The sequence below is a fragment of the Copadichromis virginalis genome, linkage group LG19 (assembly GCF_057382275.1).
Source record: "Copadichromis virginalis isolate Kocher_CV1m ecotype Utaka linkage group LG19, C_Virginalis_male_GT1.1, whole genome shotgun sequence".
NCBI lineage: Eukaryota > Metazoa > Chordata > Actinopteri > Cichliformes > Cichlidae > Copadichromis > Copadichromis virginalis.
The window spans coordinates 11,021,942-11,166,120 of record NC_140636.1 but is presented as its reverse complement, the minus strand read 5'-3'; the positions used below and the strand labels follow the sequence as shown (position 1 = coordinate 11,166,120).

Genomic DNA, 144,179 nt, shown 5'->3' with positions numbered 1-144,179 from the left:
GTTGACCATGGGTGCCCAAACATTTACATTAAAGCACCACAACTGCGACAGGTGTAATCTTTTGACATCCTTAAATGCAGCACAATACTCACCTTTACAGCTTACTGAATAAATTTGAGAACTCACGCTACTAATCTGCAGGGGAAGAAAAAAAACCTTATGAATCATGAAACCTGCCAAAATCCAAATACATGTATGCAATGTACGTTTAAATGTAGTCAAATAATTCGCCTCAGCTGCTTTAGCCCTACTTCCTTTCCACAAAATAGAAGGAAATACCTGGCTTACATGTTCATTTTATTTTACAGGGCAAAGCTAGCACAGTGGGCTACTTCTATTTCCTATTTCTCTCACTTCCTCTCACTTCATCACGCAGCACATCTTGGCACGCACGAGCTCTCTACAAGAGTGCAGGTGCGTTGCTAGAGTGGAACAGGTCGCCTCTTAGCTCTTAAGTTGCATACTTACTTTCACATTAAGACAAATGCATCAGTGGCAGCTGTCATCATGGGCCCCCTAACGGGTATTAGCGGTGTAGGAACTATCCACATAGCAACTGCTGTGTTTACACGGTCACAGAAAGCTGGCAGCTAACAAATTAGCGAACAACAACTCTGCTAGCTAGCAAGATAGCGGCTGGTCTAGCTGTATACTAACTGCACCTACACCTTTGCCTTCAAAGCTAGGGATTCCATGCTCAGTAAACTACGAGCCATAGTGGTCAAGCAATGCCAAGTTAATTCTACTAAGCTGAGTTTGATATACTTGCCTTGCAGCACTGCATGGATGATCTTTCAATCTCTCTCTTCCACCGCGCTTTCCACAGCCATACCCGCGACCTTGTGGTTGTCAGTTCTAATTCATTGGCCCATGTTTATGGTCATGTCGTTATGTGTCCGAACATCCAATGGCATGTCACATTGTTTTCATGACCGCGCCCTCACCCCAGGTGCAATGTATTTTCACAATCTAACTATGCATATGTACAGAGAAATATATTTGGGTAACAAGGAGATTATGTTTTATTACATTTACAGTGATTTTATGTTATTTTACATTTTACATGTGAAATCACAGTCGATTTATGTAAATTTGATGATATTGTGGAAAAACAGTACACAACTGTAAAATACACAGTAAAATAATTTGACATTACTATTTTTTGGAACAGTGTGGCTCATTGAATTGAGAATTAGGATTCATCAGTTACAACCATTTTAAAACCAGACATCTGCCCACTCATAAAGCATGGTAATAACTCGCAAATGTGATGGCAAACTCTAATCTGTTACTGAATAATGACTAACCAGCCCTGAAGTCTTAGTGGCTTTTATTCATACAAATATATTACATGATGTATGCACTTTTAGTAGATGTGTATTTTATCAGCTTTAAAATAATATTATCTGTAATCTGAGCAATTCTTAAAATTATTCAGCTGCTTTCAGATCTTTTCATGCCAAATGCACTGATGGCAGTGAAACTGTTACTTGGCGGCTCAGTAGCCAAAACTTTATACGACTGCAAACACATTTTTATGATTAATGATGCTTCTTGACTTAAAAATAAGTGAAAGTGCAAACAGTTACGCAAAGGAGTTTTACATTCAATCTTTTTTTCCCTATGTGATTCATGTACAGCAGAATGGACAATGCTGATACTGAACACTGTAAAAGTTTGATAATGAGATCCGCTTATGTGCAAATAATCTGAGTGTGTTAAAAACTCAGACTGACCAGCTTCAGACAGTTTTTTCTTACTCTTGGATGTGTTTGATGCCATAAAAAGGAAGCATCCTTAATATAGTCATCCAGGTCAAAGCCATAGCTATGAATGTAGAGGCCCCGCCCACCTGCTTTTTAAACCCACTGTTTATAAGGGGCAACCAATAGGAAGAAGCTGCTTATAAAAGTGGTTCTCAGACTTTTTTAGCGCACACCACTTCAGAAGCTTAAAAAAAGAGTTCAACCTCTATCAAGATTAACTTTTAGTCCAATTTCTAAAATTAAAATTTCAGTTCATTTTCTCACCAAAAATAATGCTAACAGCTAACGTTTTCCTTGGGTTTATGATAGTTGTCTTGATGTATGCTCCAAGTAAGAAAATCCCAGAATTTTGATACGGTTCATCTGGACGTTGCAATCTAAGCAATTATGCATTTTAAATTTTCTGGGATTAATGTAGGTAATCCCCTGGTCACCAACACCCTGACTACAGTGGCTCTATGCCCCACCCGGTGGGACCCACCCTATCGTTTGAGGAGCACTGGCTTAACATGGCTTATTTCAGGCACTTCCTGAAGATGCTACTTCAAATATAAGAAAATAAAGGATTATTTTGAACTGACTCATCCAACACCACTCTAGTAGAGTCCATAAATACAAATTTGGAACATAATAGCCACCTATTATGTTTTAAAAACCCAGCCAGTCACATGATCTACCTTATTGATGGGAATTTGCTCACTTGATGTGGAGATAACTTGAATTTTATTAGATGATATACTATCAGATAACAGGCATGTAAAACGACATATAATTGGTACCAACAGTGAAGACATTAATGTGTTCTTCGTTTCCAAACTATACACCAAACTAAAGCTGTTTAAATTAAACCAAGCAGCCAATGGACAAAGAGTCTTGAAAATTCAGCTTGTACTGTGCACAAACCCATCAGAGGTCACCATGCATCACTGCTCTGTTAATTGTTTCTCACCTCTGGTATTTCACACCTGCCGGGAAATGTCGGCACAGACCCAGCAGCCAGCAGCTGAGCCAGGGCATGATTGATATCTGTGGTTATTTCACTCGGTCCCTTCACCCGAAGGCGTGGCTGCACTGCGAGCCTCTTCGGCTGCTGTTGTCTCCCACGCGTGTTGCTATAATTCTTCACCGTTGATTGTTCTGGCACACCTTGAATGCTTTGAGGAAAGACAGATTGATTGCACATTTAAGTGCGAGAGTTCCCGAGCAGATATTCGGAGACACGCTGCATGCACAAACATACATGTGCTGCACGTGACCTAGCTGACACACTCACAGAAGGACTTCTTTGCCCTCTTAAATCTGCTTCAGTCATAAAAGGGCGGTGCAGGAGAGAAGGGTGTTTAAATGATTATTAATCTAGGACACAGTTCAGCCAACAACCTGATACATGGCTGCAGAGAATATTTTTCTAGTTTCCTGAGCTTCCAATACTCCCGACAGCTGTTTCAGTGGTAATCAGGTGTACACGTTGTACAGACAGGCTGTACTGAACACACCTTAATGAGTGGCGAAACCAGACTATGAATACACAATCTGCCATTAAAATACATATTTGTGTAACAAAATGAAACAACAACAGATGAAAGAGATTTTTTGAAGTGCATTTAACATAACATTTAACCTTAAACGGTCATGTGGCCACTTGTGCTGAATGAATCATGTTACGATTTTGTTTTGTCATGCAGTTCTTTCATTAAAAGAACATTGTGGTGGGCCTGAGAGGTCAAATACAGCAACTTAAGAAAACCCCAGCAAATAGAAACTGGAACAGAAGCACATAAAACACAGCGGTTTTTGTGTGTTTTGTAATTGAACAGCTAAAACATTCACAAACTACTTTCTTGTGTTTAGTGAGGGTCTTTTTGTGAGATTTACGGCACTGTTTGTTTTGATATTTCCGTTGTGTTTGATCCAGCGTCCATTGTGCTTTGTGTGCTTTTACAGCTATTCACTATTGGGTGTTTTCTTAAACCTGTAATGCCAAGTGTATCATATTTGATATATGAGATTCTGTGAATCTGTGAGACCTATACATCTAAATTCTAGAATTTTTTTATATTTGGGAGAAGGTTCAATAAACACTCCATTTTCAAAAAATTTTAATTTCCTGGAAATTATTTCACGGTTCAAGCTTTACACACTTGTTTTAAGGTGGATTATATACAGGGGCGTAATTTCCAGGGGGGTTATGACCCCCCCCCCCCCCCCAATAATCAGACCAAACCAATATAACACCCCCAATAAAATTATGAACTATCTTGCATAAATAGGCTGTTGATTTTCTTAACTCATTTCAGGTATTACCAGCAAAATAGTTGCATGTTTAATCATCTGGGAATTTACCCAGATGTATTTATTTAGAGATCTTGACGCCCCCCCACCCCCCCAATGTTCAGCACAAAGTTACACTGATGATTATATAACATGAAAAACTGGTGTCAATGTATTTTGCTTTTCTACATCCAGAGAAATACTTACTCCGCTAACCTGCACCCTTTGTCTGCACGATAACCCACTTCACTGTGATGCATTTTTCTTGGGGAACTGGTATATTCAGCAGGTTAGACAAAGATTATGCGACCACAGGGAGAACATCTGTCAGAGAAATGAGACTAATGTACCACTTATTGCCAAGACACTTTTGATTAAGGCTCATTTGCATTGAAACAGTGAAGGCGCGTAGCTGAATTCAGGAGCTACCACAGCTGTTTACTGAAGTGTACTGACATGCATAGCTGCAAATTCATATTTATGAAAGACTGCACATTAGGAACACTTAACTTAAAGAAGACAAGGAGTTTGAAGGTACAGGGATGGAGACAAACATCCCTTTCTAAAAATAAAAAATACATAAACCTGTAAATTGCTACATTCCCCTTTGTGTTTTCTTCACGTTAAAGAGAGAGTCGAGTGTCTTGTTGCCCTTAACTCTTAATGCTAGTTTAATTGCTCTCTGACTCTGGCAGTGGTGTTGTTGTTAACAAAGCAGGAGAAATCTTCTCCTCCTGAAACAAAGATGGAGAAAATTCAAACAAGAAATTTTGCTCAAATGAATTTTTTTTTTTATCCAGATATTACAAAGGCTCATTATAATCCTTCACTGATGCTCTTCTTGTGTTTTTCTTTCAATAGTTTGAATACAGTTCAGTCATAAGTGGCTAATTTATTTACTTAGAAGTAACATGAGTGAATCTGTCCAGTATGTACCTTAAATTTTAACCAGTTATTATTTAATTAATTAGGTGTTTGTAGTAAATAGTTTCATTAAACTTTTGAGCATTTTATCACACAAACAACATCAACTTGCACTGATTTCTGCTTTCTTTGTATCATTTTTAACAAAACCTCCCCTTGCGGTTTGAGAAATTGGAATTTACTACAAATTTACTCACTAATACAACCTTAAGTCACGACAAAAATACATGCATGCTCATTAGTTGCAGGTGTCTCAAAATCCCTGTCACTGTCTGTAGTATTGGATGTTAAGTTGCATATTGGATGAATGACAGAGAGTGTATTCTCAGCCTGCATGAATTCTTTCTAATAAAGGTACAGACGAGGAGAGACAGGTTAAAGATTCAGTGCAGATTCAGAGTCAGACCGGGCTTTATCTTTGAACAACAGTAGTCAACCGTTTCAGTAAATCCACCAGGAATGAAACATAATACTTTTGGGGTTTATTGTGGGAGGACTGACCAGCACTAACACCCTTTCCTCAAAGATCCTTTTTGTCTTAAGTGTTCAGTGGTGGACAGAGCAGAGCTAACCGGCGCTCCTAGCGCTTAGGCAAGCAGTTGTGAAAACACATGAACCCCGGCGCCAGGGATCTAACTGTGCTTTTTTGACCAAAAGTGAGAAGCTCTGATTGAGATCACGGGGCTTGGAGGGGGCAGTGGGAAGGCCAGAGTGAAGATGAGGGCCTTGAAATTGTGGAAGATTATTGTCCGAGGCCTTAATCGGGTTTTTGAGGCAAGGCTCAGCGCCTTTAAAGGGGGCGGTTTGGAGTCAAATAATACTCACTCCGTCTGGAGTGTGGAACTCCTGTCAAAACAAGCTATCGTGAGAATGCAAGGCCTGGCTATTAGAGGGCACAGGGGAGGGGAAAAATCCTACCCACAAGACCAACAAAGGTGATTTATATGAAATAAAAGAGTGGAAGAGTGAATTCAAAATGGTTATTCAACGAAAAAGAAAAAATTATGGAGTGATACTTTATACTGGCAGTATTCAAACACTATCTATCATGGTAATATATGAAAAGGTATAAAATCTGCAAAAGAAATAATTGCAAAAAATGTGTTAGTACTTTACTGCTTCACAGTCTTCTCCATTAAACTGCTCAACAGAGAAATATAGTTTCATTAGAAAACAGTAGAAAACAAATACAACAAATTTACTTTGCAGACTAATCATGATCTCATTGCCCCATCCTTTTAGTTTAATTCATTTCAATTTTATTCATATAGTGCCAAATCACAACAACCCTCACCTCAAGGTGCTTTATACTGTAAGGCAAAGACCCTACAATGATAGAGAGAAGGACCCCTACAATCACAACCCCCTATTAGCAACCACTCGGCGACAGTGGGAAGAAAAAACTACCTTTTAACAGGAATAAACTTGAGCTATCAGCTACCTGCCACAACTGGTTTGTGGTGAGCGGAAATAAAAGACGGGACAAGAAGATGTGCTGTAGAAGAGAGGCACAGAGGTGGAATCGAGGCACAGAGGTGGTTGTAGCTTAGGAAGTAAAGCAGGTCATGTACTAATCAGAAGGGATGTGGTTCAAACCTTGGTTGCTCCAGTCTGCTTCCCAAATATCCAAATTCTTCTACTCTGCACCTACTGGAGTCTGAATTAAGATTAAAAAGCATTTTTTTTAAAGTGCTTGTGTGAGTATAGGTGAATGCTCAGGTAGAGTAGAAAAGCATGTCATTGGCTGGGTCTTTTGATCCGGCATTTTGAGTTTCATACCTTTTTGTATAATGATGTCCTTGCTTGTATAGTTGAGGCTGTAGTTAGTTCTGTTTCCCTATTTAGTTCTTGTCTGCCGAGGTTCCTCTCATTCTGTCTTCCCCACTATGTTAGTTATAGTGTTGTGTCTTCAGTGTGCAAGTCTGTCATGTCCCCTGTGTCAGTTAGACGCCCTTTGTGTGTCTCAGTGTGCCTTGGTCCTCTGTGTCCCTTTCTGTGTGTCTGTGTTTATGTGCACATGTCCCTTCTCAGTTTATGTCTCCATGTTTCTTGTTTTATTTTGAAAGCCTTGCGTTTCATGTTCAGTGTGTTTAGTTTTGCTTCCCCTGTGGCGTCATGTTCGTTTGTATCGGCTGTGTTTCCCGTGCGTTTCCACTTCCCTCATTACCCTGGTGTGTGTTTCTGTGGTTGGTTCACCCAGTTTATGTTGTTGTTTAGTTTCGCCTTGCCTCTTGTTGTGTATGTTTCTTATTCAGGCATCAATGAATGGCTCGCCCTTTGTTAAATCATAGTTTTGTTACAAGTGTCTGCATTTGGGTCCACCTCCTCTCTCCGCTGTATAAGAACCAGTCCATCTACCATTAATGTGCCGGACAAAGTGCATATCATGAGGTCTGTTTTATTTATTAGTCCTGAATATGTTTAAATTAATCTTCCTTTTTTCTATTGAAGTTCAATAAAATACCTTTAACTTCAGTATGGAGAGAAAATATTTCTTTGGAATCACGGCATGTATTTATATCCAGACTCAAGATTATTCAAATGGCAAGCTTGGATGGTATGCACTCCTACTGCATTCCAGTGCTTAGCTCGAGTTGCTGTTTTACAGGTGTAGCATGTGTGAGCGAGCATTTCAGCTATACACAGACCTTAATGACTTTACTTATGATTGTATGAAATATTACTTTGCAGCATTAAACCGGCCAAACTAACAATAGAGTGAAACGTGAGGCTTTTAGATCTGAAGCACTCTGCTGCTAGTGTTGTTCACGCTGAAGTGCTCTCAGAGCTCTTTCTATTACCATGTGTCATTTGCGGTCTTCTATTTTGGATGCGACCTATTTAAGAGTGATGTGTGTGTGTTTATGCAGTCCTTTCGCCCCCACAGAAACACTAAGGTTACTATGCTGCAGTAATTGCGCTCCCTGCTTTTAGCTGTCATAACACAAAATGTTTAGGCTCAGGGAGAACAGGCGAGGTTGTCAAACTGAACAAAACCGCTAACCAGACATAGTAACCCACGTTTAACTGCAGGGGATGGCTGGGCTGCTATATAGCATCACTTAAAGAGGGAGGGAGCATAAAAGTGGGCAACTGTCCACTCATACCAGACAATAAAAGAAGAAAAAGGGGAGGGAGACATATATATATATATATATATATACACTGTATGAGAAGAGGCAGAAAGGAGGGAGGGCTGACTGACCGACTTTGAACTTACTCCCAAAGAATGCTTTTGAATGTTGTTTAGCACATTTTAGATTTTGAGAGGCAGACAAAGGAAGTCAGATAGACACAAAAGCAGATGAAGTCTGGTAGACACGCAAGCTGAAATAGATACAGACAGTTAAAAAACGATAGAGCTAGCAAGGTCAAACAGAGTGATAGAATTCCCGATCAGCATGAGCTACAGTTCAGCTGTAACCTTTTTTTATTCAGGCTATCAAGCCTGGTCCACTCTGGTGTTATTACTTTGCCAGACTGGGGCTTTTCAGATGATGAGTGATACTGAGGACTCCTGGCTTTGAGTTAGCTTTGACCAATTTTTTGTGCTCAAACAAAATTTTTAAATGAACCACAAAAGAGAAAATGGTATGAGCTTGGTAGCTGAGAAATTACCATTTCAGTTGAATATGATGGTACAAAATTCCATTTTGCTCATTAAAAAAGTAACAACATCCACTAATGTGTTACTTTTTTGCCTCTGACTCTCTGGCTTTCTGGCTGTATAAATAAATAAAGTTTTAGGGACATGATGTAGTCATCAGTGGATGTGTTCACATCCTTGGCCACAATCTTTCCATAACCTTGTTAAAAAAGTTTATTTATTTGCTTCATCCCAGCTTTATTCATTGACTTCGAGCAGCTCAGAGAACTGCCATGTGCCCCCCCCCACCACACACACACACACACACACACTATCTATTAGAAAAATTTCTGGGGGGTTTTGTTTTGTTTCTTTTTTCGTTTTTTTTTTACAATGGTTTGTTTGTTTGTTTGTTTGTTTGTTTGTTTGTTTGTTTAAAAAAACTATAAATTAACATAAAATTTCTGTTTTATGGTTACAGGACAAACTGTATTTTTTCACATTACAGGTGAGTCACGCTGACAAATTTCTTTAATTCATTACATCAGCATTTCTTGAAATTAAATGTCTTTTTATTATTTTAAATATTTTATTATAAATGGTCCTGGGTTCAGTTCTTGTTGTGAACTGGTGCTATAGAAATAAAACTGAACTGAACGTTATGATATCTCAGGAAATAAGTGTGTAATGAAACTTCTTTACACTGACAAAAACAGGCAGTTTCATTGGTCCTGCCCATTTAAGATTAAAGTAGGCCTATGTGGCCCACAATGTAAAATTAGCTTAAGAGGTTTTGATAATATTAGTGTACTATTAAACCCCTTGTTTCAGCTATTAAGGCCTCAGTCACACAGGTCTAGAGACCTGTCAGCGACCATCAGACATGAGGGAAAAGATGTATTCTCTATCTGGTGGGAAAGTAATTGGCAGGGCTAGAGAACAGTCAAAGGCCCCCTGGTAAGCACAGGTCTACAAGGAAAATTGTGTAATCTGCAACCAGTTGGCAAGTGGTTGTTGGTAGTGATGTGCGATACCACTGATTTCCTTTCCGATCCGATACCAAGTAATATTCAGGGTGGTATCGACGATACTGATCCGATACCGATACTTTGTACAAAACGGATTTTATTTATTGTATCTCAAATTATAGCGTCATAATGATTACAGGACATCAGAATACCTTCTTCTTATCACTTAATAATGCAGAGTTCATCATATAGAAATAAAAAAACTAAAGTTGTGTGCTATTTGAACACCTTGCCTGCCTGGAGGACTAAAGGACTCCGTGAGAGACTCTCACCCTAGCAGCACCTGTCCCTCTCCTCCTCTTCAGTTCGCCTCAACATACGCTCGTCATATTTTGTGATATGATTTACTCTGAGGTGTTTGACAAGGTTAGTGATGTTGCCACAACCATACATGCCAACCCTCCCGATTTTTCCGGGAGAATCCCACCTTTCTCCAGATTTTCCACCCGGACAACAAAGTTGAAAAACCATATCGCAGAATTCATAGCGCGGCCCAGCCAATTCCAGTTTCCAACAATGACGGCAGCGACTTAGTTTTAATATTACTCTTATTTCTCTTTCTGGGTCGCAAAAAAACTTTTAACATATTTTCAGGTGAGAATGTAGCTGTGTAAACTTCAAATATCTGAGCCGACCGACACATCGTCTTCAAACCCCCGCGGTCTTTCACCACTCGGGTTAAACATGATGTACAAGTCACTTTGATAACTTAAAAATGTTCTTGTTTGGCTTTTTCAGTGTTTTATTTGTTCGTGAGTAAATCGGTTTGGCTGAGATTAAAGTTATTAGATTAGATTAAATTAAATTAAACTTTATTATTCCCTCGGGAGGGTTCCTCCGGGGTTTTCACACAGCTGAATAAACGTCAAACAGAAAACTGATTAAACAGAAGAGTTTACGTCAGTGTCCGGTTATATTTTAGACAGCAAGGAGCAGACGGCAGAGTTTCACTCCACCGAGGGAGCTCGTGACGTACTACCCGGCTTTCTTTAGACCGCGAAGGCCGGTCCTCAGGTGGAAGCAGCCTCTGAATTTGGACACCCCCGCTGTTTCCGGGCCGGCCAATAATAACGGTGACATTTAACGTATTTTATCCGATAAATAAACCCTGTAAAATATATTTATCCGCCCAAACAGCCCTTTTGAATGTCTCCCTAATTCTGAGGTCTCAAGGTTGGCAAGTATGGCCACAACACCTCACTTTTTTTGCCACATTTATTGCAAACCACGGCTCAGCTGTTTGTGGAGGTAAAATACATCCGCACAATTACGCTCAGCCATTGTTGTGAGTGCGCACGCCAAGGGGCTGCGAGACATTTATACAGCCGTATTTCGCACATGACTATGAAAGGCGGAAGAGGAAGTAGTTCCTTTGAATGTAGGCAATCCGAATGTTATAGTTTCTTTCCACTGTGTTCCTGTTAATGATAAACTACAAATTTACTCTAAATTACTAAAATATCGATATTTTAATGTGAGAATCGATTCTAGAACATAAATGATTGGTATCGGAGGAATCGATATTTCAGGATCGATCCGCACATCACTAGTTGTTGGAGGTTTCTTGCAGTTTGTAATAGCATACTGTAAACACTTGCAAGTATTTACAGTATCAGTATTGTTATGAAACCTAATATGGTCAGTTTTTTGGATTAAATATATAAGTGTAACTCTCTTGTAACATTGTGCAATGTTTTAAATGTAATTTAAAGTGGCTCTAAACATAAAACATTTCACGAGCACTAACATAGGTGACTGAAACCAAACAATTTATAATGCAGCCCTTTTATTTAATTAACAAGTTAATTAAATGCATTCATTATATTTAATTAATTGCTTTTAAAAGGAGCATGGATGGCTTATTTTGTTAAATGCCACGACTCCTCTCTCCTCGTACCCCTGTCTTACCTCCTTTGCTCACATCTCTGGTAGGAAGGAATAAGATGCCAAGAAAGGAGTCAAGGAGTCGAGGAGAGCTGTGCACCTTGAGAAATGAGAAAGTGGGTTACGGTGCAATCGATCTGAAGCGAGAAGTCAGAGATTTCAGGTTAAACGTCCCACTCAGAAGTTGGAGAAGCCACACCAAAACAGACTTCAGAGATGACAGCAGTGCATCTAAACTTATCAGTTTTAAGTGTTTGAATCATTTCAATCAAAATCATTCGTGGATTGCATCCCACGTTATTCCATTATTGCACAGAAGCAGACAAAAACATCAGCGAGAGCCAAACATTCCTAGAAAAAGTGAATACTGCACTGAGGTATCTTAATCTATTTTCTTTGTTTCTAACTGCATTAGAGCCCAGTATCTACTCTCTTAAAGGACCATCCTCTTTTGTTTCCAAGGTAACCACCAACTGGCATCCTACTGAACCTCACCTACTATGCAACGTTAAAGTCCTTGCATGCTTTTGTATGGATTTCCAATTAAGGCTACTCGCCATTGTTAATCACACAATTACCCCCGGGACTGCAGAGAGCCTGTGAAATTGATTTTAAATCTTATAATCATGATTTTTTAATTTAGCCTCTTTGTACAATCAACAAATGAAGAATCTTTGTTGAAATAAAATTAACACTTGAGTTATTTGTGTTTGGTTTTGCGGACTGGTTAAGCACTACTAATTAGTCACTCTGCTGCGAGTTTGTTTTAAACATTTGAACAGTCTAATCATTCTTTACAATTACAGAAAGTTTTTAATCACCTGCCGTTTGCTGAAGAATTTAATTTGATCCACAAATTAAGAAAATGTTTCTGACGTGATTACTTTCTTTGTTTCCAAGTTCTTGTCACTGGAACGCAGGCTGAGTGGGTGTGTTGAAGGCAGTAGCTTATCCCCAAGGGAGGAAAGACAGGTACACAAAGAATGTAAAGACTGTGCCATATCAGATCTAAGCGTTGAGCTGTTACCTACCTCCTCTATGCTATACATATCGAGGATTCGGTTGCTTCGGAGTTTTGAAGAAAATGTACACATTGACAGGCTTCAAGAAGACTTAGATTCTCCCACAAACGTCAGCTGTCTGGAGTGACACTTTGACACCGCATTATTTTTAGCATGAGGTTTTGCATAATGTAAACATGTAGCCATACTTGTCAATGTGAATGCATATAAAATAGTACGTGTAAGCATGCTAGAAGTAGTTTAAGAACCATTTCTCCTGACTAGGTTTTTAGCGAGTTTTGGGGATCACATTTTTGTATATAATTTGTTTTTAACATTACAGATACAAATGCAAGTCCTGTTTGGCAAATATTTGTTTGATTGATAAGTCTGGATGGCACTGACATAGCAACATAGTTGAGGAAAAAGGGAAGATAGTGATGTTTGCTATCTTGCTGTTAACTTCACTGTGAGATATTAGTTTCACAAAAAGGATCACCTAAAAGTTACAGTGCATAAATTCTCACTATAGATGTTGGTAGATTCCAGATTGTTTTTTACTTATGGCTCCCATTTCAAGTCCATTATCCTCGCTACAGTGACCACCGTAGAGCAAACAACTATAGCCTTTGCTGTAAATATGTCTACAGTGTCAATATGCCAGGTGTCTATATCTATTCTGTGAAATTTAGTGATATTTAGAAAACTCTGATGCAAGTCGATGAGCCAGTGAACATCCCTTCTGACCAAAGACAGTGATACTGAGGTCAGTTGTTGAGGATTCTGTCAGTAAGGACTGCTGTTTTTGCAGTTAGCTACTGTTAGCTGCTGTTAGCGGCTAACAGCAGCTAACAACATCCATTTTCTTTGAAGTAAATGTAACTTTATTTGACTGTGATGCTTAGTGAATAAACTCACATTTAAAATGAGAAAGTAATGAAACTGCTTATCAGATGAAAAGTGGGATTTTTAGGACCTTTAAGCCTAAAAATTATGCCTGTGGGCTGGCATAATGTTAGCTTATAACCAGTTGTTATTGTTGTTTAGCCAGCTTGTTGTCTGCAGTTTGGAGATGGAAGGATGCCATGTCCAGTCTTCTGACAATAAGTAACTGTGACAATATCTATAACAAATAATCCTTTTTATGCATGTTTTTGTATGTTAGGGACCTGACTCTAAATTCAGAAGCTCGGGCTTGAGGTGAGCAGGAAGAAGATAAAGTTTTAGTCAGATGTTAGTTGTGCTTTGTCTTTCCTTGACCTTTTCACTTCTTTGGTGAAGGGAACGCCATCTCAGATAATAAAATATAGGTACAATCCTTCAGTGTATCTTTTTGAGCACATTAAACATTGTTTTTTGTTTCCAGTAACATTAAAAAAATGACTGATGAAATTATGTTGCTTTAGTCCGAGATAATTTGAAGATCCAGCTGATTAACTTCACTGACCAGAAGATTTTTGACATCTTGGTGAAGGCACTTGTTAGCATACACACATTCAAGACAAAACTGATCGCACAGTAATTGTGTATGCAGTAAATCTGAGACAGTAATTTCACATGTTTTCCAGGGAGTTCAAGTGTGAAGCCCACCAAAAATTGACCACACATATCACACGTCAACCCAGGCTGCATTTCATCTTCATCTGAAACATGCATAATGTATAACATTGATTTCCATCAAGCTTTGAAGGTTGCACATAAAAGGTTATATGTTACATAAATGCAGATCTAAAAGTGTTTTATAGAGAAATCTGTCTTTTTGTTGCTCCCTGCTGCAATAATCATTGCACTGCACAATCATTATTCAGCTTCTCATGTGGTCCCTGGTGGTCTAATTTACTTGTCTCAATTGCACATGCTTGTTTTAATGCAGGCTTAAAAAAAACATGTCAGGCGTTGTGACCATAGCACAAGCTTCACAGGGTTAACAAAGAACTTAATACAGTTCTAATAAAGCCAGTGTTAAGTGTTAGAGTTACACTTACACCTGCCTTCTGTGTTACATGAAACCTGGTGTGAAAATAGACTTACTAAAGAAGCCATACATGTGTACATTTGTGTTGCACATCTACTGTTAACAAATCATGTTTGTCTTCTGGTCACTCACACTGAACGGCACATACGTGTGCATAGAGCATGTAAACGCTATCTATGAAAGACGAAGGAAAAACTTCGGTTGATGATGCATGCATTCACTTTGAACTCAACAAAAATAAACAATGTTACCGCAGCATGTTTTTCCTTCACAACCTCTTAACAACGTCTTTAAACTGTTTAAAGTTTTGTATTTGTTGTGTCACCAGACTAAGTAGGTCTGCATATAAAACACAGCAGGAAGCTTAAGTTGAGCCATTAAGTTATTCTTAGTTTAAGCAACACAATATAGTCTTTATGTCATTCAAGTTATTGTCTTTCTGATACCTTCCATGCGAGGCTCAATCCAGCTCATGGCGAATTACATTTGATTATGTAAACTCTTTGCATATTTACTTAAGAAAAACTTAGGGTTACAAAGAAAGTGGTGTAACTGGCTAAGAAACAAAACAGACTCTCAAACCTGATTTATATAGAAACTGAAGGACAGAACTTTACTGTACAGCTCACTTTGTGTGATTGACAAGTTAACAAAGCAAAGAAAGGGCACGCGGATTAGCTCTTAGCAACAGCACGGTGACAAAACAAAGTCAGAAGAATACACAGTAACGCTTGGAAATGAATAGATGGCATTACGTGGAGAAATGTCTATTATTGCACATAAAATACGGTAAGGGCCCTACAGGTATTTTTATTCATATTTACACTATTTGGACAAAAGTATTGGATCGCACCTCTTAATCTCTGAATTCTGGTGTTTATTTTCATTGCCAAATGTGTATGAAATCAAGCATTCAGCCATGCAGTCTGTTTTACAGACGTTTGTCAAAGAATCTGTCTTTCTAAGGAGCTCACTGAATCCAAGCGTGGTGTTGTAATAGGATACCGCTTTTGCAATAAGTAAGTTCATGAAGTTTCTTCCTTCCCAGATATTAGATAATCAACGGCAAGTGGTATTCTTGGAAAGTGAAAGTATTTAGGAACCAAAGCAGCTCAGCCATGAAGTGGCAGACCACGTGACATTACAGAGTGGGATTGTCATGTGAATTGAGCCCAGTGGGAATTCTGGGTCCCACAGACAGGCTGTATGTCCATGTGGCACGCAGATTACAATCAATCAATCAATTATTGATACTCTGCATCTCAACCTGTTATGTACATAAAGCAAACCTGTCTACCTGTTATCTATTCCAGCATCTCCACCACCATGGGCAAGACCAAAGAGCTTGTCAGGGAACTTGTTAATGATCTGAAGGCGTTTGGGATGACGGTCACCAGGAACATTACTGGTAACACACACTGTTGTAATGGACGACCCCCTGCTCAAGAAGGCACGTTTACAACCCAGTCTTAAGTTTGCCAGTGAACATCTAAATGGTTCAGAGAAGGTTTGGGAAGAACAGGACAGAAACGAACAGGACAGGACGACTTCACTACATTGAGGGGCCAACAGACTGGGCTATGTACTGTAAAATTTTGTACAAGAGCTTCACTCCATCAGGCCATGTCCCACTAATATGTTTTTGTTTGAAAACGCATCTTTTCGTCTACGTTTTGGCCTTCCATCCACGTTTTCAGACGAAAACGCCGTTTTCAAATCTATCCGGGCTAGTGTGGACGTAGCCTCAGCCAGAACACTAAAGGTGGGTCATGGATAGGTCTTCTAGGAGTGGCTAAATAAGACGCACATTAAGGTCATCGAGTGCTCTTGCCAGTCGCCTGACAGAAAATTTGTGGAGAGAGCTGAAGCTTCAAGTTGCCACGCAGCAGCCAAGAAGTCTAGAGGAGTTTCTCTGAAGAGGAGTGGGTCAAAATCCCTCCTAAGATGTCTGCAAACCTGATGACCAACTACAAAAAACGTCTTACTGCTGTGCTCGCCTAAGTCATGTTTTGGTTGAGGATCAAATACTTATTTCACTCAGTGACATGAAGATCAATTTATCACTTTTATATCATGTGTTTTTTGTATTTGGTCTCTCTGAATTAAAATAAAACTACCATCAAAAAGAGACTGTTTATCTCTTTTATATATATATATATATATGTGTGTGTGTGTGTGTGTGTGTGTAGTTGCTTTTTTTTTAACAATTTGGAATATTCCATTATAGTCCTGCACTTTCCCACAAGTTAGCCCATAACGTGGAGAATATGCTTAATCCCATGCAAAGTTATGACATATGGTCAGCGGCTTAAGTGATCTGGAGCCATCTTAAGATGTTAGTGGAATGCTATTCCCAAAGGTAAATAATGGAGACAATGCTCAGAAGATATGGGAAAATATTGACATGGCTGACCTCGCTACTTAACTGATTATGGCCGGTAACATGCCACAGCTGTTTATCTAATAGCTAGCAGTGTTTTGTTTTGTTTTTTAAATGTCAAAATCTCTGCTCACATTTTGGGGGAAAATCACAATTTTAAATTTGAAAACCAAGTTATGTGTTGCTGGTTTTGTGGGGACTATGTGGTTGTTAAAATCATTTTAACAACCACATAGCGTCGTTGTATTTATACACTTTAAATGCAGAAATACACCAACAAAATGAAAGAGGACAAACAGCCGGTGTAAACAGCGTAGATCTCAAAAGATTTTAGGTTTAGGTTTACATTGGTAATATAAATATAAATTAGCCTGTTTAAATGCTCTAAACTGGTACACACATCAATCAACACTCTTTATTCTCCCTCCTTTTCCCTCCGTGTAATCTTTGATAAAGGAACAGACAAACATCAGGAGACTTTTCACTTCACAAGTTACACTTCTGCACAAATAACTCAAACACAGTCAGAGGGCTAATCCTGCAGCCACAGGGCAAGAATTTAGCACAGCCTGCACAGGTCACCACAGAGACACAGATAACCATTCATACTCACATTCACACTTACAGGTTAGAATCACCAATTAACCTAACTTCACTAACCTTGTCTTTGGACTGTGGGAGACCAATATGACCCAGTATTGGACTGGTTTTAGCTGTCAGACAAAAGGTCTCGCGGTTGAGTCTAAAATACTTTGGTATGCTCAGGTCCTGTGGCTGCAAAAAACAAACCAAAATCATCACCCGTCCACCACTGTGCTAGACAACTGGTATGAGACGTTTATTCGGATATTCTGTTCTTGGTATTTCCCAAACGAACAGACATCTCTACCTTGGTCTCATCTGTCCCAAGGACATTATTCCAGAGGTGGTTTGTTCAGATGCAGCTTTGCAAACCTAAGCATGTTTTTTTAGAGAGAAGAGGATTTTACCAGACAACCCTTCCAAACTAGGAGAGGTTGGTTTTTCACACTGCTTTTGCATTTTGGCTTAGTTTTGTTACACAGATAATGATGCTGTATATTTATCTAAATTTAAGACCTGCTGGTGATCAGGTCATTTTTATCATGTGCAAAACCTTAGAACTGAAAATACTTTCTCTCACAACGACTGGCGGTCTGTTTAACTGAGATGGGTGCAGCTGTGTAAAGCACATGCTAAATTCTGATCGTATTATTTGTTCTTGTTCATACGTTCTTACTCATCTTTCTAACCAAAACTGGTCCAAGGCTGCTTCCAAGGCTTCCAATTACTGATTACCTGTGTGTTTCTCCTGACCCCACAACCCACACCATTACCGGGTTCCTCTAGTCATCAATGACGATCAATAGTCAATAACTCTGAAGGACACTCAGAATGTGCATGAGAATTAGGATTCAGGGTTTTATTTCAACAGCTATTCAGAACCAGATTTTAAGTGTTGATACAATAGAAAAACAATTATTCCGTTTTTTTGATTGGCATTTATCAGATAATTATGCTTGGCAACAGTTCTGCTAATTTAAATATGGGCTGCTGTGACAGTTCTTTGTTAGGCAGACATTGCGAAACTCTACTGTCTACATTTTGTCCTTTCTCTTAGTTTAATAGCAGCTGTGTGTTGTTTGGTAAGTTAACAACTGCAAACTGTAAAGAGGTGAGCACTGCAGGGCCCCCCTTTGTACCTTAGCAGAGCTGAATGGGAATTTGTCATCATCTGAATGAAGACAAACGACAAACAGTGAATAAAACCAGCCTGCAGCATGGCCACCTTCTCTAGAGCGTCATAATGTGCGACTGCAGATGTAACTACACATTTTTAAAGAACTATTGGGGGAAAATGATGGTGGTGGAGGTTTAAATTGTCTAAAAGCGAGAGAATAGCAGAAACTGAGCTGCACTGCGGTTTTAAATGAGACGTCTCTAATTGACAGCCTGCTCCTCCTCAGTGTTTCAGACGGCATCTTGTTGAGGGTTCTTCTCCGTTACGCCTGTTTTCTTTGCTGGCCTGTGAGTGATAACAAAACCCCCTCTTTAAAACACTCCTCAACACAACACCCCGCACCCACACCCCCTCATAAACACACAAACACTCTTGGTTTCACATGCCTGCGCACAGCGTGAGATGCAAGCAACACAAACCCCCCACATACATCATATCACTGAGAAACGAGTGCAAGCGTGCACACGTTCACGTGCACGCACATGGACACACACAGCCGCATAATTTGCCATGCACACGCTCACACTATCTCACACACATGCACACACTCACTTACTCACATGCAGGGAGGGAGGAGTCAGCGCTAAAAGACTTGTAATTTGTGTTTTGCCAACAAAGGCTGGCTAATCCTGCAGTGGGCTTTGTCGCAGCTGCTATTTTGTGTGTGTGTGTGTGTGTGTGTGTGTGTGTGTGTGTGTGTGTGTGTGTGTGTGTGTGAAAGAGAAAGAGAGTTAGGGACAGAGCGAGCGAAAGACAACGTGGGGGTTAAAGAGAAGACAAATTTAAGTGAGGGATGAAGAGAAAACTCGAGGGAAAAAGTGTGAAAGAGAAAGCCAGTGTGAGAGTGTGTGCGTGTTACTCTTTGTCCCAGCTGTGTGTGCATATCTGTGGGGGGTGGCAGTGTGTATTTGTCGCCTCCTCCTCCTGCAGTTTTCTGCATGACAGAGCTCATTTCGGCTCATCTCCTTCTTATTCCCATGGCCAATCCTCCTCGCCCTAGCCCAGACCTCTGCTCCTCTGGCAGCCCATGGTGCCGAGGGGTCGTGGGGGTCATGGGGGGAGAGGAATGGAAGAGCGCAACGCTTGTTGGAGTCGTTTAGCTTAAGATGGAGATGATCTCTCTGATATCTGCAAGGGGGCCTCAGCCGAGTCCAAATAAAGTCACCAATGTGTGACAGGTGGAAAGAGAGGGAGCTAATAGCTTTGGAGAAGTGAGGGGGTTTTCCTCCTCCAGCCTCCTGCCCATCCGACTCCATTCACAGGCTTAAAGAAACCACTGAATCAGAGTTATCCAAAGAAAGGCAAACCAGCGGGAGACTAATCAGATTTAGCCAAATTCATCAGCTGCCACAAAGTGTCTTCAAGGGGCACAGGTATCCTAGTTTTCGCTAGTTTTTATACTTCGGTTTTTTCCCGTTTTAGTTCCACAACATTTTGTTGTGTCAGGTTTGGGTTTTTTTTTGTTTTTTAAGAACTTGCTGACAGGCTTGTGCACTCGATCCAGTGGCCTGAGGGAACCAACTGACGTGCAATCTGTAAATGCTGCTCTTTTCAACGAGCGGCGAAGTTGCGAGCCGCTCTTGGCAAATTCCCTCCATGTTGGAGCAGAGATTGTAATCTGCGTGAGGGTTTTTAGTGTTTGTGCGCTGGTATGAGTGACAGAGTACACAGGTGCAGCTCTGTAACAGTTTTTAATCTTTAAAAAACTGACATGCAGCAATAAAGAGGAAGATGGGTAGACTCTAGCTCAGCGGTCCCCAACCCCCGGGCCTCAGACCGGTACCGGTCCGTGAGTCGTTTGGTACCGGGCCGCGAGAGTTGAGGCTCAGGTGTGAAATGTATGGTTTTCAGGGTTTTTATCGGTTTTCAGCGTTATTTTGTTATCGTTTTTATCGTTAACTCGGTTTTCCTGGGTCTTTTCACGTGTGTTATGAATAAATCTTCTTTTTTCGGTACCGGTACTAGTTTTATTTTGTTGTATTTATCCACGACACCTTAAAGGCCGGTCCATGAAAATATTGTCAGGCATAAACCGGTCCGTGGCGCAAAAAAGGTTGGGGATTGCCATCTCAGCCACGTCATCACTTTTCTATGTGTGTTTTTTTTGGGTTTGTTTGTTCCTTTAGACCAATTTGAACCAGCGATCCCAAAAATATTCAAGCATATGTTGTGGCTCTGACAAATGCACACAGCACAATTTCACAGCAGTTTCCTCTGTGTGTTGCTGGGCATATCTACTTGTTACCAAAGTGAAGACAGAGGTAAGTGTACGTAGGTAAGTTATTTTTCTTGGCTTGTTACACTACGACATGAACTACCCTGGAATTTGTTCAAGAGTTCTGATAGGTTGAACCAGAAATCATGTTGTCACTCTTGATTGAAGGGTTAACAAAGTTGTGATGTTGTGAAATGTCACACACGTGGGGAGGAATAAAGCTTCGGAAACCTGATTGTAAGGCATCATACGTTTTAAGTGGTTTCTGTCAGCTGACTGTCTCTCCTCATTTACTTAAACCTAATGATCCTGACCATTGCCTTTATGCTCCAAAATCATAACCATGAAAGAAAAGGAAAGAGAAAGTATAGACATTAAAAGCATCATGACACTAAAACAGTAAGAAGGCCCTGGTTAGGGGATCGGAAAGGTCGGCTGCAGTGATAAGGTTTCAGAAGCTCTGCTATATCAGCTCTGTCCACGTAGAGCGTTACTTGTTAGTAACTGAATTTTAAACTCCATTCTGAATTTCCCTGGAAGCCATTGAAGGGACACGAGAAGAAGTGTGACATGTGACTGGCAGCTTGTTGTTAGCAGGATTTCTGCTGCACTCTGCAGTAACTGGAGACGAGCTATGGACAATGCGCGTGAAAAGTGAATTGCAATAATCAAGGTGGGAAAATACTAAGGTGTGAGCTAGAATTTCCACATGACTGAATGACAACAAAGGATTAATACTGAAATATTTCTGGTGTGAAGGAAACAAGGCCTTCAAGAGTGAGCGCGAATCACCTAACCAGCAAACTGAATGTCACGGTTTGCGGGGCAAGCCGTGTGGATTTGTAGTGAGGATCCAAAAGGCGGCAGCTCTGGTGCAGGTGAGTGTTTATTTACAGCAGTGGGTACAAACAGCAACAGGGTGTGAACATGAAACCGAAACCTAAACTGGGTAAACTAACACACAAACCAGGAATGACGGTGCAGGGAGGTCCGGGGAAATACGTGCAGGGAGACCGAGGGGAAACAACACAGACGAACCAGCAACTACTATGACAGAAGACACAACTTAAATACACTCAGAGAACACAGGGGGATTACATACAGGTGGGGACACAGCTGGGAGTAATTAACATGACGAGACTAGGGAGGCAAACTGAAAACACTCACATAAGACACAGACCTTCACAATAAAACAGGAACTTACACATGAAAGGACACAAACTAAGAAACGCGGACTAGATACAGGAACACACGGGCAGAACAGAGTAAACACTAACCAGAGGAAGAACAGAACCAAAATCGCGAAGAGAAAACACAAAACGCTGGGTCAAAAGGACCCAGGATCATGACAGTACCCCCCCCCTCAAAGGCTGGCTCCAGACAGCCCAACAAGAAACAAAACAGCCAGAAAAAACAGAAAACAACTCGACCAGGGCGGGCGGCGGGGGACCCAGGAAGGAGGGCTCGAAGCAAAACAAAACCGGAGCACCAGAAGGCCAAAAGACAAAAACAAAAAACGAGCCCAAAACCAAAAGAAACGAAGCACACCAAAACACAGGAAAAAAATAACAGAGTCCAAAACAGAAGAGTTCAGGGGGCCGACAGCACAGGAGTCCAAAACAGTTCAGGGGGCCGGCCAGGGGGCCAACAGCACAGGAGTCCAAAACAGTTCAGGGGGCCGACCGTGCGGACGGCAACGGCGGCGACGTGGATACAGTTCGGGAGGCCGGCCGTGCGGACGGCAACGGCGGCCACTCAGGCGATGGCGGTCCGGGGGCCGGCCGTGCGGGAGGCAACGGCGGCCACTCAGGCGATGGCGATCAGGGGGCTGGCCGCGCGGGAGGCAGCGGCGGCGCCCAAGTGTCAGGCGCACCGGCCGAGGCTTGGAGGGCACAGGACCAGGCGACGCTGAAGCCTCTGATGAGGCAGGACCAGGCGACGCTGAAGCCTCTGATGAGGCAGGACCAGGCGAGGACGAAGACTCTGATGAGGCCGGACCAGGCGAGGACGAAGACTCTGATGAGGCCGGACCAGGCGAGGACGAAGACTCTGATGAGGCCGGACCAGGCGAGGACGAAGACTCGGATGAAGCTGGACCAGGCGAGGACGAAGCGGCCGCAGGTGGCGGCTGGACAGGCTCCTCGGGCCCTCCAGCGGAGACAGGAGGCTGAACGGGCCCCTCGGACCCTCCAGCCGACGAGGCATGAGGCTGGTGTGGTTCTTCGGAACCACCAGCTGACGAGGAAGGCTGCTAGACGGGCTCCTCGGGCCCCCCAGCAGAAACAGGAGACAAAGGCCGGAGCGGTCCGTCGGACCCTCCAGCGGAGACACGAGACGAAGGCCGGAGCAGTCCCTCGGACCCTCCAGCGGAGATACGAGACGAAGGCTGGACGGGTCCCTTGGACCCTCCAGCAGAAGCCATCACAAAGCCAGCAGGCATGGAGTCCACTGGCAGACATGAAGGAAATGGGTGCTGTGCTGAGCACTGGCCCTGCTCAGACAGCACTGACACGGGGCACTTCCCAGGTGGCTGCTTAAACTCCAGGGGTCCAGAATCAGCTGAGGACTGGGACCTAGCCTCTGGGGAAGCCCTGGAGCGGCAAACAGTGCCAATGGCGGCTGAATCATGAAAAGCACCTTGAGTAGGACTTAGGCTTTCTCCCTGCACGGAGTGAACGGGTGGAACCGGTAATGCTGGAGCCAGAGCTACTGGGGCCTGCGCTACAGGCGGCACTGGAGCTACTGGGGCCTGCGCTACAGGCGGCACTGGGGCCTGCGCTACAGGCGGCACTGGGGCCTGCGCTACAGGCGGCACTGGGGCCTGCGCTACAGGCGGCACTGGGGCCTGCGCTACAGGCGGCACTGGGGCCTGCGCTACAGGCGGCACTGGGGCCTGCGCTACAGGCGGCACTGGAGACCGAGCTGAGGGTGGCACTGGAGACCGAGCTGAGGGTGGCACTGGAGACCGAGCTGAGGGTGGCACTGGAGACGGGGGAGCTAACTGGGCGGAGAGTGGCTGCGGGGGAGGTGATATGCTGTTCACAAAGTCATCTGCCGCACAGAACACCGCCCCTGAATGAACAGTCATACAGTCCGCAAATGGAAAACAGTCCTCACTCACCACAGCCGGCGAATTAGAAGTCCGAACGTCCAGCTGTGGGGTGGCGCGCTTGCGGCGCGATCGGCGTCTCCTCCCCGCAGACGGCTCCGACGGGCCGGGCAAGATCGCATCCGGCGAGTCGGGCAGCGAGGCAGGAGTGGCTGAGAGAAGGTGGGGTGTGTGCCGGAGAAAAGCTTGTATGGTCGGAGGAAGTGAATTTAGTAGCCATGGCAGGCCGGAAAAGAGCCGTTGTAGCCGACCTTCCACGGCGCGGCGAAGCTCGTGCGGAGGATTCTCCAGCCACAGCCCGAGGAGGATCTCCACATTGTAGCCGATGTCATCCTGGAGCTCCTCGGACGGATTGACTGCCGCTGGGTCCATGGTGGCTGGTTCGTTCTGTCACGGTTTGCGGGGCAAGCCGTGTGGATTTGTAGTGAGGATCCAAAAGGCGGCAGCTCTGGTGCAGGTGAGTGTTTATTTACAGCAGTGGGTACAAACAGCAACAGGGTGTGAACATGAAACCGAAACCTAAACTGGGTAAACTAACACACAAACCAGGAATGACGGTGCAGGGAGGTCCGGGGAAATACATGCAGGGAGACCGAGGGGAAACAACACAGACGAACCAGCAACTACTATGACAGAAGACACAACTTAAATACACTCAGAGAACACAGGGGGATTACATACAGGTGGGGACACAGCTGGGAGTAATTAACATGACGAGACTAGGGAGGCAAACTGAAAACACTCACATAAGACACAGACCTTCACAATAAAACAGGAACTTACACATGAAAGGACACAAACTAAGAAACGCGGACTAGATACAGGAACACACGGGCAGAACAGAGTAAACACTAACCAGAGGAAGAACAGAACCAAAATCGCGAAGAGAAAACACAAAACGCTGGGTCAAAAGGACCCAGGATCATGACACTGAAAGGAGGTGAGCACAGAAATAGAAGGTCTGTGGGCTGGTTGTTTGCTTTGTCAACTTTATGTTTATATGTAAAAACTACAAGAAAGATCATATGTGTGTCCTGATTAGGAAAGGGATTTATGTTGGTGTGTGGGTGGTGAGTTTCACATCATTTTATGGGGTAACAAGAAAGTAATGTAACAAGTAGTATAAGGCGATTCATAAAGTAACGCACTGCACGTGTGTAACAAAGTACTTCTCTTAGGTAACGATGGCAACGCTGGTCATAGAGACAAAGTTTCAGTATAAAGCTGCACCTTCACCTACAACATACAACCGTGACGTGTTCGGTGTTTCTTTGCCTTTAAGTGACAGATCGGGGACGGGTGAAAAGCACTGATGATTGATAAACGCCGTGACATACCTCCTGTCTGCCAGCAGCACTCCTTCACAGGCTCGTGCACTGCTGTTTCACAGGAATGCAGCTAAAACCAACGACCAGCAGTCGTCTATATGCAGACGCAAGGCTTTATGAATCATCAAATGCTCTTTGTTACACACATCAGAGACAGATAAAGCTTTAACTGACAGTTGCATGGAGTCTCGTCTGGACATATTGTTGAGTTCATCAGTATTATGCAGTGGCACAAGTTCATATAAACTATTGTTGCCACATAGATATGTCTGGACAATAGTGCCAGTTTTCAAAGTCGCACTGGTTTTCTTTTATGGATCAGTAAAAGAGAAGAAAAGACTGCGATTGTGGTCGTGGTTCAAAGAAATCTGAATTTCCCAGATGTTATTTTTCCTTGGGAAGCTTATTCCTAGTACAGTCCCTTTGTAAGTTTTCCCACGTTTGCTTTTGCACAAATTCTGTGCAGCCCGAAATCATAAAGTTCAAGTGTGACGCACAAGTAAATCGGTAGCATCGAAACAGTTGATGGAGTACACGTGAAGTCACCGTTGATGTGCTCATTCTGTGTTTAAACAGATTAAAGAATAAGTGCAGAGCAAAGCATGTGTGCACACCTGTTTGGAGGGTGATGAGGTAACAAGGCCTTGTTTCACTGCACAGCAGATGAGATAACATCTAGCTTGACTGGCGGATTGTAAATCAAATCTGTCTAAAGTCAGTCATCAAGGCACTTTGTATGCCTGCTTTCACCGGGGCTTTACAAACAGGTCTGACAAGCAGTGTGAGTCTCTCCTCCACCTTCACCTCTCCTCCCACGCTGCTGCGCTTGCTGTACTGCAATCCAGTGGACGAGCCCAGTTCAGTGCGTAAAAACGAGAAACCCGGGGCACAGTTCCGCCTCTCCGCCCTCCCACTCAGTCATTAAAACAAGCCACATGCAGCCAGCGGAAAGAGAGAGAAACTATCTCGCTCCCGTCAGATGAAGGCAGCACCGATGTGCTCGTGTGATGAGAACATCTGAACAGATACCACACTGTATCACAACAAAATTATGAGGGAAGGCGGTGCCATTGTGTGTGCAGCCAGTATTGTTTTCACTGTTAAGCTTCATTAAGATCGCAATACCCACAAAAATTTCTACCCCTCCCCCAGCTCTGTGGTCATCCCTGCAACACTGCCACTCCTGTGTCGGTGTAATAGCATGGATGTGCACTGGATGCATATTCTGCTGCTCTGCGAAAACCCATCTCCTTTCCCAAATGTATCTTTCTTCCAAGGCTCTTGGTTGGAGCGGAGGCTTTTTGATGTTAGTAAAAAAAACAACTGAAGGAGCGCCTAAGAAGAAAATAGCGGGCTAAAAATAGCCTTTGGATGAGGCGCAGGCGGAAAATAGCCTTTCATCTGTCTTTGCAGCGTGCATTTTTATTTTTGCTGCTGTCCTCTTTGTCAATCACAGGGAAGGAAACCCTGATAATCTGCATGATAAATTATTTTTTTAGTACAGGTGAGATCAGTGAAAAGAGGTTCCAGCTGGACAGAATGACACTTTTTCTTTTGCAGCTGTTAAAATAAGTTGTTTTGTCAAACTGTGTTAGAGATTGTCTTTTTAATTGAAACTGAAAATGCCAATTTTACACCACGTTCCATGAATAATTGAAAATACTACTCGATTTATTTGGATGAAACAAAAGCAGCAACCCCTGAAGCTGCAAAAAATTGCAGTTCCCCAATTGGCCACTTGAGGCCTTGTCCAAAATATCGACTTCCATGTTAAAATGCCCAACTTTAAAGCATTTAAAAGCATTTCACATTCCAGTAAAAGAAAAAAAAAGCAGCAGCCTATTCCAGCGTATCAAATTGTAACATTGTAAATGTAACCAGTAATGTAACCAGTATGTCTTTATGGCATTTTGGCTCTTGCTGGTAAGCCGAAGAATGGAAGTGCAGCATCTAATAAGGTTATTATTATGAAAAGGTCTGTTTTATCCACACAAAAACTTTTAAATAGAATAGAAACAGTAATTATTTTTTTAAACCAACTTAAAACTGAAGTTTTGCTGTTTGTGGCCCTGTTTTCTAACCATTTGTAGTCTTTCTCACACAACAAAAATGATGTCAAATCTGTGGTGCTCAAATATGTGCACAGTATATCACAATGTGTTTCCCCCAGCTGTTATGCTGCTTAATTATTTTTATAAGAGGACCTTAAGCAGTTCCTGTACTTGATTCTGGCCTATTTCATCATCAGTTTCCACAATGACAGACTTGAAATGATTTCTCCTCCTATTACTGCACAGCAGAGAAAGTTACTCAGTCTTTGTTTTAGGGTGAGTGACACAAAACCAAACAAATTGGCATACAACAATGGTGCTGCTGATGTAGTTTCCTATCATACTTGCGCCATTCAAGCTCATCTCTCGCTAACATGCGACCAGATGCCTCTGTGCCTTTTAAAATGTAGCAACGGTGTGGCGTGATCAGAGCGCTGCCAAGGTAGAACTCAGATGCTCTGATAATGTGAAACTTTAAGGAGAGACAGCCAAGTTTATATAACCTCAATAGCAAAATGTACACACTGTTTTGGCTTTGTGCCCGCTCACCACTGTGCAGTGCATGTTTGAGTAGTGAAATGTATAGTCTGCTGTCTGATGTGTGTCTTGGACTGTCCTTTGGAGCCGAACGTGGAGTCGTTTTGAATTTTCATCAGCTTCGGAGACAAAAAAAACCCTCCAAGTTGTCACTTTAGTAAAAGTAAATAACTCACAGTGGGAAATGACTGCAGTGCAAGAAAGAGAACGATACAGGATAGCATGCATTCTGATAAGCATAGGTAGGTCAAAGAGGGGAACACATATGAAATAATGAAGGGACAGACTGTGCAGCAGTGAAAAGAAAAAGAATAATGGAAGGATATACGAGAAAGGCTCAAAGGATAAAAGAAAGGACAACATAACAGTGATGTGAGCCCATAAAATCCTTAAGAATTCAACAAAAGGTTAAAATCTGCCATCAGTCAGTCTCATTTCACTAACTGATTTAAGGAGATTGGGTTTGTTAAACTGTTGTACTTCCTGCTGTATTTCGGCTGCTGTGTGAGTGTGGAGACGTACAACAAAATGTTTCTCTGTAATCCAAACACACAGCAGCGCGTCTGCCATCTCCACCTTGATACGCTGAAGATCAGTAAAGCTTTTTGTCACACTGGCTGGCTGGCAGCAATGCAGCTGGCAAACTTTAAAACACTCTACAGCTGATACACAGCAGGCAGGGGTGATTTTTCCATACTCTATTTTCTTCTACTCTCTGCTTCTTGCCAAGAACTTCCAACTGCCTACTTAACCGAGATATTACTTGACATACAAGGCTAACCATCGGATAACGTTACTTCCTTTGATCAGTTTGAAATGTTTAAGTGTGTGCTGGAACTTGAGAGAAGACTACATATCAATATGTAGAAAAAGATGCCTTCCTGGAAATTATTTTCATTTGTCTGATTTTGCTTTCTTTTCTCACTCCTACAAATCTACAAAATATATATTTTGCCATGCAAGCACGGTGAGAAACTCATGCTCTGCGTCACACTCTGGCCTCACATAGAGCATTCTCTGTTGTTTGAGTTTGCTTTAAATATAAATGAATATGTGTGGCGTAGCATTTCTTTTAGTTTGCTCCTTGTAAACAGCAGATTTTCTCTGAGTTTCCTTGGATGAGAGGTAGAAATTAAGCAACCTGCTTTTTGACTCTAAGGGGTTTTGGGGGGTGAGTAGAAATACAAACACAGCTGAGGGCTTGCTTTGTTTGATCTGTTGACTCTCTGTTTTACACCTCAGCTCGTAATCAGAGCAGAAGGGAGGTAAAGCCGAATTTGGAAATGGAGACACGCGGAGTGTGCCAAGTACCCGGCATGGAACAACCAGGCCACTGTACACTGGGATAACAGAGAGATTTAGTATCTCAGTGCTTCTGTGCCAAACTAGCATTGAATAGCAGTCATCAAGGAACTTATTTTAATTCACTCAGAGGGCTGTTTTTATCCACATAAGAACATTTGCAACCTCGCACCCTCAGCCTCAGGAAGCTCCACTGTCACGCAGAGGGAAATAATCAAACTCAGATTACAAATCATAAATTTGGCCATTAAAATATGCAGATTACAAAAAGTAGCAAACATCTATACTGAGAATCTGTGTGCTAAAAGTTCAACCAAGAGATGCGTTCCTCATAAATGATGTATTCATATATTCCATCTAAAACTAAACTACAGGAAAACAGTCCGCCAGATACAAACTGAATGTTCATTAGTTTTTCGACATAAGCATAGATGAGGGAGGGAAGTGAGAGTAGTGCTGACAGCAGGAGTTTCCACACTACTGTAAAACTTGTATTTTTAAAAAAAGTGCTTTAAAGATATTCTTTTCTAAATATTGAATAATAAGCAGCTTAATAAGTAAAATACAAAATTAATGTGGGTATTGTGAGACGAGGCAACAGAGATGAATCAGACGTTAGAGAAATGTGGTGCAGTTTCTGCACCATCTGATATTTGTGCAGAGGATAGTCAGGACCTGTTTAGGGCCAAATTTATTAAATGGGACAAAATACTATGTGAGTGAAATCTCCGAGCAGCGTTCATAGGTGTGGTTAGCTTTACAGGTTATTTACAAAAGATGCAATGTTTTTAACATCAAGCACAAGAAATAAGACTTTCTCTCTGGTTTTAAATATTGGTGCAATGAGCAGCAAGCAGAATGACACAAACAGGATTTAAATATTCTCCTAAGTAAGACAGGAACTCCCATGAAGTAATGATAGTACTTTTTCTATGCCATTAGTAAATCTGGCTCTTAACATCCATAAATGTGACATCAAGTCAGCTGATAGAGGAATCCACACAGTGTGATGCTTCAAGCTAATTTCAACCAGCAGTGATGGAAGAAAATTCTCTCAGCAAGTAATACGAACATATTTCACAGCTAGCCGTTGAATATCTGTGCCACAGAAATGTTCCTTTACAGTAACATGCTTGCAACTTATTAATTACAGCTATTGCAACCCATCCACATTTCTTCCTACTGCTACGATTAATGTCACTGTCCACCCTGAAGGTCCTGAAGCCAAGTATGGTCACACTGTGGTCAAGCAAGTTCCTTCCTTCGTAGCTCCCCAAAGGAAAGTCGACCAACAGAGCTAGCATAAAAATGGCTTGTTGTATTAAAAGATTCTGCATCTGCAGGACTCTACAGAAAAAATGCCCTTTTATAATGCTGTTTTCTACCTAAATAACACAACAGTAGCTCAGCTTATAAGGCATGAGTATGTCTTTGATGTAATTAAAACCAAGAAAAAAAACCTTTAAACTAATTCTGTAGCCAACAGGTAGTCAGTGTGCTATAGCAAAGATGAAAGTGATACGTTTCATTTAGCTTGTCAAAAGTCTGGCAGAGAAGTTTGGAACAAGTTGGAACTGAGGGCGTAGTTTTGGCTGAGCCCCAGTGGAATTACAATAATCCAGACATGACAAGACAAAAGCACAGATGATGTTTTTTCAAGGTTCACTTAAGATTAAAAAAATATCAACTACAATAATACATTATTCAAGATCAATATAATTTTTTAGAGTTTGGTTAAATATAGATTTATTATAAATTTATTATAAATAAATAATAGATTAGTATAGATTTATTTAAACGATTTAACTTTCTTTGATATTCGTATGTCAGAACAAGGTTTAAAGTTAATTATTACATCTAAATCTAAGATCACAGGTTATATCAAGTCATAAAATAACAAAACATCTCTCCATTACTAACACTCAGGGGAACACATAGTTGAATATCATCTGCATAACAATGAACATTGATCCTATAGATTATTTCTCCCAAGGAAACTATAAATAGAGTATAAAATGGGGGTAAAAATGGGGAAATGATTTCTACTAAAATTACAAAAAGGAATGAAACTAGACAACAGCAATATGATTTATAACAACATCACAATCAGTTATATCAAATGCAGAACTCGTTCAAAAGAACATGATCTGATATCGGAATCTTCCTGTTTCTGTGCTGTGGGTTTGGAATCTGGATTGCTACTGCCCAAAAACATTTTACTTCAATAAATGTGTAAGTTTAAAATTGGTTCGTTCAGAAAAGGTTAAACTCCTGCAAAGGTTATAAGCAATAAAAAATATATTAATAAAAAGATTTTAATGGCCAAAGGTCGGGTAGGGTAAATTTTTAGTAATCAAAGTGGAAAAATGTGAATTCTCTGCTTTTTAATCAGGACAGTGAAAGGTCAAAATCAAGCAGATGTCTGGAGAAATATTAATTTTGACTATTCCATTTATGATTATCTCAATTATTCTGTACAGCATGCTTTACTGTTTTACTTTTTCTCTGTAAAATTGTTTTTTAATTGTGTTTTTGGGTTTTGCACAGAGGAAGTTTACAAAATGCAGCAGTACCGAGCAACCACATTAAAGCCATTCATTTGCCATTAACAAAGCAACTTAATTTCTTTCTCAGCTGCTCATTTTGCACAAGTGACTAAACAAGAATTTTATGCCCATCCCAATCTTTAGCCCTCCTGCTGTCAATAACTTAAACATTGCCTGTTTGCTCTGATCTGTTTGCAAATGTGCAATAGGCACCCAGGGGAACGGAAGCTCAGTATGTCCAAAGTTTGTCTTGACGGGGCAATGAGTATAATCAAAAAGGAGATTTCATTTTTAATTGAAATTTGCAACTTCCAGCATAGTTCTGAAGTATCATATACTGCGTTGCCATCACAAATTTCCCAATTTCCTAGTTTTTGCATATTTTTCACACTTGAACGTTTCAAATCATCAAATAAGTTTTAATATTAGACAAAGATAACCTGAGTAAATACAGAATGGAGCTTTTAAATGAGGATTTCATTTACTAAGGGGAAAAATTATCCAACCCTGCCTGGCCCTATGTGAAAAAGTAACTACACCTCCCTTTAAATCGTAAATTAACTGTGAGTAACCATATTTTTTTAAAGCTGAGTTCAATTTCACTAGACACACCCGGGCCTAATTACTGTCAGACCTGTTGACTCAAGACATTCAAAATCATTTCTAAGGCTTTGGCATGATGACAGCACTTATCTACAAATGGAGAAAAGGCGGTGAATGTTCCCAGGAATGCAGGTGTGACGTCACTCAGTCAAGGTCAGCGTTCATCATGAGACAATAAGAAAGAGACCAGGGCTGAAACCACTGCGGACCAAAGCGCACAAAGCCTCGTCTAACTGTTGCCAAAAAACATCCTGATGGGCCTCAAGACGTTTAAGAAAATGTTTTGTGGACTGACAAGACAAAAGTAGCAGGTTTGAGTCCTGTTACATCTGTCGTAAAACCACAGCACTTCAAAAAAGAACATCATACCACCAGTCAAACATGGTGGTGGTAGTGTGATGGTCTGGGATCTTTACCGGCACAACCACCTACTAGGTTTCGGGGTAATTACTTTTTCACACGGGGTCAGCTACGTTAGAATAATAGTTTTTCCCTTAATAAATAAAATATTTTTTTAAAACAGCCTTTTGTATTTACTTGGGTCATATTTGTCTATTTTTGGGGGGGAATTTTCTAAAACATGCAACAAAAATGTAAGACTAAGGAATTAGAAAGGGGGAAAACTTTTCTCAAGGCATTCTACTATTAATTGTCAACCATATTCTTATATTATTTAGAGAAAGTGACAATCGAGGAGTTCGTCAAAGAGACCACAGAGTCCTTGTGCGGCTCAATGCCACATTGAGAGCACAGTTATGTTGTGATTTACTCTTTTCGGTCTTTAGATGCATTGCTCTGCACAAACGTCCAGGGGCTCAGACTCAAGCTGTCTGTTTTGCAACTTCACCAACAAGCTCTCCACTCTCACAGTGACGAAAACACTAGCCCATAGAGCGAAAATGACTTGCAGCTCAGTGGTCTTCTAGAGAGGTGTAATGGCAGTGACTGTGCCAAACAGGTGGACTGGCTGTGCTCTATAACCTTTTCTCTAAAAAGCTCCCATTACGCCCAGCAGAGGAGAGACAATACAAAACTGTGTGCTGGAACCCCGCTGAGCCTCAGGAGAGTGTTCAGCTCACCTCACACTGCGCCTCAAACCTGTCAGCCTCATTTCGCTTTGAGGTGTGGGCGCCCATCGCAATTTGTGGTTACAAGGGAGTCGCTGCACGCATGCACTCGCATCGACTGTTTCCCTGTGTTCTTGGGTTTGGTCGCACAACTACTCGATTGCCAATAAGCTTGCTCTAAAAGATGCTGGGGGAAAAACGCCATACTAGCAATGCCCCAAATTATTTTGTGATCTAAAAAATAGTATTAGTATTATATTGTTGCAGGTGAAGCCCTATTGGTTGCACTGATCATGGTACATAGTGAATAGGTTGTGCTTATTATGAACCTGGCAAGCCTGTTTGTTTTATTAGCCTGGATTAATAGTCACCCATACTTCTTGAACTAATGTAAATTATGCAAATGCACCGACGTGTGATTTTGCTGCAAGCTGTCCTGTTTGCACTGAGATCTGAGGAAACAGAGCCTGATGACAAGCTGTCATGTTAGCAGCATAGCACCACTGTTTTCAATACACATAAATGGCCTCAAAAAACTCTGGCACGGTTTGCAGCTAGTGATAAAACCGAAGTGAAATCTACAAGTTCCAACAAGTCAAACAGATATCCAACAGTCGGGGCTGTGTATAAAATGTAAATAAAATTAAGAGCCAGTTTGTTTTATTGTATAACCTCGCTTCCAGATAATTGACCTTTTTGGATTGCGCCTGCTTGGGCGCGCTTGTCTCTGGTTTCACATACTTTGTGTCTGGGAACGTTTTCTCTCAGAATAAAACTGTTTTTTCTCGTTTCCAATCCCATCATTCATCTCACAGCCCCTGTGAGTCATATAGTGTCTCGCTGGAGTGGTCTCAACCCCCTTGTTGAGAGCCGCTGATATACAGTATGTTAGCGGGTGCGTGTGACGACAGCAGTTGGTCACTAGCGTATGTGCAGGACCAAGAAAGCACTGCCAAGTGGAGTGCGAAGTGACCTCGGAGATCGACTCCCTCCCATTGTGCTGCATCTTTGTCTGGCCCGAAACTCCGGTGTTAATGATTAGCCCTGCTGCTTTTGTGCACCTCTTACAGACAAAACCAGTGCGAGTCAATTGGCTGTTGCCCACACAGGCAGTGTGCTGCGACGAGGCCCAAAGAGAAAACAATCAGGGCTGCCTGCTACTCGGGGTTATCAGTGAAAATATGTGCCGTGATAAGCTGAATAATGTAATGGGTGAAAAAGAAAAAAAAGAGAAAAACACAGAATTTATTAAAGCTGTCAGTTTCTTCTGGGCATGCCAGGCTTCGGATAATCAAGTTAAACTCTACGGACTCAGCGTTGTTGTTGTTGTTTAATTTTTAACTCCATTTTAAATGAAAAGGCCTCACCTTTCATCTCCTGCTGATCTATTCCCTCGAGGGGTTGGGTGGGGGGTGGGGTGTAAGTGTCTGTATGTGTGTGTGTTTGGGTGGAGGGGGTGTGTTATGTGTGTGAATACATATGTTTGTGTGAGTTCATAAGTTAGAGTGTCGTGGGGGAGCTGGGAGGAGTTTTGTTTACGTGTGTGCGTGTGTGTGTGTGTGTGTGTGTGTGTGTGTGTGTGTGTGTGTGTGTGTGTGTGTGTGTGTGTGTGTGTGTGTGTGTGTGTGTGTGCACAAAGAGGTCATTTGGTCAGTTTGCCCATCAGTACTTGAGCTGTCTGACTGAGCATTCTCACCATCTGTATGACCTCTCCTCCCGACCGACTGGCTTTTGTTCCCGAGCTTGCCTGCCTCCCACCAGCGTTTCTCACAGAGCTCTGTAGTACGAAGGGTCACCGGGACTGGCCTTCATCATTAGTCTGCGCTCTTCGTCTTCACCAACATTAATGAGGACCTCTTTGTTCTTTCACCATTTGACTTTCCCATGAGGTCGGGCACGGGTACAGTATCACCTGTATGCATGACGTATGTAGAAAAATACAAAATAAAGCAGAATTCTTTGTCTATTAAAGCCAATGAGCAAATATTAAAGCACCCAAACATCTATATCATGTATGTAATTTAGATCCATGTCTAAAAACCTTCATTCACTCTCACACGTATGTCAGTTCGTGCACGTCTGACACATATTGTCACAAATCACTGCCGAGGAGCCCACCTCTGCTGAACAAATAGCGGCACACTCCTCAACCTTCCTCGCAGCCACTTAGCAGAGGTCTGCTGCGCTTTATGGTGTCATAAAGTTGCCTTCTCAAAACACAGTTTAAGAGATGTCGGTAATTGGTGTGTTGTTTGACGCAGAGTCGGGTGCTATCGCCTCTGTCCTGACTGCGGTAATTAGCCAAAGGCTGCAGTATATGGCAGATTAAATGGGTGGTTAATGGTAATTTGCTCTTCACTCAGCACACTTTGGGGTCTGAATGGTCAAACGTTTGCATTGGCTGGTCTCAATCTTGAATGACAGTTCTGACAGATTATCGCATGACTTACAGTTTCCACAGTAAGCTGTAATTATTAGACAGCAATAAACCTACTTAAGGGAAAAGTACATATTTAATAATGTTTAACAGTGGAAAATAGAGGCGGTAAATTTTGAATCAGCAAATGCAAGACAAAGATCAGCAAAGCTTACTGAAAATGCATTGCTTTTGGCATGTATCCCTCAGCTTTAATGGTGCTTACGCAGAGCTACGCTGTATGCACCATGCACCCCGAAAACCACTGGCTGCAACATTCTTTGATATTGAGAATCATAGAGAACAGTCAGGGAGACGAGCAAAAGAAGTGATGGCAGCCATCAGTATTACTTAGAAGCTTTTTGAACATTGGCTACACCAGAAGCTCACAAAGGTGGGTGTTTTAGGAGAGTGTGTTTTATTTAGTTTCCCGCCTTTTTAAAAAAAAAAAAAAAAGATAAATAAGTTAAAAATATTTTACAGTGCGGGTTTTCTCATATTTGTTATATCCAGGACTTCAGATGGACAAAATATAAATTCAACAAACTTCTGATCCAAAGACGTTTTCTGGTGTAAGTTTTTTCAGTGAACGGAACTGGTTGAGATCCCCCTCACTCTTATAGATAACTAAAAGTCTGCGGTCAGTCACCATGTGCGGACACTGTATTCATTTCCATACAGCACGCTTGTCTTCATTACATCTCAGAGCCATCTACTGGTGCCTCTGTACCCACGCTGAGTGTCAGACTAAAAATTCGGGGCTCATAAAGCAGCTCAGGATTCTCAAGTTTGAAAGAAAGAGATGGGAGGCGCTTGGACCATCCATCACTGGCTGCCTCTAGCGGACCCCGGAGGGGCGGCGCGCCGAAATCTGATCGCCCTTCCCCCGCTGCTGCTGTTTGTCCCAGCGGCGCGCAGGCTGGCAGAGGGAGGCATCGTGGACTCAAGAGGAGTGATGAGCGTCACACAATCGTACACGCGATGGTTCCGCCTTCAAAATAAAAGCTTGATATCTAATCGCCTTATTGAATAGGACTCTTTTTGATGACTCAATTGAGTCCGCCAGGCTGATTTAATTGAGTTTGCTGCTAACGACAGCTAGCTGTGCTTCACTTATTTGTCTCCTCAGATGGCTCTGTTGGTATATCATTTTAACATATTTTAAATTTAAATTTACATATTCATTTATTGAAGAATGCATTCAGATTTTCATCAAATACACTGATTCACAACTTAACAATGATGACAGGATGTGAGCAATTAAGCAAAAAATACAATTAAAAACAGAAAAACATAATAAAGACTCTTATTTAAGTACACACAAGTACTAAAGTGCATGAAACGATACGATATAACCATTGCTGCATTACAGAGTTCCTTTGTAGATGGCTCATAGGCTGGCGAGTGCTTTTTTTCCCCTTACCTTTCCTGCATTTTCATAATTGAACGAGTGCCTCGGAGCAAAGCATGCGTCATCGGGTCCGAGCCAAGGATTTTATTTTGAAAGTAAACCTGGAACTCCTCGTGTTTCCCAGCGGTGCACGGTTGACGGCAGCACCTTGCAACTCCTACTTCACAGACAGCGAGAGGAGAAGAGTCACCACTCTGCGTTGGTTGATCAGAAGCGACGAAACGCACCGAAACTGGCATCTGCGCCGGAGGAGACGCAAAGGAACCGCGCATCCCGCGTCCCCGTCCGCCTCGTCCACTCTGCCCCCTCGCAGGACAGGATGAAAGGACTTTGGAGGACTGGACACTTTGGACAACGCGGACAGCAGCGCGCGGCGGAGGACGGGATTTAGTGGAGAGAAGTTGGCGAAGACACTCGCCTTCAAGTCGTGAGGGGGGGATTTGTGACTCTTTTTTTCCGCTGTCGCTAAACTGCTCTCCAAGCGCTGGAACGTGAGGATTTAAAAGTAGTTTTGTGGGTTTTTGTGAAGTTTACCGGAGACTAGAGGCTATTTCACCAAAGGAAAGCTTGGTGCCATCTAAACTCTGAAGGCTGATCTTTTCTGTCAAAACGGGATACTGTGGGTAAATATTATTATTATTATTATTATTATTATTATTATTATTTACAAGCAGGTTGCGCAGACTCAGACACATAAGTCTCACAGCTTCACTTCCTTGTAGATGAGGACAGGTTAGAGCTTTGAGCACTGTGTACACTGCGTGAGTCGTGAAGCAGCCCCGCGGCTGTGCCACAGCACAGGTGGCGTGGAGGTCCCTGTTTGTGCGCAATTGGCGCATCTTGGCCAGTGTCAGCAGACTCTGGAGGAATCAACAGTCAGTGCGCAAATCTATTGCCACGGGTTCGGAGCAGGAGCGCAAAGCGGCTTCTGTTGTAGCTTGTGGAGGTGTGTGTGTGTGTTGCTGAAATTACGCACGCTGTAAGAAAAAAACGAGTGGAAAAAATACTGTAAAACATATTTGGGTTGGGAAACGTGTATGCTTTTTCCAGCAGTTGATTGAGTTTGGTTGATTTTTCAGTGAGGGGAAAAAAGTAATTTGCGCTAAAGCGTTCTCTCCACATCCAAAGTCATTCCCTTCATCCTTTCCAGTTTTTCAGTATTTACAGAAAAATCCACGAATGAGGGAAACTGTGAAACTGAGTGTTTTAGAAAGAAAGAGGCCAAATGAAATCACGCACGCTTATCCTTACACAAAGGGTGGTTTGTGGTGATACCTGCCAGATTTCGTTTGAGGTGAGCTCGCTCTTCATTCAGAATGAATCGAACCTATCCTGATTTTATCTTGTTTTTTTTTTTTAAATAAATAAATAAATAAAATCCAGCCATCCCCGTGCTCGTTAGGATGGGCACGCCGTTTCTCCTCACCGCAGTAGTGACGTCTTCTCAGGTTTGGCGCTGAAATATGAATTGCACATCTCTTTCACAGAGCCGCACTCCCCCAAATCCTCTGATCATCTCTGAAGTTAGAAAGCGGCGGATTGTCCCCCCTCCTCTCCCTCTCAGTGAATGAACTGTGCGGTTCTCTCCCCTCAGCAGCAGATCACTCATCCCCTCTTCAAACACATGCGCATCAATGGGATTCAGATGGTGATTTTTTCTTCTCCTTCTTCTCCTTTTTGGCCACTCAGCTCGGCTTTGACTCCCACCATGTCAACTCCCAACCCGAAGAAAATTATTAGATTATTGCGTCCTGCGAGAGAGACGCTGAAAATGAGATTTGGGCTCTGTTGCTTTAGCTTATTAAAAAAAAGAAGAAAAAAAATGCTGTCATAAACAAGCGTGCGGCCGATAATAGTTGTGCTAATGCTCCAAATTAATTGTATCTATTGACCCGAGAAATAATGCGTGCCAGTGTGCAGCTTTTTCAATCAGAGGCGAGCCTCAGACACTTTCGGTTCCAAATGAGACTCTGATTGCCTCTTTTCATTAGTGAAATTGGCCCGAGACCATCGCTCTGCTCCTGGTTTAGTGCCTTTACGTTTTCCTTCTCGTTCATAAAGAGAAGGGTTCATTAATCTGCTTCAGCTTGTCTAATTTGACAGAGAAAAAGGATCATTACTTTCATACACAAACACTCATTTATTATTTAAAGAAAACAAACTTATGTGACCTTATCTGAGCTTTACACTATACCTCTGATATAAAATTTGTGCCTATATATGTAAGGACTTCTAGTCTTTCTGTTCCCCTGTAATTAGGATTCTCACATGTCTGAGGTAGTAAAAGCTGAGTTTATACCAACCTTAGTACGATTTATAACATTTTAATGTCCCCCAGTGTCTGCTAGCAGCACTTCATGTAGTCTTTATAATTTCAAAAGGGACTTCGCTGTCCATCTGTATCTTCTGCTTTAACACAGAGGACAAAGCCCTGGCGTTCGGATCTTTTTCCATGTGCAGGCTGAGTCTCACACGAGACGCCGCCCGTCTGAGTGTCAGCCCGAGGTGAGCTGAGCCCGGAGTCACCCCTGAACCTCTGACAGCTCTGAAGTGCCGAGCTCTCCTCTGCCTCTCAGCTGATCAATATCTCTTCTCACCCGAGGACTCGTTCGAGCGAGCTCTCTGAAGAGAGGGTGGCTCAGCTATGAAGGCAGGCAAGAAGTCGTGAAGGGACAGGCAGAAGGGAGATGGTGGGTGTGAGACATGCATTGCATTGCAAAAGAAAAAAGCTGGAGTGGAGAAAGGCGTGCTGCAAAGGAAGATGACCCACTTGTGTGTCTCTTTATTACCCATCTAACCTCCACTTGGCTCCACTCTCCAAAAAAAACCTCTAATCTCCCTTTTTTCCCCACCAAGAACACAAAGCTGATCCGGCCCCAGCCGCTGATTATCCGACTTAATTATTAAAGATTGCTGACACTCCATGGAGGTGTGACTAGCATGTGACTTCCTCACGTCGCTCCTCACTGAGGATAGAGGGATGGCAGGGATTTGAACCCGGGTTGAAGCGTTTTTCCGCCCCTGAGCTATTACAATGTGAAGATAGTCCTGCATGATTAATGCTCATGCCTTATTCATTGCCGTAGTTGTGTTTCCCTGCCATGCTTTAAGAAAATATTAGCATGAAAATTTGAGGCTTTGAACTCCTCCCTCGGTCTTTGGGATCCATATTACCTCATGTTCTTCTTCTACTCAGCTATTTGAGGTTGTTAAGTGATATCAAAGTGTTTTTAGCTGGTTGTGCTGTATATGAGGGTTTCATTTTCAGTGAGGATATCAGGTAGTTGTGTGTAATAAGGGGCACACATTAATTACTGCTCTTGCACATGGCTGTCATTTATTTCACCCAAATGCATCAATTACACTGCAGCACTTTGCTGCTCTTCAGATTCAAACACTCGCCGTGGACTCTGGCCTAGTCTAAACCCCTACCTGACACCAGATAAGTCAATGCTGCTATTGTATTAGATCTTCTTCTCACATGGTTTGAGAGGCTGTCATGCTACTTGTCTAAACAGATCTACGGGTTGATATGAACCAACTCTGAAGCCCTGTCAGCTCTCCAAGTGTACTGCCTTGTAAAAAGCTACTATTTTATATATATATATATGTATGTATATATTTATTTCTGTGTGTGTGTGTGTGTGTGTGTGTGTGTGTGTGTGTGTGTGTTTCTGTGCCTGCCAGAGAAAACAAAAGTTTAGATTTAGCGAGGCCTGTAATCAGCAACCTCCACGGCCTGAGAGCGAAGGCCTTATTGTGCTATATAAACAAACCTCAGCAGCATGTAGGCGTCTCGTGTTGTAAGAAGGTGAGGATGGGCTGAGACGGGAATAGAAGGACTCCTGGGAGTTCATAAGGAGAACATTAAAGGCTGAAGTATGTTGACGGGTAAAAGGTGCGGTGGCACTGTTTAAATTAGGACACCGTGTGTGTGTGTGTGCTGCTTTATTTATCCACGTGTGTCTTGTGAAGTGTCCCCAGTCTGTGTTTTTCTTTACTGAAGCTCGATAACGTGCAAATGCGTCCTCGCACTTGTGCCAAGCGAGGAGTGGGTCACAGGTCCTGCAAGGGAAAGAAAACAGTACTGTTAAGACTTAAGACAACACAACCTTTCTTTTGACTGTGTGTCTGTGTGCAATACACCTCAGTGTGTGCAAGTGAAGCTCGTTCTGTAATGTTAGCATGTGTATTCAATAAACGTCTCCGTAGGAGTGTGTGTGTTAAGGTAGACGTCCCACAACCAAAGGTATTCAGAAGATTCACAGACCCTCTGACGTTTAGGTTAATAGTGGTACCATGTGTGTTTACGTGTGCTCGTGTGGGAAGACTGGGCATTTCACTTACATCTCACTGGGCATTCCAACTTTTCCTTTCTCGGGAAAACTTAGGGGCTGAACACTCTGCTATCCCTTTCTGTAGCCACCATGCTGCAGTCTGATAATGGAGGGTGACTTTGTCGAGAAGAGTCCCCGGGAAAAGAGCGTCAGGCTGTTTAGCTCTGTAACAATGAGCAAGTTAACTGATTGATTGTTGAGCTTGTGATCTGAACTCACGGTAGGGTACTGAAGTTTTCACTTTGAGCTGTTCGTGTGTTGGAATTTCTGTTTTCCCATCCTAAGAACCAGGTGCTCAGAGAAAGTTTCTAAGAAAAAACTTTGAAGAGGGATTTCCCGTCTAATCTTTAAAATCTGTGTGGACTCTCAGGTCAAAACAGGTTAGCATATGCACAGACCCCAAGGCGCTTTGTTGCACTGCGTTCAATGTACAGCCATTTGATGTTGGTTTTTTTTAAGTTTCAGACTGTGTTGATTTCTGTGTTTATAGTCTCAATGGACATCCTGGCTTCTCTTTGACAGATTCTGCTGCTTGTTTCAGGTCCGTGGTGGGGAGCTGTCGGACAGATTCTTGCGGCATCTGCGGCCGCCCTTCTGCTGGACAGTATGCGAACGGAGGATGTTGTCTAAGTTGGAGTCGGGCCTCGCTGCTCTGCGTCTGACCTCTTCGCCCAGAGGAATGACTGCTCTGTGGTGCTCACTCTGGCTTTCTCTCCTCCTTCCTCTCACCGTCGTTCCAGCCGGGCTGCCCACTGCTCAGCCCACAGGTAGGAGACAGACATCCAACCCCACACTGCTGATGCCACATTATTAATTGTCCTAAGTCTGCTTAAGACGCTGAGAAAACTCATTTTGAATTTTGTGCCTCAAACTCATTGCAACATAATTTTAGAGAACAATTTGAGCAAAGATGCCCTTTAATGCGTTGTGATTTATATTATTAGCTAAAAATACCAAACTCTGAGTGGTTCCAGCTCCTTTTTTTAATCGTGATTTGAATAATCCACATGTTGGCTTTACATTGAAAGGGTAGAAAAGGTCATTAAACAGTGCTTCTTGTGCACTCTTGTTCATTGCTTTCTTTTCTTTTGAAAGACATTAATTTTTCTGTGTTCATCACTTCAAATAATGGTATTTAAAAGTCCCATTTACTGTTTATGCGAATGGAGTCCTTTCTCTTTTTCAACAAAAAATTTTTATGACGTTTTTTGTCCGAGGAGGATTTAATTGGCCTCTTCTCGGTTCGCTGAGCTTAGCGAGATTTTCCCTCTTTGTTCTCGAGGCAGAGAAATACCCAAAGATCAATCCAAAATAAACTTTGACTGCGTTTGCTTTAATCTCTCCATATTGCTATTAAAAAAAAAAACAACAACACAGAGTAATCTTTATTCGTAGGTGTTAGCCAACACTTCTTTCTCTCCCCTCCCTTTTTTTTCCTTTTTATGTGAGGGTTATTTAAAATGAGTCTTTGACACTCTTTACACGGTACAGCGCATTAAGAAAGACGAGGAGCCGGGGCGCCTGCTGGAGAGGGCCCAGCTGTCTTACGCAAGCTGAGACACTTTGTGCATGAGTGTAAAAGATCGTGGTATTACAGCTTTTCTAACTGCTGCTTTTGTGTGTACAGTTTGTTTTGGCTGTCGCCCAAATAACTGAGGTCAGAGCAGAGATGCAGACTTTGAGATTCAAGACTTGGACTTAAGTCACTAAAGTGGAGACTTGTGTTTGTGGGACTTAATCTGCTGATCAGTGATAATGAACACAGCTTTGAGAGATAACAGCTAAATAGCCACATTATCCTCTGCATCCAGCGACTTAAAAAGAGACTTGTCCCCCGCCCTCTCTCGTGTAAAACGCATAATGTAAGGAAAGACAATGTGTGATTCTGTCTGCCTGATTGCCTTCCCTGCTGGAAGCCATCACAGTCTCTCATGTGATTGGTCAGTTTGAATGTTGATCCCAGACCAACATTACTATGAAGATGCAGAAATACCAACAAGGGAATATCAGACACACCCTTACTTTGGCTAAGAGGACTACTCTGCATTCGAGGGTTGAAGCTACATTTTTATTTTATGTGAAACTATTAAAAATCCCCAAATTTCAGGTTCAAATTGATTTTTAAAAAAGTAAGAATCTCAAGTGTTGACAATTCATTGCTGTCCAGTTGGGACTGCTCCTCGTAGGCGTCTCTGGCCTGCGTCTTGTCTCCCCCGTGGCCCTCTGGCCTCCAGGAGAGTTCTCCACATCCACAGATGGACGAGCAGTAGGGGTAAAATGAGTGTTGTTTAATGGCAGATGGCACAATTTCCCCTCAGCAACCGCAACACCGGGCTGCAAAGTTGTCACTTAGGTTTTGTGTTTTCCGTGTGTGGCACTGTGTGACTTTGGGGGGAAGTGTGTGGATTAGTGTGTGTCAGGATCAGCAGGTGTTAAGGACAAATATGCCCTTGAAGGTTTACAGCTGGCCTCTAAATATCAATTCAGATCTTTTTCAGTATGTTTAAAGTGTGTAGTTGTTTTGGTTGAACTCTGGTTGTGATCACTGACCTCTGTTGGCTGCTGGATAGAAGTTATAGAAGGAAACCGCTTTATTTTTAAGCATAAACATTTTCCACAATGCCTTCTTAACAAGTAACAGTAATAGATCATAGTAGAAAAAAAGGTCGTAATTACCCTTTAAAAAGTCATCTAATGGTAATATAGTGGGTCTTTAAAAATCCTGTTTAAAGTCAAGCTGTTTTCTGGGTGTTTATTTATGTGTGTGTGAGGTAAGCAGGCCTTGTGGTGTGTGTTAAGTTGTGTCGGTGCGCAGCGTTGTTTATTTCTCCAAGAGCTGGTGTCATTTGCTGTGGCAAAAAAAAAAGTTTGAGAGGCCAAGTTGACTGATGTGAGAGACTGATGACATAGAACAGAGACTGTGTGTGTGTGTGTGTCATTCGTAACCTTCCCTGAGTATTTACTGACCACACACACCCCCTGCTGATATCCCCGCGGAGCTCTGATGGAAGTATACGGCACATGTGAATCAGCAGACATGCACATTCAGTTTTGCCATTGCATCGCTGTGTGCGCACATTTGTGTTTACGCGTGAGCAGAGTCTGCAGTTAATGCGACATTATAAATAAAAGAAGGCAGAAGAAGAAAATGTGTGTCCGCATGAGCGAGAGGAAGACGCACCGTGGTTGTGTGGTCACCGTGTCCTTCAACTAGAGAAGAAAGCAAGTTGTTTGTCCCGTTTAGAGACTGAAAATGTGTGCGTGTGAGCGTGTGTGTGGTCACGCCACCCCATCAGCAAGGACTGTAAATGTCAGCAGGAGGTGTTTGGGTGATTAGGCGACTCGTTAAAACCTCAGCATTTGCCGATTTACGCTCATGCTCTACAGTTCACACACACATCAGTACACAAACAAGCATGAGTGCACACACACACACACTCTCGTTCTCTGCCTCTCCTTGTTTCTTACTTTTTTTCTACACAACACGCTCACTTCTACACACTTTCGAAAAACTTTGATGTGTGCTGTTAGTCTTTGATGGTGACAGCATCTTCCTGAAGGTAACAGATCTATACCTGCGTGCGTGCGTGCATGCGTGTGTGTGTGTGTGTGTGTGTGTGTGTGTGTGGACAGAGATAGTTTCCAGTCAGCATTTATGGTGTGGTCAGCTGTTTCCCATCTCATGTCTGGAGGAAGAGTTCTATGTAATCTTTGTAATGGATGTATTGATGTGTTTAATCAGGATGTTGCTACTGTCACAGCAGAAGCGCTTTACTGTGCTGCTGTAGTGCACGTTAGTTTCTTCTATATCCACCTCTAAGCCCTTCTTCGCACTCTGAGTTTGCGTCAAGCAAGCACCCCTCTAGTCAGATGTTTATTTTTATTATTATTATCATTATTAATACCCACCCACAGCAGCTCTTTCCTTTCCAGTATCCCTGAGTGTCCCTGAGACTTCTGGTCAGTCCGAGTTTCCCCTCTTTCTTGCTCAGATGTCCCTGTGGAGAATCCAGTTGGCTCTATCATTCTAGCACCATCAAGTCCTTTCCTTGTCACCTCTTACATGAGCTGTAAGTGATCTTACAGCTCATGTAAGAGGATTGTTAGTTGCCTTTGTGTTTACCTACTTAGCTCAAACGCTCTTATGTTCATAGGTCTGCACATGTTGCCAGCTGTGCAAAGTTTTCCTTAAACCTTCTTGTTTTTAACTCTTATTTTTTAGTCCTATTTCTTTATAGAGAGTGACTAAAAATAAATCATCTGATCTTTAACAAGCATCTATTTTAAATCACACCACAATGACACTGATCGTGTTGACGATTAGTCATCCGATGCACTTTCTTTCTTTTTTTAAGCCCTAAAGCAATACTCGTGTACCTTCTTGGTCTTATTTTGCATATTATTAGTATTTTTATTTCTAATTCTTTATGGTGGAGCAGTCTCCACATCGCTAGCCTGTAATTAGCCAGTTCTGTACATGTGTGGGCTCAGCGTGGCTGCCTGTTCATCACAACTTCAGCGTAAAAAGTTCCTCCGTTGTGTTGTGTTTTGGTTTTCACAGTGTCTGCGCGAAGGCTCATTTCCCCGGCAACATTATCGAGAAATCTTTCTGGCAAGTGGAGTAAATGTTCAGGCCAAACAAGCTTTGAATGATGATTTGTTAAACAATGGCACTTCTGTCCTCAGTCTGTCAGGCATTTAATCCAGTAGGCATTTCAGACACGTTTGTGGATGGGAATTAATCATTACAAACAAACTCACAAGGGATCATAGCGGGGTATTTCTCCTAGACTCTCTGCAGTTGTACAAACACTGGCACCAGTGTTCAGTTTTTACATCTGTAAACCTACACATGTTACTGTATTCACACAGTTTTTTAACAAAGAGTAATAAATGGTAGTTGATCATTTAAATCAACATTAAAACATGTTGTGTTGTCTCGTCCTTCTAAGCACGTTATGCATTAGGCGGCACTGTCTAGACGCAGTGTTTTTCCAAGGATAACACACAGCTGAGCATTAGTGGAAAAAGCCTGTTGCTTAGCAAAATGTTATTAAAGGTTTTCATATCAGATCACAGACTGAAGTGAAAATGCTCAGATTGAACTGTGCTATACTGTGAAACAAAAACCGGCTTGTATGTTGGGACCTCTGCTGTGTGAAAGAAAACCCGTCTTTGTCAGGTACGAGTTGGATGCACACCTTGGTGCACCTTCACTAGGTAGGCAAAAAAGAAACACAAAAAATTAGCAGACAGCTGTAGATCAGTAGGTCATTGTCTGCCCGCGGCCTTCGTACGAGCCGTGTCTGCAGGCCACAGCTATGCATGTATTATTACACCTCATTAATGCCCTTTGAAATCCTCTCTGCACACCGTTCAATGAATTATGGATGAAAAAGGCCCGTCTGTGTGTTCTGGTCACGTCTAACTCCCCGCCACCTTTTCTGCATTCTTCTTTGCCATATTTGAATGCATACATATATTATACAACATTTTAAGCCTTAAAGCCTCCTGTGTATCTGCTCATTTTTCTCCTCTCTGGCAAGTTTTCAAATCTCCATCAGTTTCTAAGCTCTGATTCCTGCATCCACTGCCTGCTTTTTTTGTTTCTGTTTTTTTTTTCTCCACCAGATGATGTTTGCAGCATGTACGCACACTCGCCTGCCTCGTACACACCTGTGCATGCCCTTTGCTCTACCCCTGGCTGCGGTTCAGGGCGGTTCTTAGCCCGCTGGCTGACAGTGGCATTGACATATGGTCGGGCTTTTAATTACAAAGCTTCCCCTTAAGGAAATTGTTGAGATACTTAACAGATAAGGCAGACATGGAGCAGAACAAAAAGGCTCATTGTATCACATCAGGAAGACCGCTCTCAGAGGGCGCACGGGGAAAAGAGAGTTGGCGATTAGTCAACTGGAGCCACAGTTGAAGCTGACAAAATATTTTTGCACTGTGAAGTGATGGGTTGACAGGATTTTTTTTTAAGTTAGGTGTCTCACTCTTTCTGTTTTGCCTTCTGTCCTGCTGACATGTGGATTTATTGCCACCGTTGGTTCAATTGCATAATCTCACCTGAATCTTCAAGATGGATGATGATTGCAAAATGTACCCAATATACACCGTGCATGTCTAAACGTGTTTGTATGTGAACAACCTGACTGTAAGCGTGTGTGTGTGCGCGCGGTTTGAGCCAACCCCATTGGAAGAGGTAATTTTGTTGCTGGCAGAGTCAAACAGATGGCAGGTTGCGCGCTGTGCTGTTAGAAATCCAGCACACACAGACACACACAAGTACCAAGAGAGTCACAGTCCTGGCTTCATGTCCCACCCATCATTAAATAGTAGCTTACGTCTGTCTTTCCACTTTCTTGTTCTTCTATTTGCACCAATTACCATTTTTAATTGCATTTACTCCACCGTTCTCACTCATACTCATCCTTACAGTGATATGAACAGCACTCATGTCTTTATTTCCTCTATACAGAAACTCAACTCAGTGGTACTTCATTTGTCTTACAGGTCTCCGCTGTATCAGAGGACACGCTGTCTAACTTATAATAAAGGATCTCGTTAGCGGGAGTCAAAAGCATATTGAGTCATTAATAACGTGTATTTTCAAGATAATTAGACTAATAAAAGTCACATGGTGAGCAAGTTTACTCCAGGCCTCCCACGTGCACTGATCACTCTCCTCCTAACAGGTCCATCTCTCTCTTTCTTTCTTTCTTTCTCACTGACCACTAACCAGAAGCAGAGCTGTCTGGCTCTGCTGCACCCCATTTACATTTCTGTGAATGGAACCAGAGAGCCAACAGACAGTGTTTAATGCCGTGTGTGTCGGGGAGCGAGGGAGGGAAGCAGTTACTGCGCAGTATGAGATTACCTCCTTGCTTGTGATTGTGTGTGCGTGATTGTGTGTGTGTGCATCTCTTTCATATTCTTCTGTCCTCTGTCTTCCTTCCCCTTCATCCCTCCTTTCCCTGTCCCGGTCTTTGTGTCTTTCCTTTTCTTCTGTGTCTTTCCCTCTGCTCTTTTATTTCGTCTCCTTTACTTTAACAGGTGACTGTGATGCAGTAAGACTGAAAAAGGTTATACATGAGCAGTAGTTTCTTTCTTTCGTTCTTTCTTGGTTGAATCATCTATTTCCTGCCTTGATCCCCCCCAAAAAAACCAAAAATAAAAGACCTGGGGTCTCCACTCACACCCTTGCATGCGCTTCTGTTTAATGCTCCCTCGCATCCAGGGCAGCTGACACATCTAATATTGAAACCAAACTCCCTCCCACGTCTCGCTCTCTCACCCCTCTCCCCCCTCTCCCCCCCTTTATGTTATTTTGCCAGGAGAGCTAAAATAATAAAGCCTTGTGCCCTCTGCAGAGCGTAAGGGAAGCCTTTTTCCTCCCTGGAAAGAAGAGAGCGAGAGCGCTCGGTGTGCTGGCTAGCAGCAGAGCAGTGACAGAAGAGCTGACTCCAGATTTGTTTTTATGTTGGTTTTTTTCTAAACCATCAGATTTTTTTTCCTTTTTCAGAACTCCCATGAAATGTTAGTTTTGAGCGCGGTGGATGTGTTAATTGGCCGTCTTTTCGCCTTGTGAGCCGTCTTTCTCCCCGTCGCCCGTGCACCATGCAGTCAGTGGTTTATCTGCTGGCTGCCGTCACAATCAAACCAGGAAACAGCCTCACTTCATTTTTTATATTATTGATTCTTTGTTTTTCCAAATGTGTCCGCTCGCTGCATTTTGGGGCGTCACCCTGCATCAGACTTCGTTAGGAGCTAGGATGTCATCGGTGACCTTTATCGACTTCCTCGGCTGACAAGGAGTAACTTCAACAACGCTGATAGAACTGAACCCGATCTTTACTTTTCTGACACCCTGCTGATTCGGTGGCCTCTAACTGACAGAATCTGTAAAGTCAGACTTCCACAAAGGAGAGCACAGCTCCAGCTGATAAAGAGGCAACACGGAGCACGGCTAAATACCAGCAACCTACAGCAGCGCTCCAAAAACTGTACAGCAACACGCTTCACTCATATGACGATGCTTTGAAATACATTTTTTTATAAAGGCTGGAAGAGCAGTTAATTTGTAATTTTATAAACTGTTGAGGCATTTCTCTCATTTTTATTTTCGCAGATAAAAGCCGCCTTCAACCCGCCACCAGCAGCAGCTTTTAGCTATCATCCGTCTCTAGCCGTTTAACTGTAAAAATCAAGTTTGAATTCTTTGCTCAGTGACAAGTTGGTGCTGGTCGAACAAGAATGCAACTGAAATTTTTCATGTGTATGCAGTGCTGTGGAAACACCAATGGATGCTAAAGGAGCGTAGGCGATCACATGCAGGTTTCAGCCATCCTGATAACTGATTTGGTTACCGCAAGTAAATCAAGCTGTCTGGGCAACTGCTAAGTAGTTAGTAATATTAGCTGCCCATGTCTTGTACTTAGAATTATTAATAAAATCTATTTTTTTCATTAGTGAGTTTAAAATGAAATCCAGGCTTTTTAAAATCATCCCTGGCTCTAAAAGCCTTTTTGCACAGTGGTAACAATGTAACAGTGTAGATGTCTTCGGACAACTGTGCTCCAGTTGTTCTTCGCCCCAAACAGAGGCTCCTCTCTACGGTCAGCCTGTGCTGTGAGTGGAGGCAGGACCTGGAGGGAAGCAGGAGGCAGGGATGATGGGATTAAAGGGCTTTTCCTGCCCCTGCCCTGCTCTCATAAGCTAACATACTCTAACAGTACTTCATTCAAGGCTTTCACCACGCTCAGACAACGACCCGCAGGGAGCTGTAATCTTGATACGTCCTCTGTGACATGTTCCTCATTTTTCCTTGTCAGGTTAGAGTGAGAACAAAAAAACGACTATAGGGAGAGCAAGACGAGAAGAAGAAGAGAGAGACGAAGTGACGAAGTGGTCGGTTGCCCAGAAAGCTTGGGATGTTTTTGACCGTGCGCCAGGTGATCTGAACCATGTGGCTGAGCCCAGCCAGAGCGTTCTCACTCCCGAGGCGTAACATGTCGACGTTTTGTCACGTCCCGCGGCGTTCCTGAGGAACGCGAAAGGAGACCTTCGGCGTTCTTATGGTACGCGGCGGGTTATTGCTGGAATCCAGTGCAATGACGCTCCCGCGGTAGTAGACGTTCCAGCCCTGTATTCCAGCCCTAAACCTAACCTTATCCCTAGCCCTGACCATAACCTTATTCCTGACCTTAACCAGGACTTTAATGATGTTAAATAGCGTGTTTCTAAGCGATTTGAAGAAAAAGAGCGAACATGTGTAGGTTCAGTCCAGACGGTTCTCATATTTCCTCTTTTTCCGAGGTCGTCATTTAGGAACGTGGTGGGTAGCCGAAAACGTAATATGGTGACGATTTGTCACCTAGCGTAAAATGTTACGCTTTCGGAGTGAGAACGGGTTGGCCCAGCAGCAGGTTTCAGAGGAGGCAGGTTGGAACCAGGCTGAGGGAGAGACCCGCACGGTCCCGCCGCACTAATAAACCGCATCATAAACAGAGCAGTAAACGCTTTCACGTCCTGCTGATCCCAACCCCAGGTCTCATGCAAACATACACCGCAAACCCCCCCAACCACCCTGGGACACGAGTTAACAAAGGTAGACCAAATAATGCTGATGTATGCGCTGCTTGATATCAGTTGAGTTTCAATTAAATTCCCCAAAGGAACACAAAAGACATCAATCTAAAGTTTACTTAGGACACATTTATCTCCTGCAACATGTTTCTGGTTCCAACTGTGCTTACTTGAATTCACCTAAACACGGTTAATGCTTGATAGGCTAATTACCAAAACCCCAGTTGAGGTTTTAATTTTCAGCTCTTTGTTAAGTGAGAGAGAGAGTAAATACGATTACTGTAGGTTTCTTCACCAGATGAATGCACAACGCCGCCATCAAAGTTTGCACCGTTGCCAAGGGGAACAGACTAGACACGAAGCGATCCAGGATTTAGGCTTGTTTTGTAAATGTGTGTCTGAGTGCTCGAGTTGAGTACTGTGATCAGTGTTAAGGCACACTTTCCTTTTTAACACACACGCACACACATCGCTATCATTGTCGAGCCAGAGATTTTGCGGGGGAGGGTCGTCGCCGCTGGAGAGTATCAGAAGTACACTTGCCACACTGGGAGGTCAGAGTAGGGTCCTGGTCGGGGTCAGTTGAGGTCAAAGTTTAATGTTTGAATCAAGCATCTCCCTGAGGTGTGTTCGGAGATGGTTTCCATCAGCTGAGACGCCTTCAGGCATCACTTTGAACCCTTTAAAACTCTGTTTCAGGTCAGATGTGCAGTAAACGTGTTTGTGGTCCAGATGTTTAGCTGTTCATGCGTGCATTCATTTGTCTTGTTGCTAATCACGTGATGAGTTGTTTTGTAAAAGACGAAGAACATTGATGGATTTAAGCAGGAAAAGAAAAAAAGTTCTCACACTACATTTTCAGTTCTTGCAAAAACGTTTGTTTTTCATGCGTTTGCTCAGATTTTTCGAGTTTTACCTTTTTTCCGATTTCCCACATTCACTAAGTGTTTTCCGAGTACCGGTCTGCCCCCCTCCTCCTCAAAGTCTTTGGGAAATCATGAGTGATTTGACTTTCCAGAAAGTGGCACTAAAATTACTACTACTCGACTACTCGCTCTATTAGGAACACTCGAGTAAGAAGCTGTGACGTATGAATTCAAAGCTCTCAAAGCTGTGCTGTAATCAGATTGGTTCCTCCGCGTTGTTCGGGGAAGGGTGATTATGTTGTTTAGTAGGCCCCCACACACACACACACAGACACACACACTCCGCAGACATCCTGGCCGTTGTGGGGCGAGCTTCTTACACTTGTCTGTTGAATTGAAACTAGGCCAGTTCGTCTTTGGAATTACAATTACCGTGGACCAAACCCCGGTCCTATTCTGAGGCTGAAGGGATGAAGGCGAGGTGGGGGGTGATGATGAGGGTGTGAAAGGAGCAAAGACGATTGGGCGCTGCCAGGATACCCTGTATGTACAGTAGCTTCCGATGCTCGTTAGCGCAACTGAGTAGAGGGCCAGCCACCGAGGAGGGATGAGGTGGAGGAGGAAGGGAGGGTGAAGGCTGGCACAGGCCGGGGCGGGATGTTTAGAGGCAACGTCTATCTTTAACTTGATTTTCGAGGCTCTTTTGAGAAGGCGCGGCTCAGGCTCACAGAAGAATAGAGGCAACAAGCTGGGGGAAACCTCACCCCTCTCTCTCCTCTCTTTCCCCCTTCCTCCTTGATCTCCACCGAGCCATCCCTCTTTTCTCTCCAGTCTCCTCCTGGCAGGCTTCTCCACAACGGTGTGAGGTTGTCAGGCTGGCCCAGATTAGGGGCATTGTCCGAAGGTATTTACATCCGGCCAAACCATATTAAAGAGAGATTAGCGGTTTTGCAGCACATTTCGAAAAAAGAGAAAAGCAAAGTGTGGGGGGAGCTTTTCTAAGATGAGCAGGATTTACAATTGGCATAGCTGTGAAATGGAGGAAGAGAAATGCGCTCTTTATGGCGAGGGGAGGTGATGGTTGTTGTTGCTGTTGGGGGTGGTTTGTGGGGTGGGTAGGGGTTCCACAGATCCTGTTTGAAGGTCATGTGATGCTGGCTCGTCTGGTGGGGGTGTTGAGTTTGCCAAACGGTTGGCAGCCAGTCTGGATTTACAACATAGGAAGCAGAAGTAAAAGAATCTGTTGGCGGGACACAGTGAGCAGACGGGCTGCTGTGGAGGACATCATGGTCCGAACCAAGCTGTCCGTCTGCGTTCATCGAGCTCTTCGGGAAATATCTTTAGAGGGTAATTTAGTGTTTTTATAACTCAAAGTAACTTTATTTTTTTATCTTAGTGTTTATGATTTCTTTATCACGGCTGATAATTTAAAAAGTGAGAACAGTGCACGTAAAGCATCTGGCGGAGTCATAGCGAGCATGCGTCATGTGTCTTTCCTCCTGCACGCCCGACCCAGACAGGACCTTAGCCTAAATAAAAGTGATTAAAAGTGATCATATTAGTGTAATTTGCTTACTGAAGATGTGTTTTTATAAATTTCTGTCTGTTGTTTGACCTGTCCAGGATCTGCAGATTAAAATTAGCTAGTAGCTAAATTTGATACAATGCATCTTTTCTCTGAGGAGATTATGAAAATCTCCTGCTGAACAAATTGAAAACATGTCCTGATTCTGATCTGGGCTGACTACATCTCAGGAGGAAGAGCGAGTCATCCACTCATGGTGGTTCATTCCCTGGCTGCTCCGGCCTGCATGCCAAAGTATCCCTGGGCAAGAAACTGAACCCCAAGTTGCTCTGTGATGTGTTCATCAGAGCTTGGATGTGTGTGAATGTTGGATAGAAAGCGCTTAGGCATAGAAAAAACCGCTTGTATGATTGTGTGTGAATGAGGGATCTTGAGTCTTAGAGTAGAGTAGAAAACCATTTTCCTAACATTGCACGTGCATATGTGTGAAAACAACTTAAGATTCAGCAAAAGTTAGTCATTCTCTGTGTAAAATCCTAAAACCTGTTTGTTGCCCTGTGTTGAATTAGTGATGTATTTGCTTAAAAAGACGAAGTCCGGCCTTTTTCTGCAGTAGAAGCAAACAACTAATTACCTTCTTGAAAAGACCATTTACTGCTAAATTGTTTGCTGCTGGTTTAGCATCGGCACGCTCCGCACATGTTGGAAACATGGCCTTGTTGTGTTATTAGCTGTAGTGAGGAGGAGGAGGAGGAAAAAGAGGGCGCTTGATAAAGATGAACGTCTCCCCGGCCCATCTGGAATCCATCACTTTCAAGAGCAGTTTAGAAGCAGATATGGTCTGAAAAAGTATGTGCTCCTGCTTTTGTACCAGGCTCAATAAAAGTACCTGTTAAGCCCTCCTTCCCCGAAGAAAGTGAGTCCTGTTATCGGTCACCATTTACGATCCCTCTTGCCTCTTTGAACCAGTTTGGATTCTGCCTTATGTAAAACAGCCCGACTGAAGCAGCTTCATAAATCAACCCGGACCATCATCAGCAGGAAGTTAGGAAGGGTACTTAAACAACCAAACTTTTAAAGGATTAGTCTCTCAGCGCTGAAAGATGAAACTCGACGTGTTCGCCTCCTTCAGAGCAGAAAATGAATTCATCAAAATGCAGCATCGTGATGCATCAACGTACTTGTTTACTGACGGATGTGAACTTCAGAAAATGCTCTCTTCACTCTGAATGTGTCAAGAAGGATACGTATCAGGAAACATCCCACCCAAATACAGAACGTAATATAAAACCGCATCTTAAGGATTCTTGCTCGACTCGACCCTGCTTGATCTTCCTCTTTTCCCCCATCGCTCAGACGTTGGCGTCAAAAGCTTAGATTTAGGGGGGGAAATCAGATCTAGACATGTAAACAAATATAGTGAAAACAGGGTGGCAGACCACAGAAACAGGAAAGCCCAGGGATGCACATGCACGCACTGAGAAGGCAGAGAGGAGCGTGCCTTATTCAAGACTGCACCGTTTTTTATATTTGTGATGTTGGCCTGCATTTGTTCACATCTCTATCAAAACCTCGTGTTCTTTCTCAGAGCGAAAACCTTTGAGATCTGCTGACAACTTGAGAATTTCCCTTAAAAAGTCCTGATATGACAGCGGCCACGGCGACAGCTTCTCTGTCTGGTCTACACTCCTTCCTGTTCGCGGGATCCGTCGCTCAGTCCTTCAGTGTGTGCGCTCGAGTGGGAGAAAGACAGGCGTGGAAAGGTTCCCCCACATAAAGAGGCCTTTTCATCGAGAAGTTTGTAGAGGATAAATAAACCTCTTCAGAGGCGCAGAAAAAGATGGGGTCTGTGAGCGGCACGTTAGCGGACAGCGCGCGGTCCTATCTCAAAGACAGACTTTATATTATTCTGAAGGGCTATTTGTTATGATATTGAGCCGCGAGGGTTAGAAGGGCCAGGAGGGCAGGGGTCTCTTGATTTATGGAGTGACTGTCCAGCCTGTACTGCACAAATATACGCACACATATCAGAACCCACATCCACTCTAGCACACACACTCAAAAACACACATCACACATTGCTTCCAGCTGGCTGCAGGTTCCGTTGGGAGATTTCCACCCTCAAACACACACACAGACACACACGGCAGGAAGATCTAGATCAGGGGTGTCAAACACCAGGACCCAGAATCGTCCCTGCAAAGACGTCCAACTGGAGAGCTTCGGTAAATGTGAAAGAAGGCACTCATTTTCAACATTTAACTGTATTTTCGTAACTTTTATAGCTTTATCTTTACTGATAAAGACCTCCCATATGACCATTCATGCGGTACCAAAGATTACACAGTGTATCTATTGGATACACTTCTTCTGTAACTCAACGCATTTGTTTCTTACAGTTTGAGAGTCGTGCTGACAGATTTCTTACTACAGCATTTATCATTTAAAAAAACTGAGGTGTACTGTTGAAATTGCACTTCTTTTTCTTGTATCTAGGATATCTCAGTGATTGACTGTGTTGTTAAACTTCTTTACACTGACAGAAAGGGGAGTTTCACTAATATGGAAGCCTGTTTCCGCCACTAAAAAAAAAAAAGGATCCAAATTTCGAGTTACTTTCTCGAAATTTCGACATATTAACTCGAAATTTCGATTTATTAACTCAAAATTTTGAGAAAAGCAACTCGAAATTTCGAGTTAGCGCTGCCAATCAGTAATCTACGTGAATGACGTCATTTCCTTGTTACCCGGAAGCTGAAGCCCTCAGCTACAAATGCTACAGCTAAGCTACCGGTATTACATCCAGTCGTGAATGCACAGATTGCTGAGTGTTTTCAGCCTGGCTTCACAAATGATGAAATCCCTGTGTTATTAGCTGAATCACATGGTGTTACTATCAGCAAACGTATTCGCAAAAGCGCCAATTTGTTGGGATCCGTTTTTGAGTGCGCGTTCCTCTGCGCGATATGCTTCCGGGTAACAAGAAAGCGACCTCATTCACGTATATTTTGGATTGGCAGAGCTAACTCGAAATTTCGAGTTATGGATACTAGCTTTTTTGTTTTTATTTAGTGGCGGAAACGGGCTTCCATTCACTAAGGATCAAAGTGGTCTGTATGTGAAATGAGTTTGTCCCCGACCCCTGATCTAGACTGGATGCTGTCAGCAGGATAGTTGTGCTCTGGATGAATCGCCTCTGGTTTGATGATTTTCCCTGCGTTTTCATCAGAACTCGTGTTTAATATCTAAATTTATTTTGAAAGTCTGCATTATGATTTTTTTCAAAGTAGCCAATTATTCTTTAGTCTGAGTAGCGCTGTACTTCCTCGGCTCCTGCTAAGGTTTCTGGGAAAGCTTCCTGTGGTCTTTCAAGGACTCATTTCAGATTATTAGGCCTCACTCTTTCAGATGCAGGGAACCACGTGAGACGCTGTGGCCGAGTTTTATTTCATTCTGCTGAATGAAATGAATCAAACTACCTTTGATTCGTTTCTTATCTTAAGTTGTATGCAGGAAAAAAGTGCCCGAGCAACACCCTGCTTCACATTTAGTCACTTCCATAAGCACCCACCCAGACGCTGCCTATTAAAACCCCATTCTTCCACAGCTAGGCACACAGCAGCCGGATTTTTTTTCTTTAGGTTATCAGCTGCTAATTAAGGAATATTTCTCTGTGACTCACCACCACGAGCACATTTTATTGCCGCTCAAAGAGCCGTCTCTTGTCAGTGTGATCAAACACATCACTTCACGTAGGAGAAGTTTCACTTGAAAGGTGCAGCGTGGAGACCCGGGTCTCCACCCGAGCTCACCGGCTGGTACATCTGTCCTGAGAGGTTGTGCAGCCGGCACGGCGTGAGGCTTTTTCAAACCAAAAATCCACTTTTTATTCAAAGCACTTTCCAAATCTGCATTTCAAAGTGCAGGATCTGAGAAAGAAACACATATTTGGTCATTGATAGTGACTAAAAAAAGGGTTCTTTGCTCCTTTGTGCAACATCTGAAAAATTGAGGGTTTTTTCCTCCCTTAACGTCCAAGAAGTATATTTTTTCTTTGTTTTGCTCTTTCTGTAAATTGCATTTGTTTAGCCTCTGGTGGTGTAAACATCCAAGTGGTGTGCAAATGTTTGTCCTATCCATTTTCCCCAGGATCAAAGTGAAAAAGGAAAAAAGTATTGTTTTGCAAGCTGGATCACATGAACGCCTCGCCTCGCCTTGCTATTAACAAATCCTAATTAAATAAACTTTACTGCTTAATCCAGATTTTTCTCCACTAAAGCCATAATCTGCTTAGAGTAGATTTGTACACATTATGAATATTACCAGTTTTCTGGAAAGAAGGGCAACTTTGTGGCATGTTTTAAGCCTGTATGCTAATATTGGCCAATCCTTTTGTATATATATCAAAACTTTAGCACATAAAAGTGAGACTCTTTGAATGGTTGCACATTATTGTGTGCAAGGAATAAAAATGGTTCTAAACCAAGTCAGTGCCTCATACAAAGAAACACTTCTAGCTGCTGCTGCTGCTCATTCAGAGCTGCCATACGAGGTTGTGCTCGAGCGCTCGCCTTCCATAAAGCACAAGTGAGCTATGAGTCTCTGGAGATTATTATATCTATGTCATAAACCCAAATTTCCCATGTTTTAAGACCTGGAGATATTCTGTGGCCTGTATTCTGCCTTTGTTCCATAGCCATTCATTCATTCATTCATGCTGGGCTTGGATTTATGCGTTCGGCACTGTTGCCTCAGTGTTTTTCTTCACCTGAATGGACCTTTTTTTTTGTTTGAACAAAAAGCATTGTAAATGCGGCTGTCAAAGCCAGAGGCTACGCAGAGAACTGCACAGCGGCGTTCAGCACATTGACTTAATATCTCCAGGATTCTTTAATGGGTCGATGGATGCAATAAGACAGAGAAAAAGACGCACAAATCATCTGTCCCGTTCATTTTATTCATGATCCGCGCTACATGGGAGAAATGCTGACTCCAACACATTTATCTAATGGCTGAAGTTGCTTTGTGCGTTACTTGTTTAAGTTTAATATCAGGGTGATAGTTAGTAAATTAATTGGCCTTTTTTTTAAAATCATGGAGCGTTTCTCCAGAGGGCTGCGTTCACGATCGCTGCTTGAGTAACATCGTTGCCCTTTTAGCGGGTCAACAGTGGGTGTATTTGCCATCGCAAATCACACTCTTAACACACCTCATTCACTGTTTCCCATGGGTGGGTGGGTGTGCACTTGTGCGAGCAAACAAGTGTGCGTTGTGTACTCTGTTGCCTGAGCAGCTCATTCGAAGACTTTTACAGTGGCTACATTCCCGCGTGTGTGAAAGCGTCTGTGACGTCCTCGTAAGTGTCCTAAATGTGTGTGTTTTTTAAAGTGTGTTTGCTTAAATAAGCTAGTAAATAAACCAGTGGGCGCATAAGGCCATCTTTCTTGTGTCTCTGCAATGGGTGATGACGTGTGATTAAGTTCAGAATAAGAAGACATCTCTAATGAGGGGACTGCAGGAGACACGATGGGAGCCAGAGTTTGTTTATCCAGACGTGTCCCTCCATGTCTCCACCGTCCTCCAGTGGAGGCTGGCATCCTTAGCAAGGCTTGTAAACATGTTGATTTTTCCTTGGCTCTAACCAAGCTGGCTCACGGAGCTCGCGGAGTAAATGAGCTGGTGTTTGACCAGGGCCAGCTGAGGAGGAGGCGTGGAGACGAGGGAGGGAGGGGTGAGGGTGGGGAGGTCATTTCCACACAGATCTGCATACTCGACAATTAAAAAAAAGTTGCACTTTTCTGACTCTCAGGGTCAAATTACTTAATTCTGCTACTTTATTGCTTTTTTGAAGGTTGATATGGGCAGAGGTGTCCGATCTTGCTTTATTATCAGATTGTTTTTTGACTTAGATGTGAGGCTAAATACTGACCCCGTGCATGAAGTTGATTGCATTTATTAAAAATTTCTTCTTACATAAACCATTCCTTCTTTTTTTGTTTGCAGACCCTGTATCCAGCGAGACGGCCTTCCTGGAGGACTATGTTCTGGGCATCGGGGACACTCTGGAAATGTCATGTGACCCGGAAGAGCAGGAAGACCACACGGAGCCTATTGTGTGGTTAAAAGACGGCGCTGGACTTGTGCCTTGCAACCGGATACGGTTGGGCCAGAGGATACTCCGCATTATCAATGTGTCGTATGACGACTCCGGGGTCTACTCGTGCCACCTCGCCCGGAGCAACACGCTGCTCAGCAACTACACCATCAGGGTGACAGGTGAGAGCGTGGGGAAAGTGTGTAGAAAAGACAAAAGTTGTTGAGTATCTGAAAACTTTAAGTAGGGGCATCTAGCCTTATATTTAAATGCAAAAGTGGAAGGCAGATACGTTAACTGTTGAGCTTTAAATAGGATACGAGACCCACAATATTTTTAAGATAGTTGAGTTACTAGCAGAGCTCCAGCAGAAACAGGCGCTTTGGCTGCACCTCGCAGAGCTCTCTGAAATCCGACCTGTCTCGGTTGTTCTGCCTGTCTGACAGACAAACCGAGTCTGAAAGTATTTTCTATCAACAAATATACTCAAACAGTTACAGTAGCGCTGTCTCTACATGACAGCTGTTTATAGAGAAACACTGAAAACTTAGCTCAGGAGGAAATTTCTATTATTTGCTACTCCTGCTCAGTTTCAGCTCCATGTCATCTGCCTGCCAAGCTGCACACACACACACACACACACCAACACACACACAAGCACATATCCAGCATACCGGTACAGGCTTTCACCAGCTAACACCCAGCCAAGCTTCACACAGATTCCCACCTCCTGATGCATAGTCAAAGGTGAAATTCATTATCCGGCGAGGGGATGGGAAACATTTTAAACAAGTGTGCGATGCAAGCGGAGCTCTAATAGGAATGCTTGTGTAGGGGGTGGGGGGGGCTCTGTGTGTGGGTGTGTGTGTGTGCTTAAAAGTGGAGCCGCATTTACCCGTAAAACTCATGGACACCAACTGAGCCTGTTATTGACAACTAATTAGAAAGCAATTAGCTTGAAACATTTCATCATTGAAAGCAGATGGGGTGGCAAGAAATGAGAGAGTTCACTCTCAGCTCACTCACCCCACCTCCTCTCACACACACACACACACACACACACACACACACACACACACACACACACACACATACACACACACACACACACACACACACGGATGCACTTGTTTGGCAGAAAACTGGGGAGAAAATGGGCATTTTCGATTACTGATCAGAGGTGGGCAGGTTCTCCTCCCGGATCTTCGTATCAGCTCCAAACTGCACACCAGGACACTGTGCAAACACAGTACCTTCATCAGTGACTTAAAAGGAAGAATAAGAGGCGTTCTCCTTTAAAATCTGACTTTTTTTATGAAGAAGTTGATAAATAGAGATAACTGAAGCTGGTTCCACCTCCACTTAACATGTCTCAGGTGTTGCACAGGCTGCCAGTTCATTTCACACTAATGTCTGACATTTCATATTGTTTCGGCTCTCCGTGCATGTTTAAATTACTCAAGAAGCCAGACTTCTTCCAGTATGCGTTTCAGTATCCTGTTTTTTCCCCCCTTATACCGCCGATTCTCCTCCCTCTACTTTAAACATAGAGCCTCCGTTTTATCTAAAACACACATGGACTATTGTGTTTTCCCTCAAATATTTGAGCAAGGTGTCAGAAATTTAGGGGCGGTATCAGATTTAGCACTTGGACAGCTTCCAGGCAGTAGAAAGGGGCCAAATCTCACTGTACACACACAGCACACATGCAACAAGTACAACTACAAACTGAGGTTTGTACAAAGGAGTGCGTGAATTACTTATTGACAAAAATTCAGTTTTATTTATAAAGCGCTAAATCACAATAAGAGTTGCCTCAAGGTGATTTATACTGCAAGCTAAAGACCCTACAATAATACACAGAAAACCCCAAGAATCTGGTAACCACCTATGAGTAGGCACTTGGCGAAAGTGGGAAGGAAAAACCCTTTTAACAGGAAGAAACCTCCAGCAGAACCAGGCTCAGACACAGGCAGCAACTGCTGCGACCGTTGGGGGTGATGGGCATGACAAAAGACTTATGACTAATGATTAAATGGTTTAAACTCTTACGAGTTTATGGACTCCATCACTTGTTTCAAGTGCTGTTTAATATAGCGTTAACAAAATCGATCCGAATACAGTAAAATAGACAATAAACTGGGATTTACGATGTGGCTACTTTGTCGGTCAACCTTTTCACGTGATGTCTGATTCCACAGATAACAAGATGGCAGCTGTCAAAATGTTTAAGGTGGTTACGTCCATCCTTTATGTCCAGTCTATGGCTACACTGTATCCTAACTGTATGCTAAAGCTAAACTAATCCCTTCATCTATTGAGGCAGAAGGCTTTAGAGCTTTATCAGTGCACTAAAATACATGTGCCTGCTTTTCTTTATTATTTCTCTCTTTTATTCCAAAGTTTTCTATTATGTAATTCATTTTGACAACCACTATAGTGTGTTAAATACTTGGTTTACTGATACAGTGCTGGCACCCGTCTGATCCGTCAGTCAACTGTAACTGCTGCCTTGCTTCTAAGGTGCAAAGCACTAGCAGAGTGGAGTTGTGGGCTGAGGTGTCCAATAATAGAAACAAAACCTGCTAGTTCCAGGAGCAGTTTGAGTTGTCGAGGTAACAGCTGGCTCTCATTAACCAGACCCGTGGAGCTGAACCAGAAAACGTTGAGGTCACATCGAAAATAATTACAGCAGCGGAGTGAAAACGTGTGATACAGCAAACCTAAACAAGATGGAGAGCAAGATGGAAAGTAATTTGGCGTAAACCGGCGCGCTAACCGTTAGCAAGAGTTAGGGTCAGTGTGTGTTGCAGAGATAGCTAGAAAGAATAGTTTTTGTGCGTGTATCAGCACATGTGCGCACACTCTTGTGCAAGTGCGTCTCAGCGACACTAATGACCCTCTTATTTGTACCGTCTGTGGAAATGTTTGGATTGCAATATCTGAGAGAGCTGCCACGCTACAGAGAACGGTGGGCTCATTCATGAGTTTCTGAATGAACAGCTTTAATATGCATTCATGCATCTGTGTGTGTGTGTGTGTGTGTGTGTGTGTGTGTGTGTGTGTGTGTGTGTGTGTGTGTGTGTGTGTGTCTTTGTGCTTGGTTGTGAACACCCCCTTTTCCCTTTATCTCCCTCCCTCCCTCCCTCCCTCCCTCTGGTCTACAAACTTTCCACATGTAATTTCCTTCTTATCCAAAATGCAAAATAGTTCAAGGAGTTGTATAAGAAAATACACTGTATTATGTGTTTTCTCATACAACTGCTGTATTTTTTAAAATTAATTATTGCTCATTTATATTATTTTAAATGAAATAATTTCATTCCAGCCATAAATTAATAATTAATTAAACTCTTTTTTTTGTATTTTCTTTCGTCAGATTCTCTGTCGTCTGGTGATGATGAAGATTATGATGAAGACCCTGAAGGTGCAGGTAATGAAAATGGTGAATTCTTTTCTTAAACCACATTGCACAATCAGAAAGTATGATACGTCTCTCATCAGGAAATGCAGTATTGTGCAAGAGTGTTGAACCAGTCCTCATCTCTTTATAGTTTGCAAGGAAAATGGTAAATGGGTACAGCGATTTCTTGAAACATGTTCAAACATATGTGGAAACACAGAACATAGGTCAACAATAGAGTTTGTAGAATGATAGCTTAAGTCCATATTTATTATGAACACCTTTACTCTGCAATGCCGATTGAACTCTCTTAGTCAAGCTTTCTTTAAGCAGTCTTCATAAATGGTTCTCCAGGGTTCTTCAAGGACATTTAAGGTTCTTCAAGGTTCTTTGGTTTGTTCTGTTCTCTGTAAAGATGATTCCACACTGCTTCAGTAATGCTGAGATCAATAACTGATAGGTGTCTACTGTGTGTTTTTATATTCAGGCATGTTTTTATTGGATTGGCAGTGTGTTTGGGTTCATTGTCATGCTGAAAATGAAGCTGTTGCAATTCAGACACTTTTCAGATTGCACTGCATGGTGGGTCAAAACCTGATGGTACTTTTCTGCTTTTAAAGCTCCATCAATTTTGATAAGATCTCCAACAGCACTGGTTGAAATGCAGCCCTAAACATGACAGAGCCTCCACCGTGCTTTAGCTCTACACATCCCTCTGTCCTCACCTGCTCCATATATATGATGTAAATTTGAACCGAAAAGTTTTAAATTTGGATTCATCACACCATGAGACCTGTTGCCACCGACTGCCAGTAAAGTTCTTGTGTAATTTGCCATACCTCAGTTTTTTCCTCTGTTTCATTCCATAAAAATTCAATTTTATTCAGTTTTATTTATACAGCGCCAAATCACAACAACAGTCGCCTCAAGGCACTTTATATTTTAAGGTAGACCCTACAATAATACACACAGAGATAAACCCAACAATCAAATGACCCCCTTTGAACAAGCACTTTGGCGACAGTGGGAAGGAAAAACTCCCTTTTAACAGGAAGAAACCTCCAGCAGAACCAGGCTCATTGAGAGAGAGAAGGAAGAGAGAAGAGAAGGAAGACAGGATGAAAGACATGCTGTGGAAGAGAGCCAGAGATGAATAACAAGTGTGATTCAATGCAGAGATGTCTATTAGCACATAGTGAGTGAGAAAGGTGACTAAAGAAGAAATACTCAATGCATCATGGGAATCCCCCAGCAACCAAAATGGCATCAGAAATCAACACCATTTCTGATGAGGCTTGGAGGAACTGAAGGGCCAAATGCATCTTTAAGGTCCTGTGTCAGATATTTATAAAGTTATAAATTCCCTATGTCGTACATAAATGAGCTCTTCATATTATTTACACCACACTTGCACTTTTATCCTCAGAAGTTAATGTGCAGTTTACAATTTAAACTCATTTCATTTGTCATAGTGATAAAAGAGTTCATCTGCAGGAGCAACAGCACGTCCCCACAAAGTTGCTTTTATGGGCCACTGTGTGACTACAAATGGATTTATGCAGGCTTGTATGAGCGTAATCAGAGTTGTATATCTGTAATTGACATTATATGGCTCTTATAATCGCTCGCATTAAACCTTCCCCCACAAGCACAAAACTAAATGCCACTGTCGCACAGATCAAAGGCTGCTGTTTCTCCAGCAGGTAACAGCCCCTCTCACTGCTCTTTTGTGATGTGAGCTGTTTTGGCATTCAGAGACCTGCGGAGTTCAGGTGTAGGTGAACAAAGAACGAGGAGGGATGGCTTTCACTGGCTGCACACACTTTACACGCTCTATTCTGTCAGCTAGCATGACTCCAGAGAGACAGAAAGCACCTCCACCCCTCTCGGCAAGCTCTCGACCAGCCAGACGCCACACTGTGCTGCCTTTGTTGTACCATACGGAGCGAGACAGCAGAAGGTGAGGTGCTGACAGTCAGAGACGAATCTAAAAAATGAGAGGAAAGAGTTGATGGAACTACAGTAATAAAGGGAAGACAATGGGATGTAAGTGAAAGGTAAAAGATAGAGTGTAGGATGCAGAGACGAAAAAAGGGGGAGTCAGCAGACTGTATAAAAGTGAAAGCCCAAAACATGCTAACGATGTCAAACAGACCATGATATGTTGAACCAACTCCCAGTCCACCCTTAACCACTCAACAAAATTGGTGCCAAAAGCAAAATGCGCAACTGTTTCAGTGACAGAGCGACAGGCGCACGCCCAGCCGAAATCAAAGCCCCTTTGTGAAAGTCGCTACAAAGATCCAACCAAATCAAACGTCGTCACACTCAGCTCAAACTAAAATAAAACTGAAGCTGAGGCAATGATTGTGGGAGATACTGCCGCTCCTGAAACTCTCAGTGCCCCGTGGTCATCATTAACAGTTCACCCAATCGTTTGTTATCCAGCTACAACGATTGCATGGCGAGAGATGGATCGGGAAGGGGAGATGAACTGGTGTTCAAGAGAAACAAGAAATTTTAAATGTTCTAAAATCATGTGAAAAACAAGCAAAGCTATTCCACGGAAATATAAATGTGGCCACTCCAGAACCAACAGCAACTAGGTGTGTCCAAAAAATAAATAAGAATAAGAATAATGCTTTTTAAAGTGATCTGGAATTAAGATGGTGCTCATTTAATGATTCTGGGGAACTTAGTTGCATCTTATACCAGTTTCTAAATGTTTGATCTGAGGTCATCTTACAAATGTTTTACTTCTGTCAATATCAACATTTAAACTATTCAACCTACTCAATATGTGTGAGAGACTCAAACCTAATATTGCTTCGTTTTCATGTTTGACTTTTAATCTTTCAGACTTGATTCAGTTCGACTTCAATTAGAATTGATTTAATTGATTGCTTTTATCCAGAGAGATAGAAAAAATGAACAAAATAAATACGTTTTCTTAAAGAAAACTTCCCGATGCGGTCTTTGTAGTGCAGGCCGCTTTGGAAAAGCTTGCTAACAGCTCCAGCGTAAAATCTCTGAATGCACAGCTTCACGTCGCAGTGAAAGCCTGCAGTGTGTTTTTTCTAAACAGGCTGAAGTGGCAGAGGCGGTAACAGCTTACGGCAGACATCCTGAATGCCGGTAAATAGCCTCAGACTGCCAGACTTAATCTCTTAAAGTAAGTCTACCTCATGACATATAAGGCTCTGATTTCCTGACCAAAAGCAGAGGGATTAGCCCAGAAACTTTAAACCCCTATCGCCGCTTAATGTCCGCAAAGCCAATGCTAATTAGCCAGCTGTAGCAGGAAGGAGCCATGTGACAAACCACACAACCAGACAGAGTCCCCGAAAGAAGATCCACATCTACAAGCTGAGCAGACGATAACAGATATGTGGAGATGGTGAAAATGTCGGGGTATTAATTAATGAGAAGAGAGGGCGCAGGAAACAAGGAAAGGAGGCAGCATTAACCTGACCACTTTAAGAAAAAGTTTCCAGCTGGGGAACTAAAATATTTACTGAGTAATTATTCATCAATGAGAGTTGCATTGTTGCTGTCGGTAGGCTTCTTTTGTTAGCCTCAGCAGCATTTTGAGATATTGAGAGTGAACAAAGATATCAGGGAAACAGGTGGCCTCCTCTGTGCAACACATGTCCAAATTAATTAGCGGTACCTTTGCAGCTGAAACAGCGTGGTGTGCATTGTTTTCAACATGTATTTCTGTGTTTGTCATCTTTGCAATTTTATGGTCTTGGAGACACAAATTTAGCAGAAACCAACACAGAGACAGTCTTGATTCATTTGCCAGGTGCTCGTATGAGAGGTTTTCTCAATAGGATGTGGATGTCGTCACGCAGTTTTGCAGGTGGATTTCAGAACAAGCTGAAGGTTGCATTCAAGGACGAGTGCGGTCCGACCCAGGAGTTAAGAGCGCTTGAAGTGGGGAGGAAGAGGCCCTACCTGTATGATGACCTACATGATCTTTAGAGCATGGCCCTAAAGAAAACTGTTGGAGAGCCAAGGTGGTTTCAAGGACTTTGCTGTCTGTGGACTATTTTTGCAGTCACAAAACTTGTGTAAAGTGACCAGAGCGATGCCAACTTCAGCAATGAGTGCGCAAGAACCTACCACTCGAATCTCTCAGACCTGACGTTTGATCTCTCAAAATATGCGTAAAAACTTGAAAAAACATTTTAAAATGGAGTGCCCTGAAGATGCTGCGCTGACAGATGGGCAAATACAAAGTGAGCAATTTTTGAACAGCCGTCCGCCCTCACACGATGAATGCGAATTGAGTGTGTGAGTATTTTTTGCAGCATGGAAAGCAGCGAACACACTTGGAGCCTGTGCGAACTAAAAGGGCAGCGTGTATGTGAACGAGGGTGGGAGGGTTAATCTGTGCTGTGCTGTGCTCCTGAGCTATGCAGCCTCCTTGTTTACCCTGGCAGGAGAGCAGAGAGCTGGACGCCGGGCCACGCTACGCTGCTCCACAGCCGCCATTCCTCCTGCTCTGTTTGCCTTGAGTCCCCGCAGGCCCTCCAGGGCAGTGTGCCTTCAAAGAGCCCCAGTGTAATCTGTAATGAAATCTGCCTGTGTGCTCGCAGGCGTCAGTGAGGGCAAATTATACAATTACACAATTAGACCCCCCCTTTTTTTTCCCAGATCGGTGTCTGAGCGCTGAAGAGACTTGTGCCGTGGCGATCAGCACTGCACTGTGTCGTGCTCCAGCTAATTGCTGTTGTACTCAACATAGCTGATAGAGGAGCCACAGTCATGCTTCTCCAACCTGCAGCACAGATCCATGAGCCAGAAAGACGTGAGCGCACTAAGAAGTTTATGAGAAAATCTTGAAAATTCCAATTCAGTTACGTTTTATTTAGGCGCTTTATATTGTAGACCCCAACAATCATAGGAACCCCTATGAGCAGGCACTTGGTGACAGTGGGAAGGAAAAACTTGCTTTTAGCAGGAAGGAACCTGCAACAGAACCAGGCCCATCGAGGGGCATGGGGAATGGTTGGGGGTGAGACAGACATTAATAATGACTAATAATGAAATGTAGAGCAGTGTATAAACACAAAGTGAGTGGAAAACAGATGAGTGAAGGAGACTCACAGCATCATGAGAAGCAGCCTAGGCCTATTGCAGCGTAACTTAAGGGAGGATTCTGGGTCACCATATCCACCCTAATTAGAAAAACAATATAATAATAATAATAATAATAGGGGAAATCCCAGCTCCAGACCAAAAAGTGGACGGTCTTCCTATGTTAGCTTGTGCTTTTTGCACAATATTTTGCACCATATCACTGAGTTTGAGTCTTACCTTAAGGGCTGCAGCCGCAATGGGGAAGAATATACCTGCTGACAATGTGACACTTTGTGTGCCTGCGGAAACAACCTTCTTCCTTTGACTGATCTCTACCCCGTCTGTGTTGGTGGGATTTCTCCAGCCACACTTTGAAATCTGTTATCAAACATGAAGCAAGCAAGGCGGATCACGCTCGTGTATTTATAGGCTCCCAGAGAGATTCCCCTCGCAGTTAGCCTCCGTGTCTGACAGGTGGGCATGACACTGTAGCTGCTGAGTTGTGCTAAGATGTTATTGTAAACCAGTTTCCACTACAGCGACTGCATATCCGTGCAGGGCAGGGTTATCTGTCGAGTCCCTTCTAACCCCCCTCTGCGAGGGGTTGAGGGGTACCAGCCCTCCCCTCCTCCGTGCCTCCTCGCCTCCCTCCCAGAAAATCCCACTCCCCTCTTCTGCTGAGGAAATACCATCCTGCCAATTAGACACGGGATGGGATTCCTGCGTGTTGCTGAGCATACAGAGCAAGGCTGCGCAGTAAATCAAAAGCATGCTGAAATCAAAATATCGACGGCTTTTTCTGAACTGGAAAAGGCTGCGGCTCTTTCACTTTTTTCCTTCTGGTGGAAAGTGTCTGCATCAGCTCTCTGAAAAGTAAGCTGTTTTAAGAATCGGCAGAGCCAGCATATCGTATTTTTGAAGCACCAGAAAGAAAGCTTTTCAGTCTCGCGAATAAAAAAGATTTTTTTTTTTAAACTGTTAAATCACCGTCCCCGCTTAATCACGGCATAATTTCACGTGGAATAAACATTTGTTTCGGCAAGCTACTAATTGGCTTAATGGTTCACAGGAGGTGATTGTTACATCTGGAACACGTTGAATGAGAGGAGACTTGCTCGCATGAGCGACAAGTACAACAATGGGCAACAAATTACGAGAAGATTTCAAAAGCTTCATCCAGACTGCCTGACTGACGGCTGATCTCCTGATTCCACAGAGGAGAGCGTCAGTCAGAGCAGCTGAAGGTCCGCGAATAAAACAACCTTCGTGTGTTATGGTGACAAAACCACGGAGACTCCTTTAGTCCGTCCTGTGAATCCACCTAAGCATCTATTTTGGGTTATAAGCGTCATTGTGGCTGAAGGATCAGCAGCAGGAATATGTTTTCAGGCCCAGATGAGTTCAGGACCCACAGCAGCAGCAGCAGGGGAAGGAGGAGGATGAGGAGAAGGACCACACATTGGGTTAGAGACTTGTTTAAAACCTCACTGAGCGTTTCTGTTTGACTGAGTGTGTGTCTGTGTGTCAGTGTGTGTGTAGGGTGGCTGATTACCATGCCAAAAAACAATGTGTTCAGACTGCTTTTGGAGGATTGTCCCAGTGTGGAGTGTGGAACTTCGCTCCAGAGACAGAAAAAGAGAGATGGAGGGAGAGAAGTCATGAATTCAAACAGACACTTCCCTTTTAAGGTGGAAGCTGTGTGTGTGTCTGTGTGTATGTGTGTGTGATTGCACGTGGAGGGTGTTTGTCTTTGCGAGCTGGGGAGTCTCTTAAGTCAGCCAGTGGTCTGTGTGCTTTATTAGCAGACACACACACACAGTCTGTTTAGAGGGTTCAGTAACATCCTGTTTGTTTGCTTTCTAAGAAGATAGGTAGGTGTCTTTAATCGCTGAACATCTCTCTCAGTCTGGTTGCAATTACTCTGTGAAGCTGAAGCCAGAGTTTGATGGTAGGAGCCAAAGTGTCAGAAAAGTATCAGAACACCCCAGACATTTGATAAATAGACACACAGTAGATCAAAGGCATTTATAGGTAGATGTTATATCGAACGGTGATTGACATCTCACCTGAGTTGCCAAGATGAGACGGGAATTTGCCCGTTCAGCGCTCGAGGGTGAGAATTACTTTTTAACTATTGCCTGACTCACTCAAATACACACACACACACACACACACACACACACACACACACACACACACACACATACACACACAAGCGCGGCTATTGAGATGGTAATTAACTCCACTCTCTCCTGCTGCATTTAGAAAGTAAAAGAGACATCTGATGACCGGTCAGCCAACTCCCCAGCTTTTGTCCTGGGAAGCACACACACACACACAGATTATACCAAGAGGAGAGTGAGCAAGCCATGCCCCGTTGCTCTCACTCTCCACACCCACACAGCATGGACAATAGCCCTTCCTGACTCACTACGCTCTCTTTGTCCACCGTCTTCTCAATACAACTCAATAAATCGCCCTGACAGGTTTCCAAACTCTCAAGATCTCATGATTCAGACCAACTCCTCATCTTGTTATAGAGGAAAGATGGTAAGATGGTTTTGTCTGGTCCCCCCGTGACGCTTCATGCGTCCGTTTTGAGCTCTTTCAGCATCCGTCAAACTGTGTTTTACACCGCTGGCGCATCTTCAACTTAACTGTATCTCTGTGGACAGCGGGGAAGGGCCGACTTGGAAGAAAGATTGTTTTATCAGTAAAAAATGAAAAGGTTTCATTCAAACATCTATAAGCAACTCTTCCTTTGGGATATCAAAACAAAAGCCTCATGATTTACTCAAGAAAAACATCTTGAAATCACAAAAAAAAGAGCTTAAAATGACTGAAAATGAATCACAGAAACCTAACAGTGTACATATGTATTAGTCTCTGTAAACACTGCAGGTACTCTGTGTTGTTAGATGAGGGAAGACCTCTGGTGACACCACATCTGTTCTGGTATAGTGCATAACTCATCCAAGATGAAGCACTCGTTTAAAAAAAAGGGCAGAAGAGCAACTTGTCCCATCTGTGCCGTCTTTTAACAATTACAAAAACATGTAACTGTAAATTCCTGGAGGGTCTTTCCCCAAATGTTTTATGATCTAAGAGTAAATGGAAAACCGTAGACAGATCTGTTTGGAGAAAAAAAAAAGTGGCATCTTCGTATTGCGTGAGTCTGCCTTATCTATTTAATGTCTTTGAAATGGAAATATTTAAAAGTCTTAAGAGTTTTCAATGAGTCTTTTGTGTTTTCCCAACAGAAGCGCCATATTGGACCAGGCCAGAACGAATGGACAAGAAATTATTGGCCGTTCCTGCGGCCAACACCGTCAAATTCCGCTGCGCTGCGTCTGGAAACCCACCACCAACCATACACTGGCTGAAGAATGGCAAAGAGTTCAAGGGAGAGCAGAGAATGGGAGGCATCAAGGTGAAAGCAATAACATGTTAACACCTAAAGGTTAAAGGAGCAGGACTGTGATTTATAGATTCAAATCTTCACACAGCACCAAAAAAATCTGCTTGGAGGAGTCTCATGTTCTTCCCTGTTTGAGCTACTGTCAAAGTGCCTTTTAGCAAGGCATTTTAATCCCCTGCTGCGTGTCCATCAGTAGATCAGTGTGGGTGTTGCAATGTTCCCTGGTGTGAATGTCTATAACTGGGAGACTGTGAAGCAGAGTGCTGAAAGAAACTCACGCTCTGTGAATCTTCTCACGGTAAATAAAGGTCAGGAAACACGCCATAGTCGAGGACACCCCCGGCACTCAGAAACGGATAAGCTGAATATGAATTTAGGGTCAGACCGCTGTGCTGAAATCAGAATGGTTCACAGATACATGCATGCTCGCGTGATAGCTCAGTGTTGACAGTAACCCAGTGCAGCAGACAGCTGTTGTGCTCAGTTTTGTCATCGGATTCACTCTAAACACTAGGCTCTCGGGTGGAATGGCACTGCTTAAAGTAGCGGGGCTTGGTTTACTTTTGTTTTCCCTTAATGGCCCTGAGCTGCAGAATTAAAGGACAAACTTGGTGTGGTAAGACCATCGGAATTCAAACAGTAAAAACGTGTGTTTTGGTTCAAAATAAACTTCAACCTAATGGCACATAAATTCTAAAATTATGCCCAGAGATGTAAATTCTTTTGAGGGTCATTCAGCCTGTGTCTTATTATTTTGTCCTTCTCATTCTTCTCAGTGCTTTCCTAAAATGATGGTGGGGGGACTGTTTTAGATGCTAACATTCACATATGTGGTGAATTATGTAAGGGAGAGCTGCATTAATTTGTTACTTTCTAACCTGAAATTGCTGTCATTTCAGCAATTATGATTTATTAAAATGTAATCAAGTCATTACTAATGTTCCAGAAAAAAATGTACATGAGGTTTGCCAACATTTAGTAACATTAGCCACCCTAAGTTAATGCTTTGTCTGCACTTCTATACTTAAACTCACTAATTTCAGAGTATTATAGCGCTCAAATTACTAACTGTGGCTACACTGAGGGCTCTAGAAATATCGAATAGTGTCTCCTAACAGTCACTGTACACGTGGACAAACATTTTTCAGCCAGTTAAAGGAAGTATATATTATCAGATAATGACGGCGTTGTTAGCTAGCCATTACTAGCTAGCTAAGAGCTAGCTAACAAACTTTTTCATTTCGAGGCATTGCAGTTAAAACCCAGTTAATAAATGCAATTGGGTTTTTTATAAGCGTGTTAAACTGTCATCTTCACTGCTAAAGAATTTAGTATTATGTTTTGTGAAAGCACCACAGTTGTGCTAAACGTTAACGTTATTTCTAGATAGTGTTACAGTAGGCTGTCAGAATTCACATACTACACAAGTAGGTATGTAGAGGACATAGTACACTAACTGAGAGTGTATTTGCAGAATAATTGCTGAATTAAAAATGAGAAAGAGTGAGGTTAAAGAGTCAACTGAGACAGGTTTTTTATTACAGAAGAGAGGGAAAGTGTCCATTTGAGCTATTTCCTATTACTCTAACATTTCATCTTCCACTTTCAGCGGGGTAATCATGTGTCAGACTGCTATAGAAGCAGTGAGAGACATTTGGCCTTTAAAGAGTTAAATGTAATGAGACTCTTCAGCTATTAACAGTTTACAGAGATCTTCAACATCTGCTCCCAGCAGACCAACAGCAGTTGTCTCCCTCTCTCTGTCCCCACTCTGACACACACACAGATTCACACACACCTGCCACCAGTCCTCAGGACGCTCCAACTTTGACTGGAGTGGTTCCCTGACAGCAACTTTTAGCATGTGTAGTACACATGAAGATTAATGGATGAGAAATTTTGTTGTTAGCAGCAAATTAATCCCAAACTGAGCGCTCAGAGCACTTAGATGTTTAATCCAACTGTTCAACAAATCTCTGAGTTCTCCAAATCCCAGAGTTGTTCTGTACTCACCAGTGTCCAGTTAAAGAGCACAGCGGAGGTGTTTTTAGCATTAAGGTCTGGTCTTAATGTCAGCGCCATCTTTGTATTTTCCTCACACAAACTCAGCCTATGCAGTGTGTATAGCTTGGTGTGTTTGCCCCTGAAGCAGCAGTAACCATTTTGTACACCTTTATGCTTTAATACATGCTCCTATGGGATGCTCCATGTATAGTTAGAGGTCGATATGTATAGCTGCCTCTTCATACTAAGCCTTTACGAAGTATGTAAAGTCACATTGACCTCGGGCTGGCTTTATTTGAGTGTGAGCTGTGACACTAACAAGTCATTAACACAAATTCCTGTACATGCTCTGCTCTGTGTAGCTTGAGCAAAACAACCACTGCTGTGGGTTTAATTGTATCTGTGGCCACTTGTACTCTAAGGATAAAATGATTCAGTGGAATGGGACGTTGTAGTTGCAGTACAAGCGTAGGGACTGAATAGGTTCTAGTAGTGGCTTGGCCATTTCTGCACACTATGGCCTCAGTTATTTCACTGTTATAAATGGTTAGCATTAGCACACGTAAGAGCACGTCCTGTGATTATTAAGACATTCCTCTACGTGTCTTTATCAAGACGTTTTCACACGCTCCCCTCGTCCCTCCCTTCTTTCCCAGAGATGCTTCGAAATCCATTTAGCTAATCACCATGTGACCACTGTTGGCCTTAAGGGAGGTGAACAGAGAGGTCATCCTCTATAAAATCACAGTGCCGGGTGACAGACAAGTCTGTGACCCAGCTACGTTTCAGTGAGGTCAAGGGTGACAGCTTCAGTCCATCTCAATGCCAAGAACTGCTGCTCGTCATGTTATTCTGCTACTATGCACGCCACAAATAACGCCCTTCTTCAAATGCAGACCAAGAAATTTCCATAATGGCTTAATTTGCACTAAAAGATATTAACACTGAAAATCTAGTCACATTTTCCTCGGTTAAGTTGATTGATGTGCCTGATAGTATCTAATATAATTTAATTTGCCTTTTTTTTGTTCCTGCCATATGCTTGAAGTTGTTAGTCCACAAACTACTTTTATGCTTTATTCCTTAATCCTCCATCTCTTATTTTTTTGTCATTTTAGACACAGTAACTAATGCCGGTCATGTTAAACATGATCTATTGAGGATACTTCTTTTCTCAAAAAAGTCTAAACTTGTAGCACAAAATGATATTTACAGGTAATAGTCATTAGTCTTTCAAACTAACAGCTAAAGTTTGAATAATAGTTGTGTTAATAGAAATATATTGGTTCATCTTAGTGGGCTGGGGGTGGTTAGGGGGGTCTCGGAGTCCTGACAGCCTGACAATGGCCTCTTAAAGACTCTATTCCTCCAACAGGTCGTCAAGGTGAAGTCGCTTCCTCCAGCATCTATACTGAAATGACAAGATCATTTTTGATGTGACAGCCATGGTTAACTTTGGCTGAACGAATTGGCTTCGGATGGGGGGATGAAACGACTCTGTCGCATATATCTCAGGGCTTGGAGTGTGCTGGTTGGGGACTGACTTGCTAACTGATCCATGCTGACGGGCACAGTGGAGTCCACTCCATGTAAGCGCTGCCCACCAGCCAGTTTGTCATTTTCTCTTGAGTGCCTTCAGATCTGCGGACGTGTGAGAGAAAGGCACTGACTGAGTGGACCATTAGGGTCCATTAGCCACCTACAGAAAATACGTCCTGTCTTCACGCCAGAGTGCTTGAAAACAGCCTTTCCGAGGATGCACTACGTTCACCTTTGTTGCTTAAAGACTTCCGCTTTAACAGAGGGTTTGACAATCGCTCTTTTCTTTTGCAAATATGCACACGTCTAAACTAGTCTCCGGTTTTACTTTTCTTTTGAAGAATTTATTGAAATGTAGGGGGGAAAGTGGCACATTGACTCTTTTGTCGATCACCATCAAAACTCTCATATTTTAAATACAATTAAGATGTTGACATTGAGCATTTATCCTGAAGGTATCTCAAAGCAAAACAGCTTACGTCTATTTTCAGTGGTTACAATGTAATCAGGGATAAAAGTGCTCTCTTGAGATTAAGGGTATCTTTTACAGGAGGCTGAAGTAAAATGATGGCAGAGATAATGTCATCTCTGTGGTAAAGAGATTCAAAGGTGTTATTGTAGGGTCTTTATCTTACATGAAGTGCCTTGAGGCAACTGTTGTTGTGATTGGGCGCTATAAAAATTAACTGAATTGAATTTCAGAACAGGCAAGAAAACAAATGGCAGAAGGCAGGATTGTATTAATATTCCACCCATTTTGAAGCATTTTTTCTGGCCACACAACACTTTTTTTTATTAGATCAATGGATTTTATACTTTATTTTGCATAACTAAACTTTTTAAAGCTCTTTCTAGATTTTTTATTTTATTTTATTTTTTGTAGGTCAAGCTGCATTTACCAGCTGCTGACAACGGTATTATCAGACAGTCTGGCTTTCAGTGTTAATGTCTTTCACATGCTTTCCATTCTGGAAGGTAATGTATTTCTGGGGGAAAATGCTGACTACAACAAAGGGATTGTTTAATTTACAGAAGAGGATCAGCAGAATGATCCGTGTGTTAGCAGCTCCAGTGTCAGTATTTGATAGTCTAACCCTACAGGCCTGTATATTTGTACACTGACACCTTTTTCCCCATGCAAGCTGGAGGCTGTTTCAGATATTCGCTTAAAATCTTGCAAGCACTTTACAATTCTGTTGAAATGCAACCGAGAGAGCTAAGCGGTGCATTAGCTGAAAACTAAAGGAAACTAAATAGGATGTGTGGCTCATTTATAAAATGGAAAATAAAATTCCAGCAGTGCGATGTGCCGGAGCATTGTTCGCCTTTCCAGACAACTGCGGCGCTCCTTATTGTGAAGGCCAAGCCCTAAAGGTTAAAGTTCAGCCGTCTATTGAGCCATCAGATGGACGTGGCAAGAGATGGGCGTGTCGTCAACCCATTGAGCCAGCCCGAGCCTTCGACAGACAAAGTCATCGCCGTTGTATGATGCCACATATGGCGGATGGGATTTTGTTGTGCTCATGCTAAACTTCGGCAGCACAAGCGAGGCTAAAGCTGACAATGTAATTATTGTGTTTCATTCCTTCCAGGTCGCTCAGCACTTAACTGATTTTTCAATCCCTGTTTTGACAGCTTTCCAAGACGGGGCTCTTAAACTGGCTCCACACTGTTGCTTTTTAAGACTTTAAGCACTTTAAATCCTTGTTTTTTCCACTCCGGATTTTAACACAGCCTGGATTGTGAGTCTCAGTAGGCCACGCAGGAATTTCTACACATTGCAAGATTATTTTTGGACTCCTTTTTTTAATTTTAGACCAGCCGCACGTCTTTTTCCCCTCTCGGTCATTTTAATCAAACACATCGCCGATATCAAAAGATAGATGATCCAATTTTTTGTTGTTTTTTTTACTCATATACTTCCATTTTTACAGCCTTCTGCTGTCTTGCAAAGCTAAACTTTACCAGCTTTAATAGCAACCCCCTTAGGGCTGCATCTCTCTGTTTCTACCTTCTCTATGGGTCAAATTAGACGGTAGCGCAGATCCGGGCCACTGGTCCGCTCTGACACACTCATAAATTCTGGTAACTGGCCCCGCTGGTTCTGACAGAAGCTATTTTGTGAGGTGAAGACGGAGAGTTTGGACTATAAAGGGAAAAGAGCTTCCTGTGTTTTCTCAGACAACTAATACACTGCAAAAAATGTCAGCATCTTTGCCAGTCTCTCAAGCTCGCTCAGAGTCCAGAATTTGATGAAAAGACGTGAGAGAATCTGCCCATTGGATGAGGGAACTGAAGTGTTTTCGATGGCAATCCCGGTGAAGCAAAAGGAAATGCCTTGAAAGGCAGTTTACTTTGTCCCAAAATATTTCAGAGAAAAAATTAACACAGAATACAAATTTCAAGTTGTTTCTCTGTCCTTCTCAGACTCCTGAAAAGCTGGTAATGTCTCTTTCAAAGTGCACTTTTTGCAGTGTAAAACTGCCTGTCCATTCCCATGGCATGCTCTGTGCGCTCCGTACATCCACAGCCAAAGCCTTAAAACCTTTAAAGCCTTGTATGACTCTAATGTAAGCTGCTTAATAATTTAATTCTGGTTGGAATCTGGCATGATTGGAATGGATAGGATTATCACATTTGGGGACTAATGCTACGAGTTCAACAGGGGTTAGCCAGTGTAACATGGTAATAAAAGCCAGTGATGTGTGTTTAGAAAATAATGAAAAGTGCCAGGAGGAATTAAAGTAGAATGGCACTCAAAGTTAATTATTACCGCAGACAAGAAGTTCGGTTTCAGTAGCCACGATATTAGTGGCAGTTAACACTTTAAAACCGAGTGCGTGTATCAGACACAGATGTCTCGGGCTAGGTGTGAAATCAGAATCTGCAATGTAACAGCAGCTGTCGTATAAATGTAGTTGCGCAAAAGCTCCATCTGAACTGAAAGTTTGCAAAGAGTTACAAAGCAAAGAAGTCATGCTTTGGATCGCTCTCTTTCTGTATCTCCTGGTGGTCTTGCCCACTACTGAGCTTGAACTTGTTCTCATATTTTACCACCTTTTCGGTTCCCCCTGCATGTGTCGCCTGTTTTCTGGGGGGTTTTTATCCCTTCACTCCCCTCTCAGCTCAGCTCAATCCCAGCCACCACAGCACAAGGCGTCACTCAGCTGCTCATGAGAGCAGCCATTGACTTCGGTTTGACTCCTGTCTCTGAGAGGGGTAGACGGGGTGGAGCCAGCCCTTCTGAAGAACCATTTGCCAGCGTCGAGCGAGCCTATGTTACCACGCAACTGCAAAAAGCACACACAGGCATAATATTTACACTGTTACATTATTTTCCGTATACGCCTCCAAGAGTGGGAGTCAAGAAGTGTATACTGTAAGACAGACAGAGGAGAAGAAGAAGAAGTAGGGGAGGAGAATTTGATCCTCGGCATACAAATATATACATATATATATATATATATATATATATATATATATATATATATATATATATACCTTCTGTGAATGGCTGGCTGGCCACCAAAATGTGTGGGGTTAAATGTTTACAAAAACATTAAACCTTCTCTGGGTCGGCACATTTTCCTTTGCGGGTGATGTTAAGTGTTCCACCCTGAAAAGCCTCCTTGTTGACATCACTCACTCCCGTCGTTAGTAATTCTGACCTCTCGCGGAGGAGTTCACTCTGCTCCTGTCTCGCAGCGCTAAGCGCCACACGTTTCCACTTAAACCGTGGAGGTCATTCCTCTCAGCCCGTGGAGACTCTGCTTATCGATGCGTGGCGGGTTCTGTCTTCGCGCCTCGCGGTGCCGGACCGCTCGTACGTTCGCTCTCCCATCCGATAGACTTCTGAATCTGTCAAGTTAGTATCTGTCTGCTGCTGCCATCCAGCCACACCTGATTTGAATTACTACACACAATTCAACACTCGGGTCTCCGGGGATGGCTTGCTCCTGAGTGGCACAGTGGAACCACTTTCAGAGGTGCAAAAGAAGAAAAAAAATCCTTCTGCCCTCACTGCAGGCGGAGAGAAGAAAATACTTCTCTGCTATTTGAAAATGTCATATTTCATCAAGTCATGATTCCAGTTAGTTTAACTGGTTTCTCAAACATATGGCGTGTGCTGCGTTCTTTTTCTTGAAAAGGCCGTTCCTTGTGATTTATTCAAAGCGATACCTGATGGCACCACTCTCTGCAGCTTCCCTGGCCGCTGCGGGCACGCGGAATAATTTCCCATTAAGACGTTTACACCACGTCAAAATATTGCGTTCTGCTAATCACATCTGTTCTGCATCAAGCGGGATGCAATTAATAAAAAGAGGTTACAGTTGTGTTGTCGTTTGAAATGTTTGTTCAAAAGGGTTTGCACCTCAGTAAACATGCACTGCACAAAGGCCTCTCCTGTTTACCGAGCGGTGCGCTCTGTGATGTTTTATACCAAAGGATATCAAAGGAGGGAATAGCTCTGACAGTAGAGAGGACGCTTTTCTATAGCAATAGCTGATATTTATTGGAGCAATTTCTCTATGGTGACCGTCTTATTAAACGTAGGAATATACTAAATGGGTATTTGTGTGTTGCTCTCTTGAAAATATGAAAGCAAATTCTCCCAAAGACTTCTGCACCCTTGTCATTTTTTATGACATATACTAAATATTCTCTCCTCTCTCATCTCCGTCGTCCCTCCACCCCATCCAACCCCAAGCTGAGACACCAGCAGTGGAGTCTGGTGATGGAGAGCGCCGTGCCGTCAGACCGGGGAAACTACACCTGCGTTGTGCAAAACAAATACGGCTCCATCAGCCACACCTACCAGCTCGACGTGCTCGGTGAATGTCTTTTCTCTTCTGCTGTTTTAACAACACATAACTTAACACACAGCAATTATAAAAGAGCTTATTTTTAGCTGTACCTTAAGTCTAAATTTCCTGCAGCATATTATTGCCACAAATGAGTTGTGGTAATGACTCTATAATTTCTTTTTCCTCAGAGCGTTCACCTCACAGGCCCATCCTCCAGGCTGGTCTGCCAGCTAATCAGACGGTGGTGGTGGGCAGCAATGTGGAGTTTCATTGTAAGGTTTACAGCGACGCCCAGCCTCACATCCAGTGGCTCAAACACATTGAGGTGAACGGCAGTCGCCTTGGCCCCGACGGTGTTCCCTACGTCAACGTGCTGAAGGTGGGTCTGTAGCTCAGAGCTCTTTGTTTTACATCTGTAATGAGCCTGAGTCTCACTGCCTGGAGTCGATCTCAGTCTGCGATAATTCTACTCATAATTAATCTCTCCTAATAGTTCTGTTTAATGAGCTTTTACAGTAGGTGGGTCTGTGGGGCCCACAGGCTGTTTTCGCTGCAGCCTGAACCCGAAGAGCTCATTCCTCAAACACCATACCTTCATTATGGGGAAAAAACACACACCTGCATTTTGCGACATACCACACCATATAAAAATGGATTCTCATAAACCTAATAATAGCCCTGTAAATAATTTTCTCCACTTAACCACGGCACCTGCACTGCTTCAGTTTATTCTAATGCTGGCCTGAGCAGTGTGGTTCCATACTGGTGATGATGGAGCCAGTTCACTTATAATTACAGTGTTTTATTTTCTTTCTCCTTTTTCTTATTTGTTCCTTTTTCTTTTTTTCTACTCATTTATGTCATGATGAAACAGTAAGAGGATATCATTTTTAAGATTGTCTCAGACACACAGCTTAGTCACAATTTTTCTGAGCTATTCAGCGTTGCCCGTCTTCAGTTTTTGTCCTTGCCCTGATGAAGCATCTTTTAGTTTTTAAAAAGATATTTTAATCGCATACTTCCTCATGAAGTATTAGGAAAGTGTAGATAGGATTGTCCTCAATCAATCGAAGAGAGGGCAACAACCTTAACCCCCCTTCGAGGCGTGTTTTTAGATCTGGGGTCTAGAAAGGAAGACTCCCATCCACATCGCAAAACCCGAGAGGGCTTAGCTGTCTCATTTTGACCGCCCCCCCTCCTTTTTTTCTTTTTTCTGCCTCTGGAGAGAGAAAGAGGAGAGGGTGAATAAAACAAACATCTGGTTTGGACTAAGTTAACTGCTGTGGTGGCGGCAACGCAGGGAGAGAGGCAGGCTCTGCTAACCGCCACTGCCGTCAGATGTGCTGCGTCGCGTGGTTTGAGGAGGAGGAGGAGAGAGGAAAAAGGGAAGAGGCAACCAAAAAAGCCATGGAAAAAATTAGTGGAGGAACACGAGGAAGGGCAAAGTCAGCAGGGAGAGGGAGAGAATGTGTGACAGATTGGTGGGCAAAGATGGAGAGCGAGGGCGAGAACGAGTGGCTGGGGTGTCAGAAAAGCAGCGAGACGGGCGGGAGGAGGAGACGAAGGAAATAAGATGCAAACGTGAAACAAGAAGAGCAAGAGATAGAAGCTGAACAAAGCGCATGGAGAAATGTCACAGTGTTAGCTTTTCACATATGAAAGTAACTGTCCAGGTACAAGAGTGCTCTCAGGTTGCAAATAGATTATTTTGGAGCTGAAGCCTTTAGATGATAACCTTCCTGAGTTGAAGAGATGCTCAAGGCCTGAGTTTCTAATCTTCTAAACACATTATTAGAATTATTATTAAAATTTTTAAATATCTTCACACTATGAGTCGTGAGCTTGAAGGTCTGGGTTACTCCATCTTGACATTAAAGTTTCATTGACTTTTAATGTCAAGTCATTTAAATAAATAAATGAATACCTTCACTTGTTACATGAGACGCTCTCCTATCCGCACGTTCAATATGAGGCTATATGAGCCTGGTAGTTTAGCGAGGTGTCCTAGGTGCTCACTCATTTAATGTTGAAATGTCACTTTAAATCTGCTGGATTCACAGTTATTTTATGACTTATTAAAACACTGACTGTGCCGAAGCCTTTTACATCAATGTAGTGTCATTTAATTTATGCTTGAGCTGAAACACGTGGGTCGTTTGTGGATAAGAGATATGGTTGTGGGTGCAGTATGTTGTCTTCGTAACTTCACGACTTCAAACACAAGATCAGCATATAAAGTGTCCAGCAAATCTTTAGAAATGTACGTCTGAGAAGGTGGAGTAAAATAGAAAGCAAAAGGACTGAGAGAGTGAGAGTAAGACAGAGCGAAAGAGGAGGAGAAAGAGAGAGGCCAACAAAAAGAGAGAGAAAGAGGGGGGAAAGCAAGCCTGTCAGCCCAGACTGCGGCTCCACGCTCTATTTTCGACTACCGCATAATTGAAACAGTATTTACTGAGATTTGTGTGTGCCTCCCTCTCTCTCTGTCACTCTCAGTCTCTCTCTCTAGGCCCACCACAGTTCACTCAGACATGATATGCTCTCTCGTGTGTGGCATATACTGTAGAAGTTAAATACAGCTTAGGGTGAGACGAGGGGGTCAAAAAAAGAATTTTTCTTTTCTTTTTTTTGAGAAATGCCTGAATCGTTCTTTTGATGCCTGGAAAAAGAGTTAACGATGAGTGACTCGCCCCGCACGGGGGAGGGAGAAGGAGACGTCTGGAGCCAAGCCGTGGATGTTCATTAAGCAACTATAAAACATAGAATAGAATAGAATAGAATTCAACTTTATTGTCATTGCACATGCACAGGTACAGGGCAACGAAATGCAGTTTGCATCCATCCAGAAGTGCTTTAGTGATATAGATATATTACAATATATATTAGCAATAATATAGATATGTGAGTATATTACAGAAATGGGTCTATTATGGTATGTTATAATGTACACGGTATGAAGTATGTTGTGAATATTCTATAACTATAAGTATGTACAGGCTGTAGTGAGTACAAGCTATGTACAGGATATGAACAGGATATAAATATGAAAAAGTATACAGAATATGAAATAAATAACTTTACAGAATCTGGGATATACAGCTATACAGAAATGGGAACTATGCAAGTTGTAAACAGTTGTAGGATTAAAGATTATCGAATGTACAGAATGATTATTTACACAGAGCTATACAGTAGTGCAGTTAAGATAAGTGAGGGTGTAGATAGTTTCTACAGAGGCTATATAAAGTGCTAGTGGTTGTGAGTGGTGATATGTTTTCTCCTTTATGCGCCGGGCCCGTTTAATAATTTAGCAGCAGTTTCTCTGCGAGCGAAGCACCCAGTCAGATCGTGAGTGTTTACACTCACAGGTTTACACCCTTATAGGACTGACATACTGTAATGCCTTTAAACTAGCAACAGACAGCACGGATTGGTGCGAGTCTGCAATGTATGGTTCGTGTGTGTTCCTGTTGTTGTGTGTTTATGATCTTACAGGTTTGACATGTTGCTTTTAATCAACAAAACTGACAGAATGACACTATGCCTCACTGTATCACTCTCACGTCATGTTAGCATAGCTTAGCATAAATCTGTAAACAACTGGAAAGTCATAGAACTGGCTGTCTCTGTTTTTTTTTTACAACAGCAGCTTATAAAGAGGATTTATTCATCATGCTTTTCATTATTTTCTATCACATATATGCTGTTACAATAGTGGACTAAATGATGAGGATGATAAGACTTCTTTAAATGTTCAGCTTGAGGCAGTTTTTTCCACTGATGGCTCTCTGTGATGTATGAAAACACACGGATCGGCCAATCAGAAGAAAGTTTGCCTTAAAGGGAGAGAAGCTGGATCGTTTTTGAGCTGTGAAGCACGTAGAGCTATGTGGAGATAAGAATGAGCGTAAGAGGTCCCCTTTGTTCACAATAAACAATGAAACTAAGCTAATAACACAAAAAAATGTTGTAAATGTAAAAACCAATGTGCAGTGCTTCTTTTAGATGTGTGTGTAGTATGTAGGTTTGCATGTTGTTACTATGTGTTTTTGCAGGAGCTGTGAAGGCCTCACTCTGCCTTTCAATTTTCCCTTTACAGAGTGTTGTCAGTAAACACATTGAGACCCACAGTAAGTTGAAACTGTCCAACGTGACAGAGAAAGATGCCGGGAAGTACTGGTGTCGTGCTTCAAACTTTGTAGGAAAGTCAGAAAACGCTTTCTGGCTTAACATATACAAACCAGGTAAATTCTGAACTCTGGGCGAGAACCGTCGTCACCACATTTGATCTGCTGTGCCTCTTCCTCTCTGCAATGTTCCTCTTGGTTGTGGGTTTTGACTGGCTCGCTGGCTTGCTGACACCTATACACATTCATCAGTGAGGTTTGAGTTCTAATGCTCGCATTTAGTTAGCTAATGGCCATCATCTATTTTAGCTCCACTTTGTCTTCCTTCCCGGTCGATAAGAGAAAGACAATATTGCGCCATTAATTAATGCAAAAACTTCAAAAGTCTCTCTCACACACACACACACACACACACACACACACACACACACACACACACACACACACACACACAGATTAAAGCCCACATAAAACCTTTACTGACCAAAGCGTACCCGTACACAAACAAGCCAGTATTGATTTCTCTGGGAGAGCATCCTCCTGCTATATTAATGTGCTTTTATATGAGAGCATGCAGCAGGCGTCTGGATGTCAGTGTTCATTACTGAGGCACGGGGAATGAGTCCTCCACCTCAGCCTTTACTAAGCCACATCCAGCACTGCCTTTGAATCAAACTAACCTAGCGGTCATCACACCAAATGATATTTGAAGAAAGAAAAATCGCAACTGCAGTGATACACTTTTTAGGCTGGGCTTTGGTGCTTAAAAAAAAAAGTTGTAGTTGATGATACTCTTGATATTTACAAAAAGTGCACAGTGACAAGATGGCGTGTAAGAGGTGGGAACTCAGACCCTGTTGTATTTCTGTGAGTTCCTTTCTCAAGGCACAAACTATTTAAGACTAAGACTGTTTAAATCAAGCGTGCAAACTGATTTACTAACGTTAAATATCTGCACAATTTAAAAAGCTGGGGGAAAAAAAGGGTTTTTTGTGCTTTATTAAATCACCCATAAAACTAACCAGGCCTCTGAGCTCTATTTGGGGATTGCGGACCATTTAATAAATCTGGCTCTCTAAATTTTACTTGTAAAAAATTCAGGTGAAATCCCATTTTGGTAATGACATCTTGCAGCAGTAATCTTAAACTAAAAATATCTTTTTAAAACATCTTTACAAAACCCGGTGCTCATTTGAATTTGTTTTCTTTTAAAAACATAAAGGATCTAGGACTGATCCTTGAGGCATTCCTAGAAAAACACTGATCCAAAGGCGCAAATCACTTTCCTCTCACAAACACACAAAGACCTTCATAAGCAAGTCCAGAACCAAAGGCAAGCTTTGTCATCAGGTCAACTGTACGTGGTTCAGTTTAAACTCACGGGTGCATTTGGAGGCAACAGAAAACTCTCCTTATCAAAGAAGCTTACAGAAGTCTGTAAGAAATATTTTGTGTTAGGAAACTCTGTTATGACACTTCTGCCTGTTCTAAATGTGGAAATGGATGCCTGTGTCTTACGATTCCACATATGAAAGTAAATCACTGCTACAGTCTAGAAAATTCTTGATAGGAGTTCATTACATCAAAGAGTGCCTGTGGCGTTAGGCTGAACCAACGAGCTTGTCTCACAGCGTGGTGTAGGTGCTGCTTGGGTGTTTTCAGGTGTGGGTGATGGTGCTGACAACAGTAAACAGGACTGTCCTTTCCTCCAGGGTGCATTTGGTGTTTCTTCTAAGAAGCTTTCGCCTTACGATATATCTTCTCTCTCTGTCTCTTTCTCTTCCCTCTCATCCTCCACAGACGGCTGGCATTAACACTACAGATAAGGAGCTAGAGGTTCTCTTCTTGACCAATGTGTCTTTTGAGGATGCGGGCGAGTACACTTGTCTCGCAGGGAACTCTATCGGCTTTTCTTACCACTCTGCTTGGCTGACGGTGCTTCCAGGTATACTCTTCACTCTGTGGGTCCATTTTCTCCCACCTGTGTTACCTGAAATGTTAGAAACGCCACGAAACTTGTTTTGCTCTGCAGCACAATATTTAACATCAATTTTCAAACCTAATTATCATAGATTGCTACTTGTAAGCACATATTTTAAGTGCGTCGACGCTCTGTCACCATCCCTTTAATTTAACCAACCGAACATGCAATCCATCCTTCACTGAAAGGCGCTTTTTAATCAGAGCAGATCGTCTGCTCAGATGTCTCTGGGCTATGAGGCAATTTAACGACACTTCAGCTTTTGCTTTTCAAGACAATAATTGCCTCCCTGAGGAAAAGCGTATCACAGGTGCAATTACCTGCAGCAGGATAAAACTACACGATGATCACACCGTGGGTTGCTGCCCCAACCCACGGTGTGAATGCGAGCTTTCAGTGAGGAACAACAAGTTTCTGATCTGTTTCTCTTTTGATTTATGGATATTTCTTCACAGAAAATGCTCACTAAAAATCCATTTGGTTGAAGTGTGCTACTGAACAAAGCAAGCTATTTTTGAGTGGGAATTAAAACAAAATGCTGTGTGAATTTGGTGAATTTCAACTGACTTTTCACATTTTCCCTCCTAAAGCAGTGAGTCCACAAAAGGAAGACTACTACGCCGACATCCTTATCTACGTGACAGGCTGCGTGCTCTTCATCCTCGCCGTGGTCATCGCAATCCTCTGTCGTATGAGGATGACCACGCAGAAGACTCTGCCCACGCCTCCCGTGCAAAAACTGTCAAAGTTCCCCCTCAAGAGACAGGTAACAGAAAGTAGATACAAGATTTGCACAAGACTTTCCCAAAACCCTTCTTCTCTCTGCTTGTCTGTTTAATGCAGCTTTTAGTATATAACCCAGGTCAAACTAAGAAAGGAAGAGTTTGGGGTATCTGTCATTTAAATAATAGAACAAAGTATAAATTGGTTAAAGAAGGTTTCTACGCGTCTGTCTGTCCTGTTGTTTAATTGGCGCTGTGTTGACGATGGACGGCAGCACACTGGTGACATGTGTTCACATTTATCTTGGAGCAGATTTGGTTCAGGGATATTTATGCGCTCCTGTGACTGTCAGTGTTGGTTTTAGATTTCACTCTGAGTGTATCACACACTCTCTCTCATCAACTGTTTGCGAAGAAACACAGAGTGGAGCAGCTGCATTGCCGCAGCTTTTAGTCCGAAGAACTCTTCGTGACTTCAAGCTTAGATACAGTATCTACTAAGATCGGGCTAATCATGCTCAGTTTATTATCGAACAGGCTGTTATTGAAATTAAAGCAAGTCTCGAGGGCTGAAGGAATAATTTATTTTGTAAAAAAATTGTTGAGCACTCTTCCAACAAGAGTTGAGACAAAGGATTGATCATCTCTTTATGTAAACACAAAGCTAGAGCTAGTAGCGGGTTAGCTTAGCATAAAGAGTAAAACCTGGGTACGCTAGCTTGACTTGTTAGTAAACACTCAGAGACAGACCGACAGATACAGGATTTTTTTTTAGACTGACCTTTTCTGACCTTAGTGGTTTCTGTCATATTTCAGGACTGCTTATAGAACAAAATTATTGGGTGCACATCAGACGTTAGCATAGCTGGTCTCTGCTTATGCAGCTACCCTTGAAAAAAATAACAGAAACTGCTTCTAATGGTCATCAAACCACATCCTTATTGATTTATACTGAGATGCTAAAATTCGTCATTATCTGTACGGGGGACGCTGTCAGATGTCATCTTTTTGGAGGTAGAATTAAGACGCACGAAAAAACATTTCCTCAACATTTGTTATGCAGTTATTTATTCATGGATCATTTGCTAAGATCAGTTGCGGATCGGATCGCGAGTCGTCGTCACCATTTTACGCTCTGTTGTCATCAGTTGCAGAGCGCCCTCTTGTGGACTAACTATACAACGTCAGCACTGATATAATGGTTAAAGTGTGTTTTCTTTGTCTCTTCTTTACTTTTTTAATTGTTATTTATATGCCGTTATAAATGCTGATTCTTATACGTTGCCAAATAGCTAATATAAACCAATTTTTACTGTGCTTTACTGTGAGCAGCTCTAATGCTAACTTTTAACAGATATATGAAGGGGGCTTTCAGTTTTTAGGTTAAATCAAGATAATTCTTCTTTTTTTTTTTTTTTTTTATAATTTCTGCTACAAATAGCATTTTGTGCAATTTATTGTTCACGGTTTGTTTCCCTTAAACAAGCAAAATCATATTAGGAGAAATGAAAACACACTGATGAGGCTTCAAAAAATAAGATATCAGATATGATACACTTGGCAGTACGGGGTTAAAAGGGAACTATTACGCTCTTTTATAAGTCCAAGTTATTATTTTTGGACTCTAGCTTTGCATGAATCACAGTTCAAGAAATCCTGATTTATCCTACGTACTGTAGTTTATCTTCCATCTGAAAAAAGCTTTTTTACCTTCAACCTTTTCTCTAAAGAGAAGGTCGAACAAGAGGTGGGACAAATAGGCTTCTGTGCTCAGAGCCAGAGCTGTGAGTCTGGGTTGAGCATATTAAGGATAGCCACTTTGAATGACATCACAGAGAGCCAAGAACAAAACAAGACAGTCAGAAACAGATTATTTAGAGCAGTCGCACTAATCCCTGTGAGCCTTTAGCTCATTACTTTTGGTCTCTTACAGTAATTATAATCCAGGTAGGGATGTGCATCTTACCATTTCTCTCTGAATGCCAAGATTGTCTGAATGTCTAACATGTAGACGAGTTTGCGATTATCTCTTCGGCCCCACCCTGCTGGCTCCCACTGTGTGCAGGACATAGCCACTATGTGTGTCTGTGTGTTTTGTGCAAAATCCAGCTTTCCGACTCCATAATTAAAGGGTTGTGCATCTCAAAATGGAAACGATGCATTTTTAGAAAAGAAAATATTATTTGAAAGCCATAATGCAGTTCTTGGAAAACAAACAGACTTTTAAAACCACGATAAGGTTTCAGCTGTAAAGGCTGTTATACAGTCTGAGGTTGGGTTTTTTTTGGTACATAAAGAAGTATTGTTAGGTTATATCAAGTAGAAACCTCAACTATCGAAACATTTTTTAATTGTAGCCTCTAAATCATTTCTACTTGTGCGGCGCTCATATAAATGGTCTTATAAGGTAGTGCAGGGAAAGTTCTTATTGCATTTTTCTATAATCTTTGCTTCGTTTTTGTAAAGCTAATCTCCCTGTTCTCTCCTTTTTTTTCATAACTCTGAGTAAATCTCCTGTAAAGCTCCTGGCATGTTCTATCAGATATTACTTTTCATGCCTCTGAAATTGTGGTCAGGGCCCTTTTTCTCATTTTCCTCCAGTCAAGAAGTCTGGTAAGTGGACATGTTTGTTTCAGGACCCCACCTGAAGGGTCTGAGCCGGCAGACCCTGACATAAACAGATCTATCAAAAAGCAGACCCGAGCCATCGTTTTTTTCCCCAGCAGTCAGATAAATGGCGGGAGGATGCCGAGCCCAAGGGCTCAGCGGAATGACCGCAGATCCAGAAATGGAGCTTGTTGATGGATGGAGATGTCCACCCCACCTCGCCACTCACTCGCCCACCTCTGCATCCTCCTTCATTCATCTTTGTTACCTCTCGCTTCCTCCCGTGCGCAGCCACAGGCCTGCTGTTTGTAAAAGTCACTGACATTGGTCTGGTCCCGAGATGTGTGATGTTTCCCAAAAAGGGTTTTATCTCAAGTCATTGAATGTTGTTCTTTAAACTTCAAAGCGGTTTTGAATTTGACTGGATTTTGCACTGGATGTATTTTTGTCAGTTTTTGTTTTTTTTCACCCCCCAAAAGAGTGTCAAGATTTTCAGTGTGTCACGAGAAAAGATTTCTTTTGAATATATTTTATGTTTCAGGGGCTGGTTCATTTTCAAAAACATCAAAAATATTAGGACTGTTTGAATAAATAATAAAGAGTCAAACTGATCTGAAAAAGGAATTACTTATTCATTATTTAGTTAAAAAATATTTGGTCAAAGATCACGGTTAGATTTCTCTTTTCCCTCTGTCTTTATTTGAATGCCTGTCACCAAACTCTTTTTCAGAGACTATAACAGTTTATTCTTTTGTACCCAAGCAGGTGTCCTTGGATTCCAACTCTTCCATGAACTCAAACACGCCGCTGGTCAGGATCGCCCGTCTGTCGTCCAGCGACGGCCCGATGCTCGCCAACGTCTCGGAGCTGGAGCTGCCGTCCGACCCCAAATGGGAGTTCCCTCGGACACGGTGAGGAAAAAAGCACACTGCACGCGCTCAAAAAAAATTATTCAGTCAAGTAAATTATATTTCACACTTTACATTGTGCTTATGTGACAAAATTACATGTGAAATTTACATGTAATCAAATTACTTAAAGTCTTATGAGTATACACACTGAACTCCAAGTCTGAAATCTGGCCACTTGTTTCAGGCTAACTCTGGGTAAACCTCTGGGAGAAGGCTGCTTCGGTCAGGTGGTTATGGCTGAGGCTGTTGGCATCGACAAAGAGAAGCCCAACAAGTCGCTCACTGTTGCTGTGAAAATGTTGAAAGGTAAGTAATCACTGTGGCTACCCTGCAGGAATGAATACATGACCTTGGCAGTGACAGTGCTACCATGCTCGCTGTTGTTCTGTTTGTCTTGTGTACTGGATTTGCGTTGGTTTGATTGCTTCGGTTCGTATTTTCGTCAGTACAAATGCTCCATTGATTTTCTTATCTCAGATGACGCCACAGATAAAGATTTATCAGACCTGGTGTCAGAAATGGAGATGATGAAGATGATTGGGAAACACAAAAACATCATCAACCTACTCGGAGCCTGCACACAGGATGGTGAGCGCAGAGTGCAGTAACAACAGAATTAATGCAGGACTTAACCATTGCCATGAAAGTCATATTTGTTCTCTGTTTCCCGTGCAGGTCCTCTGTATGTCCTGGTGGAATACGCCTCCAAAGGCAACCTGAGGGAGTACCTGCGTGCACGGCGGCCACCGGGCATGGACTACTCCTTCGACACGTGCAAAATCCCCGATGAGCAGCTCACGTTCAAAGACCTGGTGTCCTGTGCCTACCAGGTTGCCCGAGGCATGGAGTATCTTGCGTCACAGAAGGTTAGCCACGTTGCTTCACTTTAACTCAGTTATCATATAAAAGGATGCTTTGGCCTGCACTTAACTTCTCAATCAGACAACCCCCTATGAGCAAGCACTTGGCAACAGTGAGAAGGTAAAACTCCCTTTTAACAGGAAGAAATCAAGTCCATTACAGCAATGTGTTAATTGCGAAATTGAAAGATAATTAGATTAGTGAATTAAAACTCTAAGTTTAAACTAAATTTGAGGCTTTTAAAGTTCAGTTTGTGCGTTTCATAGTGCAAAGTAAAACTTGTCAACTTGCATCAGTGTTTCAGTATATTTGCGTGTATGCGTGAGTGCAATGCGCCGTGTGTTTGATGCATTTGTTCTTCTTCCCTCAGTGCATCCACAGAGACCTGGCAGCCAGAAACGTCCTTGTGACGGAGGACAACGTTATGAAGATCGCCGACTTCGGTCTCGCCAGAGACGTGCACAATATAGACTACTACAAAAAGACCACAAATGTGAGGCTCATTCCTTCAGTGCTGTCCTTTAGGAAAATATTATGTGTTTGAAGCGATACGATGGGATGGTATTGAATACAGCAGCAGCTTATTACATATGGCTGAAAGTCTTTTCTTTCAGTGTCACGGTCGGGTCGCATCTCAAAAGTAGAATTGAGCAGATTGAGCAAAATTAAAAGTGTATATGCGGATTCCACAGTGTTGATATGAATGTGTTTTCAAGCAAAGGCGTTGCTGCGAATGAAGCACTGAAATGGTCATCAGATTTCTGAAGCTAGCTGAAGTTCAAGCTGTGGTGGTGGCAGCGTGACTAGGCTGAAGTTTGTGTGTTTGTGTGAGTGTTTGGTTGTCAGCTCCGTACAGAGTGCTTCTGCTGACCCAAGCGTTTCTGTCTCCTTTGTTTCAGGGTCGTCTCCCCGTGAAATGGATGGCTCCAGAGGCTCTCTTCGACCGGGTCTACACGCACCAGAGCGATGTGTGAGTTTGCACAAACTAACCGTCACATACCAACTGCCCAGTCGCGTGTAAGCGAGTGCACCGGCGGAATCCGGGTGTTGAAATATCGTGACTGAGCGTGTTAGCATCAACCGTGTGCGAACATGGAATCATAACATTCCCTTTCCAAATATCTGCGGTTCACCTGATAACCCCCGAGGTTCTCGCGTATTAGCCGCGGCGCATTCCTGCATTTGTTCTTTTAATCTCTATCCAACGACAGCAGAGAGAGATAGGAACACAACAGAGTCCCGACATCTTAGTGCTGTTTTATCAGTGAAAATCCAACCTGCCCCAGAGCAGGAGGAGATAAAGAGGGTCAGTGGATTTATCACAAGGTGTTCCCTCGGGGCACTTTCCCCACAGCACTTCAAAAGGAATCTGGGCAGCAGAGACAGTTTTCACAACCTCTGATTGCCTCCGTGTTGGCCACGATCAAGAGAAGAAAGGTGAGGAGGCGAGGCGGCCTGCCTTGCAGTAGCTGTAACATACCACCCCCCACCCCAAAACGTCTTCTCAACCCCCAAGCCCCGCCGGCTACAGCCAGACGCCGTGTCCCCAGCACAGCCATCCAAGCCAAACACAGGCCCCTGTCAACACTGGCTCGCCGTGTGATTACACTAGACTGGGAACAGGCCGAGGGGAGAATCAGGCTTCTCTGTTATTTCAGCAGGTCTGGATTACACAGTCAATCCTCCCGCCAAACCTCCTCCTCCTCCTTTTATACAGTAGTCGCTCTGAAGCCAGTTTACTCTCACACACCCTGGGGGACCTTGACTTTTGACTCGCAATGATTTCTTATTTTTCCCCCTTTTTTTTTAGGAAATATGATGGCGAATCAATTAAAAAACAATGAAAAAACTGTAGTGCATATTGTTTCTCCTGTCAGATTCATGCTTGTTGAAACCCTCCTGGCTCATTTACAGCTGTAAAGGCAGAAAACACAGTGGCAACATTTGGGAGCCATTTTTATAGGATTTTTGTCCTTTCGCACATTTTTCATTTTTCAAGAAAACGTGTAAGTCGTCATTAACATCACCAGTTCTCTTTTCGACTTCAAACACCAGAGTTATTTAGTGCAGATAGAGGCTCAGCCAGCACTGCGGCCGCTGCCAATGTCACGGAGGTGAGGATTTTATTTTGGACAGCTTCGGAGGTGTCAGCCTATAAAAGCTGCAGTGGAGAAATCTCACTGCAGCTTCACAGTGACGCACTAGCCCATTAAAAGCAGGGAAGGTGGGGAAGGTGTGGGCCAAAAGCAGCTGGGTTGTAAAAGCAGGTATGATTAAGACTAAAGCTTTTGGCACTGACACGTTTGCAGAAATGATTTTAAAGGGAAAGAAACTTACCTGTAACTAAATAAACGAATTAATGTCCAGTAGAACAGTAAATGTAATGCTGGTAGGCTTAGAGCAAAGATATGGTCACAGATAGAGTAGATGCCATTCTTTTCATTTAAGCCAGGGGTGTCCAAACCCAGGCCTCGAGGGCCGGTGTCCTGCAGGTTTTAGATGTGTCCTTGCTCCATCACAGCTTTAAATGGCTAAATTTCCTCCTCAACATGTCTTGAAGTTCTCCAGAGGCTGGTAATGAACTAATCATGTGATTCAGGTGTGTAGACCCAGGGTGAGATCTAAAACCTGCAGGGACACCGGCCCTCGAGGCCTGGAGTTGGCCAAGCCTGAATTAAGCAATGTCAATATCTTTAGATGAAGATGCAATTCTAAGTCCCCCTATGAAACATTTTAGCACAGCTTTTCCAAAAACCAAGGCTTGCTTTGGATTAAAATTATTAGCCCCCATGATGCTGATACTCAATTGTATATGTCCTCCTGAGCAGTCCCAGCCTATTCTTCTTTTGTGAATCTCTCGAGCTCCTCCAAACTTCCTGCACAGACCCTGGTCGTCAGTTCACCCCACAGTCAATGACACTCACTGTAGACTTCACCAGGACTGGGACACTCCTCAGTGACGTGTGTTGCTGTTTTCTTTCAAAATCTTCACATATCCTTCCTTTATGATTCCTTCTACTGTGAACATAATACTCCCAGCACCGTGTTTGACTGTGAGGACGGTGTTCTTGGGGTTGGTCGCCTCTCCCTTCTTCCTCCAAACACAAGCAGTGCCTCTATGATCAAATGGCTTTATTTTTGTCTCATCTGACCAAAGCATGTTTTTCCAGTATGCAGTATCTTCCTCCAGGTCATCCTTAGCATAGTTGAGTCTGGGTTGATGGTTTCTCTTCTGCAGAAGTGGACTTTTTCTCGCAGTCCATTCCTGTGCAGAGTTTGTGTGCGATTGTCTTCTTTGCGTTCTGGTGTTCTGGGATTATTTGACACTTCTCTCAAAGAGTCTTTGAAATCTTCTGCTCCCTACCTCTGCCAGGCTCGTTCTGTACGGTGTGGCTCTCTTTGAGTTTCTTGGTGATACTTCTCACTCCAAATCTTGACACTTGGAAACCCTCTGATAACTTTTTATGTCCACCTCCTCTAAACCAATTCCCTTTTTGTTGGCACGATGCTTTCACAGCGACAGCTAAAAACCCTTACTGAAGTTTTTATACTGTATATAAATAGAAAGATACATTTTACAAGCGTTGAGCATTACAGAGTTAAAGCACATCCTGTAGTGGTTTATGCTATAGCTCAGTAAAAGTAGTATGTTTAGATATACTATGTTAAAAAGACACATGGGGAAAAAGCCTTTCAATAATTTTGCACTTATCTGCTCACAATATTACTCAAAACTTCTTTAACAAAGTCGGTCATTATATTGCGACGCTGATATATTCTAACAGCCTTCATTTTCTTAATTTGACTCATGCCGCTGCTTATATGAGTGGCTGACGTTTATTAATGTCTGCTGTAAGAATACACGATCAGTGGTGTGTTGATTGGTATCATGTGCAAATATTCTTTATTAAAAGTGTCTACAGGACTGAAATCACAGATGGATACCATTCGTCAGAGTCTATTATTAGCCCCAGAAACAGATGATGTTGTTTTTCCGTATAAGTCACGAAGAGAGTCGGTGCTGAATATGAAAACAGCAAGAAGCAATGCTTGGGCAACAAATAAAGCCAATAAAGTTGTGGCTGACTTTTCATTAACTCTCGTCTCCAACCACCTAGCACATGCAGTACTGCCAGATTGTCAGTAACAGGTTTGGTATGATTGGTGAAGAGAAAATCCAAGCAAATAACGAGTTCCCCACTAACGAAATTAGTAGTGGCAGCATGGCCTTTTTGCTACTAAGGCAGCGTTGTTCCTCTTCGTCTGTTCGCACATGTACTTTCAGTGGCTTTTCATCGCCCAACAGGGCTGATTGATGAACACATTTGAAGTCGATAGATATTGCCACAGCTATCATTGAACCAGCACACCAAATGCAGGATTATATTCATTCCTCCCCAAAGTGATTATCCTTCTAAATCTCACTAAATCAGCCATCGGTGATGCTTGCATTGAGATTCCGAGACTGTCAGCTCCCGTTGCTGCAGGTGCCCAAATGAAGTGTTTATATCTTCATTGCCTTCTTCTCCTGTTAGTCACCTAATAGCCTGTGAATATTCATTCCTAGCAACCATCAATAAATATAAGCAGCCTCTCTTTTCTGCTCTTCCTTCTGATTCCGACTATCCTGCTGTGACACTGAACACCTGATTTGTTGACATGTTTCCCTCTCTTTGAATATTGATGTCTCTTTTTCACCACAGTCGTCTCTCAGGCTTTCATCCGACTCTCTCCCTCTCTGTCTCAGGCGTGCGCCGTATTCGGATTTAAGACCAGCCGGCTAAGCCAGTGTAGCAGCCGTTTTTTCATTTATTCACCCTCTGGACCCGAGCACGGATAATTAGATTAGACCTAGCGAGAGCTGCAATAGAAGGAGGGGACTTATTCTGATTCACTGGACGAATAGCCAAACAATAGTATGCTGAGTTAATAGACTGCCCGTTATATGATTACTGTCCCTCATTTTTTAGACATTAAGAAATAATACGGGGGTTCATTGGAGCTGCTGCCACCGAGAGACAAAGAAAGAGAGATGATGGCTTGGTTTAGATAGCAGCTGCACTTTAACGCTAGATGCTGTATAATAAGTTTTCCCATTTATCTCTGCTTCTCCCTTCAGGTCAGGCCTGTGTTGGTGTTGTGGAAACATCATTATCTGCGTCCATAGTTAATAGCTGCCTATTTACCACAAGATTTTTGTGCACGCTTCGTTTTTTTGTGTTGTTTTTTTTCTTGAGCCATCAAAACAACGAACTGATGATTACATCTCCTTCTTTCATTTACTCGTCTTATTTCTTGCTTGAGGCAAGAGAAGTAGATTTTTTTTGTTTGTTTACAAATATTGACCAGCTGTCTGAAACAATAAGAATTTCAAATGGATTTTTTCAAATTGAGTGCAGTTAACATTACCGAGGATCGATTTTTCCTTCAAACAGATCGATCGGTGGACAGAGCGCATCTGTGTGAACTATGACTGCCTTAGACCGCGGCGTCGCTACGACCTCTGATCTATATTCCTCGTGTGTTTGCGCTGCTGTTTAGGTGGTCTTATGGGGTACTGCTGTGGGAGATCTTCACCTTGGGAGGCTCGCCGTACCCAGGGATCCCAGTGGAAGAACTCTTTAAACTGCTGAAGGAAGGACATCGAATGGACAAGCCTGCCAACTGCACCCATGAACTGTAGGTGTCTGCATGAGTATAAGTGTGTTGCCTTTGTTTACAGGAGGCTGTCCAGATGAGCCAAACAACAGCAGGTTACACCAGGGCCCTGTTATGTTCCTCAGTAATATTCTGTTTATCTGTCATACTGTCATACATTTGCTGACATTCCCAGAAAGCCATAACTTTATACCTCTTTTTTGAAGTGTTTTTTGTTAGGAGGGTTTCGATGTTTTAATGAGTTGTTCTGTCATTAAAATACTGTATTCATAATATGTTTGTATAAGGCAGGGGTGTCCAACTCCAGGCCTCAAGGGCCGGTGTCCTGCAGGTTTTAGATGTCCCCGTGATCCATCACAGATAAATACAACAAAATAAAATGATATGATAGGACGAAAACTGTGGTATTTTGTAAATATAATAATAAACAAGAATTTACTGTGTAATTGTGTAACTTTATTAGCAGCGTCCCCTTTTGAAATGCGCCAACAAGAGAGTAACGTCCTCCTCTCTGCCCCTTAATGCTCTCTGGTCACTATGGTAACACGTAAATATTTTTTTCAAAATAAGACACACAACTACAACACGGGAAAAGATCCAGGGAATCCAAGTTAATGATAAAAAAAACCCTGAAAACCTTAAATTTCACACCCGAGTCTCGTCTCTCACGGTACCAAACGACGGCCCGGGGGTTCGGACCGCTGTTGACCCAAGGTGATATCTAAAGCCTGCAGCACACCGGCCCTTGAGGCCTGGGGTTGGACACCCCTGGTATAAGGGAACCAAACAGCTTGTTGGCCCTGTACAATATAGATATGAGATCATTTTCAACTGTGAATCACTCAAAGCTAAGAATAAAAATAAGGAGCTGGAAATGAGCCTAATAGGGACCTTTTGTGTTATGTCTAGTCTGCTAAAAAAAACCGAAACAGTAAAAACAGTCCATCTAAGACCGGAGAATGTAGTGAACGAGATGCAGTGTGACTAAATCCTCGCTGTTGGGATTCCAGGTACATGATCATGAGGGAGTGCTGGCACGCTGTGCCATCGCAGAGGCCGACCTTCAGACAGCTGGTAGAAGATCACGACCGGATTTTATCAATGACCTCCACAGACGTAAGTCTCCCTGCAAAGCTGCAGAACACACACAACACCAGAAATAAAAGCACACGCAGCTTATTGCGTCACCCAACCATAAAAACACTGCTAAAGAGTCGCAATGAGAGATTCTTTAGATGTTTGGGTGTATTTTTAAAGTTGCATGCGAGTGAACAATGTAAAGCAGCATAACATTTCCAAAGTATTTCATATTCTGAAGACCTGGAATAATACGCTAAACTTTTTTCCAATCATCTGACCACCAAAAAGTGAAAAAGTTTGACTGTGACACCAGAGTCTAACCTCTGACCTCTCCTCTGACAGGAGTACCTGGACCTGTCGGTGCCCTTCGAGCAGTACTCGCCCACCTGTCAGGACTCCAACAGCACCTGCTCCTCAGGGGATGACTCCGTGTTCGCCCACGACCCGCTGCCTGACGAGCCCTGTCTTCCCAAACAGCTTCCCAGTAACGGGGTGATTAGGACATAAAACCTGTGCCGGAGGAGGTCGGACATTAACCTCTTCTCACAGTTTGTGACAGAAATATCACCGCTCACTGACTCAAGCACCTCAAGATACGGAGAGGGACAAAAAAGAAAAAAAAGAAAACTCAGCATGCAATACTTCCACAGTGCTTCAGCTCTTTTTGATTTGTCTTAAACTCTCGGACAAAGCTCTGTTTCGTGTTTTCTTTTTCTCCTCATCCCCACGAACTCTCTTTAAACATTGAAGGATTTTTTTTTTCTTGCCGTTGAACCATGTTTGTGTTCTTCTTTTCAGAAATGAAATTATATTTTTGTACTCGGGCCAGTCTTTTGTTACAGACAATCTGTGGGGTGAAACCATTCCGTGCCTACTGGGATTAAACCTCCTGAGACTGGATTTAGGAGGAGGAAATGAAGGGCATTGATGAGTGACTTGTTGGTGATCCAGTGGGTGGGGGTCCTCCAATTTTCGGTTTGTTTTTTTTTACTACACGGAGCCCTTTTATCGCAATAAAGCGATGTGAAAGAAAATTGATGAACGAGATACCAGCAAAGCCAGCGTGAGCTCAATGACAGGATTTGTTCTTCCGCAGAGTTACTAGAAGACGTTCAGCAACAGAGAGGATCACGTGAGCGTTTCCTCGTGAACGTGTACGCCATCATCCGCATTTTAGCTTCCTGGGAAAAAGAAAAAGTGATAATCATGGAACAAATTTTCCTCATCAAAGATGAGGCAAAGCTTCAGGGCCATTCAGTAATAAGAACAGCGAGGTTATGAGGGGTTTTTTTAAAAATGTATCTACAAAGTGATTTATTGTAAATATATAAATGCAAATATGTATCATAATGCTGTCCACAGCCGTGTACTTAAAAGACAAAAAATGACATTTTTTTAAGATATTGTTTTAGGATTGGAAACTTTGCAATCTAGGAGACACTGTCATGAACGTGTAAAACACTTAATCAGAAAAGGTTTATTTGAGTAATTAACGTGTATATTTGTAAAGATATTTATAGACTTAACATGTGGTTCTTAAGTTCGAAAGGTCTAGTTTAGGATTTTTAGTACTGTACGCAAAGATTTCTATTTCAATGGGTTTTTTCCTTTTGTTTTTGTAACTTATTTTACAACCAAACTGCGATATTATTTTCACAACTGGCAGACTCCTCTGGTTTCTGATCCATCTTTTTATTGGTTTGTTTACAGTTTAGAATGTATGACACGAAGATGATTTGTTTTGTTTTGTTTTGAGAGCGAGAGAGTGCGATTTGACTGCCGGAGGAGGACTCACGAAGGCTGAAGGCTCCTGCTGAGGAGAACCTGATGTTTCCAATGAGTTCTGAGTTCTGGTTTAGAAAAGTTAGCGTTTGCCGTATCAAAGCGACGATTCACTCTTGCTGGGCAAGAAAAAGCAGGAGATGCGTACCGGGGAGACCTTCTAGTACTTAAACACATATTGAACATCAACAACAATGACTAGCTGTGAATCATAAGAAGCCTTCAGACCCTTTGTAAGGGAAAAAAAATCCTCCTGTTTGGACTGTTTTACTGTTCAGGCCATGAAAAGATTAATGTGTTTGCTTCTATTATTTCAGTTCAATTTATGTAATCACCAAATCACAACAGTCTTCTCGAGGTGCTTTATATTGTAAGGTGAAGAAACTACAATAATACAGAGAAAAACCCAACAATCAGAGCGAGCATTTGGCGACAGCGGGAAGGACAAACTCCCTTTTAACAGGAAGACTTCTGCTAGATCCAGGCTGAGAGAGGGGCAGCCATCTGGATCAATTGTTCTTCCAAGTTTTGGCATTATAGTCATTTTTTACATCTGACCACAAAGGCTGGTGTCAGAGTAACATCTCACCTGCAAACATGAAGGTGTTAGCCTGTATTGACAGTTTTCTGTAGAGGGTTAGGGTTAAGATTAGCAGCTACGATGAGGGTTAGAAATGGGCTTCTTCATGTGTAATTGTTAAATGTCACTTGTTTCGTAGTCTAAAAATGACCAAAAAGAGGAATTCAAGTTGCATCGCCTGTAGCTGGTGTTGTTTGAAAAGATTTAACGTAATTATAGGGGGATTTTTTTTTTAAACATGCTTCTGAAGGCTTCAATTGCTTAACTCGTAAAGGTCACAGGGTCAGCGCTAACAAGCTTCAGTCTCAAAACTCTGAGCGCCTGTGTACACTTTCACGGATGAAAAGATCAGCTTGAAGGCAGAAATGTAAAGCTGTTGTCCTTTTGTGCTTGAGTGTGGGGGAAAAAAACACTCTGCCCAAACGCTTGAGATTTTATCGCTGCTCTGTAGTATTAATACTGAAATGAAGGCATGCTGTGCGACTTACAGATCACACGGCAACAAAAGAAACTATATATACAGTATATATATATATATATATATATAAATATATAAATATTGGTTTGTTGAATGAGACTCTGTGGTGGGTCCTTCTTCAATTTCCATTTGTTGAGAAAAGTGCCAAATTAGTCTTAAAAGTGTATTTTATCAAATTCTTCATATCTCTGAACCAAATACTGCACTGGTGAATGTAGGCGGGCAGAGGTTTACACGTGCAGGGAAGGATCATGGGATTTCCAAGATGGATGGATCCATCTTTTTATTTTGTTTTTGTTTTTCTTTCTTTTTTTTAATGCAGTCATCTGTCTAGCCGACTCCTCCCTCCCCCAAAAAAGCAAAAGCGTTGAAATGTTTACAGAATCTGTTTTCAGAAAAGTCACAAAAGGGAAAGCGACGTTCAAGTGGCATTGAAGGGTTCACTAACACATTTTACTCGCTGCTAAATGGAAAAGGTGCAGACACGCCGCTCTGCAAAGGCCTCGCTTCAGTGTGTGAGATGACTTTAAACATGTGGTCATCCCTCACCTCACCTGAAGTACTTTAAAGTGTGAAAATTCATATTTTAATTGATTGCTTCACTGGTAGAGCACTGAAACAAGGCCTTTGCATAGTGAGCAGCCACACAAAGTCGTAGTTATTTCTGTTTTCAGAACAGTTTTTGGCCCAAATCTGTAAAGTGCCTGGAAATAATTTAGGACATTGGTTCATTTTGATCACATTTTGAATGTATAATTACCAAAATAAAGTTCTCACTAGAAGCGGGCAACTATTAGCCTGATTTTTTTATTTCGTTTCTTTCCCAAGTGAACAAAACAAACAAAAAAGGCACTTCGGTAAAAGGTTGGATGGATCTAATGAAACAGATGATGTTTTGTTGTATTTATTCTTCCATGCTGGGTAAAAGCTTTCCCTATGGTGAGAGTATTTTTATTCTTAACTATTTCAGTTTTTCAGTGTTGTTATTCATTAAAGAGCCAGAAGAAGAAGAAGAAGAAGATGATGATGTAGAGTAGTAATTGTACTAGATGCTGATGCTCCCCATCAGGATTTGCTCCTGGCATAGTTTATCTTTTATTTTTCATGTTATTTCTGTGTCCATGTCGAGCTTTTTACTCTTGACACTGATGGGCTCTCTCTGTTTCATCACTCTTAAAATGAATGTGTTGTATTTAAGACGTGTCCCATTTTTGGCAATAACCAGGACCTCGTTTCCACGGTTCTGATTTTGAGTCATGTGATTTCAGCAACCTGTCAAACACATCTATTAAAGATAATAAATCTTCTATCAAATGTGACGGTGTTTCACAATTCAAATAAAATCGGAATCGGGAGTTTTAGTGGAGACGTTTCCGTATTATTGTGCAGAAGTATCTGCGACACATTAAAAACAACACATATATTTGAGTGAATATGGTTGCTTTGCTACTAAACTGAACAACCCCCACAGCCTCAGCAGGGAGCGACTCTTACTGTACTTACAGTCACGCGTTGACCTTTAAACGCTTGCGGTCACTGCTCGGATTTATTTATTTATTCTCCCGTTTCCGATCAGGAGGGGAGGGAGAGGGGTGTCATCTTAAGTGTACGTCTTTCCTTCCCTATATTGCACAACTACACCCAAACATTCACGTCCTTTCTCACGTGGATTGTTTTTTTTCAGTAAGTTGTCAAGCAGCTCCGCACTATTTTCATTTTTCTCTACGCTTCATATAGTTCTAACCTCGCGATGAGTTAGTCCAGCATAATTTATAGTTTGAAATGCGCTTTTACGTTGCTTAAGTATGCACGAGTAGAGCTGTTTTGTAAGTATCGTTTTCATGCATTTGTTTTATTGCCGCCATTTTGCATTCTGCAGGGTTTGTTTGTCGGGGGTTTTGTGTTTTTTTGCAAAAGTTATCCTCAGATTTTTTTTTTTGTTTTCACAATCCCGCACTATTTATTTTTCCTCCCTCTGTATTCATGTTTCTAACATAGAAAGGTGGAACTAACCATTTGGCATTATTTGATTTTTTTTTTTTTTAGCGTGTGTGTAATTCATAGCTTTTGTTGTAACGTACCTGTTCTGCTCATGGTGAATCCTCTGTAACATTCCACCATCACACCCCCTCTGAGCAAACAAAACAACTTTCCACAACTCTCTCTTTATGTCTCTCTCTCTCAGTTTCTCTCTCTCTCTGTGTCTCTGTGCCTGACAAACTATGCTGTCAAAAAAAAAAAACGTTTTCAATAAACAATATAATAGCGTTTGCTGTCAGCAGTGTGTCTGTCGCTAAGAGTATGAATTTGCAAAAACAAACTGTTCCTGTGGCAAAAAACGAGTCAAACATTAAAAAAACCCCAGACAGATTTTATGATTCATGGTAGAAGTTTGGAAGTGTATGTCAATGAAATGGAGCTAAAATACCACAAAAGTACAAATGTCAGCATGTTTGTTTGCCCGCTGTCTCAGGTTGTTTCGTCTGAACGTTGTCAGTACAGACGCAGATTGCGGGACTTTTCCCTTCTACGCAAACTTACATAACTGAGGGATGAAATGCAAGACTTTAACAAAGACAAAGAAGTTGCTGCAAAGAAACACACTCACTGGAGACTTTACTACATCCATGTCACTAGTACCCAGTTCAGCCTTATTTTGCCTTCAGAAACATTCCTGACAAATTTTGCAGACTTGTCGGTTTACGTCCATGATATAAATCTTGTTTTCTACCACATCCCAAAGGTGGACTGAGACCGGATCACTGCGAAGGCCAGTTGCATTCAGCGAAGTCATTGTCATGCTTGAGAAACCAGTTTAAGGTAATTTGAGGTTTGTGACATGGTGCCTTATGTCAGGATAACACTGTGGTGTAAAGGACACTGTAAGCGATGCTCATTTAAACTGTGGCATTTAAACGATGCTCACGGGGTCAATTTGATGGCAACTTATCAACGATGAGGTAGCCATCATGGGGTAGCCAAGCTGATTTTACTCTAAAAGGAAACATAATTTACAAAATGACTATCATGCTATTTTTTATTATGAGATCATGAAAACAAAAATGTGTTACAAACATGAAAAGCCAACATTTTTTGTCATTTTTGTCACTGATTTCTACACAAATATACTTGTTTTTGCATGCAGAGGAAAATTGTCCAACAAAGACTTCAGCATTAGATATACTCAGTTTGTAGGGCCAACCCTTCAGGCCGTGTCACAAGCATGGCTAAAAATAAATATCCATGCATCCATCCTCTTCCATTTATCCAATTCAGGGTCACGGAGGGTCTGTAGCCGATCACAGGTACAATAGGTCGAGAGGCAGGGTACACCCTGGACAGGTCACCAGTCTGTCGTAGAGCCAACACATAGAAGCAGACAACCATTCTCACTCACATTCATATCTACGGGCAATTTAGATTAACTAATTAACCTAACCTCACTAACTGCATGTGCTGCAACAGTGCTAACCATTGCACCAGCGTGCTGCCATACTGTCTTTAGCAATACCTAAACACGGTTTTTCAGTCAAGTAAAAAGCAACTACAGATAACTGTCGTTACTGGATGGTATTGTTTCCTTCGATTCCCGAATATCTCCATCGACAAGTGGACACATTACTGTGTTATTATCTTATTTAAAGGAGCTTGAAGAGAAATAAGAGACCGAGCGTTTATGCCACTCTGCATAAAGAGGCTCTTATATGTACAGAGGAGGATTATGGGAATTCGACCAACACAGAGACACACTTACGTTGTCCAGCAACAATGGCGCTGTGTGAAAGTCAAATGCTGATTGATTAACAAGCCGAGTCAGCAAACCAAGGATGCCGAGCAAAGACAGTGACCGCACTGGTTATTGTGGTGATATTTAATTTGTAATAGAGTGCGTCCAGTTAGCTTTATGACAAAGAAATTCTTTGTATATTATGACCTCGTCTCCTCCAAGGTAGGGGCTAAACTTAAAGGTCCAAAACCAGTACATGCAGGTATGTAAATCAGCTGAATGTGAAGATGTGTTATTACAATTTAATTACAATAATTAATTGTTTTCTTCAGTAAAATGTGTATATTATCATGACATGGTATGTGTACAGCATGCAGAGAGGGAAACTAAAGATGCTGAGAATTTGAATAACACCTTTAAAGTGCAACAGGAAATGCAGTGAGCAGAGATTTTGTTGCCCCAGTTCCTGTTGATTCTGTCACACAGTGAACAAATTAGCCTCTCATAGCATCTTAACTGCTCTTTAATCAAGTAAAGTCTTTGCCTCTCTGTCTTTGTTTGCTGAGCATGGTTCCACGCCCTCCCTCGCCGCCTCACTGGCTGCAGCTCAGTAAATGGCTGGTAGGAGGGGAAGATTTTTTTCAGAGGGGTACTGAAGGCACGGCCAGGGTGGGAGGGCAAAGCTGGACAGTGACAGAGGGAGAGAGAGGGGTCTATGTATTCAGGCTTTTGGCCCTCAGCCCGTCTCAAGTGCGTCCTGAGGGGAACATCCTGCCCCTCGTTGGAACTTCCTCAGCCTGCTGAAGTGGCCCATTCATGGAGGTCTTGTGAGGGGGGCTTGTTTTTGCTGCTAAATGGATGTTTCTGTTTCAGAGGTGTTTGTGCTACTGGACGCTTTCCACTCCACGCCATCCCCCAGACACACATACTTACGCACACACCCTCTACCCCCACTTTTCTCCTCCTCCTCCTGTTGACTTCCCATTTCCCCTTCTTCTCCTTCTCCTTTTCCCTTCTGTTTCTCCTCCCTGCTCTCAGCTAACTACAGTCTCAGCTGCAGTTCATCAAACTTACACTCCCACTTTAGGCTCCTTTTAGACCTTTAATCCACCTCTCAGCACAGGAGGCGCTGGAGTCGAGGAGGGGTAACTGCAAAGCAGATATAAAGGGATGGATACTTGTTTCACTTCTCTAAAGCAGAAGTGGTGAGTCTGCTAATCAGCCAGCTACACATCTGTATCTTTTCATGTAAAACAGTGCACATGTTATCAAGTGTAAAATGATGAGAAACAGTTGCTTCAGGAAAAAGCTGCATTAAAGAACTGCATCTGTGGACTTCCAGTTTGGGCATCATTTACGTTTTGTTCCCTGAGACTGTTTAATCTGTGAGTCTGATAAGTGCTGCCGTCACATTAGGGGAAACAGTGGTTGGAGACAACAACAAGATCAAAAGTGCAATGAACTTGCCATTTCTTTGTCTTTCAAATGGCTGCTTTGAAGTCAACTTTGGTCACTCAAGAAGATAAAGCAACAATAACACAGTCAGTCTACTACGTGTCTATTAGTTTGTGATTAAAAACGGTCATATTGGTCAATTACAAGTAATCTGTCTGCAACAATATGGTGACGAACGGCAAAATCTGTTGCCGTCTACATACAATTTATTTTTCTGTGAATGTTCTGGCAAGACATTCAGAATCTCGCCAGAACTTCATAAATGTGAAAATAGTGATGTAGTTACTGTGTGATGGCAAATTAACTGCAAAATGGCATAGGCACTTGGCAAGCTTTCTGTTATATGGATATATAAACAGAATAGAACCATTTGGCAACCAGCTGAATTCAGTCCACTGTTGCAAAGAGATGTTGCACAGAAAAGTTGCACTCATTGGCACAGACTGACTCAGACTGTAACGAGTTGGCAGTCTTTCTCCATTTATAAATTAGACAATTACTCATTAACCTTTTCCCACTGGTCTGAGACCAGTCGTGGTCAGTTTGAAATGGCTATGACAGGTTGCCTCTCACCAGGCAAGCTCTGCAATTGCCTTGCTATCAAATATGGCTGCACAGAGCAGCGAGCAAAATCTACTGAGGAGAACTTTGAAATGTTACTAAAGCCCTATGATAAATAAATCATTTAGCCCAATTACATTTTTTTGCAGGTTTCCTATTTCAAAGGAGGCAGAAAGTTACCCGACATCAGGGCAATCTACCATGGTGACAAACCCTTGAAACTTTTCAAGAATTTGAGGGAAGTGCACCTCGGGATTGTTGGTTCACTGCCATGGAAACTGCTGACATTGTGAGTGTGTCACTTGGTTGATTCTTTGTGCCGTGGCTCCTGACTTCAAAGAAACAGCAGCGTCATCAGGCACGGGGATGCCCCAACCTTGATTTTGAGCATCATCACTGGTGTTACGAGTCGGTTGTACAGCTATGACACAGCTACCAAACAGAAACAGAGCCCATAGTCTCTGAGGAAAAAGAAGGCACACTAGTTAGGAAGGCAACAAACACATGAATTTGTACTCGAGGGTCAGTTTATCAAACCAGAGTTCTACTGTTGCAACAAACGCGCTCGTAAAAATGCACTGAGTGGCAGTGCATTAAAAACACGGATTTTTCCAAAACAAAAACACACAATCGTGCTCTCCGTCAGCTGAGATTTAGCTTTTCATCTTCCTCAGAAGAAGAAGCTGGAACCATCTTTCTCTAAAACTTTGCATTAAAAAAGGACCCTGCAGACTATTAGACAATTCTGCACACAGCTGTTTCTCTGGCAACACATAAAACCAGTTTCATTATGATGGATTCCAGATGTTAGAAAATGTTGAAAAGTTTATGTTGTCAAAAATTTCAATAGAATCGTCCTTTCAACAACTAGAGCAGTCATGAGGCAGGTCTTTGCAGTGCATGTCAACGCTCATTTAAATACCCAGGGTTGTCAATGAGCCCTCACAAATTTGCAAGGCTGAAGTTGAAGCAACCACCTTGAAGGATTAATTAAAGCCTCGGTGTAGGCCCAGAGTAGCTTCTAGCCCCCATCTTGAGACTGGATCTGTTTAATCCAGAACAGGCTAAATCTAGAGCTATTTTAAGACAAGTCTTTGCAACTAGGCTTGAACCTTGCCTGTGAAACCTTCCCAAAAAGAGATTAATCACTGCACAGAAAATATTCAATACGACAGTCAGATTAGTTCACTTGCCTCAAGATTTGAAGGAGACCACTGGGAGTCTCTAAAAGACACATGAATGAAAATAGCATAATAAGTCATGCAGTTACAACGTTACAGTGGCTAGCTACAGCATGATTAATCCCTTTCACGTAAATTAGCTCTGATAACTAATATTTAACAAACGTGAAATGAGTACAGCAGCAGAACTTTTGTATTTTTGTCCCTAAATAATGAAACCCAGGGAGACCAGGAGGAAAGTTTTCTGGAAGATTCTCAGACCTCCTGACAGGCCAAACTGAGAGGCCTCGCCCGTGCTGAAAAGCTTGACCATTTTTATCGCTGTCTGGCTTCATGTGCTGCCAAAAAGTTCTTTAATTGTTTCCCATTCAGTCAAAGCCACAAAGCTTCACAAAGCGTTCCAGTATATACAAACTGTGGGTCTTTTTTTTTCCTTTTTTTTTTTTGCAGGCAACTGAAAATAATTGCACGTTTCAGGCTGGCTTTGAAAACGCAGCCTTATGTGTTTCGCACAGTTTGACTGTGAGTCAACATTGGGAGGAAAATCAAAGATGTCTGCGGAGCAGAGGGACTGTTTGTCTCATCATGAGGTCTCAGTGTCTGTTACATACGCTGTGTGCCTGTGACATTAGCATAATGTACATGTTTCTGCAAAAGTTTTTGAATTGTGTGTGTGCGTTTATCTGTGTGCATCCAAGTCTGAAACACTACATGCGTGTGGGAGACTATAAGAATGACAGTTTGTTTTGTGAGTGCGCGACTGAGTTCCTGAAACTGGACCTTGGTATGTTGTCACTGTAAGTGTGCCAAATCAGCGATTAACTGCGCTCCCTCTGAGACAAGCGTGTAGCTGAGTGACATTTTGAAACAGGTGTGTGTAAAACAATCCGGTTTTCAGCACTCCTTGGAGAACTGCTGTCCCACTGAAAAGCAGGAATAGACTTGATGATAGTTTAGGGACCAACATAGGTTTGTCTTCGCTTAGCTAGATGCCCTTCTAAAAGCTGGCTTCTAGAGTGGCGGGCGCAGAAGCAACAATTGGTTAAAGAGGTAAAATAACTGTTTAAGTGATTAAAGAGCATTAAATGACAAAAAATCAAGAATCTGTATAATATTTCAAACAAATTCAAATTTAAGTCTTACTGTGTGACTGAACGTAGCATAGATTTCGTTTTTGATTGTGTTTTCTATTTCAGGAGAGAAGCTATCAGAGCTCCGCCCACAGTGCTTGAGGGACAGGTGATAATGAGGTAAGGACACACAGCCTGAACTTAGCTCATTGTAAACAGGGGTGAATGGATGGCTGGAAGGGGTTTTTGTTTTTGGAGTGCACAAACATTTGTGTTGGCATGTGTGTTGATCTGCCAGTGCAAAATTACCGATCATGATTCTGAAATTGCATTGACCGCATTGTTTGAACTGTGGAGAACTGTTTTGTATTTTATGTCATACATTATGTTTATATGACGAAGTATAAAGAGAGGCTCTCAGTCTTACCACAGAAAAAGTGTGTCATCATTAGGACAAAAGAACATGTTGTACGTCTCCAAAACTCTTGGTGGATATGTACTAACCAGTGCTTTGTTTAAAATGGATTAACTATTCAAGTCAATTCAGTTTTATTTATAGAGCGCCAAATCACAACATCAGTCGCCTCAAGACACTTTATATTGTAAGGTAGACCCTATAATAATACATACAGAGAAAAACCCAACAATTATATGACCCCCTATGAGCAAGCACTTTGGCGACAGTGGGAAGGAAAAACTCCCTTTTAACAGGAAGAAACCTCTGGCAGAACCAGGCTCAGGGAGGGGCGGGGCCATCTGCTGTGACCGGTTGGGGAGAGAGAAGGACGACAGCATAAAAGACATGCTGTGGAAGAGAACCAGAGATTAATAACAACTTCAGTGCAGAGAGCACAGTGCTAATGTTGCTAGCTGGGAAAGACAATACGTAAAATTCACATTATTTTTTTTAGAAAGCTACACACTATTTTTGTGAGGGAAAAAAACTAGCTGGTAGCTGTCTCACTAGAGCAATAGATAAGCACCCAACAACTCCAAAAGTCTGTTTAGTAACACTTTCACCAAAGTGACCAGTGGTGGACTGCCTGTCCAGAGAACCAGGACATTTCCCAGTGACGTGTCAATCATTTTGGCCTGCCATGAACAGTTAACACAGTGAGCAACAGCAAAGGATGCCATTGATTGACATATGGCAGGGTGATACAGTATGTTCATCAGATGTTTATCTACGCAAGTGGTGTCCACTAATTACCAACCATCAGCTACAGTGATATACACTGAGCAAGTTGCTTCCTGTGTGACCCCATCTGTATGTGCTATTCCTAGTAAGCACTATAGCTTCACTTTGGATACTTTGAAAATCCAGTGTTCAGGTTAACTGGTTTGTACCAGGCCAGAAGCAGCTATCCACTGCTGCTAACGCAACACCCACAAAGTGTTGTGTGATACATTCTTTCCTTGCAATCCCAACACTAGCCAAGTAAAAGGGCAAATAACACTTAGGTAAGTTAGATTATGCTTTTGTATAAGAGCAGCGTTCTGTATATTTTTGTGTAACAGTTTTCCGTGTGATGTGGCGTCATTATGTGGAGCAGTCACAGATATCCACACTGTGTTCATCAAAGCTAACTTTTTTGTGTGTGGAACCTGTTCGGTTATCTTGCTCTCCACAAACATGTGGTTCTTTAGTTTTGTTAGTGTTTGATGAGGTAATGACCAGTTCCTTTGTTCTGTCCCAAAGGCTCTTTCCAGTTGAACCAGATGCAGCAGAAGTCAATATGTGAGTTTGTAGCCATTACCATGTACCTTGCTTGCTAGCCACAATGTTTTTAGGGGTGGGTTCCCATTTCTTTTGACACTGTTTGCTCCTAGGCAAGGAGGTAGTTTGCTGTATTTCAATTTATTTTAGTTAATCTACCATGGCTGTGTTCCTTTGATGTGTTTGTTGGCCTGAGTTTGGCTTGAGTTCATCCTAAAGCTAACTTAAATATATACCTATGGGTATGTAGACAGGATTTAGGAAGCAAGTCGTTATGTGGCTGCTTGAGAGGATCAGTTACGTTAACTTTCAGGACATCGCTTCCCATACCTGAGAAAATACAATGAGCAAAGAAAGAGCCCAATCCAGCGTGTACATGTTGTGCACAGTATGCAAAGTACAAAGCTAAATTTAAATCAGATAAGGTTTTTGCAGTGCAGTAGCATGGCGGTTAGCATCACTATGTCACAGCAAGAAGGTCCTGAGTTTGACTGCCAACATCTGGCAGGGGTGTTTCTGTGTGGCGTTTGCACGTCCTCCACAGATTTTTCACTGGGGGACTCCGGCTTCCTCCCACAGTTTAGAAACGTGTCTAAATTGGCCATAGGTGTGAATATGAGTGTGAATGGTCATCTGTCTCTCTGTGTTAGCCTTATGTCAGAATAGCGAAGCTGCCTTTCGCAATCTTGCTGGGCTAGGCTCCAGCCCCCTGTGACCCTGATAAGGATAAGTGGAAGAGAATGGATGGTTTTTACAGGCAAAGTTGCAGAAGGTCTTGATTGCTCAGGTCTCCTGTTCTTTTTTGTTATTTCAGTAACACAGCACTGCCATATTCAGTCCCACCAAATCTTCCAAAATCATGAATCACTCTTCTTCTAATGACCAGGTACACATGCTTATTGTATTGTTGGTTACCGTAGATCCTCCAGTTTTAATAATAGAAGGGTGAGCGAGTTTGTTGATTAAATAAGCACTTTACTAGATTCAAAGTGACCCTCTTACAGGCAATCTCAACTATTTTTGGCTGCCTGTCCAGATTAAATTTAGCCACATGAATTATCAGTAGACTATTTGAAATCCGTCTGTACTACAGGAGGACGGCTGTTCTCTTACTCTCCTTGGTCATCCTCCTTAGAGAGATTAGGAATACCTTTGATGGCCAGGACTCCCTCAGCCTTTCCCATTTATGGAGCATCTGCTCATCTCTCTGGCCTTTTCTCTAATTGTTGGATTAATGGTTGACGGGAAGGCCCTGGTTGTTAAGAGTTGTCTCAGAGCTGTTTTGACAAGTTCACCCGTGATGTGCAATCATGGGGGGAAAATGCCTGTGTAGGTCACGGTATCACAACATTCAATAGCATTTATCAGGGTGGTTGAAGGGAGTGGAGGTTACAACGTGTTTGTGGTTCTTTCTTGTCATTTTCTGAAAGTGTTCTTGGTTATGTAAATACATTTTTGTGTGCTGTTTGAACTCTGATGTCTCACGTATTTGATCATTCCTGCACACATTATTGTAGCAAAGCACACATCAACAGACATGAGGATGAGTGTTGAAAAGTCAGCTATGATGTAAGATGTATTTCAACCTAAACTTGGATAGCTAAGGAAAAGATAGGAAAAGGAAAAGAAACTCACCATCTATCTTTAACCATCAGGTTTTCTTTATTGGTCACAGTTGCACCATTTGTGAGAGTAAAACACACACACACCGATTCTTGTTTAGTAAACCGTAAAAGCATTTTGGTAGGCAATAACAGCTTCACAGTAACAGAAATGGAAAACTTTTAACCCATCAAAATACATTTACCTTATATTAAAACTTGCAATAGATAATTTCCATGTTCTCAGTATAGATCTACAGTTACGTCAGATGTTCATAAGTAAGTAAGAGTTAAGTTACAGTTAACTTTCCCAGGGGAGTCAGTAACTGGTGGCAGAAAGAAATGGCCAGTGAAAGCAGATTTATAGGAAACAACACTGGGGAAGTTATTATCCTGTTATTACTCTGTTGGCACTATATTGTACAATCAGCATTTATTTCATGATGTGTTTGATGCACTTAATATTAAATTCATGTATTAAAATGCCACCGCTGAGTTTTCCTTTCTTTATGGTAGCATTAAAGACCAAATGTGGTAACACCAAAGTTGCTCTGTTGTGTTGCGATCTGGTTACTGTGCAGGCCGATTTAAGAGAACTCAATTTCCATGTTTAAGCAAACCGTTTGAAATGATTAGAGCTGTAAGGCAATGCATTATCCTGCTGGAAGCAGCCATCAGATGATCGGTATGTTGTGGTTATAAAGAGACATGGTCAGCTCAGTTGGTACTAAGCGGCCCAAAGAGCACCAACAAAATTTCCTCACACTAACACACCACCAAGCAGTGGCCTGAACTGTCGTACATGGCAGGATAAATTCATGCTTTCGTGGTGTTTAAATTCCAACCCTACCTTCCAAATGTCAGAGCAGAAGAGACTCGTCAGTCCAATGTTTCTATTGTCTCATTTTGGAGAGCCCATATGAACTGTAGCCTTGATCTCAGAAGTAGCACCCAATGCAGTCTTTTGCTGCTGCCGCCCATCTGCTTCGAGGTTCAGTGTGATGCGCTTTCAGACACCCTCTTCTCTCCTGTCCTTTGGTCCTGTCAGCTTAAAGCAGTTTGACTATTCTTCTCAATCGATGATCACTGGATGTTTTCTGTTTTTTATACCATTCTCTGTAAACCCTTGACTTCCTTGTGTGGGAAAATCACAGTAGAACAGCAGTTTCTGAAATATTCAGGCCAACAACCATGAAATTCAAAGTTGAACATCCAGCCATCCCTCCATCATCTCACAAGCCTATCCCAGCTGCCATAAGGTGGGAGGCGGGGTACACCCTGGACCAGTCTGTTGCAGGGCTAACACTGGGAGACAGACAGCCATTTGTACTCATATTCACACAGATGGGTATTTAGAATCATCAATTAACCTAACCTCACTAACTGCACGTCTTTGGACTGTAGGTGGAAGCTGAAGTAAGAACCCACACAAACATGGAGAGAACATGTAAACTCCACACAGAAAGGCCCTGGCCAGATGGTGACTTTGAACCGAGTACATTCCTGCAGTGAGACAACAGTGCTGGCCTATGTTGCAAAACACACACATATATATATTTATGCACTGGTCCACAAAACTAAATCCGGCTGAGTGCACTCACAGGTCGATTGGTAGATAAGAAAGGAACATTTAAGCTGCACTTTAACTGGAAAAGAATGTGATTTTGTCTTGTAGCATTGCTCTATAAATGAAGCGAGACTCAAAGACATCATTGTTTAGTTTATTTGCCATGAAATTAGCAGTCATTAAGGCTGGGGAAAATGGTTCCACATGCGAAAACTGTCTTCAGTCTCACGTTCAAGGTAAGCAACAAAGACAGCTCTCTCACTCACATTCACTCTCCTGCCCTCACTCTTTTATTTTTATAACCTTAAGCTAGTTGCAGGTAGCCCCACTGAGAGCTCAAATCTCCCCTCTCACTAGACGTCTGACCTAGAAAGTAGCATCAATGACAAACTTAACAACACACTGCGCCAACAATACATCTTTTTCTCACCCACACATTTCACATTTTCGTTTGACCTCGCAGGATGTTTTGATCATCCACAGCAACGCACACACACGCAGAAACACTCGAGAACACTTCCTCCACTTTTTTGCCAGACAGGAATGAACATGACTGATGACACTAAGGTAACACAGTGCTACCAATGTGGAATTTAAAGTGAGCCTGTGAAACTTAGCTGCTACCATCAAGACAGAGCTCAGGAGGTCTGTGTATGTGGGGCCAGGTGGAATGTGATGGGTAGGAGGTGTGGATGAAGAGCTGTTTCACACAGTGATATGGGAAGTTTCCACAGAGTCTGACGCATCAGGTCAAATCACAGTACCTTGATGTTGTTGATTGTCATGTGGGATACATTTTTGACACCAAAAGGTAAAGCCTGGGGGGGAAGGAGGCATCACAGTTCGGAAAATTTAATCTAGCGTGAGACAGAAAAAGTGAATGCATTACCAGAGAAAAATATAATGATTTTTTAGATTAACATCTTTCAAATATAGGTGGGCAGCTTGATCCACAAACCAATAGCATCGTTACTAATGCTGATATCGGCATCGGATTACTTTTTTCTATCTACTAAGTTGTACTATGTAAAAATATACCTAAAATATGCATTAAAAAAATAGATGAAGCTTTATTTGTTGACTGTCACGTTGATTTTATTTATAGCCTATAGCACATTTAAACAACAGAAGCCTAAAGTGGTAAATGGACTGATTGTTATATATCCGGTTGTTCAGTGATGACACGACGAATCCTACTTCCGGGTCTAAAGTAGTCTGCGTTTAATATGGCTTTTATGTTGTTAACATGTTTAATGTTATGTATTTTCTTCTATTTGATCTCAAAAAGCTCCTAAAACAGTCAGTGATCACTGTTGACCTCCCTCGGCTTTTATTACTGCTAATCATTTATTTAAGCTCAGTTTTTAAAACCTTAGGATGTAGCTACAGCCCAGCCCATGCAGCAGTATATGAATGACTAACCTCGTATTGTGGATGGATTATCTCAGTTGTTCTCCTGGCTGAAGTTTGGTCCTTTTACAGCATCCTGCCATGCGATTACATTTGTTCCTGACCACCGAGAACACTCACGTTAACTTTTATCGAGTGGAAAAAAAGTTAGCTTGTTTATATTATGCTAACATAGCTGTGTCGCTAGCGGTCACGTAGCACATCATTATATACCAGCTAGCCAAACTTCAGTAACCCTACAAACGTCACTGCTGTTTAGTTTTCTGTCTTCATTTATGTTGGAAGTGATAAGAAAGCTGTACGTTTTAATTTGTTTCCAAAACCCACAGTCAGGACATGCTATATTGTATTTAGATAGAAGCTAGCGAGCTAACTCCCTGCTAACTTCTAACTCCGTTAAATGTCATAAATTCCGTTTTCATGGATGCCTGGATGTTAAACTCAATTGTTACACCTGGTAGACAGAACTCTGATCATTTTATTAAAGATGAAAGACTTTAGACAGTTTTTCAACTCTCAATAATGCCATAGTGATCGTTGGATATATGGACCTGCAGCGGAGTTTAGGCCCAGACACGGCTAGTGACGTCAGACTGAACAACCGGATAGTGCTTTTCTACTCTCCCGGAGTACTTAAAGCGCTCTATTTAACATGCCTCGTTCACCCAATCACACAAGCACTTTCTTCTAAACTTCTGAGTGCTTACTAACTACATTCCTACACATTCATACTCCGATGGATGCATCGGAGAGCGACTTGGGGTTAGCCAAGGATATGTGACATGCAGATCGGAGGAGCCAGAGATCGAACCACTAACCTTCCGATCAGTAGATGATCTGCGCTACCTCCTGAACTATAGCCACCCCCAGCTTCCCCAAACTGCTTTAGAGACAAGCACATTTACATTCCAGGTGTCCAAAAAACACCCAGTTTAAAGTACCTGCAAAGCTGAAAAGAGTGGAGTTTTTTAATTATTGTGAAAAATAAAAAATTCTGTGATTCAGAGGTCAATAAAATGTGTTCAGAACTTGTAAATAAATTGTATTTCATTTAATAAATTATCACACACTGCTCTCCTCTACACAGACGGCCTTTATAGGTTAAAAGCATCAATATTGGTCTCGGCAGGGCTTCCCCTGTATTTATTTACGTCGTATTGATCGATACCAAAATGTGCAGTATTACACAGCACTACCTTCAACAGAACACTGTAAACTTTGAATCTATGAAGTCTATTTTCATCAAGTCCAAATGTTATTTTGTTGCGTTCTGACTTGCTGACTACAGATTTATTATCTTGTTTTAACTGCTCAGTTAATGTTGAGAGAATGTTTAAGGGTATTTTGAACTTATTAGTTTTTGTCTTAATAAATCAGTTCTTGACTATTTATGATTTCTTTTTCATTTTTTGCCTCAGTTTCATGTCTGCTTTTTTCTTTTCATACTAGGAATGAGCTTCTATAGCGAGCCGTATCCATCACAGTAAATTAAACTTGACTGATTACTCAGCCAAATGAGATGATAACTTTTATCTTGATATCAACAGATCTGTAGCAGAGAGGGAGGAAAACATCACCCCCTGTAGTTACCACAATGCAGTCATCAGCCAAAATTGTGTAAGGATGATGAAATGCACCTATTTATGCTGCAAAATATAAGAGTAGCTCATTTATTTTTCAACAGTGCGGCCAACTTGTTCTCCACTCATCCTTTTTATCTCTTCTTTTGGTTTGTAACTTAGAGAAACCACTCTTGTACGCCACAGCTATTAATTTACATGAAGCATCAGCTCTGACTGATCAAGTCACTGGTTTACATGGATTTGCATGACACTTTTATGTAGTAGAAACAAAAGATAAAAAACAGCAGCATTAACATTTGTTTCATAGATTTTTTTCCTGTTCATTTAGTTTGTCACCGATTCTGTTCGTAATTTTTATGGACAGAATTTCTAGCTGTAGCCAAGTGGCGGAGGGTTTCGTTTAGGTTGTCTCAGAATCTCATCTCTGCTTTTTGCGGATGACGTGGTTCTGCTGGCTTCATCGGATGATGGCCTCCAGCTCGCACTGGAACGGTTCGCAGCTGAGTGTGAAGCAGTGGGAATGAGATTCCTCACCTCCAAATCTGAGAACATGGTCCTCAGCCAGAATGGTAAATGGACTGATCCTTATGTAGCGCTTTTCTACTCTCCCGGAGTACTCAAAGCGCTGTATACAACATGCCTCATTCACCCTTTCACACCCACTCATACATGCACAAGTGCAAACTAATCAACACTAACACACATTCACACTTCGATGAACGCATTGGAGGGCAACTTGGGGTTAGTATCGGGGAAGGCCGGAAAAGGTAGAGTGCTGACTCCAGGTCAGGGATGAGTTCCTGCACCAAGTGGAGGACTTTAAGTATCTCGGGGTCTTCTTCACAAGTGACGAGAGAAGGGAGCGGGAGATCAACAGACAGATTGGTGCTGTGGCTGCTGTGCCGCAGACCCTGTACCGGTCCGTTGTGGTGAAGAGAGAGCTGAGTGTAAAAGCGAAGCTCTCAGTTTACCGGTCAATCTAAGTCCTTACCTGGTCACGAGCTGTGGGCAGTGACAGAAAGAACAAGATTGGGCCTCTTCCAAAGGGTTGCTGGCCTCTCCCTTAGAGATAGGGTGAGAGGTTGCGCCATTCGGAAAGGGCTCTGAATAGAGCTGCTGCTCCTCCACATCGAAAGGAGCCAGTTGAGGTGGTTCATCTGGTAAGGATGTCTCCTGGGCGACTCCTGGGTGAGGTGTTCCAGGCGTGTCCCACCGGCAGGAGGCCCCAGGGCAGACCCAGGACAGGCTGGAGAGATTACCTCTCTCAGCTGGCCTGGGAACGCCTTGAGTTCAGCCTTAACTCCAGACTGAGCAGCTGCCTCAATGACATCCAAATATGGCTATGTTATAAGTTTTTCAAGGAAATGTATATTGTTAGGTTCCCTCAGCAGGCAGCTGTCTGGTTAGGAAAATTAGTTTGACATATTAGAAAACTGTATTATTAAGTGATCACTAATAAGCTAACAGAGAGTGACGAGAGTGTTGAGAAGATGGAAGGCATATTTTGAGGAGTAGTTGAATGAAGAAAATGAGAGAGGAAGACAAATAAAAGACAGCTGGAAAATCAGCAGAGGATTAGTAAGGAGGAAGTACGTCAGCCATAGAGAGGATGGTCTCTTCATAGAAGAGTGGAAAGGTGGTTGGTCCAGAGGACATACCTGTGGAGGTATGGAGATGTCTGCGAGGGAGGGCAGTGGACTTTCTGATCTGATTGTTTAAAACAACTTGGTGCCTGTGGAATTGAGAAGAAGCGTACTGATACTAAATTTCAAGAACACAAGTGATGTGGAGAGCTGTAGTAGCTACAGATGGATGTGGATGAGCCATAGGATAAAGCTACAGGAAAGAGTTGTTGAAACTAGATTAAGACTGGAGTTGACCATCAATGAGGAGCTGTATGGCTTCTTGTTGAGAAAAAACACTTTAGATGTGATGTTTTGCTTTATGAATGGTCAGCAAAGGACAGTGAACAAGGGAAGCGAAGAAGAGAGAAAGATAGTAGCAAGAGGGACAGTGAAGGTGATGGTTCATCGTTTGGAGACATTGGCACTGTAAAACAGACAGGAAGCTAAGCTGGAGGTGACAGAGTTGCTATGCTTTGTTGGAAGTGACCAGGATGTAAAAGATTAGAAACTAGTATATCAGAACTAGAGCTCAGGTTTAGTGGCTTAAAGACAATAGTTAAAGAGGCAAGGATGAGATGGTTTAGACGTGTGGATATATTAGACAACGGATGTTCAATGTGAAGCTGTCACATAGGAGGGAAAGAGGAAGGCCATAGAGAAGGTCCACAGATGTAGTAAAGGAGAAAATACAGAGAGTTGGTGGGACAGAAGCTACAGGATGCGAGGAGTAGATGGAGGTAGATGATCCACTCTGGCGATCAGTGAAGAGAGCAACCAAAAGAAGAACAACTCCGTAAAATGGGGGACAAATGGCACCGGAAAAACAGTAAACATGGTAAAGGGTTATGTCATTTTTCAATACCTACAGCTCTGAAAATGGGTAAAAAAGAGGTGAGAAACAGCATTAACCGCTAAATTTGTAGACAAAGTCACCCTGAAGGCTGAACTTACCATAAGAAAACAGTGTAGACCATTGCAAAGTTCCTGTGTGGGTCACATATTAAGAATAATTATTCTGGCATGATTTTCTTTCAGACATAAGAATCCACTCCTATTTGTTCTATTTGTAACCTTTAATTGGAGAACATGGATTTATCTTAGTTTTGTCAGAAAGGTGCTGTAACTCAGACCTAATCAGCCCTCAGGCATGAAGTCAAAAAACAATTTAATGATTTCACCTACACTGTTGTTTTGCAGTGTACATCCAGCCCATTCATGATGCTAGAGGGGGAAAACGTGCTACTTTTGGCCTACAAATAATGTAACTGGGACTTCCTCTGCCATCCAAGAGGAAAAAAGAGGCACACTAGTTTGTAAAAGCAATGCTGCCAGATCCTTTAAATAGTGTCAGGTCTGTATTAAATACAATATAACCATCTTGACACTCCCAAAGCCATTCAAAACACAATGGAAATCTATCGAGCACATAGTATTGGCACTTAGCACAATACTCTATATGTATAGGTCTGCAAAGCAGTGAAAAATACATGTACAGAGCCACCCAGCTATTGGTCATACTTAAAGTATTATTCAGGTTAAGCTTCCAGACTCTACATGAACCTTTGATACTGTGGGATTGAGTTTCCCTCTTGTCAAAAAAGCAGTTAATAGAATATTCCTGTCTGCTCTGAGCCTGCTGCTCCATAAAATATATGAAAGGATTTGGCTGCCAGCTCCCTCAGTGACCGAGGCTTCCTTTAATAGCCTACAGGGTAAATAAATGAGGATTTCTATGGCAGCGGTGATAGTAGGTACTGCTCGCTTGCCATGCCTTTTTATTGACATCCAAATCTACCTATAACCCATAATTAAATTATAAGCTTAGCAAGGTCATTGAGAGTGGTGTCATTTATATGCACCGATCAAAACCAGGCTGCTTCCGTGCATGGAAATGAAGTATCCCCACAGAAAACGTTTCTCAACATTTAGATGTCTTATTCTTGCTTGAAAGTGAGGGCAGCACATCCATCATCTATACATATAAATTGTCTTCAATTATTTAGAGATTTTTTTTATCGAAATAGCTCTTTACTTGTGCCTATGACAAAAAAATTGATCGCGGTCGAGTAACTAGGTTACTTAGAAGTGAATGCTCTGTGCATGTAAACATAGTGGCTGTCTCCTGTGGTGTCAGCGTTTGATGGATGAGCTGTAGTGGAGATTAAACGCTCCTCAGTGCGCAGTGACAGGTGAGTCCAGCGGCTCTGCACTCCACGCACATTTCTATCTGTCTGCAAACGGCTCTTTGTCAAAAGCTGGACTACAAAGGCCTTCAGGTCTCTATTGTTCTCTGCGATCAATATGGAGGTACAGTGCTAGAAAGCACCCCCAGCACTGTTTGGGGAGTTCAATTAAAATGCTGGTGAAATATAGAGTATCATGGTAGAGTTCCTTCATAGTGCAAATATGCTGGAGTGTGTAATGCAATGTAGGTTACAGTAATGGAAAATATTGCAGCCTGCTTAAGACAGTAGGTAATATTACATAAAAGCTTTTTTGTATATTTTCATTGCACTCTTCGCACACTTCAAACATGCAGTGAAAATGTAAGTAAAAAACTTTACAGATATGTGTTGTCTAAAGATTTTCTTCATGCCACACCCAAGTATAACGGCACAATGCAGGGCTTTTCCTTTGACGAACACAATCCACCATAATACCTCAGTCTGCGACTGGGGAGAGTGCCCGCCCTATGGAAGACATCCTGCATCGTCCCGGTCCCCAAAAAGAACCGGCCCAATGAGCTGAATGACTTCCGACCGGTGGCACTGACGTCACATCTTATGAAGACTCGAGAGCGGCTCTTCCTCAACCTCCTCCGACCACAGGTACAACATGCCCAGGACCCACTACAGTTTGCATACAAGGCGGGTGTCGGAGTGGAGGATGCCATCCTGTACCTCCTACACAGAGCCCACTCACACCTGGATGGGGGAAAAGGCACGGTCAGGATCCTGTTTCTTGACTTTTCCAGTGCCTTTAATACCATCCGGCCCTGTATGCTTCAGGAAAAACTGAACAGGATGGAGGTGGACCCCTGCCTGGTCGCTTGGATCTCCGACTACCTCACCGACAGACCACAGTAGTCAGGCTGAAGGACATCACGTCTGACACAGTGGTCAGCAGCACAGGAGCACCACAGGGAACTGTGCTGTCCCCTCTTCTCTTCACCCTGTACACCTCTGACTTCTGCTACAACTCTGAATTATGCCACATTCAGAAGTTTGCAGACGACACAGCCATCATGGGGTGTATCTGGGATGATCAGGAAGAGGAGTACAGAAGTCTGGTGAGGAACTTTGTCGCATGGAGTCACAAAAACCACCTGCAACTCAACACCTCAAAGACTAAGGAACTGGTTGTGGACTTCGGGAGGTCCAGAGAAGGTCCACTGCCGGTTCAGATAGAGGGGGAGGAGGTGGAGGTGGTCAACAAGTACAAGTACCTCGGGCTGTGGGTGGACAATAAACTGGACTGGTCATGCAACACAGAGCACCTGTATAAAAAAGCCCAAAGCCGACTGTACTTCCTCAGGAGGCTGAGGTCTTTTAACATCTGCAGGAAGCTCCTGAGGATGTTTTACCAGTCGGTGGTTGCTGGAGTACTTTTCTATGCTGTGGTGTGCTGGGGGAGCAGCACAGCAAAGAAGGACTCATCCAGGCTGGAGAAACTGATCAGGAGGGCTAGCTCTGTGGTCGGCATGAAGCTGGACACTCTGGTGACAGTGGCAGAGAAAAGGACACTAAAAAAGCTGCTGGACATTATGGACAACGCTGGGCATCCTCTGCACACGGCCATTAACAACCAGAAGAGTCTGTTCAGTGACAGGTTGCTTTTCCCAAAGACAAGAACTAACAGACTTAAAAACTCCTTTGTCCCACACGCCATCAGACTGTTTAACTCCTCTCTGGAGGCGAGAGGGAGGGGAAACAGGAGGACAAAGGAGGGGGGAACAACTAAGCTGTAGTGCCTCTTCACCTCACTGTGCAATACCTTGTGCAATACTTTTGTAAATAGTCAACGGTGCAATAGACTCAATACTTGAAATGTGCAATTCACTTGTATTTTTATTTTTATTCCTATTTATTCTATTTATCCCCTTCGTATATTTTATTTATATTGTCTCTGTATTTATATATATGTGTGTGTGTGTGTGTGTGTGTGTGTGTGTGTGTATATATATATATATATATATATATATATATATATATATATATATATATATATATATTCAACTTGTAGCCAAGCATCTCACTGATCACTGCTGCCGTATTGGCCTGTGGGGCATTGAGCCTATGACTCAATGCCCCACAGCTGGATACTGGAATGCCTAGAATTGTACAAGATCAATGGGACCCTAAGAGCCTTCATCAGGAACTCAATGGGGATGTGGCGTACAACACTAGAGGCCAACTCCAAGCCCATAGCACAAGTTACCATCAAGTGCGGGATCTACCAAGGAGATGCTCTGTCCCCACTGCTGTTCTGCATAGGCCTGAACCCCCTCAGTGAGATCATTAACAAGACTGGCTACGGATACCGACTACGGAACGGAGCAGTTGTCAGCCACCTCCTGTACATGGATGACATCAAGCTGTATGCCAAGAGTGAACGAGACATCGATTCACTGATCCACACTACCAGGCTATACAGCAATGACATTGGAATGTCGTTCGGACTGGAGAAGTGTAGTCGGATGGTAACAAAGAGAGGGAAGGTAGTCAGAACTGAGGGGATTGAACTACCAGAAGGCAACATTGCAGACATAGAGGACAGTTACAAGTACCTGGGGATCCCGCAGGCAAATGGGAACCATGAAGAGGCCGCTAGAAAGGCTGCAACCACCAAGTACCTGCAGAGGGTCAGGCAAGTCCTGAGGAGTCAGCTGAATGGTAAGAACAAGATCCGGGCCATCAACACATACGCCCTGCCCGTGATCAGGTACCCTGCTGGGGTAATAAGCTGGCCAAAGGAGGAGATAGAAGCCACTGACATAAAGACAAGAAAGCTCCTGACCATGCATGGAGGGTTTCACCCCAAGTCCAGCACCCTGAGGCTGTACGCTAAGCGGAAGGAAGGGGGCCGGGGACTGGTGAGTGTCAGCACCACAGTCCAGGATGAGACAAGGAACATCCAAGAATACATTGGGAAGATGGCCCCAACTGACCGAGTGCTCAGTGAATACCTCAGGCAGCAGAAACCCAAGAAAGAGGAGGGAGACGAGGAACCATCATGGAAGGACAGAGCCCTGCACGGTATGTACCACCGGCAGATAGAGGAGGTGGCTGATATCCAGAAATCCTACCAGTGGCTGGACAAAGCTGGACTGAAAGACAGCACAGAGGCACTAATCATGGCAGCACAAGAACAAGCTCTGAGCACAAGATCCATAGAGGCTGGGGTCTATCACACCAGGCAAGACCCCAGGTGCAGGCTGTGTAAAGATGCCCCAGAGACAATCCAGCACATAACAGCAGGGTGCAAGATGCTAGCAGGCAAGGCATACATGGAACGCCATAACCAAGTGGCCGGCATAGTGTACAGGAACATCTGTGCGGAGTATAACCTGGAAGTCCCGAGGTCAAAATGGGAGATGCCCCCAAGGGTGGTGGAGAATGACCGAGCTAAGATCCTGTGGGACTTCCAGATACAGACGGACAAAATGGTGGTGGCTAACCAACCGGACATAGTGGTGGTAGACAAACAGAAGAAGACGGCCGTAGTGATCGATGTAGCGGTTCCGATTGACAGCAATATCAGGAAGAAGGAACACGAGAAGCTGGAGAAATACCAAGGGCTCAGAGAAGAGCTCGAGAGGATGTGGAGGGTGAAGGTAACGGTGGTCCCCGTGGTAATCGGAGCACTAGGTGCGGTGACTCCCAAGATAGGCGAGTGGCTCCAGCAGATCCCGGGAACAACATCGGAGATCTCTGTCCAGAAGAGCGCAGTCCTGGGAACAGCTAAGATACTGCGCAGGACCCTCAAGCTCCCAGGCCTCTGGTAGAGGACCCGAGCTTGAAGGATAAACCGCCCGCAGGGGCGTGCTGGGTGTTTTTTTATATATATATATAATATTCTGTAACTCTGTAACTTCTATCGGTGCTGTGCTTTTTTGGAAATCGAATTTCCCAGAGGAACCCACCCGAGGGATTAATAAAGTTCTATCTAATCTAATCTAATAAGGTGTTCTGGGGTATTTTATATGCCAATCAAAAGTTAAAAACTATGCAGTTAGAAAGATAATCTTAAAATTATTTGTTTGATCGTGTTTTTATTGTGTTATATGAAAACCCTGGGAATTACTCAGCTGTTTTGTGAGGTTCAGCATCACTTTGTTATCAGCATTTCACATCATCCAATAGTTGTTGAGTGGATTTGAAGTGTAGAGGGTATAAAATCAAATCAAATCAAATCACTTTTTATTGTCACATCACATGTGCAGGCACACTGGCACAGCACATGCGAGTGAAATTCTTGTGTGCGAGCTTCACAAGCAACAGAGATGTGCAAACACAACAACACAAACGAGCAAAATACAAGAATGGCCAACCTGAAACTAATAAATATATGTACAATATATAATAGTGTATGCATTTCTGGATGTGTATACTAAATATTTTCCTATGTGTGTGTGTGTGTGTGTGTGTGTGTGTGTGTATACACATTTTTACAAATTAAATAGTAAAAAAATAAAATAATAATAATAATAATAATAATAAAATATATAAAATATACAGAGTTGAATATGTGCAAAACAAGTGGCATTTATATACAGTGTGGAGTGCATAATGTTGAAGTTCCAGTAGTGAAGCTGAGGTGTCTATGACGTGTTCAGCAGTCTGATGGCCTGATGGAAAAAGCTGTCTCTCAGTCTGCTGGTTCGGGACCGGATGCTGCAGAACCTCCTTCCTGATGGAAGCAGTCTGAACAGTTTATGGCTGGGGTGACTGGAGTCCTTGATGATCCTCCCTGCTTTCCTCAGGCACCGCTTTCTGTAGATGTCTTGGAGGGAGGGAAGCTCACCTCCAATTATCCGTTCAGAGCACCGCACTACTCGCTGGAGAGCTTTGCAGTTGTAGGCGGTGCTGTTGCCATACCAGGTGGTGATGCATCCAGTGAGGATGCTCTCAATAGCACAGCGATAGAAGGTCCTGAGGATGCGGGGGCTCATGCCGAATCTTTTCAGTCTCCTGAGAAAGAAGAGGCGCTGCTGCGCCTTCTTCACTGTTTTGTTTATGTGTACTGACCACGTAAGATCCTCAGCCAGGTGTACGCCAAGGAACCGGAAGCTGCTCACTCTCTCCACAGCAGCGCCGTTGATGGTGATGGGGGTGTGTACTTCTCTGCACCTCCGGAAGTCCACTATCAACTCCTTTGTCTTTGCGACGTTGAGGGTGAGATGGTTGTCTTGACACCAGTGGGTCAGGGCGCTGACCTCCTCCCTGTAAGCCGTCTCATCACCGTTGGTGATAAGACCCACCACTGTAGTGTCGTCCGCAAACTTCACAATGATGTTGGAGCTGTTAGTGGCTGTGCAGTCGTAGGTGTAGAGTGAGTACAGGAGAGGGCTCAGTACACACCCCTGTGGAGCACCAGTGTTCAGTGTGATGGGGGATGAGGTGATGCTGCCCAGTCTGACCACCTGGCGTCTGTCAGACAGGAAGCTAAGGATCCAGCTGCAGAGGGAGCTGCTCAGTCCTAGATCCTGCAGTTTCCTGTCCAGCTTCGAGGGAACGATGGTATTGAATGCTGAGCTGTAATCTACAAACAGCATCCTCACATACGTGTCTCTCTTCTCCAGGTGTGACAGGGCAGTGTGTAGTGTCAGGGCTATGGCATCATCAGTGGACCTGTTGTGGCGGTATGCAAACTGTAGAGGGTCCAGTGAGTCGGGTAGTGCAGAGCAGATGAAGTCCCTGACCAGCTTCTCGAAGCATTTGCTTACGATGGGGGTCAGGGCTACAGGTCGCCAGTCGTTCAATGAGGAGATGGTGGAGGATTTGGGTACAGGGACGATGGTGGCCATTTTGAAGCAGGCTGGGACTACAGACAGAGAGAGGGAAAGGTTGAAGATGTGCGTGAACACTCCAGCCAGCTGAGCCGCGCATGACCTGAGGACGCGGCCGGGAATCCCGTCCGGACCAGTAGCTTTGCGTGCGTTCACCTTCCTGAAGCACTTCCGCACATCCTCCTCAGACACAGTGTGCGCACTGACGTCATCCGCGGTGCGCACACTGTCCGGTCTCATGGTGTTCGCTGCGTCGAATCTAGCGTAGAATACGTTTAGATCCTCACACAGAGAGGCCGTGGTCTGCGGTGTGCTGGTTTTCCCTCTAAAGTCTGTGATCGTGTTTAGTCCCTGCCACATACTCCGAGGGTTGTCAAACTGTTGTTCCACCCTGTCCCTGTACTCACGTTTGGCTGCTTTGATCGTCTTCCGGAGTTGGTAATGTGCGTGTTTGTAGTCCGATGTGTTCGCGGAGGCAAAGGCGGTGTTCCGTGCCGCCAGTGCCGCGCGAACATCTCCGTTAATCCAGGGTTTTTGATTTGGGAAGGATTTGACTGTTCTGGATGGGACGACATCTTCGGGGGAGGGCTTTGTACGCATCCCGGAAAGAGGTGTAACAGTGGTCGAGTTGCCGGTTTCCACGTGTGTTGAAAAGGATGTGTTGATGGAGTTTTGGTGAGACTTTCTTCAGGTTTCCCTTATTAAAGTCTCCGGCTGTGATAAACGCTCCCTCTGGGTGTGCGGTTTCCTCGCTGCTGATCGCGCTGTACAGTTCCCTGAGTGCACGGTCAGTGTCGGCTTGTGGGGGAATGTAAACAGCCGTAATAATCACTGCTGTATAAAAGCCAGTGTTGGGCAAGATACTTTGAAAGGTAATTCGTTATAGTTATCAGTTACTTTTTCAAAAATGTAATTGAGTTAGTAACTGAGTTACAGTATCAAAAAAGTATCTAATTACTAGAAAAAGTAACTATTGCATTACTTAAAAGAAAAAATGTAACCCTCTGGGGCAGGGGTGGCCAACTCCAGGCTTCGAGGGCCAGTGTCCTGCAGGTTGTAGATCTCACCCTGGGTCAACACACCTGAATCATGTGATTAGTTCATTACCAGGCCTCTGGAGAACTTCAGGACATGTTGAGGAGGTAATTTAGCCATTTGAATCAGCTGTGTTAGATCAAAGACTCATCTAAAACCTGCAGGACACCGGCCCTCAAGGCCTGGAGTTGCCCACCCCTGCTCTGGGGTATAATTGGCCATTTTTCATTACTTTTGAGCAGAGATGGGCAGTAACGCATTACTGTAATTTGATTACTTTTTTCAAGTAACGAGAAAAGTAAGGGATTACTAATACCGTGATTTTTTTGCGAGAAAGTCTCATGACAATGACGTAAGCGAGTGCGACGTTCGTGACAACAATGGATCATATATCGAGTGCGGGACAGAGTATGAGCGTGAAGCGTTTAAAGCGTGGAAGTACTGACCTTACTTTAAGTTTGATTACATAAAAAGTGACAAAAACATTAGCGTCCGTTGTGCGTGGGAAGAAAACTTCTTTTTACAGCGAAAAAGAAAACCCTAAACAAGCACCGACTGCGCAACGACGTAATGGGAAATTCACAGAGAAACTCGCGGATTCTTCCACTGACCGCTGCGGCACACCTGCACCAGGGTAAACCTCCGCCTATCCCACTCCTGCTTTACAGGTGAAAATAGAGCAAAAGGACCGCTAGTCTTTGATTTAATTTTTTTTCTGCTGTTTTACTTGCATCTATTTGAAAGACTGAGTGTAAACACAAAAAATATTTTATTTTATGTGCTGGAATGTGCAGAAAATAGGTTTAAATGTTAAACTAATTTCTTCCAGTCAGAGAATGTTGCATATAATTTCATTTTTGCTTGATGCATAAAGTTAAAAGATTAAAACTAATAAAACAAGTTTAAGAAAAAAGCGACTTTTCCATTTGATTACATTTTGTATGATGGATTATGCAGAAAAAGTAGAATTGGGCTGAAAGATCTATCACTTTATCACCTATTCAGGTTGTAAATCGTGTTTTTAAAAAGTAACTAAGTAATTAATTACTTTTGAAAATCAGTAATCAGTAAAGTAACTGGATTACTTTTTGGGGGAAGTAATCGGTAATTAGTTACTGATTACTTTTTTCAAGTAACTTGACCAACACTGCTTTTGATTTTACCTCTACATTTCACTTTAAAGACTATTTACCTTTCCCGGTTTGGTATCATCCTTTTCAGCACAAGCGACTAGTTGGTTAGCCTTGCCAGGAACATCCCCACTGTGCTAACAAGAATGGCTAATGCTATCACCACCATTTCTGGCTAAGGTTGTTTTTATTTATTTATTTTTAATCTGAGTGGAGATCTCGTCATTGAGAAACTGATACTGCAAACCTGAACCAAACCTAGGCAGGTGGGAAGTAACAAAGTACAAATTAATGTGTTTAAGAAGAATTTTCAGGTCTCTGTATTTTACTTGAGTGGTCATTTTTCTGACAACTTTTTACTTTTACTCCTTACATTTTCAAAATGGGCTTAGTACTTTAGCTTTAAGGCATTTGAGGGAAGGTATTATTTCATCACTTTGGGCATCAGGAATTCCTTACTTAAGGCCAACAAACAAATCATTTTCAAGAGTAGGTAGCGGGACTGAAGTGCAGATGTGCAGACGGTGGTTAAAATTGGGACTGAAGGGGCGTTTTACAGACACATTTTCAGACACTCTCCAATAACTTGCAGTCTTTACAGTGATGACCCACAAACATTAACCTGACTGGAGCATCGCTGTATGAAAATATGTGATCTGTATTTGTCTGAGCTTCATAGCTACACTGTTTTAAAATCAAACATTAAACCAAACAGGGGTAATTACTTGTCAGGCAGAGATCTTGTTTCATCTCAAGCTCAGTTAAATTCTTTCTGTCTGCTTTTCCTCATCGGTCTGTCTTTTCCATTCGACTTGTTTCTGCGTGCTTTCCGATCAAGTCAGCCCCCTCCTCAGGTGTGAATGCTTTGCAGCGCATGCCCAACCAGGTCTGTGCAGCGCCTGCACCACAGGTGTGGAGAAGCACTGATTAGTGTTCCACTTTCAAAATAAAAGCTGCAAGAAAGCCAAACATGTTCCCTTGAAGACTAAAGTTTCAGTGTTTCAAACAATATTCCACGGTTTTTAGTTCACCATTTATGAGATTTCAACAAGAAAATAAAAGACGGATCTGAATGTTTGAAAATGTTTTGGAAAAATTAGATGAAAAATATTCAAAGGATCAATTAAGGTTGGTTGGTTTATTATTTTGTTTGATAAACAAACAAGTAAATAAAGAAACAAAGTAAAAAAAAAAAAAAGAGGTCAAAAAGAGACAGAGGAGAGAAAACCCCAACAATCCCCTCTGACCCAGCCTGTGTTTGTCCAACCAATCAGAGAGCTCCTTACATCGCACCACGTGGCTAATTTGCATTGCTTCAGGATTTCAGAAATGAGATAGCCACCCCAATAGTTAGTCCTAAAGCCTTCCCCTTCCCCCTAAAGCAAAAGAGGTTAATTTTAAAGTCATAAATGAGATTTACCCAGCTAATGAATTCCATCCATCCATCTTCATCCGCTTTGTCCGGGGCCGGGTCGCGGGGCAGCAGCCTAAGCAAAGAGGCCCAGACCTCCCTCTCCCCAGCCACCTTCTCCAGCTTATCCGGGGGAATACCAAGGCGTTCCCAGGCCAGCCGAGAGATATAATCTCTCCAGCGTGTCCTGGGTCTGCCCCGGGGCCTCCTCCCGGTGGGACATGCCTGGAACACCTCACCCAGGAGGCGCCCAGGGGGCATCCTTGTCAGATGCCCGAACCACCTCAGCTGGCTCCTTTCGATGTGGAGGAGCAGCTGCTCTACTCTGAGCCCCTCCCGGATGGCCGAACTTCTCACCCTATCTCTAAGGGAGAGGCCAGCCACCCTTCGGAGGAAGCTCATTTCTGCCGCTTGTATCCGCGATCTCGTTCTTTCGGTCACTACCCACAGCTCGTGGCCATAGGTGAGGGTAGGGACGTAGATCGACCGGTAAATTGAGAGCTTCGCTTTTACACTCAGCTCCCTCTTCACCACGACGGACCGGTGCAGCGTCCGCATTACTGCAGCTGCAGCCCCAATCCGTCTGTCGATCTCCGGCTCCCTTCTCCCATCACTCGAGAACAAGACCCCGAGATACTTGAACTCCTCCACTTGGGGCAGGAACTCATCCCCGACCCGGAGTGGGCACTCCACCCTTTTCCGGCTGAGAACCATGGCCTCAGATTTGGAGGTGCTGATCCTCATTCCCGCTGCTTCACACTCGGCTGCGAACCGTTCCAGTGCGAGCTGGAGGCCCTCACCCGATGAAGCCAACAGAACCACATCATCTGCAAAAATCAGAGATGAGATTCTGAGGCCACCAAAGCGAAAGCCCTCCGCCACTTGGCTGCGCCTAGAAATCCTGTCCATAAAAATTATGAACAGAACCTTATTGGGTGAGGGACCAGACAAAGAGCGATTCATAAGACCCTTATGAAAAGGACACCGAGGGAACAGTTTACCCTGCCCGGGATAGGGTTACCGGGGCCCCGCCCTGGAGCCAGGCCCGGGGAGGGTGCCCGAGGGCGAGCGTCTAGTGGCGGGGCCTTAGTCCGTGGGACCCGGCCGGGCACAGCCCGAAGAGGAGACATGGGCCCATCCTCCCGCAGGCCCACCACCCGCAGGAGGTGCCATAGGGGTCGGGTGCATTGTGTGCCGGGTGGCGGCCAGGAGCGGAGGCCCTGGCGGACTGACCCCCGGCTGCCAAGACTAATGAATTCCTAAGACTGAAATTTAACCTAGATGTGAACGCCTGTGCGTTCTGTGAAAATGACATTGAAAGTTTGGATCACTTGTTTTTCTATTGTGAATCAGTGCATTCCTTTTGGGTGGACATGTGGAGCTTGCGACAGTCCGGGGGAATTCAGTTACCACATTTGACAGTAACTGAAGTTAAATTTGGGATGCTCACTGAGAACCCAAATTTAGACTTGGTGATTAGGACTGTCTCGTTACAGGGGGGGGCGGGGGGGGGGGGGGGAATATTCTCAGAATAATGCTGACATTTCAAACCTACACAATGTATAAACAGATGGCTGAATGACTTTAAACTCTTAAGTCACTAAAACTTGTAAATGAAAAAAAGCCCATAAACTTGTAGTACTTTTCAATAAGTTCAATTTATATTAACAGGAGGCCTCCTCTCTATTTGAGATGTGGCTCATGATTTTCCCTTTCTGTTCACACTGTTTGTCAAACCAACCACAAGTATCATCTTTAAATTTAAAACACTTGCAACCTTGGTTTCATTTTTCTGACCTGGAAGCTACATGCATGTTTTACATCTACAGTGGGAAGTCAGGAAATATAGCCTGGTTCATCCAAAGTTATTTCAGAATAAAAGAACTGCTATGGACCTGTCTTGGTGCACAGGTAGCATCACAAAGTTGACAAAGGAACAGTTTTCACAAACTGGATATGCTGTACTTACACACCATATTTACAAAATCAACTCGCATACCGTTTTCATTTCTGATTCTCAGAAGATGCAGCTAAACTGTATTTAGACAGACTGTAGTAATTACTCAATGATTTGAGCTTCTCAGCTTTGGTTAAAACCACTCTCATTTAATGTGAACAATTATCTTGTTACAGTTTGATCTGCCAAAAGGTGGTATTTGCTAGGCAAAAGGGGAACAGTCAGTTTCAGAAGAGCCACTATAGCACAAACTACTAAAAAGCTATGTGCTAGCTATGATAGATGCTAGACCTTTGATAGACTGGTGACCCGTTCAGCGCGTACCCTACCTCTCACCTTAACCCAGCTGGGATAGGCCTCCTGCAACCCTAAATTAAGTGATAAGTGAAAGAAGAAGGATTGATAGATAGACACTAGGTTCTACAGAGCATTGCAATTTGCTATATATGCAACTGTGGTGGGGGACCCCTGTGCTCCGCAGAAAGCAATGCATGTGCAGGTAAACAAGATCATGGAGCCGTGGAAGGAGGATGAGTCACCTTTTCTTTTATATCTAGCAAATGGCATTTATGCGGATAATGCTTGCGAATCATGTACACCCTTTCCTACTAGCAGTAATCCCTGACGTCACTGATATCTTTCCACAGGATAATTTGCTGTACTTCATGGCGATGACTGGTCTGAGGAATATGACTAAGAGTTTAAGGTGTTGACTTTCGCTCAGATCCAAGAACCACACCTTGCAACTTAAAGGATCTACCGCTAATGCCGTAGTGTCTGTTACCACAAGACAATTTCAGAGGTCTTTGCTAATCTCTCCATGGGTCAGAGTTGTTTAACAGCCCAAAGGAGATTTGTACAGCATTAGGCAAGTGGTTTCAGTGATGTCTTGTATGCTTTTAGTTCCTCGTTTTCCAGCAGTTCGTCTTTCAAGTCCTGCATGTACTTCAAAGCTGTTGGCTGGTTTTAAACATGCAATCAAAGAGCTACTGTGTCTTGTTGTGATAATATTTGGCAACGTGTCACACTTTCGATTGTTCTTGCATTGCTACATTACTGTATGTCAAAGCAGAGAGAAGTCTCTTCTTCATTTACTGAAACATCAGTCAGAGACTGCGGGTGTCACAGTGGCTTAAAAGAATGGTTGGCTTGATGTTGTTCTGTTTTATGTATTCAAAGAGTTGCAGTGTGTTCACTGCATAGTGTTTTATAGTGATAACAGTACATTAAGTATTTTAGGGTGTTATCATTTTTACCTTGTCAATGTGACAAAAAAAACTCCTAAAGAACAAAAGTATTTTTTTCTTCAGCTTTCCATTAACTCACAGTGCCCTCTGATGCTGCTCATATATAGTATATTATAGAGTGTTTATGCTCTTATATGTGTCATTTTGTTTTGTCAGCATCAAAGCATCCTCATATTTGCTTTCTAGCTTCCTTACTTTCCTACAAATAACACTCAACTAAAGAAGCAGATGTTTACTGTCTATACAGGCTTTATACACGTACACTTATCCCACATAGCACGCAGGTCTGGCCCGGATCTGGTATAAAGCCGGCACTGCTGGCTGACGTCTGGCATGGTAAGTGGTATGCCATCCAGATATGGGCCAGGCCTGTCATAGATGGCACTGTTTATGTGATGGCATGCCATATCTAGCTCGATTATGGTTTGGTTTATGTGACCCAGGCCCATAGAAAACAGGTCTGGCCCAAATCTGGCATAAAGCTGGCACTTCTTACTGACTGGTGTCATGGCAGAGTGTATGTCAACCAGATATGGGCCAGGTCTGGCAACGATGGCACTGTTTATGTTGCTGTTATGTTGTTTTCCTATTTTAGCAAGCAAGCAATTTATTTATATAGCACTTTCAGATCAGCCCCCAGCTGAACACAAAGTGCTGTACACTTGACATGCCAGAAATGATACATTGAACAAAAAATAAGAAATAAAATAATAATAAAAATAATATAAAATAAATAAAAAATATTAAAAAAAAATAAGATGATTATTAAAATGACATTTAAACAATTAAAAAAAATTAAAATTAAAAAACAAACATTAAAAAACAATAATAAAATATAAAATATTATATAAAGTATAAAAATGATGATGAGAATTACATTTAAAACAATAAAATCAGCACATTAGATTAAAACAATAAAATCAGGGTCAGACTGTGTCATAAGCCAAGGAGTAAAAATGGGTTTTAAGACGTGTTTTAAAAGTGGACAGTGAAGGGGCCTCTCTAATGTGCTGGGAAAGATTGTTCCACAGATTAGGAGCAGCAATAGAGAAGGCCCTGTCCCCTCTGAGCTTTCTCTTGGACCTGGGTACCTCCAGGAGTAACATGACAGTTACTCCTGTTAGTTAGAAGACTATTGTTAAGGAATAAATGTATATATTCTTAGTGCTTATTTTCTGATTATATTGTTTTATGTATTTTAATAATAAAGGCTTGTAAAGCAAAGCCAGTTTTGATTCACAAACTAAGTGCTCAGCCAGACTGAAAAACAGGAAGTTAGTGTAGAGCTGTACAAGCATATTAATACATACAGGAAACCAGACAGAAAAAGCGGAACTAGTAACATATAAGGAGTTGTTTATATCGAAACTATGTGTGACGTGGAAAGTACCAAAATAACACCTATATGAGACACATTTTTAGCTTCTAATGTTAGAGATTCTGCAACTGGCTTTGGGCTGTGCAGGGCTCTGTCTTCCGGAAGATGATTGAATAAAGAAAAATAAATGTTTTGACCACTCCTGATTTTCTCTGTTCTATCATGGGGATCAAAGTATCGGGTTTAATACTATAATACGATACTGCTATGGCAGCCAACATTTCAAATGCAGGTTTGACAGGTTTATGAGTGTACACTTTATCCAAAAAAATAAGTGACGGTTTAGTTATGTTACCACCGGGTGGCTGTAGCTCAGGAGGTAGAGCAGGTCACCTACTGATTGGAAGGTTAGTGGTTTGATCCTTGGCTCCTCCAGTCTGCATGTCAAGAGTGTGAATGTGTATGAAAGTAGTTAGGAAGCACTCAGTTTAGAGAATGTCTGTGATTAGAAGAATGTGGCATGTTGTGTTGAGTGCTTTGAGTAATCTGGGAGAGTAGAAAAGCGCTGTATAAGAATCATTCCATATGCTATCTGAACAGAGTTTTGTCATGTTACTTTTGCTCTATTATGCATGTTGTTATTACGTGGCTTGATTAAGGTACACATGAGGCTGACTGTTCTGGGCCAGCACAGGGCCAGCAGTGTGTCTACAACTGGCCTTGTGCTGGCTCATGTGTGGGCCACCTCTGGCAAACCAAATTTGGGCCACCAAAGGGTCGTCATTCTTTGCGGTATGTGGGCCATGTCTAAGCACATTGTGTGGGCCAGATCCGAGTGATACCATTTCTAGCTCTTTATCCTGCAGGTCAAAGCACAACAAGACTTCCATGCTGCATTTTCTCTAAATAACATACACTGTGTGACTCTGCTGGAAATAATTATAGACAATATATATGTGCCAAAGCACTAAAAACAGCAATAACAACAACAACAACAAGCTGGCAGTCTGAACCAAAGACTAGTTTAGAGCCATTTGGGTAATTTCCCCCTTCATGACAATTGTGCACTCGGTGTTCTTTTTCCTCCTCCATTTGGACACTTGGCAGTTTGATTGACGCTGTAGTGCATTGTTGTGTTCCAGGCTTCCCTTCCAGTAATTCCAGGCACTGAACTGGACCATGCAAACAGAATGGTTTACTTTGTGGTAGAGCCCACACAAGAAGTTAATGCTTCAGTTTTAATGAGTGAAATTCTAGTATTATTATTGTTATATATATAATTAGCAGATATGTTTATCTGTACAGATTTTGAATGCAGCTTACTATCTAAGTTTGCTATCAAGAACTAAGAACCCACTAAAGTTGACATATAGTAACTTCTGTCTCCAAAAAACCAACATGCCTGAAGCTAACGCAGAGTCCAAAACCAAATGCTACATTCGTCTTTTATATTTAGGCCATGGAATAAATGTGTGTCATAAAAGAGAAGACTTTTAGTTGCCTTGCTACCTTAGCTGAGATGATACATCTTTGAGGAACTTCTGGTGACAAAACCAGAAGTTACAGCTAAAGCTGTGTTTTAATTTTGACAGATTACAAACCTCCCCAGACAGTGATTTGTTTAGCCTGTTCGTGTCTCTCCTTCCTATGGTTCATTAATCTGAATGGTTGGGCTGGCCTGTGGTAGACAGTAACAGATGGTTCACCCAAAAACCGACCAAGTTTTTTTTAAAGCACCCGCTCTTTAGTAAAGAGTTTCTAGCAGTGACTTCCCAGAAGTAGCAGCACATCACACATCAGGTTATCTGCTGAGAGTAATTCAGGTGAAATCTCAAAATAAGTCTTTTAAGTCTTGCCAGGGGGCAAAAGTGTAACTTGTTCACATGCCAATTCTATCTTTATTTCACAGCTGCATGCTAAAGATGACCAAAGCAACTTTGTGCTTTTTCCCTTATTTCTCAACAGCAGACTTTCTGTTTTGAAAGAAACCACAGACTGTGGTTTAAAGCATAATTACATACTGTAGTAGGGCTATGTACATTGCATAATTATAGTATCACATGCTCTCAAACAGTTGCAGCATGTTTTTCTACATTACACCAAAGAACAGCCAAATCAAAGTGTCCAGCTCTTTTCAGAACTGGAGGCCACAGCTGTGGCTCTCAGGATAGTTTCTATATGGTGTAACTACACCACAGCAAGCAGTTATACAAACAGACTTTTTTTTTATGTAGTATTTAAAGGTGAAGCTAGAAAAAACCCCACACCAATCTTATATTTCTGTCTTTTTTCAAGTGTCAAGTCAGGTTCTTCTGCGCTAAAATGGGGAAACCATAAGGGAGGATCCCAGAGTTTCCAAAGTCAGTCACAAAACTACAGTCCAATTGATCCTTATGTTGCCATTTAAAGGGTATGCATATCTAATAGTCTACTAAGTCTGCTGTGATTAACAGATGCATCGAAACAGTGCTGCACTGGGTATAATTGGGTATTTGGTAAATAATCAGTTCAAACAGTTTTCTGCATCATATCAAATTAAAGAATAAGTAAAACCACATAATTTTTTATTGCCTCCTCTTGAATGTCCATCCAAGCTGTGACAGTGAGCTCAGCCAGCAAGCCAACCAGCCCATACACACTCTCTGTCTCATTCACACATACATAATCCACCAGCAGCACCTCCTCTGGCTCCGGACCGACTTGTTTGCATTGGGAGCGGGCAGTCCAGCAGCTCTGGGCCGAGCTGGGCCAAAGAAGCACAGTGGGAGGACAGCCAGCTCTGGCGGCTGCTGTCCCTCTCCAAGACAACTGTTGAAGGGCCAGAGAGGCCCAACTGGGCCAGAGCCGGGCACACTCAATAGTCCCCATTGATGAGGCACTTCCTGATGGCACACAGAGAAATAAGTAGAGAAGAGGAAGATATGAGAAAAGAAGAGGAAGAGAAGGGAACAGACAGTAATGGGGGGTGTCAAAAAGGACAAGCGGAAAGATGGAGAACACAAAAGGAAGATCAGAGGAAAAAGGAATGGGGAGGGCGAGGAGGAAAAAGGGAAAGAGGAAATAATGTAAAGGAAATAAGGGTGGAAGAAAGAAACATGAGTCTACAGATTTGCCACCAGCTCAGCTTATCGTGTTGGCAGATCATTTGGTAATGGGGATAGGAATAGCTTTTGGTGGTGAACGTTCTCCAGTGTCTTTTGCTGACAAGGGCATGGTTTAGTTATTTCTTGTTAGTGAGCATGACTGACTACAACTGGTAGTTTCTCTTTACAGCGTAAAAAGGATTTGGTTGTTGGGAGGTTCTCTTCGAGCCATTACTAAACAACTGCAGAATCCAAGGTGATCATTTCAAATAACTGTACATAAGTACAAGATAGCCAAGGTATGGAAGAAGATCCAAACTGTTGTCGTCAGGTGAGAGGAAATTGGTTAGGATTAGGGCTGGGCCATATTATACCGTTCACGGTAATACCGGTATAATGTTAGGCAACGATAGGAAAATGAAATATCGCGATAGAATATGAGTAAAACGCGCATGCGCAGTGCCTTTGTTTTCATACGCACATGGCCGATTGTTGAGTGAAACAGATGAACCAGAATTTGTTTGTAAAAATGGTGCAACTTCAGTGATGTGGAACTGTTTGGTGTTTGTCCGTCAGATACACGACAAAGCACATTTCTTTGCAGAACATGCAAGCGGCCGTCGTTATTGTCGTATTTGTCGGACTAAGATGCTCTTAAATGTGGGAGTAATCTGGGTCCTAAACTCCGTATGCTTCTGGTCAAACGAACACTGCAGCATCACTGAGAGTTAAAAACTGTGCAAATTCTTTCATCTTTAATAAAACGATCAGCATTGCTGCTTTACCAGGTGTAACTATGAAGTTTAACTTCCAGGCATCCATGAAAACGAAATTTATTACATTTAACGGAGTTAGAAGTTAGCAGGAAGCTAGCGGAAGTTAGCTCGCTAGTTACCTAAGCATGATATTGCATGTTCTGACTGAGAGATTTCTGAAAAAATTCAAACGTACAGCTCTGCTATCACTTCCAACATAAATGAAGACAGGAAACTAAACAGCAGTGACGTTTGTAGGGTTACTGAAGTTGGGCTAATTGGTATATAATGATGTGCTATGTGATCGCTAGCGACACAGCTATGTTAGTATAACATAAACAGTGAAGCTGGAGGACGAACACTAACACTTTTCCACTTATAAAAGTTAACGTTAAGGTTCCTGATAGATAGAGACAAATGCAATCGCATGGCAGGATGCTGTAAACGGACCAAACTTCAGTCAGGAGAACAACTGAGATAATCCATCCACAATATGAGGTTAGTCATTAATATACTGCAACAACATGGGAATAGAGCAGCTGCCAGAGAATTCAACATTAATGAATCAATGGTACAGAAGTGGAGGAAGCAAGAAGAATGAGTTTAATAAAGTTTGATTTATCTGACTGCTTTGTTTCGCTTAATGTGCCTTATAATCCTGTGCACCTTATGGTCCGAAAAATACGTACTGCACACTGCAGTTTAATGTTGCAAAGCACCTCTTTTTAACTTCAGTGGATATTATACATGGTTATGCTCAGGATATGTCAGCCCATTTCTACTGGAAATGCCTTTTGGTTAAACTTTCAGCAAGGAATTTGCATTTGCACTGTTACATTTTTATAAAGCTTTAATGTACATAAAAACCAGCTTCTTGTTTAAGTGAAAATAAATGGAAGGTTGTCTTTTTGCGCTAGTAATGTTGTGGAGTTGTATTTTGTCTCGCATCAATTATATCGTCAGTTATATCGTTATCGCAAATTTTCAAATATATATCGTGATAAATATTTTTGGCCATATCGCCCTGCTCTAGTTAGGATGTTCTGGAATCACCTATGATCCGCCAGCTGAAAACTGCTGGAACATCACTGTCACTGTTCACATTCAAGCAAGTTTTGCATCTCTATGGATTGACAGGATGCCAACCAAGATGCCAACCTACTCTTAAATTAACCCCTTTAAGCTTGACTGAAACTTACAGCTGCCTACAAGTATCAGCCAAATGCTTTCTGAAGAAAAGCTTTAGGGTTAGACAAGACAAAGACTGAGCCATTTGGCCACAATGACAACAGGTATATTGGGGAGACTAAAGGTGAGGCTTTCAAACCTAAGAATAATGCACTGACTGTCAAACATGGCGGTGGTAGCATCGTGCTCTGGGGCTGTTTTCAATTCAATTCAATTCAATTTTCTTTATATAGCACCAAATCACAACAAAAGTCAAGGCGCTTCATAGATACAGAGAAAAACCCAACAATCATATGACCCCCTATGAGCAAGCACTTTGGCGACAGTGGGAAGGAAAAACTCCCTTTTAACAGGAAGAAACCTCCGGCAGAACCAGGCTCAGGGAGGGGCGGGGCCATCTGCTGTGACCGGTTGGGGTGAGAGAAGGAAGACAGGATAAAGACATGCTGTGGAAGAGAGACAGAGGTTAATAACAGATATGATTCAATGCAGAGAGGTCTATTAACACATAGTGAGTGAGAAAGGTGACTGGAAAGGAAAAACTCAATACATCATGGGAATCCCCCGGCAGCCTACGTCTATTGCAGCATAACTAAGGGAGGATTCAGGGTCACCTGGTCCAGCCCTAACTATATGCTTTAGCAAAAAGGAAAGTTTTAAGCCTAATCTTAAAAGTAGAGATAGTGTCTGTCTCCCGAATCCAAACTGGAAGCTGGTTCCACAGAAGAGGGGCCTGAAAACTGAAGGCTCTGCCTCCCATTCTACTTTTAAATACTCTAGGAACAACAAGTAGGCCTGCAGAGCGAGAGCGAAGTGCTCTAATAGGGTGATATGGTACTACAAGGTGATTAAGATAAGATGGGGCCTGATTATTTAAGACCTTGTATGTGAGGAGCAGGATTTTGAATTCAAAATGACAGTAATACTGGAACGTTGCAGTCCATGGAATAATGAAGAACGAGGACAGCTAGACAGTTGATAGTTCCAACAGGATAATGGCCCCGAACATACATCAAAACTGGTTTTGAAATGTGGGCTAAGGTTAATCTTCATAAATGGCCATCCCAAAGACTCAGTCTCAAACCTGTTGAAATGGTCAAACATCCAGCCAGAATTATACTGCAAAGTTGTTGATGGCATTAAAAAGTATCTGGTGGAGGTGGAACGTACATTTTTCCAAGTATTAGTGGTTGTGTCTGTATATATTTGACCTTGCTTATGATCCTGCGTGGATTAGAGAAAATCAAAAATAAATTCAAGCTGGTGAATTAAATTCTTGGGTTTTTTTAAGTCATTAAAGAAATATGCTGTACATTCCACCCTGGAAAAAGAACAGTTCAAAGAAATGAATAAAGTACCAATATTACCATGAGATTAATACCCTTGATGAGTCTACGTAAACCTCTGACCAACAACTGCATATGACAGTTTGAACATATCATATTGATGCAAAACATAAGTTCCTGAAGAGGTTTTTCAGAATCACCACCTTTGTTAGGCTTCATCCTTTTGATCATGAATGTGCAAAAAGTGGGAAGCTTACTAACCAGAACTATATGGCAAGAAATCACATCACCAGTGGAGGAAAGCTAAGATGGGAGTAGTGAGACGTGAACAGAGAACGAAAGAAAAAAAGGGAAATAAAGTTGGGATTAAAAGTGTAGAACTATAAGGATGAAGTACCTACACACACATGCACACACTTGTGTATGCCAAGTGTCAATTGCTCTCTTGACCCCTTCTTAGTACCCAGAGTTTTCTTTTACTCCTCCCTTCTCTAATCTCCTTCTTCTTTCTTTTCCTAGATATCTACTTTCTGATCTTTTTCATTCCCCCTTTTTTCTTTCAACTGCGAACAATTATCACATGCGGAACATTCTTCCAGACGTCCTCGCTCCTGTATCAACAAACATCCACCACCTGCTCAACCTTTCATCTGACCAGCGACGACCAACGTAGGAGAAATGTAGGAGAAAAAAAAAGTATGTTTTCCTGGTTTAGTTTAACATCAGTGGAAAAAATGTTGAGTGGTGCTTTTTTTCCTGTGTTGCATCATAATTTGTTTCTCCTACAAAATGTTTCTCTTTGCAATTTGGGTTTGCTTTGAAATTCATGTCTGGGAGGAAAATAGTGTATTTCAAAATCCTGGACTGCTATTCCATCCCTGGATATACAAACAGTAAACCATGTTTCAAAACATGTGGTAGGATTACAAAAACTGACAGCTGAAAGAAGGTTAGCAGGCTGTAGACTTGCATTAGTCTGTTAGTCAAGTTAGACCAAACATTTCTCAGGGACATGAGTTGAGCACTAAACCACCAGCGATGAGGTTCCTTTTCCAGAAACTGGAATTGCATTTTCAATCTATTTTCAGTTTGGTGACTCGCTGCGTAATATAGCCGCCAGAAAAAAAGACGGCTCCAAGAGATGCTGGATCTGCAGCAGACAAAAGGATCACTGGAGCGCCTTCTACTCCATCTGCTGGTGTTTTCTTCTCAAAGATGTAGATGTCATAAAGACAAACTCGGTCTGTTTGAAACTATGTGTTCAACATGAGAACATCATGATGGCAACTTTTATGCTTTAAGAATTCAACTCAGTATTGTAGATAAATGTATATTCTTCTTTTCCCCCCATTGTTACTGTCACCATTTCTCATGATTACTTTTTTGAAAAAAGTTCTGTTCTCGAACAAAATGACTCATTGACATAAGCGTTACTGTTCCATACCTGTGCTGCTGAAATATGTTGTGTTTTAATATTCGGGGTGTTGCAATAGCTCAAACTTCTGAAACAGAATATAAGTTTGCAATCCAGTGAAAAACTAAGTAGATGAAAACTGCTTCTATAGGAATTAAGTCGATAAGTAGAAGCCAGGTGCTGCTAATCAAATGTATTTTTGCGACCACCTCTATAAAAGCAGACGCTTAGGCACCTGCTGGTCACCTGCATTCAGATGTGTATTAATACAAAGCTGCAATCTTCCCAGTAGTAGACAGTCTAGCAATGCTCAGAGAACCTACATCTCATAGTCTACAGGCCTCAGGTAGAACGTTAAATGTAAAAGTTAGTGATGGTGCAATAAGAAAAAAAGACCATGTAAGTGTGCCTTATTTGGAGCGGTTACCAGAAATAATCAGTGGTCACTGAGTTGACCACAAACTCCTTTGTATACCAAAGTTTTCTAAAGTCAAATGTGAAGCCATTTGACCGACAGCTGAAGTTTGGCTGACACGGTGTCAGGCCTGGAGCCTATCCCATCTAGGTACACCTTCTAGAGGTGACCAGTCAAGACAGAGAAAAAGACAATAGTTCACACTCACATCCACAACTAGGGCCAATTTAGAAATGCCATTTAACCTGACAAACATCTCACTGGATAATGCGATTGACACAGTACTGAGGTCTTTTCAGCATGTGGTATTCTTACTGTTAGCAAAGAGAATGTTCTAAAACACCCCATCCCCACTGATCATTGTAATAATATGTTTCATTTCTACAGCTACAAAGTGGTTTGGAGAATTATTTTTAGGAGTGTCACAGTCTCCTTTAGCCTTTCTATGAATGTCACTGTAGTAAATGCACATCCCTCAACTGTATGACTGATTGTAACAGGGTGGCACATGCACGTTTGAGCAAGTCACCAGTGTTGGTCAAGTTACTTGAAAAAAGTAATCAGTAACTAATTACTGATTACTTCCCCCAAAAAGTAATCCAGTTACTTTACTGATTACTTATTTTCAAAAGTAATTAATTACTTAGTTACTTTTTAAAAACACGATTTACAACCTGAAGAGGTGATAAAGCGATAGAGCTTTCAGCCCAATTCTACTTTTTCTGCATAATCCATCATACAAAATGTAATCAAATGGAAAAGTCGCTTTTTAAAACTTGTTTTATCAGTTTTAATCTTTTAACTTTATGCATCAAGCAAAAATTTAATTATATGCAACATTCTCTGACTGGAAGAAATTTGTTTAATACTTAAACCTATTTTCTGCACATTCCAGCACATAAAATATATATATATTTTTTGTGTTTACACTCAGTCTTTCAAATAGATGCAAGTAAAACACAGCAGAAAATAAATAAAATCAAAGACTAGCGGTCCTTTTGCTCTATTTTCACCTGTAAAGCAGGAGTTGGGTAGGCGGAGGTTTACCCTGGTGCAGGTGTGCCGCTGCGGTCAGTGGAAGGATACGGCAGTTTCTCTGTGAACTTCCCATTACGTCGTAGCGCACTCGGTGCTTGCTTGGAAATTTAGGGGTTTTTTTCGCTGTAAAAAGAAGTTTTCTTCCCACGCACAACGGACGCTAATGTTTTTGTCACTTTTTATGGAATCAAACTCAAAGTAAGGTCAGTACTTCCACGCTTTAAACGCTGCACGCTCATATTCTCTCCGCACTCGATATATGATCCATTGTTGATCTGCACACAGCTGTTGTCACCAACGTCGCACTCGCTTACGTCACTGTCATGAGACATTCTCGCAAAAAATCATGGTTTTAGTAACGCAGTAACGCAGCGTTCCTACGGGAAAGTAACGGTAATCTAATTACCGTTTTTGCAGTAGTAATCCCTTACTTTACTCGTTACCTGAAAAAAGTAATCGTTACAAGTAACGCGTTACTGCCCATCTCTGCAAGTCACATCCCCAAACAAAAGACAGAAAGTAGCCTGATATCAGAAAAGTCATCTCTTTACACATGTGGAGCCAAGCACATCTGTGTGTACACTTTTCTACTATAAGCCATCGCACAGAAAGAAAGTGCATAAAAATGTATCATAATGCAGGAAATTAAGTGTCTGATTTTCCTGGAGGAGGATTCCCACGTTTACCATTCCATTTGTCCAAATAAAAACTATGACTATGCATCTTAATGTTTAACGATTTTCTGACATTATCTGATGATATCTACTCAGCACTGTGATACCTATAT

General features: G+C 42.5%; 1 protein-coding gene across 3 annotated transcripts; it reads left to right on the top strand.

The window, feature by feature from the left end:
• The first annotated feature begins 37,366 nt into the window (after window positions 1-37,366).
• fgfr3 (fibroblast growth factor receptor 3) lies at window positions 37,367-102,878 on the top strand. Of its 3 annotated transcripts, none has more exons than XM_085440694.1 (18): window positions 37,367-37,782; window positions 42,038-42,263; window positions 59,482-59,754; window positions 62,952-63,005; window positions 71,321-71,490; window positions 79,730-79,853; window positions 80,015-80,205; window positions 85,751-85,895; window positions 86,522-86,697; window positions 90,023-90,171; window positions 90,356-90,477; window positions 90,649-90,759; window positions 90,847-91,037; window positions 91,403-91,525; window positions 91,932-92,002; window positions 96,574-96,711; window positions 97,701-97,806; window positions 98,113-102,878. In XM_085440694.1, the coding sequence occupies exons 2-18, from the start codon at window positions 42,116-42,118 to the stop codon at window positions 98,275-98,277; spliced, it is 2,457 nt and encodes an 818-aa protein (XP_085296820.1). In that variant the 5' UTR covers window positions 37,367-37,782; window positions 42,038-42,115; the 3' UTR covers window positions 98,278-102,878. The 3 variants fall into 3 exon arrangements, with proteins under 3 accessions (XP_085296820.1, XP_085296819.1, XP_085296818.1); XM_085440693.1 differs by having other exon boundaries at window positions 62,952-63,017; window positions 90,026-90,171; XM_085440692.1 differs by having other exon boundaries at window positions 62,952-63,017.
• Window positions 102,879-144,179: the final 41,301 nt, after the last annotated feature.

Bases quoted from the DNA above. Each gene is read 5' to 3' on its own strand.
- fgfr3 (XM_085440692.1), top strand. From the start codon at position 42,116: ATGTTGTCTAAGTTGGAGTCGGGCCTCGCTGCTCTGCGTCTGACCTCT. The intron at 80,206-85,750 runs GTGGGTCTGTAG...CATCCTCCACAG, and splicing joins CCTACGTCAACGTGCTGAAG to ACGGCTGGCATTAACACTAC. The intron at 86,698-90,022 runs GTAACAGAAAGT...TTTGTACCCAAG, and splicing joins AGTTCCCCCTCAAGAGACAG to CAGGTGTCCTTGGATTCCAA.